Source organism: Ambystoma mexicanum, chromosome 10, assembly GCF_040938575.1.
Source record: "Ambystoma mexicanum isolate Mex_15411 chromosome 10, UKY_AmexF1_1, whole genome shotgun sequence".
Classification (NCBI taxonomy): domain Eukaryota; kingdom Metazoa; phylum Chordata; class Amphibia; order Caudata; family Ambystomatidae; genus Ambystoma; species Ambystoma mexicanum.
Genome location: NC_090932.1, coordinates 420,736,944 through 420,881,122, shown reverse-complemented (window position 1 = coordinate 420,881,122; position 144,179 = coordinate 420,736,944).

Sequence of the window (144,179 nt, the reverse complement as noted above, 5' to 3'; positions counted from 1 at the left end):
CATGCTGCTCTTTTTGATTGTACTAGGTTCACACAGTGGCATGAGAATCTTCATGCTGCTCTTTTTGATTGTGCTAGGTTCACACAGTGGCATGAGAATCTTCATGCTGCTCTTTTTGATCGTGCCAGTTTCACTCAGCGGCATGGAAAACTTTGCGTGGCTAATTTTGGTGCTGCTCTTTTCGATTTATGCTAGGTTTGCGCAGCGGCATGAGAAACTTTGTGCCACACTTTTCGATCTGTGCTAGGCTCGCACAGTGGCATGGGGCACTTTGCAAGGGTCAGATTGGTCCGCTAGACGACATGAGAAACTTTGAAATGCTTTTTGTATACCCATAGATGGCGGAACAGTTTCCCATCAAAATTGATTGAATTCTTCCTGAGTTTTTTTCTGCATCTGGCGGAATGGAATTTCACAATTTTGTCCTCTTCTATGTGATGGGCCTTTTGTATCCTTCCACGATAGTCTTTGGGGAAAAAATGCTCAATCGCTTTTATGAAATAAGGTTTCTTCCATGTCTGTTATTAAGGCATTCCCTGTAATATAAAGTTCAGGTCCCTAGGTTTAGAAGTAATGTTATGCACATATTCCATGTTGGTAAACCATAAGCTTATTTAATGCTCAAAGAATATGATAAAGCCCATGTAGTCAGTTCATGGTTCTGAAATTACATTTGGCTAGATAACTGAACAGACACAGGAAATGCACATTACTTTTTTAATCTTCACAAAAATGTAGTTTTCCGGGTTATTATTATTATTATTATTATTATTATTATTATTATTATTATTATTATTATTATTATTATTATCTCCTTGGCAAAGTGATAATGGTCATTCATTCTTCACTGGCCACAGCTCTGTCACCTTCCTGGGATAAATGCTTATGTGGTTTAAGGCTTACTGTTGCTGTTTATTTATTTGATCCAATGTGTTTCAAGGAAGAAAATGCAGCATGTTTTCTTGGAATGTACATACTTTTCCCTAATCACTACATAGCTGTTGAGAAATAAATCAGACCAGCACTTATAAGATGTCTTTTAAGCAATGAAACCTGAAACTCTAACTTCTTTATGCCCTCTGATATTTCCATATTGATCCTGTGTTTGGAGATGCTCTGAAGTATGGAAGAATATAGGTCTTCACTAACAAAGAGAATAGCATGAAAACTTGTTTCAAACAAATCTATTGAGAACTCCTTATTGAAATGTATTTAAGCCAACAACAACAACAAAAATAGAGCTATGCTCCCAAATTGATTTTGACAATGCTGACAATTTGAATGAAATCACTTATTAAGATTATGTCTTCCCTATCTTGACAGATGTATGGAAGGTTCAATTATACAGCAACGCTTACCTCAAAATATTCCAGTTGTTTTTTGTTTCTGAGAAATAAAGGCGGCCATCAAGGCATAGAAGAGCTCCTCTATTAAGAATTTGGTACATGAGATTAATGTAACATGATCATCAAACATCAACAGAGAACGTTCCTGGCCTCGAATCCTGGGAGTGCTCAGTTTCCTAGTGACAATAAACGTGTCTAGGTCATCCAGGAGTAAACTGAACACAGTGCCTGTCAGATCGCAACCCCATCCCAACATAGAGCTGATGTGAAACCTCCTCATTTTGGCGGTAGCTGACCTGAGCTTTGTTTTCTTCATGGAGGGAGGGTCGTCCACAATTTATACATAGCCTTCATTCAGACACTCACACCTCAATATCTCTGAGAGTTGCTTAATATCCACTGAGTTGAAACCTGTTTTTAGCCATTTCCACGAAATACAGCTAACGTGTACTTGTTGTTTTTTTACTTTGGAGTTAATGGCCATGATGCCTTCAAAGGTGGGCCATATCTGGATGGCAACTGTCTGCTACCTTCACTTCATTCATACCTATTCATTTAGGCTGTTGGCCATTACCGAACACTACAATCCACCACTGAGTGCACGGTACTGTAAATATGGCTGGGAGGATAGCCCAGAGGCAACGTGTGTGCCGGAGAAACAAGACAAAGCACAGCAGCATAGGTTTGAATCCCTGAGCTGTGCTTACAGACTGGTCTCCGGCAGTAAGTGTGTGAAGTGACCAAATACACGCAGGAAGACGTGATTGATTAATACGCTATTTATTTACATTAATAGCTAAGTGATAGTGATTCGGCCCCACCGACCGCGGAAAGCAACTGACATGAAGCGGGTTTGAAACTCGCATTCCAAACATACATCATTGTATTCTATTCACCCTTCCATCACGAGAGCTCGCGCAAGTTCTCGTGATGAAATGATGAAAGGATATTACACATCTCCCCTCCTTAGTCTCTTGCTGTTTATGGAACACAGTCTAGTATGCTTCTTCTGTATGTTCAGTAATATTAGACAAAATCCTTCATGTGGTTTGGTTTGCGGATTACTCTTCCTGTTCTTGACATATGCAGAGAATCTGGTTTATATGTTGGCAAGGAAATGTTTTATATTACATTTCTATTCAACCTAGATCTCACATGCTCAACATTCCTCTTCATGCTTTCATTACCATTTCTCTTCATGCTTTCATTACTACCTCTACTGAATTGCTCCTTGTGTTCCACTTCACCAGCTTTCACATCCTTACTTGACTCCATCACACATACTCTCTCCATATTCCAGACTCTACCATCTTGCACCCTCACCGCATGTCTAAAAACCTCAATCACACTCACTGGTTTGGACCATTTGCAGGGTCCATCTCTTAGTACAGGGGGTAGTTTAATTCTCACTAGACCCCCTACTCTGGGAACCTTGTTTCTTTTCCCTCCGCTCATTAGACTATCATGAGCTGCCTTATTCCTCAACTGGATTTTCCTGATACTCTCTACTGCCTCTCCAAAATCTTTTCTTACTATAGTCTCTCTCTCCAACCAAGATGGTGTCAATTTGGTGTTTGCTTTGCGCCCTCTACTTAACTGAAAAGGTGATAGACCAGTTGTACTATGGGGAGTAAAAAGGTGAGCAATTATTTTTCTTTTCACCGCTTCCTCCCAGTTGAGCTCATTTGACCAAGCCCACCGAATGGCATCCTTGAGTACTTTATTGAATCTCTCAACCCCTCCATTGGTTTGTGGGTGGTATATTGCGCTAGTTTTGTGTACAATGGAATTACTGGTACAGAACCTTTCCATCTCTTTTGACCTAAATTGGACACCATTATCAGTTAATATGCTTCTTGGGAAACCCTCTCTGGTGCATATCTCTGACAAAAAATCTATTACTATTTTAGCATTCATATGAGGTTTGATTAAGACTTCTACCCATCTGGTCAAAAGGTCAATGACCACCAGGCAAAATTGTTGCTTACCATCACAATGAATAGGCCCTAGTATGTCCATGCCTACTTCATCCCATACTTTTCCTGGAATATTCGTTATTACCATAGGGTATTTCACACTCACACACGCCCTGTCACTCTGATTACAAAGGATACATTCTCTGATGGTTCTCTCGATTTGTAAGTCACATCCTGGCCACCAGAAATCATCGCGTATTCTCTGTTTAGTCTTGACAATTCCTTGATGACCTTCGTGGCCCAGATCGATGATTCTTTGTCTCAGACTTGTAGGCGGAATTATTCGATCTCCTCTCATAATTCTGTCATTTGCTACATTGAGTTCATCTGCAACTCTCCAGTATTCGATGAGACCGGACCCTTCAAATATAACTTTCTTTAGACTTCCATTGCTTTGTATAATTTGCTTCAACTGTTTTATATTTTCATCTTGTCTCTCTGCTTCTTCCCACTCAGTTTTGGATATGGATAGCGCTTCAACGTTCAAAACAACCTCTGGATTGTTTTCACTTTCATTATCTACCTCAGAATAGTTGGTAAGTCACGACAGACAATCAGCAGCACGATTCTTCACTCCCGGCACATATCGTACTGTACAGTTGTACTCTTGCAGAAGTGCAACCCATCTTTTAATCCTGTTAGATACATTGTCCAAACCTTTATTCATAATGACATGTATCAATGGTTTGTGGTCAGTGTGAATCTCCACCTCCACTCCCCAGATGAAATTCCTGAACTTTTCTGTTGCCCACTTGATGGCCAGTATTTCCTTTTCTATTGCAGCATACGATCTTTCTGCACCCTTTAACAATCTCGATGCAAATGCGATAAGAACTTCTTTTCCTTCGACTTCTTGTGTGACAACAGCTCCTAACCCTAGGTTGCTTGCATCTGTTGTTATTATAGTCTTCCTCCCACTCTTGAAATTCTTCAACGATGGTGCTCTGTTTAATTCTGATTTGATATTTTCAAATTCTTCTTCGCACTCCCTGTCCCATTCAAATGACTTCCTCTTTAAAAGTTCACGTAGCGGAACAGTATGTATGGAAAAATCCTTTATAAACTTAGAATAGTACTCCGCCATTCCAATGAACGTACGCACGCCTTCCTTTGACTCTGGTCTTGGCATGTTCATTATGGCATCAGCAAGTTGCTTCTTAGGTTTTATGCCGCTAGCAGATATGGTATGTCCTAAATATTCGATTTCGCTACGATTTATATTACATTTATCTTTACTAAGGGTCATACCTGCTTCATATAACCTCTTGTAGACATGTTGTAATCTTTCATTATGCACCTTCTGGTTGACGGCGTGTACCAATATGTCATCTTGAAAACAAATAATCCCTTCGTCACCTTCAAATAGTTTGTGCATGATTCTCTGAAATACTGAAGCAGCTGACACCAACCCAAATGGCAATCTTCTGTATTGATACAGCCCATCTGGCGTGATAAAGGCTGTCATTTTCTTAGAATCTTTATGGAGTTTAACCTGGTGGTATGCTGATGTTAGATCCAGAGTGGAAAAATACTTTGAGGGTCCAATAGTGGATACAATCTCTTGAATATTGGGGAGTGGATGTCTGTCCGGGATCACGCTCTTATTTAGTTCTCTCATGTCTACACATATTCTCAATTTTCCGGACTTTTTTCTTAATACAACTAATGGTGAAACCCATTCACTGGCATATATTCTTTCGATGATCTTCTGATCTTCCAATAATTTAATCTCCTTTCTTACTTCTTCCCTCATTGAGAGCGGAATGTTGCGTAACTTCTGTGCAACAGGAACATGTCCTGGCTTCATTTTGATCTCATGAACAAACCCACGCAGACATCCAATTTCTTTCCTGAAAATTTCTTTCATCATATCAGCTTCTATGGTGATTTCTTTGTTTCCTTGAATTCCTCCAGCGTTGCTTTCAACAGAATATACAGACTCATCCGACGCAGCATCTAACTTCACTTTGAGTTTGCATTGGTGAGTCCAACTTAACAAAGGCGTTCTCCCCTTCTTTGTTATGTATATTTTCCCATTTGCTTTCCTCTCCTTGAATTTGAGTGCTCCTCAAAACCATCCAATGACATCTATTTTAACTTCGCCATATGCCCTGGGTTTTATGTCTGGTTCATGCAGGTATTCATGTTTCTTCCTGTCCCAGAAGATTTGTGGTATCAAGGTATATTTTGCACCTGAATCAATCATCATGTGCATGTTGGTTCCATCAACACAAATTACGGCCTTGGGGCTTTCTATTTCTTGTTCATTTTCATCGTCAGTCACGACAAACACGCATTCTTCTCCATCTTCATCACTATTTTCATCGCTTCCTATCCAGTTAGTGGAAGTGTTTTGCATTCTGCAACATCGGGCGTAATGCCCCTTGCCTTTGCATTTCCCACATATAATTTTCAAAGCAGGACATTCCGGGTTATCCGCCCATTGATCCATGCTATCACATCTAAAACATCTCCCTGTATTCTTCCTTTTAGGATCGTCTCCTCGCCTGTGCAGACTTTTCTTTCTCACATCATTGTTATTAACTCTGAAACTTGTTTTTTTTCTTCTATCATCATTCCAAGGTAATCTCCCGTTCCTTTCTGATTTGTATCTCCTATTGGGATTTCCTGAAATTTGAGCAATGGGTTCGTTCTCTTTACTTGTGGTAAGTGTCGCATTCTTCTCTTTGGAAATTTCATGTTTAATATCAGTAGTTTGTATCCTGCTTTCTAATTCTTTAACACATTTCTCAGTGTGCTCCACTTCCTTGGCCACACGTAAGACAGTGTCCAAGTTGGGGTCGTCCTCAGCCCATAATCTTTCTCTTACTTTGCTATTCCTACACTCCAGCATGAATTGATCTCTCAACCTCTCATCCAACTGAGCATTGAAATTGCATGTCTTGGCTAGCTTTCTCAAGCTAGTGATGTATTGTTCTATGCTTTCACCCTCTCCTTGAGTTCTTTTCCCGAATTTATAACGTTCCAAAATAGTGCTCAGTTTCTTTTCATAATGTTTTCCCATCTTCTTCACTGACCGCTCATATTCATTTAAGTCATTATCTTCATCAGAAGGCAGATCTGGTAGATCTTCACATTTTTCCTGCCCTCCCGGGCCTAAACAATGCATTAAAAGAGACTTCTTCCTCTCCACGCTGCAATTCTGACCACACACAACACCAGCGTAATGTTCAAATGATTTAATCCATCTTTTCCATGGAATAGCTGGATCACCAACATCCGAAAGGAAGAACATTGGCGGTGGTACACTATTGAAAGACAGGCTGACTAAAATGTGTCTGTGTCACAAAATTGGAAAGGATTGACCAAAATTGCGAATTCCGGTCCTTTTATTGTCTCTTTTAGATTCGAGGCTTGAAAATAGTTAATTATCAGCCAAACATATGACTTCCTGCAGTTTAAACGCTTGTCAGTTCAAATTTATGTATACTTTCACTTTCCATGTGATTGCGCCTTTATACTGGGAGTTACGGCAGATGAAAAAAACTTGTAACAGGCAAAAAGCACCTCTATTCTGTGAAATACGGTAAGATTAACAGCACAGGCCAAGAGGCGTGTCCGGACGACATACATTGAAAGTAAACACAAGCAGGATTAAAGGAAATCACTCACTTAATTGACCTTGACTGGCGTCGCTGGAAGTCGAGTTGATTGTAAGTGGAGCGGAGCGGCCACAGCTTTTATGACAGCTGCAGGGCCTGCTCACGCACATAAATCACGGCTGACAAAACGAGCGTCGAAGATGGTAGACAGATTCAGGTGAAATGAAAGCCTGGGGCACACAAAGGGGCGGTGGGGCCTGAAGATCCTCGTCGCCACTTGAAGTGACCAAATACACGCAGGAAGACGTGATTGATTAATACGCTATTTATTTACATTAATAGCTAAGTGATAGTGATTCGGCCCCACCGACCGCGGAAAGCAACTGACATGAAGCGGGTTTGAAACTCGCATTCCAAACATACATCATTGTATTCTATTCACCCTTCCATCACGAGAGCTCGTGCAAGTTCTCGTGATGAAATGATGAAAGGATATTACAGTGTGCAATAAAAGACAAATTAATTAATTAATTTGCACTCTACTTCAGCAGAATAGGCAATCCGTTTTCTTGTAATGTGGGCTGAAAATCTACAGTGTAAGCACCTGTTCTGAGCAAACCATTAGCTGATCTGGCTCTCATCTTGCTCCTGCCCACCACCTTCCACCTCACAACCTTTCCACTCTTCCCTCACCAAATTAAAATTAGAAAAAGCAGACACCTCCTCTATTCGTCAACCCATCCTCTCTGCTGCCTTCACTCATTGTCCACCATGGATCTCTGAAAAGGAGCTTATCTGAGAGATAACATTCTAATTTCCTTGGCAGCATTCTCGACTAAGGTTTTGTTTTGAAAAAAACTATGTGTGATTGGAAAAAAGCATGTGTTATCAATTCAAAGGTACAAATGATGTTATTCAACAAATGGATTATATCTTTTCCAGTGAGAAATCTAAAACCTTTAGATTAAAGTTGTGTGACAAATTGAGGGGTGTGAATTGATTCAGTAGCAACCCAAACAGTGAAAACGGAACGACCAAGGCAGTGAACAAAAAAGAAGGGGCTAGACATGTGATGTCATCAGTGATGTCATCAATGATATTTGTGATATCATCTTTGAGGCCCTGAGTGTTAGTCTTAGCAGTGCACGGTGGTGGTGCAAGTTATGGTTGCTTAGTTTACCATAACTGGCGAATTTCAGGGGTTTTTCGATTTTACTTGTAACCATAACGTCCTTTTAACAACTTTTTTTTTTAACTGAATTTCATAGGTATATATTAGTGCAACTTAACCATAACCTCCCTTTAACAAAGTTTTTTCATTGAATTTCATAGGTTTTTATTAGTGCAACTTAACCATAACGTCCCTTTAACACATTTTGTTTTACTGAATTTCATAGGTTTTTATTAGTGCAACGTAACCATAATGTCCTTTTCAATGGATGAAGACCACTAGCAACCTAGGTTCTCAAAGTGGGAACCCGGGGTGGTAAAAAAAAATATTTTTCTTCCCAAACCGGTACGCCTGCGGCGTCCCGGTGTAGGAAGGAAAATCTTTTACCAGGATGGCCACCATGGAAATGGAAGGCGGGGTGTATAAAGAGAACACAACAGGCCATCAGCAGGGTGTGGGGGGAACAAGAGGTCAACAAGAGGCATCATAGGAGGGGGGGACAAGAGGAAGACGCAGGGCATGAGCAAGGGGTGGGGGAACAGGAGAGAGACACGGGGCATGAGCGGGGCACGTGGGGAACAGGAGGGAGACACGGGGCATGAGCGGGGGGTGGGGGGAACAGGAGAGAGACATGGGGCATAAGAGGGGTGTGGGGAGACCAGGAGGAAGACACAGGGCATCAGCAGGGGTGGGGGGAACAAGAGGTCAACAAGGAGCATCATAGGAGAGGGCGACAAGAGGAAGACACGGGGCATGAGCGGGGGGTGGGGGGAACAGGTGGACGAGGGCATGAGCGGGGGGTGGGGGGAACAGGAGGAAGACACAGGGCATGAGTGGGGGGTGGGGGAAACAGGAGGAAGACACAGGGCATAAGCGGGGGTGGTGGGGAATAGGAGGAAGACACGGGGCATGAGTGGGGGGTCAGGGGGAACAGGAGGAAGACACAGGGCTTCAGCGGGGGGTCAGGGGAGAACAGGAGGAAGACACCAAGCATCAGCGGAGGGTGGGGGGAACACGAGGTCAACAAGGGGCATCATAGGGGGGGACAAGAGGAGGACCCGGGGCATGAGCGGGGGGTGGGCGAACAAGAGGTCAACAAGGAGCATCATAGGAGGGGGGACAAGAGGAAGACACGGGGCAAGAGCGGGTGGTGGGGGGAACAGGAGGACGACAGGGGGCATGAGCGGGAGTGGGGGGAACAGGAGGAAGACACAGGGCATGAGCAGGGGGTGTGGGGTACAGGAGGAATACACAGGGCATGAGTGGGGGATGGGGGAAACAGGAGGAAGACACGGGGCATCAGCGGGGGGTGGGGGGAACAAGAGGTCAACAAGGGGCATCATAGGAGGGGGGGACAAGAGGAAGACACGGGGCATGAGCGGGGGGAACAGGAGAGAGACACAGGCATGAGCGCGAGGTGGGGGGAACACGAGGGAGACACGGGGCATGAGCAGGGGGTGGGGGGAACAGGAGGGAGACACGGGGCATGAGCGGGAGGTGGGGGGAACAGGAGGAAGACACGGGGAATGAGTAGGGGGTGGGGTGATCAGGAGGAAGACACGGGGCATGAGTGGGGCGTGGGGGGAACAGGAGGGAGACATGGGGCATGAGCAGGGGGTGGGGGGAACAGGAGAGAGACACAGGGCATGAGCGGGGGGTGGGGGGAACAGGAGGGAGACACGGGGCATGAGCGGGGGGAACAGGAGAGAAACACGGGGCATGAGCGGGGGGTGGGGGGAACAGGAGGAAGACACCGGGCATGAGCGGGGGGTGGGGGAACAGGAGGAAAACACGGGGCATGAGCGTGGATGTGGGGAACAGGAGAGAGACATGGGGCATGAGCGGGGGGTGGGGGGGAACAGGAGGAAGACACGGGGCATGAGCACGGGGTGGGTGGAACAGGAGGAAGACACGGGGCATGAGCGGGGTGTGGGGGGGAACAGGAGGAAGACACGGGGAATGAGTAGGGGGTGGGGTGATCAGGAGGAAGACACGGGGCATGAGTGGGGGTGGGGGGAACAGGAGGGAGACATGGGGCATGAGCAGGGGGTGGGGGAACAGGAGAGAGACACGGGGCATGAGCGGGAGTGGGGGGAACAGGAGAGAGACACGGGGCATGAGCGGGGGGTGGGGGGAACAGGAGGGAGACACGGGGCATGAGTGGAGGGTGGGGGGAACAGGAGGGAGACATGGGGCATGAGCAGGGGGTGGGGGGAACAGGAGAGAGACACGGGGCATGAGCCGGAGTGGGGGGAACAGGAGAGAGACATGGGGCATGAGCAGGGGTTGGGGGGAACAGGAGGGAGACACGGGGCTTGAGCGGGGGGAACAGGAGAGAAACACGGGGCATGAGCGGGGAGTGGGGGGAACAGGAGGAAGACACCAGGCATGAGCGGGGGGTGGGTGGGAACAGGAGGAAGACACGGGGCATGAGCGGGGGGTGGGGGGAACAGGAGAGAGACACGGGGCATGAGCGGGGCTTGGGGGAACAGGAGGGAGACACAGAGCATGAGCGGGGGGTGAGGAGAACAGGAGAGAAACACAGGGTATGAGCGGGGGTGGGGGGAACAGGAGGAAAACACGGGGCATGAGCGGGGGTGTGGGGAACAGGAGAGAGACATGGGGCTTGAGCGGGGGGTGAGGGGGAACAGGAGGAAGACACGGGGCATGAGCGGGGGGTGGGGGAAACAGGAGAGAGACACGGGGCATGAGCAGGGGTGGGGGGAACAGGAGGAAGACAGGAGGAAAACTTGCAGAATTGCCTCTACATTGCACACAGTATCAGCACTCCACACCACCTCCATTCCTCTTACATCGAAATTACTTGCCACATGCCTACATTCTGAATAGAGCTGTAAACCATAGACAAAAAAATACCTGAGCACCAACACCCTGACTGTCTCCACCTCTGCCATCTTCACTACACACCATCTCTTTCTACACAAATCAACAATGTCAACATCTGATTGGCTGATGCCCACAGTCCCCTTTCCATGCTGGATTTGCTGTAAAACCCTCTATGTGGCACGCCCTACCCGCTGACAAGCGCTGTGTCCATGCGGCATGTAACTCTTAGCCAGCCCTTCTACCCTTTCCACATCAATCGCGAATCCATTCCCTCATTGGACACAGCTAAGCGGTTCCACAACCATCCACCATTCACATCCAAGACCTCTACATCTAACTCCGTCATCAGAGTTCCGCACTTCAAATGTACTGTTGATCACTCTGAATACAAGTCTCATATCATGTAATCAGAGTACATGTGCAACTTATGATTCCATTTAAACAAATTAATGCCACTAAATCTGCATAGCCAATACATACATAGCAACGCTTCCGCTTTAAGTGCGAGACTTCTGATTTTTCATTGAAAAATCACACTACTTCTTACCATCTCCCGCATAACCTATGCATACGTACCAACCCTCCCGATTTACGTGCAAAACTCCATTTTCTATTAAAAAATGTCACCCTTTTTTACTGTCTTCCCCTAAATTAATGCTACTTCCAATGCGATCGTATGAGAAAAATAAACGTTCCCGATTGCTGTGGTGACATCTCCCTCTCAGGTGCTCCCAATTTTTCACATTCCTACTTATAATATGAAAGTATTCAAATGTTTCCCATCTACTATAATGACCCATCACTTCCAAACCTCTCTGCTATGTACAACACAGCTGAAAAAAACAAGGGAATTTCATGAACTTAAAATTGTACTCATTTGCGAAGCAGGTTCAACTAACATACTGCAAATAACATATAAAGGCTGCACATAGTCAAATGAAATGCATGCATACACTGTGTTGAGATATCAAACGAGAATACTCCCACGAAAGCTGATAAATGAACGTGTACATTAACATCACTGCTTTAAACACACAAAATTACTAACTTCTTCCTTTTACAATTGCAGTGAAGACCACTCTCTTGAAAATCAACAGCATCTACACTACAAACAACATATCAAAAGAAACCTGGTCATGCCAGAAAAAAAGTAAGTACAGTACTACCTTTATATTCTTACTGTTCCTCAAAGAGACTTTGTGGGTTATTTATGTAATTTGCGCACCAAAAAAAACATTGATTTCTGAACCATTCTGCCCACAAATCCCCATTTATTAAACAAAGATTAACAGGCAGAATGGCACATACATTCCTTTTTTTGGAACACAAATAACATACACAAGCCTTAGAATGTTAGTACTACAAAACAAATAGCTATTTTAATTTTATACCATTACGTTTACTATTAATGCTTCTCCTCACCACTAGCTCACTTTCTACTCTCATATGAAGCACAGTGTAGTAACATACAAACAGAAAAATAGCCTTCCCAACTCATTGTAACTGCCCAATGCACATTCACACACCACCACAAACATCTTCCCCATCAAACTCATACAGGCATTCACACAGCACCCATACATTGTAAATCAGACCAACCCATACCTTCTTTTTTTTCAACAGACCCCAAAGAATGCCTACCAAAAAGCAAGTCTGCAGAAAGGAATGCAGAAATAGAGCAAATGAAAATAAAAGTGTTCAAAGTAAGCATCCATCTCTACCAGAGTTTCTACAAAACGTTCAAACAAAACAGCTAATGCAGTCATTTAGCGAAACAAAGGAAGCTTCAACTACAGAAACTTTGCCTCTATCAAAATGTGGCACAAAACAGAAAATGCTTTACAAGAATTCGGCTACCACTACTGCTAACAATGCTCCTATAAATCCTGATATACCAGCAAGAAACCATAGTAGAAAAAGTATTTTAGCAAAAATGTTCCGCCACAGAGTCCTTCATAATTTAATAAGAAGAGGACCGAAATCATCCTCAACCCTTAAAATCGACCGTAGAAAATTAATCCTAGAAGCTCTCATAGACAGTGCAATCCTTCTCAAAAGGAAGTTATTTATTTTAGTGTTAAACAGGATGAAACCACTAACAAAATTAAGAACTAATCCTGAGAGGTGTACCAGGCATACGGAAGCGCTTGAGCTTATATAATTAAACAATATAGATAAATTAGTTGCCCAAAAGGACTGCAGCACCCGTGGGAACAAGTGTACACCTCTTTTCCACTTATCAAAACACATGGACTAATAATTGTTCCACGGTCGGGTGCGCTGTCTTATGGCATTCTACTTAGTCATAGCCAACTGATGTGCTAATCATGTTTGACAAACATCATGAAATTAATTAAAATATTTCTTTAATTCGATTCAAAGTCCATGTACAAACATCTGCAGAGTCATGTGCCCGAAGTCATATGCCCAAAATCAGCAGAGTCATATGCCAACACGTGTTTCGACCTCACAGGTCTTTCTCAAGGCAAAGCTCCATTGGGAAGTCTTGTAGATAAGTATCCACTTTTGATCACTTCGGTGATGTATCATTGAATTGGAATAAATGTCCTGCACCGTTAATTTGTTGAAGCGGATCCAATGTATCCTTTCATACTATCAAATAGCCTGCCATATATTGACGTTGCGTGTTGTTCTCATGCTTCTTTATCCATCTGATACATGCTACATTTAAACGCGACCGATCTCGCATTCTGTATTAAGAAGCCCCAGCAAGTCTGCAGAAAGGAATGCAGAAATAGGTCAGATGAAAATAAAAGTGTTCAAAGTAAGCATCCATCTCTACCAGAGTTTCTACAAAACGTTCAAACAAAACAGCTAATGCAGTCATTTAGCGAAACAAAGGAAGCTTCAACTACAGAAACTTTGCCTCTATCAAAATGTGGCACAAAACAGAAAATGCTTTACAAGAATTCGGCTACCATTACTGCTAACAATGCTCCTATAAATCCTGATATACCAGCAAGAAACCATAGTAGAAAAAGTATTTTAGCAAAAATGTTCCGCCACAGAGTCCTTCAGAATCTAATAAGAAGAGAACCGAAATCATCCTCAACCCTTAAAATCGACTGTAGAAAATTAATCCTAGAAGCTCTCATAGACAGTGCAATCCTTCTCAAAAGGAAGTTATTTATTTTAGTGTTAAACAGGATGAAACCACTAACAAAATTAAATACTAAACTACAAAAGAAACTTCTCAATTAACGGAATGTCAACAAAAATAACTTCTTAAATATTTGTGGAGGTGAATGGAGTCACACAACGACCAAAGAACCATATTGTAATGAAGAAGCATACCAACAAAATCAAACAAACACAATTGCCATCCATAGCAGTGGACAAGAATATGAAAAAATCAATAATACCATCATGGAACAAGAAACATTGCTTACAAAAGTATCCCCAGAAAACTCAGAATTACCTCTCCATTCGACTGAACCAGACCTTCCAGTATAGAAATGGCCGTGCACGTCAATGTGTAACATTCCTAACAAATCTTTCAAATATTTACCCCAGTTCCTCAATCAGTATGTGAAAGGTACAGACAAAATGAAAATGAAAGTGCTGCAAAATATGGATATCTGTCCAGTGTGGAAATACACAGGACTACAAGGACATTCATTAGCCTGCATTTCAGGACCTATTTGCAAAAGCACCTTACATGATATCAAAATGATATCAACACATCATTCAAATGTAAGAAATCTAGTGTATAAACTGTACTATGCTAAAAGTCCAGCTTTAGAACTAGGCAATTTAAATAACACTCTTCTGCATGGTACACGCAAATACCTACAAGAAGAAATCAACCATATCCAGAGAAAATATTTTGGAAGTGAAAGCCACTTACAAAATGCAATAGTTTTAGAACACACATACAAAAAAGAAATACTAAAATTTAAAAATACATCTGCTGAAGTACCAAGCCATGTGTGTGTGTGTTGCTGCAGAGCTGATTACAAAAGTAACACAACAACTATAGACGTAACATACAAAATAGAAGACAATGAAGATTCCAAATGGTTTGAATTAGCTCTCTACCTTTTAGCAGAAAACAAATTCCAAATAAGTGAACCCCTAATATGTTGCAGTTAGATCAGACAGAAAATGTGCACAATCTAGGAGTGCAACGTCCAATAGAGCATTCTTTAATTGTCTTAGTAAATACCAACAAAAGACAAAATAATTAGGCAACAACTCGTGGACTTACATAAAGTTAGGCACAAGCCTTGCAATATCTGAAAGACAATAATGAATACTAAAAAGAAATAAATATTGAAGAAAGCTTAAGGGAAACAACTGAAATAATTCAAGAGTCATCAGAAACTGGTCAATTTGAACTTCTGGATACTGCTGCAGTATCCACTCTTTTGGACCATTATACAATTCATTCATTGCACTCTAATGAGAGCATAGATGATGCGCTAGAAACTTATCAAATGCGACAAACCAAAGGGTCACCAATGAGCATATGGGAAAAAAGTATAGAAGCACGTGCTTTTCCACTTCTATTTCCTACTGGCAAAGGAGGAAGATACGATGATAGACCCACTCAGATAACAGCATCAGAATACCGCTCATTACAAATGTATTCTGAATATCCCAGATTTAGACAAACTGTGGAATACATATTCCACCTACTCTTTGAAAGTGAACTAGCAACCCTATGTTACGGAGTTGCACAAATATTGAAATCTGGAACCCACTTTCAAAATATGTCAGCTACGCAATTAATACAAAAAGTGCAAGAAAAAGATGAGGTTTTACAATCAAGCATAACAAATCTGTTTGCAAACATGCGTGGTACGAAAGAATACTGGTCTGACAGCATGGAGATGCACGTTGTATGATCAGAAACCTTGGACCAACCACTTGGTTTGTTACTTTAAGTTGTGCAGAATATGCATGGGAAGATTTACATGATTTCCTACGCATATCAAACAACAACAAAACCAACATAGATATACTAACACCTTGAGAACTTTGCTCTCTAGATCCTGTTAATGTTTCAAGATATTTCCACCATGGTTTCATTGCTATGAGACACTTAATTTGTAATAAAACTGTTCCTCCCCTCGGAGAAGTGCAACACTTCTTTTGGAGAAAAGAATACCAAGCCAAAGGACCACCACATATCCACATGCTTTTATGAATTAAAGGTGCACCTAAATTTGGTCAGGACAGTGATGCCACTGTTTTACAGTTCATCCAAAAATATGTCACTTATGAAATCCCTTCACAAAGGACACATACAGGGTAATTCATAGAATTTCGCACAAAAGTGGTGCACGCGGCTGGCACACAGTGTGTGCGTGCGAATGTCTGCGCCAGCCGCGTGCGCTAAAATCAATTTCTGCGCACAGCGTATTCATGGATTTTAGCCTCCAAAACCAGCCGTGTGGCGCAGCGACCCTGCAGCAGCACCAGTTACGTCCCCAAGAACGCACTCGCGGAAGGAAAAGCCATCAAAATTCCCAATTCATCGCAAAGGGCTGTGCTAACCCTGGACCAGTTCACAGGGATGCCAAACAGCAAACGCCAAGCGGGGAACGTGTATTTCAGTGGTTCGCGGGAAGTTTCACACGCGATTGTCCTGGGTACGTGTACATCAGGGGTGCGCGTGAAGTAACACACGCGATTCCATCAGGGCACATGTATTCCAGGGGTGCGCGGGAAGTATCACATGCAAAATCAGCAGGGTACATGTATTTCAGGGGTGCGCGGGAAGTATCACACGCGTTTCCATCATGGTACGTGTATTTCAGGGGTGCGCGGGAAGTATCACACGCGATTCCATCAGGGCACGTGAATTTCAGGGGTGCGCGGGGAGCACTACACGTGAATTGGCCGTGTGGGTCCTCCCAGGTGTTCCTTCTACACCCTCCACGGCCCCTGCAGCTAGCCCACACCACAGGGGACTACCCTGCACCCCTGCTCATGTCCCACAGGCAGCCCATCCACCATGGCCATGCCACCCAGCCAAGCCACATGTCACCTTGCACTACTGATCAACAACGCATGTCTCTGAGCACTCTCACCCCCCAGCACTGTGGGGCACCTGCCAGCAGGCCCCCACACATGTCCAACTCATGTCCCCCTGCACCCCCACCCCCCAGCACTGTGGGGCACCCTCTACCAGGCCCACACTCATGTCTCCCAGCACCCCCATTCCCCAGCAACCAGGGGCACCCTCCACCAGGCCCCCACTCCTTTCTACCACCCCCCACCCCCAGCAGTGCGAATCGCCTGTGTACGTGTATATCAGGGTTGTACGTGTAGTCTGACACACAAATTCATCAGGGTACGTGTATCATGGGTCCGCGTGAACTTCCACACGCGATATCAGCAGGGTACATGTATTACGGTGTTCGTGGGAAGTTCCACACGCGATTGCCCTGGGTACGTGTATTTCGGGGTGCGCGGGGAGTCCCACAAGCGAATTCAGCAGGGTACGTGTATTCCAAGGTGCACGTGAGGTACCACACGAGATAGCCCTGGGCACGTGTATTTCGGGGTGCGTGGGAAGTTCCACACGTGATTGTCCGTGGTGCGTGTATTTCGGGTTGCGCATGAAGTTTCACACGCGATTTCTGCAGGGTACGTGTATTCCAAGGTGCAAGGGAAATTCCACACGCGAATCCAGCAGCCTACGTGTATTCCGGGGATGCAGGGCAGTCCTACACGTGAATTGGCCATGTGGATCCTCCCAGCTGTTCACTCGACACCCTCCATGGCCCCTGCAGGCGGCCCACACCACAGGGGTCTACCCTGCACATGTCCCGCAGGCAGCCCATCCACCATGCCCATGCCCCCCAGCCAACCCAGATGTCACCTTGCACTACTGCCCACCAACGCATGACCGCCTCTACCCACACCCCCCAGCATCCAGGGGCACCCTCCACCAAGCCCCCACTCATGTCCCCCTGCACCTCCACCCCCCAGCACTGTGGGCCACCCTCCACCAGGCCCCTACTCATGTCCTCCTGCACCCCCACCCCCCAGCACTGTGGGGCACCCTCCACCAGACCCCCACTCATGTCCAACTCATGCCCCCCTGCACCTCCACCCCCCAGCACTGTGGGGCACCCTCCACCAGGCCTCACTCATGTCCAACTCATGTCTACCAGCACCCCCACCTCCCAGCACTGTGGGCCACCCTCCACCAGGCCCCCACTCATGTCTCCCAGCACCCCCACCCCCCAGCACTGTGGGGCACCCTCCACCAGGCCCCCACTCATGTCTCCCAGCACCCCTACCCCCAGCACTGTGGGCCACCCTCCACCAGGCCCCCACTCATGTCCAACTCATTTGCCCCTGCACCCCCACCCCCAGCACTGTTGGGCACCCTCCACCAGGCCCCCACTCATGTCCAACTCATGTCCCCCTGCACTCCCACCCCCCAGCACTGTGGGCCACCCTCCACCAGGCCACCACTCATGTCCAACTCATGTCCCCCTGCACCCCCATCCCCCAGCACTGTGGACCACCCTCCACCAGGCCCCCACTAATGTCCCCCTGCACTCCCACCCCCCAGCACTGTGGGCCACCCTCCACCAGGCCCCCACTCATGTCCAACTCATGTCCCCCTGTGCCCCCACCCCCCAGCACTGTGGGCCACCCTCCACCAGGCCCCCACTCATGTCCAACTCATGTCCCCTGCACCCCCACCCCTCAGCACTGTGGGCCACCCTCCACCAGACCCCCACTCATGTCTCCCAGCACCCCCACCCCCCAGCACTGTGGGCCACCCTCCACCAGGCCCCCACTCATGTCTCCCAGCACCCCCACCCCCCAGCACTGTGGGCCACCCTCCAACAGGCCCCCACTCATGTCTCCCAGCACCCCCACCCCCCCACCACTGTCGGGCACTCTCCACCAGGCCCCCACTCATGTCCAACTCATGTCCCTCTGCACCCCCACCCCCCAGCACTGTGGGCCATCCACCGCCAGGCCCCCACTCATGTCTCCCAGCACCCCCACCCCCCAGCACTGTCGGCCACCCTCCACCAGGCCCCCACTCATGTCCAACTCATGTCCCCCTGCACCCCCACCCCCCAGCACTGTGGGGCACCCTCCACCAGGCCCCCACTCATGTCCAACTCATGTCCCCCTGCACCCCCACCCCTCACCAGTCAGGGGCACCTGCCAGCAGGCCCCCACACATGTCCCCCAGCCAACATGTCATCACAATCTAGATCCCTGGGCCTTATGGGCAGCCTCCAAATGCCAAACACCCACCCGAGTATTGCATCCACCCACTTAGAAATGTCAATTACATGATACAACCCCAATGGCAAGTTTGTGAATGAACACATGTCCCTCACATACACACAATGGGTGTCAGTGAATGTCAAAACCCATATCATGATATGCATGAAACCAATGAGATGATACTACACATTGAAGTTTGAAGAAAAAATATGTATTAAAAGCAACATAAATTGAATCAATAATAAACAAACAAAAATGGGAATTAAAAAAAAGAAAGCAGCATGTCCGTAAAATAATGTAAAACCACAAATCATAATCCAAAGGAAAGGTGTCCAAAGTCACAGTTCACAAAAGTAAATCCAATTAAAATTGAAAACCATTGCTCCATGGGTAAATCATTAAAAAAAATAGAAAATCCAAAAGTCAACTATATACAGATAAATAATCCAGGGTCCATGATCCCAACAGAAGAAATGAAACCTATCTAATAACACTACCTAATAAAAAAAACTATATACAAAAACGTGGCCCATTGTCCAAAAGGTCCAGAAAAAATGCAAAACCAAAGGAAACCTAACACTAACTACAGAACTATTTACAAGGGCAGCGGGCCAGTCCGACGGCTCACTTCGGGATGTTCCGGGCCAGTGCATCATCAAACTCCTGCTCAATGTCCCAGAGGCTGTCCTCCTCCATGGCCCTGAGGGTCAGCAGGGCAGTCGACATGTTCACCTCCAACTCCCTGCGGATTGCCTCGAGGCACTCGGCCCGCCTCAGGGCCCTCCGCATGGAGTTCTCCGCCCTGACCATCGTGAGCCGTGCCTCTTCCACCCGCTGCCGCTCCGCATCTATGGCGTGGCCTAACCGCTGCCACACAGAAGACACTTCCCGTCCTGGGTCCTCCTGCCCTCCGGCTGAAGCCTGCCCCTCCGATGTCGAAGGGCCCGAGCCATCATGGCTCCCACCTCATTGCTGCTGCTGCTGTGCCTGTGCCGTGCCCTGGCTCCTGCTGCCTGCACATCCTCCACCGGCTAAGGTGCAGTCGTTGATGTGGCCACCCCTGCTGGACGTCCGACTCCCGACTGTGGCAGGGATGCCTCCTACACCAGCCTGGCCGCACTGCCAGAGGCAGCTCCACAGGGCACCCAGGTGACTAATGGGTGGGAAGATGGCAAGGAGGACGAATAGCGCATAGGGGGTTCAGTTGAGGAGGGGGTCTGAGCAAGCCCCATCAAATGGAGGAATCCGGCCTGGGTGACCTGTCCCAGTAGGCCGACGCAGTCAACGAGCCATTCGAGATGACGTGCAGTCTCCTCATGAAAAGACTGCAGGTCACCTCACATGGCCCGTTGACGCAACGCCACACCAGTCAGGACAGGCTCAACCCGGACCCGGATAGCCACGTCCGCAGGCAGAGGAAGGCCAGTTGTTGTGAGCTCATCCCCTGCCTGAAAACGGGTCTGGACGTAGGCATCCCTGCTGGTGCAAGATGATGCAGTGACAGGATCAGGGACAGGATTGCACACAGGCACCTCCGCGGCGGCCTGTGCTGCCTCCTGTCCCTGGTCCTGCACTGCACCACTAGCAGCAGTGGAATCCCCACCTCCAGACCCCGTCTCTGTTGCTTGCATGGCCTCCTCCTCCACCAAACCCCCCACCAACCTGGGTGACTCCGTACCATCTTCCCCCGTTGGGCCCTGTGGGGTCCCAGCTGCCCCTTCTGCTGCCGAGGAGTCCAACTCCGACCTCCGCCTCTTGGACCTCTCCCCGGCAGCTGCGGCCTGGGACACGGCACCGGACTCCTCACTCCCCGACGAGATCACAACCTGGGAGGGGACCCGGGCCTTGCGTCTCCGGCTGGCGGTGCGATCCCCGCCGCTGTGCTCCACAGCACCTTCTCCGCCCTCTTCATCAGTTGACGCTGCAGACAGGGAGAAATAAAACCCAGGCATCAGGGCACTATACAATGGACACATACATACATGACAGTTGTACATGAGTGGCATTGGCAAACCTCAGACATGGCATCACAATCGCCAACACACATGTCATTTCAACTTGCACACATGAGCCATACCACAGCCATATCGCAACTGCCAGCACCATCCATACACATACAACAGCATGAGCAGGCAAAGGTGAGCCAGACATCACATGCAACACAGGGAGTGCACTATACATGTACACACACCACCACACTTGCATGCATGCGTACACCTCTGCCAACTGTCGCAGTGTTCAGATCGGCATCCATGTCACATCTGCCAATCAGGCTTCCACATCCCGCTGTCACATGCATCCAAGTTGCATCACTGTTGCACCCTTTTCAAATACACACACATGCACATGTACACAGTGCGGATACATGCAGCTGAAAAAAACATCCATGTGTGACATCACGAACATTCCTACTTACATACACATTCATCCAAACATGTGTGCCCACACAACTGCATTTGGCATGCAAGCCTACACACACAAGCACTATCCATGTCTCACACATGACAGCCCTCACGTGTTTTAGCCTCACGACCCTGTACTCCCCCTCCCATACTTGGCCCCATACAAACACATGTGCAACCTGCACACTACTGGCACATCACCACACGCACAGCTTACAATCATGATGCATGTACAATTACCGCTCGACTCCAGACGGGTCTGCCTCTCAAGGACCTGGACCTGGAGCACGGGTGATATGCGTTCCAGGACCCTCATCTGATCGTCTGACAGGTGGCCCGGGCGCCCCTTAGCATCCGCTGCCTTCAAGAGGCGCCGGGCCTTGTTGAGGGTCCTGGACCTAAAGTCCTCCTAGCGCTTCTTGACATGTTGGAAGTCACGGACTGCCACCCCCTGCGCGTTGATGACAGTCACGATGTCCGTCCAGATCCGAGTCCGTCCTTCCTTGTCGGCGCGCAAACTTCCGAAGAGGGCATCATACTGCCCCAGGACTTGCTCCACCAGGACACCAACTTCGGTGGCAGTGAAGCTGGTGCCCCTCTGCCTCTCTGACCGGGGGTTGTCAGTGGTGCCAGATGTTGCAGTGCCTGACATGACAACCCCAGAGGCAGGAGTGGGTGGGCAACTGGGTCCTGGGACTGGGCTGTGGAGCAATGGAATCCCAGTCGCCAGTCTTCGGTTCCAGCAGGGGTGGTCACAGCAACAGCACCCCTGGCTGATGTGTGTTAGGGAGAATTCTCTGTTTAGGCTGAATTTCCTAACCTAGTGAGTCCCCCAGCAGTTTTGCTGGATTTCTGGAGTTTGTTTTTTCCATCCTGCCAAGAGTGAGACTCTTTTCCTCCCACTCTTGGACATGAATGTGTGTAATTCCTTTGAATGTCAATGTGTTCTATGGGCTATGGGGTCTTTTACTCCATAGGGTCTCATATGTTTTTCTATTTGTGTTACACCGCACCCAACGTGCTGTAGCACTGGGGCGTCCTAGCGGACCTCCACCATAGACTCCATACCCGGGGACTGACTACTGTCTCCCCGGGCATGTAAAGTCACCATTGGCTTTACTAGACCTAAATTTACTAACAGAACTGGTACCAACCATCTAATTGTGGACGTACTAGTAGGGGTAATTCGATTACTCCTGGATCTGTTATTCAACGGGGCACTGTCCCGTCCCCCCTCGTCGAGTTTTGGCTGGTGGCAGTGGAAACTACTTGTTATGTTCGACCCCGAACATAACCCTATGGGATTCGTCCCATTGTTGGAGATTGATACTTTTTCTTCGTTAATCTCTAACGTACCACCGGTCTACTTATATTAAATAAGTTATCGAATGGTATTTTCTGCCAGAACTCGGTTTGTAAAATGGCGTCTGTGTTCATCTCTGTGACTCCTAAACCAAAGGTCGAGCCCTTTGTTCCACTTTTGGCGGGCTCTGTACAAGAGACCCTCCAAAGTGGTGCCATTCTGTCTGGGTTACCACAGGGGTGTGGGAGGGGGTTTAGGCACCCTGGACCGAGTTGCCTTGCCATCTCCGGTCGCACTCTGGAGTGATTGGCCCAAGTGGTGGGCCTTCCCGCTCACCACTTAGCATGTGTTGATTGACAGCTAGGCTGAATGAATGGGGGTTTTCTGCATAAAAGCAGGGCTTTTGGGACTGGATCTTCAGAAGTCGCCACAGGACCTAAGAATCCGACGAGGGTAACGCTGAACCGACCTGCACGACGACACCTCCGGTGGAGCCCTGCGGAACCGACTCACCACTTCCCGACGACAGAGGAGATCGCCCTGCCGGAGAGTCTCTTCCCCTGGCTGGTGGGAACAACCAGTCCCCTTTGCTTTTTATTCGCCTCAGGACGCAGTGGTCGAATTGCCCGTGCAGAGTACCTCGGCAACCGGATAGCCACTACCCCTGTACCGCGACCAAAAGGTGGTGTCTTGTGACAGAGCACTACGCGGCTGGTCTCTTCCCTGGTGGTGCACCGGACTTCACTTTTCTTCAACGACGAGAACATCTCTACTCTTGGCAAAGACCCGACGTGCATCCACCACCAGGAACAACTGCCCCCGCTGGAGCTGCCCTCCACAACAAGGTACCGTGTCCGCCTGGCTTCCCTTTCGATCGGTTCGAGCGAGGTGTCTTAATCCTCTCCGTTCCATTGGGTCGCCCTCAAGCTTTTCTCATTCATTGTTCTGAACTGGTTCAATCTGCCGATAACAATTTGCTACAAAGACTTGAATGCATCTCCACTAGAGACTTTTTGGGACATCGCGCCTTGCCTCTCTCCGAGTGGGCCTGGCCTCTGAACTTTATGATCTATTGTGATTCTTGCCTTCCTGCCTTGCATTTTATCCGTGAAGGATTGAACTGTGTTGATTTCATAACCTGCCTATCTTTTTCTCTCCCGTCCTAACTAATGTTCGAGTGTCATCTAGGTTGAGGTATACACCTCTGTCTGATAATAAGTGGTGCCGGTAGAACCTAGACTTGTCGACATATTGCTAGGGGGATTGATCGTTTCTTCTTCGTAGAGTAATTGTGTTTGATTTGTTTGCCATGATAGTGCCATAGTGTTCTTCATAGATGTTTTGTTATAAATAAATACCTTAATATCTTTACACTAAGCCTCGTTGCGTGTTTGCTTGTCTTGCTGTGAAGAATTTCCCTATTTTGTATACTCCACATACTGCTCAACTCTTCTTGAGGGAAGTCTGACTGCTCAGCCACAGCTACCAAGTGAATCTGTGTGGTACAGACTGCTACCAAGTGGGTTCACCGCCAAACGCCTGTAGTCCTAAATCTTTTGCAGTGGTCTCAGAGGGAACTGAACCGGTTTCCGCCTAACACTGGTGTACAGCGGTGGGTTTTGTATCGAGTATACAGTTTAGAGTGCTTTTCGACACTGTAGGATAACTAACCACAAAACCTTTGCACAAAAAGCAACTTTCAAAAAACAAGAGTCTGCGAGCTCTCTGTAGGCAAGAGAATCTTCCTGTAAGAGGCAAGAAGTTAGAACTAATAGAGAGATTGCTGGCGAACCAAAGTCTGGGTACTGGTTCAGAGGAACCAATCTTTCCAGCGACTGTAGATAACAGTGATGGTGTTGATCTGAATCGTAATTCTGATGATAGCGAAGAAGAGGCTGACGAGGACGGAGAGGCTAACGAAACTGTCTCCCCTGCTCCTCTACCTGCCTTACCAGCTGTGCCTACGGGGCACATACCGGTCCCACAAGTAACCCTGCTTATTTTGAACTTGAAAAAATGAAGCTCGAACTAGAATATAAACGGTTCTTGGCTCAATCTGAACGAAACCAAGAGCTCGAGTTCAGATGAATGAATGCCCAGGCTGAGCAAAAGCAAGATGAGTTAAGACTCAGGGAAATAGAACTTAATCACGAGTTAGAGACGAAAAAGTTGTCTATGGAAAATGCTTCTCTCTCCTCTGGTTCCTCTAGGAGCCCCAGTCCCAAAAGACCCCGGATGCCGAAGGAATTAGTGGGTATGTATGAACCGAGATTGGATGTGTTGGATTGGTTGGAACTGTTTGAATACAATCATGGGCTCCAGGACATCACTGGGAATGCATTGCTTCCCTGGTTGTTCTCTCGGCTCCCTTCTGCTGCGACTGATGTGGTAATGGAGTTGGGGGAGGCGGATAAGACGGATTACGAAAGTGTGAAACTAGCTTTAATAGCTAGATTTGGGAAGACCCCTTCCCAGTATTTTAAGAGGTTTAGAACCCTCAAAAAGCATGATGGTACCCCTTGGGCTACCTGGGTGAGTGAAGGGTTGAAAAACTTAGAGGGATGGATTAAGGGTTACAAAGTGAACACTTATGAGGGTATGAAGAATCTTTTAATGTTGGAGTCTATTTATGATGCCTGTTCTCCTGAGCTCAGACAGCACTTGGCTGATTTGAAGGAATTGGATTCCAGGAAGTTAGCTAAGGCTGCTGACTTGTGGGTTGCCAACAGGGCTACTCATAAGGATTCTGGGGCAATTTAGAAAAAGGATGAGGGAAAACAGCCTAAAAAAGACTCAAAAGAGAACTCGAATAACTCAAATTCCAAAGAGGGCCCCAAACAAAACCAGAAGGGTAAGCCACAAGGAAAACCGCAGCAGAATAGTGTGCCTTCTGGTGCCAAACCGGAAGGAGGTCAGAACAAGCCACCATTCCAGAAAGCATTTGGTAAATGCTTTGTTTGTGGCTCGACTGACCACGTGAAAGGAGATCCCAGATGTAAGGGTAAACCTTCAGGGGTCCAGCTTGTCTCCTTAGCCTTCGCTCCAGAGGAGGAAGTCCAAATGGCAAGTGGAAACTTTCTACTGCTAGCTGACGAACCCATTGGAGTCTCAGCCAGCGTTTCTTTAGTATCTCTGGGGTTGTGGGAATAACAGAATTTAGATGTATATAATTCTATCCCCGATAATACTAAAGAGTATTATAAGGACAGTGTCCAGGTGAATGGTCAGGAGACTCCTGCCATTAGGGACACTGGGGCCAGCATAACTGTGGTGGATAAATCGTTTTTTCAGGCTGAGGATGTTGCTAAGGCACCCAAACGCCTCACCAAGTTAGCTGGAGGGCCTGTGCAGATGCTTCCCCAATTACCAGTTCTCATCCAGTGTAACGACATGACTGTGAAGATACCTGTCAGCATACAGAGTGAGGTACCAGGACGCGTACTGTTGGGTAACGATTTGAAAACTCTCGGAGTTGTATCGCATACTCCCAGACCTCCTAGTAAACGGTTACAGGAGCTAACCAGACCTGCAAGAGAGAGGACCATGCGCGGTACTCTCCAGGAAATGGCTGAAGAAAGAAATCACTCCTGCTCCACTGGAATTGTCGGCCGCTGTCTCCAAGAGATCAGAAGCGAAAGGGAAACCTAAGACTTCTATCCCAAAACCAGCAGCCAGCATTCGAGTGCAGCCAACACGGACTTCCCGGCGGTTGTCCAAAGTTACACCCATAACTCCACCTCCAGCCGAGGCTGAGAGGGAGGTACAACCCTGTGTGGTAGAATTAGACTCTGAGGAAGAGCTAATGGAAGGCCAGGAACTCATTGGAGATCTGGATCCTGTTGACCTTCCTGAGCTGCAGTCTTTACTGGCAGAAGGTGGACCCAGCAGGGCAGACTTCAGTAAGGGACAGAGAGAATGTCCAACTCTGGAAGGTCTTCGCCACCAGGCAGAAGCTCAGGCTGAAGGGCAAGAGCCTGGGAAATACAGGTTGCACTGGGAAGAGGGTCTCTTCTACAGTGAACCAACCGAGTCTGCACCTGGAGACTACAAACGACTTGTAGTACCCCAAGAGAACAGACCACAGTTCTTGCAGTTAGCCCACGAGATTCCTTTGGCTGGTCACTTGAGTTTCAAGAAGACTAAGGAAAGGCTCTCTCTCTATTTCTATTGGCCAAAGATGGGGACCGAAGTAGAAAAACACTGCAGGAGCTGCCACACCTGCCAGACCTCTGGTAAGGTTGGCTCCAAGAATGTGGCACCGTTAGTGCCTCCCCCAGTTGTGGGAGTCCCATTTGAGAGAGTAGGGATTGAAAATCGTTAGTCCCCTTGATCCTCCAACCTCCTCAGGCAACAGGTTTATACTTGTTGTAGTAGACCATGTTACTAGGTATCCTGAGGCAATTCCTATGAGGACTGTTACAGCTCCGGCTGTGGCTAAGGCCCTCCTTGGTATTTTTACTAGGGTCGGGTTTCCTAAGGAAGTAATCTCTGACAGGGGGTCAAACTTTATGTCCCACTACATGAAAGCCATGTGGAAAACCTGTTGAGTTACTTACTTACAAGTTCTCAACAGCTTACCACCCACAAACCAATGGGTTGGTAGAACGGTTCAACCGAACCATGAAGAGCATGATAGGTGCTTTAGAGGAACCCCTTAAGCGTAAGTGGGACCTTCTACTGCCATGCCTTCTTTTTGCTTATAGACAAATTCCTCAGGAGGGCGTGGGTTACTCGCCCTTCGAACTAATCTATTTTCATCCCGTCAGAGGTCCATTGGCCCTGATTAAGGAGGGGTTGGAGAGTGCTCCTTCCCCCAAGCCAGTCAGAGTGACTGACTACGTGATAGGTCTCCGGAGGAGAATGTCACACATGATGACGGAAGCAAGCGATAACTTGAAAGCTGGACAAGCATTGGTCAAGCACTGGCACGATCAAAAGGCTAACATGGTTGAGTTTGCTCAAGACCAGCTCGTTCTCGTTATGATCCCAACAAGGAAGAGGGCCTTGCAAGACAAGTGGATGGGACCCTTCCGAGTTGTGGGTAAACTCGGAGAGGTTAACTATCTGGTGGACTCGGGCAATCCCAAGGAGGCTCTGCCAGTCTTTCACACCAACCGACTTAAAGCGTATGTCTCACGACCTGATGTAGGAGCGTTGCTTCTAGCATCATCCGAGGAAGAAGAAGAGAGTGAAGCTCTTCCGGATCTCCTCAGAGGCTTACCTTTAGACGAAAAAATTGAAGGAGTAAATCTCTCCTCCAATCTGACACCCGAGCAGCAAGACGAGTGCAAATCTATGTTGAATCAGTTTGCCTCTCTGTTCTCGCTTTCACCAGGCTTGACCGCTTGGGGCCAGCACGACATACTCACTGGTGACTGTCTGCCAGTCAAAAGCAGAGGATACCGCATGTCAGAAAACGTACAAACCCACATGAAAGGTGGGGTCAGCAAGATGCTCAATCTCGGGGTAATAGAGCCCTCTACTAGTCCATGGTCTAGCCCAGTTGTGTTAGTACCAAAGGCCGGATCTAAAGAACTTAGATTCTGCGTGGATTATAGAGCTCTTAATGCAGTCACCAAGACTGATGCCCACCCTTTGCCAAGAACAGATGAGTTGGTGGATTAACTTGGCGCCGCCAAGTTCCTCAGCACATATGACTTGACGTCAGGCTATGGGCAAATAGCCCTGACAGACCATGCCAAGGAGAAAACTGCATTTCTACCCCCGTTGGCTTATACCAGTTTAAGGTAATGCCTTTCGGATTGAAGAATGCACCTGCTACGTTTCAACGGATGGTAAACCAGGTTCTGAATGGGATGGAGGACTTCTGCATGGCATACTTGGATAACATCGCAGTGTTCAGCAATTCCTTGGAAGATAATGTAACCCACCTGAGAGATGTTTTGCAGGCTCTTGGACGAGCCAATCTGACCATAAAGGTGAGCAAATGCCAAATTGGACAGAGTAAGGTAGTCTATCTTGGGCATGAGGTAGGCGGTGGAGAAATAAGGCCTTTGCTCAGTAAAATTGAAGCTGTGCAAAATTGGACAACACCGACTACTCAAACCCAGGTGAGAGCCTTCCTAGGCCTCACCGGGTATTACAGGAATTTCATAGAGAACTATGGGACCATAGCTTCTCCACTGAATGTCATCTCCTCGCCCACATTTCCTAAAAAGGTTAAATGGAACGAGGAGTGCAATCAGGCTTTTGAAAACCTGAAAAAGGCTCTTTGCCAAGTCCCAGTACTCAGAGTTCCTGATTACCGCCAACACTTCATTGTGCAGACAGATGCTTCAAATGTAGGAATAGGTGCCGTACTCACTCAACTGGATGGGAAAGGTAGGGAGCACCCCGTTTGCTTCATCAGCCGCAAGCTGAAGGATCCTGAAACAAGGTGGGCAACAATCGAAAGAGAGTGCTTTGCTATTGTGTGGGCTCTGAAGAAGTTTAGGCCGTACTTGTATGGTTCTACTTTTGTCATTCAGACTGACCACCAACCCTTGAGATGGTTAATGCAAATGAAAGGGGAAAACCCAAAACTATTGAGATGGTCGATCTGCCTGCAAGGGTTTGATTTCACCATTGAGCAGAGGTCAGGATGTCACCACCAAAATGCTGATCGTCTCTCTAGGATGTATGTCATCGACTAGAGGTATGAGATTCATCCAGGAGTGGATTAAATCCTCCTGTCCGGGGGGGCGAGTGTTAGGGAGAATTCTCTGTTTAGGCTGAATTTCCTAACCTAGTGAGTCCCCCAGCAGCTTTGCTGGATTTCTGGAGTTTGTTTTTTCCATCCTGCCAAGAGTGAGACTCTTTTCCTCCCACTCTTGGACATGAATGTGTGTAATTCCTTTGAATGTCAATGTGTTCTATGGGCTATGGGGTCTTTTACTCCATAGGGTCTCAAATGTTTTTCTATGTGTGTTACACCGCACCCTACATGCCGTAGCACTGGGGCGTCCTAGCGGACCTCCACCATAGACTCCATACCCGGGGACTGACTACTGTCTCCCCGGGCATGTAAAGTCACCATTGGCTTTACTAGACCTACATTTACTAACAGAACTGGTACCAACCATCTTATTGTGGACGTACTAGTTGGGGTAATTCGATTACTCCTGGATCTGTTATTCGAGGGGGCACTGTCCTGTCCCCCATCGTCGAGTTTTGGCTGGTGGCAGTGGAAACTACTTGTTATGTTCGACCCCGAACATAACCCTATGGGATTCGTCCCATTGTTGGAGATTGATACTTTTTCTTTGTTAATCTCTAACGTACCACCGTTCTACTTATCTTAAATAAGTTATCGGATGGTATTTTCTGCTAGAACTCGGTTTGTAAAATGGCGTCTGTGTTCGTCTCTGTGACTCCTAAACCAAAGGTCGAGCCCTTTGTTCCACTTTTGGCGGGCTCTGTACAAGAGACCCTCCAAAGTGGTGCCATTCTGTCTGGGTTACCACAGGGGTGCGGGAGGGGGTTTAGGCACCCTGGACCGAGTTGCCTTGCCAACTCCGGTCGCACTCTGGAGTGATTGGCCCAAGTGGTGAACCTTCCCGCTCACCACTTAGCATGTGTTGATTGACAGCTAGGCTGAATGAATGGGGGTTTTCTGCATAAAAGCAGGGCTTTTGGGACTGGATCTTCAGAAGTCGCCACAGGACCTAAGAATCCGACGAGGGTAACGCTGAGCCGACCTGCACGACGACACCTCCGGTGGAGCCCTGCGGAACGGACTCACCACTTCCCGACGACAGAGGAGATCTCCCTGCCGGAGAGACTCTTCCCCTGGCTGGTGGGAACAACCAGTCCACTTTGCTTTTTATTTGCCTCAGGACGCAGTGGTCGAATTGCCCTTGCAGAGCACCTCGGCAACCGGATAGCCACTACCCCTGTACCGCAACCAAAAGGTGGTGCCTTGTGACGGAGCACTCCGCGGCTGGTCTCTTCCCTGGTGGTGCACCGGACTTCACTTTTCTTCGACGAAAAGAACATCTCTACTCTTGGCAAAGACCCGACGTGCATCCACCACCAGGAACAACTGCCCCCGCTGGATCTGCCCTCCACAACAAGGTACCGTGTCCGCCTGGCTTCCCTTTCGATCGGTTCGAGCGAGGTGTCTTAATCCTCTCCGTTCCGTTGGGTCGCCCTCAAGCTTTTCTCATTCATTGTTCTGAACTGGTTCAATCTGCCGATAACAATTTGCTACAAAGACTTGAATACATCTCCACTAGAGACTTTTTGGGACATCGCGCCTTGCCTCTCTCCGAGTGGGCCTGGCCTCTGAACTTTATGATCTATTGTGATTCTTGCCTTCCTGCCTTGCATTTTATCCACGAAGGATTGAACTGTGTTGATTTCTTGTCCTGCCTATCTTTTCTCTCCCGTCCTAACTAATGTTCGAGTGTCATCTAGGTTGAGGTATACACCTCTGTCTGAAAATAAGTGGTGCCGGTAGAACCTAGACTTGTCGACATATTGCTAGGGGGATTGATCGTTTCTTCTTCGTGGAGTAATTGTGTTTGATTTGTTTGCCGTGATAGTGCCATAGTGTTTTTCATAGATGTTTTGTTATAAATAAATACCTTAATATCTTTACACTAAGCCTCGTTGCGTGTTTGCTTGTCTTGCTGTGAAGAATTGCCCTATTTTGTATACTCCACATACTGCTCAACTCTTCTATAGGGAAGTCTGACTGCTCAGCCACAGCTACCAAGTGAATCTGTGTGGTACAGACTGCTACCAAGTGGGTTCACCGCCAAACGCCTGTAGTCCTAAATCTTTTGCATTGGTCCCAGAGGGAACTGCACAGGTTTCCGCCTAACACATATCAATACACCATGCAGTGTACAAGACAACCACAATATGCACTAGGAATGTATACACAGTACTGACTACAGACTGCCCACACATCATATGGAAGTCCAACGTCACCGTGTAAGTCAATGTCACTTGGGCACACCCTTTGCAAGCCCATGGAAACGGGAAGCAGGAGGGGTGTGTGTCACACAAACCCAAGCATCTGACCCAAATTCAGGACAAGCCTGCATGTGCCCAGCCACAATACAGCGTATGCCCACGGGAGCCACACAAGGCAACACACTGTCAAAAAAATCAAGATTCAAAAATCAAAAAATAAATAAATAATCAAAAATGGCCATAATGGGCCCGGGGGTGTGGGGGAGGCCACCCAGGAGGTCCGAGGACAAGGTGCACACCAAAACCCACCTGTGTGGATCTTGCAAAAAGAAAAACACCTCCATGGGATCATGGCCTGCACGGCTACCCTAGTGTGGGAGAATCGCTGCTGTCGCTCTCCTCACCCTCTGCAGCTGCATCAGGAGGTGGTGGCACTATGGGAGGCAGCCCATGCAAAGCCCTAGTCTGGTCCTCCATGGCAGCAAGCATGCGGGTGTGGAAGGTCTGGTTCTGGAGGATAATTGTGCGGAGGCCCCCATGCAACAACTCACGGGATGCCCGGACCTCCGCCCTAGTTGCCTGCATCTCAGCGGAGAGCGTATGTGTGAGCCGCTCCAACTGCTGTTCTGTCCTAGTGTTAGCTGAATCCTCAAGCTCAACCAGAGTTGCCCTGAGCTGACGGAGTTCCACCCTCAGGACTTCACTGTGGCCCTGGGACTCAATAGAAATGGCTTCCCGCAGAGTCTCCAGTTCCGCCCTCTTGTCCCTGTTGGATGCCAACATGTCCTCCCTGTGTGACTGGCTAATGGGGTCTGTTGCCTGCTGTAGTTGTTCAATTAGCCTTTCTTGGGGGACAATGGAAGTGGCCACCCACTTCAATTAGCCTTTCTTGGGGGACAATGGAAGTGGAACAGAGCTTCTGTGTAAAGTAACACATCTATGGAAAACACTCTGGCACTAATACGGCAAACAACTTCAATCACAATTACTATAAGTAAATAAATCCCCCTAACAATAGTTCGACAAGTCTAGGTTCAACGGCACCACTTATTTGCAGACAGAGGTGAATGCTTTAACCTAGATGGCACTCTAGTATTCGTTAGGACGGGAGAGAAAAGGCAGGGTATGAAATCAACTCAGTACCAACACTTTTACGAACAAATTCAAGGCAAGTAAGGCAGGGTCTACTGTAGATCGCAAAGTTCAGAGGCCAGGCCCACTCGGAGAGAGGCAAGGCGATATGTCCCAAAAAGTATCACAGTGGAAATGCACTTCAAGTCTTTGTTGCAAATTGTCACAGAATGATTGGACCAGTTCAGAACAGAAAGTTTAAGAAGGCTTGGAGGCGACCCAATGGAGAGGCGAGGATTAAGACACCTCACGCTAACCGTCACAAGGGAAGCCAGCGGACACGGTACCTTGTATGTGGAGAGACAGCTCCAGCGGGGGCAGTTGTTCCTGGTGGTGGATGCAAGTCGGGGCTTTGCCAAGAGAAGAGATGCTCTCATCGTCGAAGGAAAGTTGAGGATCGTTGCACCACCAGGGAAGAGACTAGCCGCGGAGGGCTCCGTCAGAAGGCACCACCTTTTGGTCACGGTACGGGTTAGTGGCTATCCGGTTGCCGGGGTGCTCAGCACGGGCAATTCGACCACTATGCCCTGGAAGCGAAGAAAAAGCAAAGGGGACTGGTTGTTTCCACCAGTCAGGGGAAGAAGACTCTCCAGCCGGGAGATCTCCTCTATCGTTGGGAAGTGGTGAGTCGGTTCAGCAGGGCTCCACCGGAGGTGTCGTCGTTGCAGGTCTGCTCAGCTTTACCCTCGTCACATTCTTAGGTCCTGTGGCGACTTCTGAAGATCCAGTCCAAAAGCCCTGCTTTTATGCAGAAAACCCCCATTCATTCAGCCTAGCTGTCAATCAAAACACGCTAAGTGGTGAGCGGGGTGGCTCACCACTTGGGCCAATCACACCAGAGTGCGACCTGAGTTGGCAAGGCAACTCAGTCCAGGGTGCCTAAACCCCCTCCCACACCCCCTGTGGTACCCAGACAGAATGGCACCACTTTGGAGGGCCCCTGTGCAGAAGCCCGCCAAAAGTGGAACAAAGGGCTCAACCTTTGGTTTAGGAGTCACAGAGACGAACACAGACGCCATTTTAAAAACCGAGTTCTGGCAGAAAATACCAACCGATAGATTTATTTAAGATAAATAAACCGGTGGTATGTTTGAGATTAACGAGAAAAAGTATTAACCTCCAACAATGGGAAGAATCCCATAGAGTTATATTCGGGTTTGAATATAACAAGTAGTTTCCACTGCCACCAGCCAAAACTCCATGAGGGGGGACGGGACAGTGCCCCCTCGAATAACAGACCCAGGGGTAATCGAATTACCCCTACTAGTACGTCCACAATAGGATGGTTTGTACTAGTTCTGTTAGTAAATGTAGGTCTAGTAAAGCCAATGGTGACTTTACATGCCCTGGGAGACAGTAGTCAGTCCCAGGGTATGGAGTCTATGGTGGGGATCCTCTAGGCTGCCCCAGTGTTATGGCACGGAGGGTGCGGTGTAACACACATAGAAAAACATATGAGACCCTATGGAGTAAAAGACCCCATAGCCCATAGAACACATTGAAATTCAAAGGAATTAACCACATTTATGTCCAAGAGTGGGAGAAAAAGAGTCTCACTCTTGGCAGGATGGAAAAAACAAACTCCAGAAATCCAGCAAAGCTGCTGGGGGACTCACTAGGTTAGGAAATTCAGCCTAAACAGAGAATTCTCCCTAACACTCGCCCCCCAGCCTAAGGGACAGGAGGATTTAATCCACTTCTGGATGAATCTCATACCTCTAGTCGATGACATACATCCTAGAGAGACCATCAGCATTTTGGTGGTGACACCCTGACCTGTGCTCAATGGTGAAATCAAACCCTTGCAGGCAGATCGACCATCTCAGTAGTTTTGGGTTTTCCCCTTTCATTTGCATTAACCATCTCAAGGGTTGGTGGTCAGTCTGAATGACGAAAGTAGAACCATACAAGTATGGCCTAAACTTCTTCAGAGCCCACACGATAGCAATGCATTCTCTTTCGATTGTTGCCCACCTTGTTTCAGGATCCTTCAGCTTGCGGCTGATGAAGCAAACGGGGTGCTCCCTGCCTTTCCCATCCAGTTGACTGAGTACGGCACCTATTCCTACATTTGAAGCATCTGTCTGCACAATGAAAGTTTGGTGGTAATAAGGATCTCTGAGTACTGGGGCTTGGCAAAGAGCCTTTTTCAGGTTTTCAAAAGCCTGATGGCACTCCTCGTTCCATCTAAACTTTTTAGGAAATTTGGGAGAGGAAATGACATTCAGAAAAGAAGCTATGGTCCCATAGTTCTCAATGAAATTCCTGTAATACCCAGTGAGGCCTAGGAAAGCTCTCACTTGGGTCTGAGTAGTAGGTGTTGTCCAATTTTGCACAGCTTCAATCTTACTGAGCAAAGGCCTTATTTCTCCACCTCCTACGTCATGTCCAAGATAGACTACCTTACTCTGTCCAATTTGGCATTTACTCGCCTTTATGGTCATATTGGGTCGTCCAAGAGCCTGCAAAACATCTCTCAGGTGGGTTACATGTTCTTCCCAGGAATTGCTGAACACTGCGATGTCATCCAAGTATGCCATGCAGAAGTCCTCCATCCCATTCAGAACCTGGTTTACCATCCGTTGAAATGTAGCAGGTGCATTTTTCAATCCGAAAGGCATTACCTTAAACTGGTATAAGCCAACGGGGGTAGAAAATGCTGTTTTCTCCTTGGCATGGTCTGTCAGGGCTATTTGCCAATAGCCTGACGTCAAGTCAAATGTGCTGAGGAACTTGGCTGTGCCAATTATATCCACCAACTCATCTGTTCTTGGCAAAGGGTGGGAATCAGTCTTGGTAACTGCATTAAGAGCTCTATAATCCACGCAGAATCTAAGTTCTTTAGATCCGGCCTTTGGTACTAACACTACTGGGCTAGACCATGGACTAGTAGAGGGCTCTATTACCCCGAGATCAAGCATCTTGCTGACCTCAACTTTGATGTGGGTTCGTACGTTTTCTGACATTCGGTATCCTCTGCTTTTGACTGGCAGACAGTCACCAGTGAGTATGTCATGTTGGCCCCAAGGGGTCAAGCCTGGTGAAAGCGAGAACAGAGAGGCAAACTGATTCAACATAGATTTGCACTCTTCTTGTTGCTCGGGTGTCAGATTTGAAGAGAGATTTACTCCTTCAATTTTTTCATCTAAAGGTAAGCCTCTGAGGAGATCCGGAAGAACTTCACTCTCTTCTTCTTCCTCTGATGATGCTAACAGCAACGCTCCTACATCAGGTCTTGAGACATACGCTTTGAGTGGGTTGGTGTGGAAGACTGTCGGAGCCTCCTTGGGATTGCCCAAGTCCACCAGATAGTTGACCTCTCTTGAGTTTACACACAACTCTGAAGGGTCCCATCCATTTGTCTTGCAAGGCACTCTGCCTTGTTGGGATCATAACGAGAACGAGCTGGTCTTGAGCGAACTCAACCATGTTAGCCTTTTGATCATGCCAGTGCTTGACCAATGCTTGTACAGCTTTCAAGTTATCGCTTGCTTCTGTCATCATGTGCGACATTCTCCTCTGGAGACCTATCACGTAGTCAGTCACTCTGACTGATTTGGGGGAAGGAGCACTCTCCAACACCTCCTTCATCAGGGCCAATGGACTTCTGACGGGATGACCATAGAGAAGCTCAAAGGGAGAATAAGCTACTCCCTTCTGAGGGACTTCTCTATAAGCTTGAGAAGGCATGGCAGTAGAAGGTCCCACTTACGCTTAAGGGGTTCTTCTAAAGCACCTATCATGCTCTTCATGGTTCGGTTGAACCGTTCTACCAACCCATTGGTTTGGGGGTGGTAGGCTGTTGAGAACTTGTAAGTAACTCCACAGGTTTTCCACATGGCTTTCATGTAGTGGGACATAAAGTTTGACCCCCTGTCAGAGATTACTTCCTTAGGAAACCCGACCTTGGTAAAAATACTAAGGAGGGCCTTAGCCACAGCCGGAGCTGTAACAGTCCTCATAGGAATTGCCTCAGGATACCTAGTAGCATGGTCTACTACAACAAGTATAAACCTGTTGCCTGAGGAGGTTGGAGGATCGAGGGGACCAACAATGTCAATCCCTAGTCTCTCAAATGGGACTCCCACAACTGGGAGAGGCACTAAAGGTGCCACATTCTTGGAGACAACCTTACCAGAGGTCTGGCAGGTGTGGCAGCTCCTGCAGTGTTTTTCTACTTCGGCCCCCATCTTCGGCCAATAAAAGTAGAGAGAGAGCCTTTCCTTAGTCTTCTTGAAACTCAAGTGACCAGCCAAATGAATCTCATGGGCTAACTGCAAGAACTGTTGTCTGTTCTCTTGGGGTACTACAAGTCGTCTGTAGTCTCCAGGTGCAGACTCGGTCGGTTCACTGTAGAAGAGGCCATCTTCCCAGTGCAACCTGTATTTCCCAGGCTCTTGCCCTTCAGCCTGAGCTTCTGCCTGGTGGCGAAGACCTTCCAGAGTTGGACATTCTCTCTGTCCCTTACTGAAGTCTGCCCTGCTGGGTCCACCTTCTGCCAGTAAAGACTGCAGCTCAGGATGATCAACAGGATCCAGATCTCCAATGAGTTCCTGGACTTCCATTAGATCTTCTTCAGAGTCTTATTCTACCACACAGGGTTGTACCTCCCTCTCAGCCTCAGCTGGAGGGGGAGTTACGGGTGTAACTTTGGACAACCGCGGGGAAGTCCTTGTTGGCTGCACTGAAATGCTGGCTGCTGGTTTCGGTATAGAAGTCTTAGGTTTCCCTTTCGCTTCTGATTTCTTGGAGACAGCAGCTGACAATTCCAGTGGAGCAGGAGTGATATCTTTCTTCATCATCTCCTGAAGAGTACCTCGCATGGTTCTCTCCCTTGCTGGTCTGGTTAGCTCCTGTAACCGTTTACTAAGAGGTCTGGGGGTATGCGACACAACTCCGAGAGTTTTCAAATCGTTACCTAGCAGAACGCGTCCTGGTACCTCACACTGTATGGTAACAGGTATCTTCACAGTCATGTCGTTACAATGGATGAGAACTGGTAATTGGGGAAGCATCTGCACAGGCCCTTCAGCTAACTTGGTGAGGTATTTGGGTGCCTTAGCAACATCCTCAGCCTGAAAAAAAGATTCATCCACCACAGTTATGCTGGCCCCAGTTTCCCTAATGGCAGGTGTCTCCTGACCATTCACCTGGACACTGTCCTTATAATACTCTTTAGTATTATCGGGGATGGAGTTATAGACATCTAAATTCTGTTGTTCCCACAAACCTAGAGACACTAAAGAAACACTGGCTGAGACTCCAATGGGTTCATCAGCCAGCAGTAGAAAGTTTCCACTTGCCATTTGGACTTCCTCCTCTGGAGCGAAGGCTAAGGAGACAAGCTGGACCCCTGAAGGTTTACCCTTACATCTGGGATCTCCTTTCACGTGGTCATTCGAGCCACAAACAAAGCATTTACCGAATGCTTTCTGGAATGGTGGCTTGTTCTGACCTCCTTCCGGTTTGGCACCAGAAGGCACACTATTCTGCTGCGGTTTTCCTTCTGGCTTACCCTTCTGGTTTTGTTTTGGGCCCTCTTTGGAATTTGAGTTATTCGAATTCTCTTTTGAGTCTTTTTTAGGCTGTTATCCCTCATCTTTTTTCTAAATTGCCCCAGAATCCTTATGAGTACCCCTGTTGGCAACCCACAAGTCAGCAGCCTTAGCTAACTTCCTGGAATCAAATTCCTTCGAATCAGCCAAGTGCTGTCTGAGCTCCGGAGAACAGGCATCATAAATAGACTCCAACATTAAAAGATTCTTCATACCCTCATAAGTGTTCACCTTGTAACCCTTAATCCATCCCTCTAAGTTTTTCAACCCTTCACTCACCCAGGTAGCCCAAGGGGTACCATCATGCTTTTTGAGGGTTCTAAACCTCTTAAAATACTGGGAAGGGGTCTTCCCGAATCTAGCTATCAAAGCTAGTTTCACACTTTCATAATCCTTCTTATCCACCTCCCCCAACTCCATTACCTCATCAGTCGCAACAGGAGGAAGCCTAGAGAACAACCAGGGAAGTAACTCATTCCCTGTGATGTCCTCGAGCCCATGATTATATTCAAACAGTTTTAACCAATCCAACAGATCCAATCTAGGTTCACACATACCCACTAATTCCTTAGGCATCCAGGGTCTTTTGGGACTGGAACTTCTAGAGGAACCAGCGGAGAGAGAAGCATTTTCCATAGATACATTTTTCATTTCTAACTCATGATTAAGTTCTATTTTTCTGAGCCTTAATTCAGCTTGCTTCTGCTCAGCCTGGGCATTCATCCGTCTGAACTCTAGCTCTTGGTTTCTTTCAGATTGAGCTAAAAACTGTTTGTATTCTAACTCAAGCTTCATTTTTTCATGTTCAAAATAAGCAGGGTTACATGTGGGACCTGGTATGGGCCCTGTAGGTACAGTAGGTAAGGCAGACAGAGGCTCAGAGTGGCTAACTTCATTAGGTTCACTTTCCTCTTCTGACTCATTATCAAGACTTTGATTCAGATCAATACCATTACTGTTTTCTACATTCGCTGGAGAAGTTGGTTCCTCTGAACCATTACCCAGACTTTGGTTTTCCAGCAATCTCGCTATCAGTTCTACTTTCTTGCCTCTTACAGAAAGATTCTCTTGTCTACAGAGAGCTCGTAAAACTCTCAGTATTTTCACCTGACAAGGTCTCTTGACTGTAAACTTCCATAGTAGACATGTTTTTGAAAAGTTGCTTTTTTTTTAGTGCTAAGCTTTGTGGTTAGTTATCCTAAAGTGTTGAAAAGCACTCTAAACTGTATACTCGATAGAAATCCCACCTCTGCCACCAGTATTAGGCGGAAACCTGTGCAGTTCCCTCTGGGACCACTGCAAAAGATTTAGGTCTACAGGTGTTTGGCAGTAAACCCACTTGGTAGCAGTCTGTACCACACAGATTCACTTGGTAGCTGTGGCTGAGCAGTCAGACTTCCCTCAAGAAGAATTAGGCCGTATGTGGAGTATACAAAATAGGGCAATTTACAGAGTAGAACAAGCAAACACGGAACAGAGCTTCGGTGTAAAGATATATAGTGATTTATTTATAACAACACATCTATGGAAAACACTCTGGCACTAATACGGCAAACAACTTCAATCACAATTACTATAAGTAAATCAATCCCCCTAACAATAGTTCGACAAGTCTAGGTTCAACGGCACCACTTATTTGCAGACAGAGGTGAATGCTTTAACCTAGATGGCACTCTAGTATTCGTTAGGACGGGAGAGAAAAGGCAGGGTATGAAATCAACTCAGTACCAACACTTTTAGGAACAAATGCAAGGTAAGTAAGGCAGGGTCTACTGTAGATCGCAAAGTTCAGAGGCCAGGCCCACTCGGAGAGAGGCAAGGCGATATGTCCCAAAAAGTATCACAGTGGAAATGCACTTCAAGTCTTTGTTGCAAATTGTCACAGAATGATTGGACCAGTTCAGAACAGAAAGTTTAAGAAGGCTTGGAGGCGACCCAATGGAGAGGCGAGGATTAAGACACCTCACGCTAACCGTCACAAGGGAAGCCAGCGGACACGGTACCTTGTATGTGGAGAGACAGCTCCAGCGGGGGCAGTTGTTCCTGGTGGTGGATGCAAGTCGGGGCTTTGCCAAGAGAAGAGATGCTCTCATCGTCGAAGGAAAGTTGAGGATCGTTGCACCACCAGGGAAGAGACTAGCCGCGGAGGGCTCCGTCACAAGGCACCACCTTTTGGTCGCGGTACGGGTTAGTGGCTATCCGGTTGCCGGGGTGCTCAGCACGGACAATTCGACCACTACGCCCTGGAAGCGAAGAAAAAGCAAAGGGGACTGGTTGTTCCCACCAGTCAGGGGAAGAAGACTCTCCAGCCGAGAGATCTCCTCTGTCGTTGGGAAGTGGTGAGTCAGTTCAGCAGGGCACCACCGGAGGTGTCGTCATTGCAGGTCAGCTCAGCCTTACCCTCATCAGATTCTTAGGTCCTGTGGCGACTTCTGAAGATCCAGTCCCACAAGCCCTGCATTTATGCAGAAAACCCCCATTCATTCAGCCAAGCTGTCAATCAAAACACTCTAAGTGGTGAGCGGGGTGGCTCACCACTTGGGCCAATCACACCAGAGTGCGACCTGAGTTGGCAAGGCAACTCAGTCCAGGGTGCCTAAACCCCCTCCCACACCCCCTGTGGTACCCAGACAGAATGGCACCACTTTGGAGGGCCCCTGTGCAGAAGCCTGCCAAAAGTGGAACAAAGGGCTCAACCTTTGGTTTAGGAGTCATAGAGACGAACACAGACGCCATTTTAAAAACTGAGTTCTGGCAGAAAATACCAACCGATAGATTTATTTAAGATAAATAAACCGGTGGTATGTTAGAGATTAACGAGAAAAAGTATTAACCTCCAACAATGGGAAGAATCCCATAGAGTTATATTCGGGGTCGAATATAACAAGTAGTTTCCACTGCCACCAGCCAAAACTCGATGAGGGTGGACGGGACAGTTCCCCCTCGAATAACAGACCCAGGGGTAATCGAATTACCCCTACTAGTACATCCACAATAGGATGGTTTGTACTAGTTCTGTTAGTAAATTTAGTAGTCAGTCCCAGGGTATGGAGTCTATGGTGGGGATCCTCTAGGACGCCCCAGTGTTATGGCACGGAGGGTGCAGTGGAACACACATAGAAAAACATATGAGACCCTATGGAGTAAAAGACCCCATAGCCCTTAGAACACATTGACATTCAAAGGAATTAACCACATTTATGTCCAAGAGTGGGAGAAAAAGAGTCTCACTCTTGGCAGGATGGAAAAAGCAAACTCCAGAAATCCAGCAAAGCTGCTGGGGGACTCACTAGGTTAGGAAATTCAGCCTAAACAGAGAATTCTCCCTAACAATATGTGCCTCTGCATCCATCTCATCCTCCTAATTTGCAGGTCCATTTCTCATGTCTTCACAAGGCGGTCTACTTTGGAACTGCAGTCCTTGTTGTAAGCAGTGCACCTACACTCTTGCGTGGCGCTAACACTGTATAGTTGGAAGTGTTCGAAGTGCTGGAATTATCAGGTAGTGAGCCTACCAATTTTTTAAGTCCGTACTGTCATGTTTATGGTAGGTTGGAGGTTGTGTAGTTGATTGGTATTATTGGTAAGTATTTGGTAATGTGTGTTGTTGGTCCTGCATTACTGTGAGCATTTCTTTTTTTCGGTCACCTGATTGGCCAAGAGACCCACACACCCAGACATACCCCCAGCCCTTGCTCGCCTTCATTACAGTAGCTCGACGCCTGTCGAACGCACGTCTTTTGGCAACAGGCTGCATTCTTCAAGCCCTGACCTGGCGTCCAGTCACATCCAGACACAGGTGAGCTTTCCCTCATGATAAACCTGCCAATTTAGGGGACACTTTTTAGATACCCTGCATACACATGCAATCCGCCAAATTCAACACAACTGGTTATGCCCAAACAATAGTCGTTTTCCTTGCTCTTCTCTGCCCACAGAATCAAAGAAAACGGAGGATCACACTCTCCTCGACCGTCTTCCAACTAAGGAAGACCATCTGCATACACAGGAGACCGGGACACCGCCTATGCATTTTTACATCCAGGTACTGGCTTCATTTACACTGTTTCTTCCCCACAAGGGACACACAGACCTCCACCTTAAGAGATCCCTGCTCCCATTTACTGCTTTTAATCCGCCCTCTCTTTTTTCCTTTCCCTTCATAACCATGTTTACAGAGCACTACCTCGAGGGTGCGACCTGCACAGAGCAACCCAGTGAGTCAATCAAAGGAATACATTTTTCCTCCCGCCTCCCCACGCACAACTACTACAAACATCCCTCCATCTGGCTATACCCAGTCCGGAGAGTCTGCCTTACCAAGAGAGTGTCTACAAGGTGTCTGTGGTGAGACTTTCATTTATTCTTTCCACCGCAGACCTACAAAGATAAGAGTCTACACTATGTTTACTCTATCTCCCATCATAGGTTCCCATTTCCCCATAAGTTTTAACTAATGCTATTTTGGGTATTCATTTCCCTATGAGTTCTGATTTAGTCAACTCTTTTACTAATTCACCCTTGTAAGTCCAGCAGGGAAACACCACTGTACCATGAGAGGAATTGAGCAAAGTTTTTTTTTCTCTCTTGATCTCTTTTTCACAGGGGTTATTTAACCGCCCTGAAGAAGGCAGCTTCCACGTCCTTCCAATTTTTGATACACGATGGACGTCAAGGCCGCCGAAACGTCATTTTGCAAGCAAGGGGGACTTTGTTAAGTGAGACAATACTGCACTCAGATTGTAACACCTCTATGAGCGGGAGTTCCGCTCACACTACCCCCTGCGACGTTGGCATATATCCAGTTGGAATTGGCTGGTATTCAACCAGTTGGGACAATTACGCCCAATATTAATTTTTCTTGTATAAGACATTCAATTATCATGAATTAGATTCAATTCACCCTGATGGATAAAGACCACTGGATCAACGTATGAATTTGGTCCAATGCGGATCAAGCATTTAATTGTTGATTAAGCACTAACAATTTTTTCTGTTCCTTGTTTTAACAATATAGAAAAACTTTTTCAGTTTATCACACTATGTTTAAGGTGCACATACTCTTTTTCTTTATTTTGAAAACAAACATTATGGTTAAGTTTGGTTTACTATCATTGTTCTATGTTCATAAAAAACTGTAAATATGTGTTTCGAATACAAGCTATTTAATCACACAAACCCCTAGTGAGTATATGGTGTTTTTCCTTCTGGACTTAACTTCTTTCTGGGTCAAATATCTCACTCATGATATATTCCATTAGTAAAAACCAGGAAGGCTCCTTGATTTTACAAATTAAGTCAAGCTTTATTCAATGACACAGAATCATGATGAAGCCTTCCAAGTAGCAGTACCATTTCCTGTGCATCAGTGTATTTTGTACCCTAGTCTGCTACTCCTCACCACGGGTACACCGAACACTTTCTGTATAACTTTTGTATTTTAGACAACCATTGGTTGTCCCTTCGGTTAGGTGAGTGGAGAGATTAGGGCTCTATTCTTCTATGTTTCGCTTAATTAGCCCATCCTCCAATACACTAGAGTAGTAGTAACCCTGTCTTGTGTCCAAACAAAGGAACCTTTATTAATCTTAGTATACAATTTGACACATTTTCTCTAGAGAAGGCAGACTCCCCCTCTCGGTCCGCGAGATTGAAACCTGGTTCTACATAAACTATGGCCGAAAATGCCACCCTAAGTTACACGGAAGAACAGACATCCGACTTACTTTCAGGACCCTCATTTTTTGACCCCCTTGGTCCCAATACTCCAGTTTCCTCTGCCAACACAGGAGAGGATATTCTAAAACTTAAGAAAAAAGTGTTTAGAACAGAATTACATGGTCACTTTTTGAAAGAATACCTAAGAGCAAGCACCATTCCCACCGGTCTAATAGTCAGAAATGAACCTTGCCTCTTTTTAGAGGACAAAGAATACACCACCAACTTCAGTTACATTGCCACCAAATGCAGTAGGGACCTTATGGTCCTTACAGTAACAACTGCACAAAGAATTAGTTCGGAACTTCAAAAATCCTTGGAAGATGAAGAAAGGAGATTTATAAACAATACACTTATCTCTGACGCCAAAAGTCAAATAGAGGCGATAAATAAACAATTTGCCACTTTCAAAACCAACACTTTGACTCGGAAAACTAACAAACTACAGAAAGACATTAAAGAGTTTAACACCGAATTAGTATACCCCTACACAACTGAGGAATATTCTAAAAATATCAAACAGACAGGAAATCCCCAGTCTGGACAGCAAAGACCAAGGAGGAGAGGGGTTTACTTTTCAGGGTCTAGCAGCAGTTCATCAAGTGACAACTCCAATTGGGGTTACAACCAATTTCAACCTAACCAATTTGGTTACCAACAACCACAGAATTTCACACCACCTCCTCCGTTTCCTTTTTTAGGCCGGGGAGGTACAGGTGGAGGTTGGGGCCCACCACCATGGAACCCCGCCTTCCAAGGCCAACGCAGACGATCGAGACGCAGGAGAAGACAAACTTAGAATCAGATCAAGAACTACCCATTTTTAACCTAGCAAAGGCTCCACTCACAGCTTCACAGATCTCGATACTCTCTAAAGGCCTATCATTTGTACCTACCAGCAACACTGATTGGTACAACAGTGAAATGGAAATTCGAAGGTTCCTCCGTACCGTGAGACTACGCGCTTTTTTTCATGAACATGAAGACACGGAAACAGTCTCTGATACAGGCTTATATCCTAAATCTTCATTTACACCCTCCGACAATCAGGTCCCAGATGATCTCCTTACGTTCGAAAGATGCGTCCTACGGGACCTTAGAGTACTAAGTAAGAGAAACAGCATCACCAAACAACAAAATATAACCAGACAAGAAAGAGAAGCCCTCTCCACACTATCCAAACAACCGGAACTTATTATTAAACCTGCAGATAAAGGAGGTGGGATCGTAATCATGAAATCAGATCAATATCATCACATGATTATGGAACTCTTGAATGATTCGGAGAGCTATAAAGTATTAAAGAAAGATCCCACTAAAGACTTAAAAACAGAAATTTCAGCTATGGTGGCATTTGCACTAGAAAGAGACTGGATATCGGAAAAAGAATCGGAATTCCTCCAAACATCCCAAGGCAGAACACCCTGTCTATATGCCCTTCCTAAAATACACAAAAATCCCAACAACCCCCCAGGGAGACCTATTGTGTCAGGCTGCGGGTCCATACTTGAGCCCCTATGCAAATTTGTTGACCACTTCCTAAAACCTATAAGCACCAAAACGGAAACATACATTAGAGACACCATGCACACTATCCAGTTATTTGAAAACTTAGACTTCAACCAACACAACCAGCTAGTCACTCTAGATATTAAAGCATTATACACCAACATACCCCAACAAGCTGCTATTGACTGTGTGTACGAATATTTGACTGCTACCAACATTGATACGAAAACTCCCCCAGAATTTATAATTGAGATCATGACATTGGCTCTTTGCAAAAACTTTTTTGAATTTAATCAACAATTCTATCTGCAAACAAAAGGTACTGCCATGGGGGCAGCATTTGCCCCAAGCTTGGCCATCTTGTTCATGGCAAACTTTGAGTCGAAATTTGTCCTCAGCCATAACAACAGATGGAGAGAGAATATCAAACAATGGCGTCGATATATAGACGACATTATATGCCTATGGGAAGGCACAGAAGAGGCCTTATTAGAATTTTGCTCCTGGCTCAACACATGCAGCCAAGACATCCAATTTACATTTGAATACAGTAAATCGTCTATTCATTTCCTCGATTTGACTATCCAACACGACCAAGGTAAACTAACATGTACCACTTTCCGCAAACCCACCGATCGGAATACTTTGTTACATTTCCGAAGCGACCACCCTCAACACATCAAAGAAAATCTTCCGTACGGACAATTCCTAAGACTCCGCAGGAACTGCACCTCATTAGATAATTTCTACCAGGATGCCAACCTTTTAAGTGATAGACTCAAACAACGCGGCTACCCTAAAAAAACTGGTGTCAAGATCTCTTAAAAGAGCCCGCTTCACATGTCGCGACTCACTTCTTACACCCAAAACCCGAGATGCAGAGAATGATAAAATCACATGTGCCATTACCCATGGACAACATGCATTTCAAATTAAAAAAATCATTCATAAGTACTGGCCCATAGTCAGACTCTGCCTTCCAGACCAAGACAAACCTAGATTTGCACTCAAAAGGGGACGCAATTTAAAAGAATATTTGGTACATTCCATGTACAACAAAAAACCCCCCCAAAACCACATCTGGAATCTCCGACCGCTAAAAGGGCACTACCCGTGTGGGAGTTGCTCGGTATGTCAATTCACCACCAAAATGCAACAATTTCAGATCGGGACTAAAACGTGGACCCTCAATGACGTTTCGAATTGCAAAACAAATCAGGTGGTACACTGCATAGTATGCCCATGCCATCTACGTTACATTGGACAGACCATGAGAAATGTCGGCACACGTATATCTGAACACCGCTCGAGAATCCGCTGCAAAAATATGACATCTCCATTAGTACAGCACTACATGGACAAGAAGCACAATACCCAGGATATAAAATGGTGGGTCATCGAACGGGTCCGCAATGGACCAAACATCCAGGGCCGCCTGTTAGATCTTGAATGTCGTTGGATACACAGAATGGATTCTGTTACACATGGCCTGAATGAACAACAACTCTTCCCACAAAGATAGCTCGCGACTCCAGGGAAAGTAGTTGTTTGCCCTTGACTATGGTGGCCTTCTTGCACCACAAGTTACACACAACGTTTTCCAGTGTTATCCACCACACTCAGCATCACGCTGAAAACATCCAATTTAGGTCAAGCTCTACATAGCTTGCACTTTGGCCAATTAGGACTGAAAAAAACTTTTCTGTGCCACTAGGAGATCTACAGGGCATTATACTCCCTCCATGTCTCCGTCCCATTAGACACAGTCACACCCACTTCCTTTTGCCAACTCCAATCAGACACACCCCAATATCCGGGAGTCGAGCCCCTAACTTTCTTCAGTTATTTCAGTTATCTCACTCTCAACACACACAATACGACCCGCATGTGCCGAGTCTACTTGCATAAGACTTCTATGCCTTTAACCTCCATGTCACCATCCCCCCAGAGAGAGTGACACCCACCCCTTCTCCTCACTTTAGGCAGGCACACCCGAACATCCAATAGCCGAGCCCCCGACTCATTTTATTATGCGTTTCCAGCTCGCGCGTAATATTTCTTTTAAAGTGACTCACCCCCAGCAGGCATATTTTGATTTGCAGACACCAAGCTCGCTACGCTCTGAAACTCCGTAGCTGACTCTGCAACACCACTACTAACCGAGACAAACACCCAAACGATAGACATCCCGGTTCTATCCAGTTCCGCATTGCTTCCACTCCGGCCAATCGGGACTGTGGATTTTTTTCGGTCACCTGATTGGCCAAGAGACCCACACACCCAGACACACCCCCAGCCCTTGCTCGCCTTCATTACAGTAGCTCGACGCCTGTCGAACGCACGTCTTTTGGCAACAGGCTGCATTCTTCAAGCCCTGACCTGGCGTCCAGTCACATCCAGACACAGGTGAGCTTTCCCTCATGATAAACCTGCCAATTTAGGGGACACTTTTTAGATACCCTGCATACACATGCAATCCGGCCAAATTCAACACAACTGGTTATGCCCAAACAATAGTCGTTTTCCTTGCTCTTCTCTGCCCACAGAATCAAAGAAAACGGAGGATCACACTCTCCTCGACCGTCTTCCAACTAAGGAAGACCATCTGCATACACAGGAGACTGGGACACCGCCTATGCATTTTTACATCCAGGTACTGGCTTCATTTACACTGTTTCTTCCCCACAAGGGACACACAGACCTCCACCTTAAGAGATCCCTGCTCCCATTTACTGCTTTTAATCCCCCCTCTCTTTTTTCCTTTCCCTTCATAACCATGTTTACAGAGCACTACCTCGAGGGTGCGACCTGCACAGAGCAACCCAGTGAGTCAATCAAAGAAATACATTTTTCCTCCCGCCTCCCCACGCACAACTACTTCAAACATCCCTCCATCTGGCTATACCCAGTCCGGAGAGTCTGCCTTACGAAGAGAGTGTCTACAAGGTGTCTGTGGTGAGACTTTCATTTATTCTTTCCACCGCAGACCTACAAAGATAAGAGTCTACACTATGTTTACTCTATCTCCCATCATAGGTTCCCATTTCCCCATAAGTTTTAACTAATGCTATTTTGGGTATTCATTTCCCTATGAGTTCTGATTTAGTCAACTCTTTTACTAATTCACCCTTGTAAGTCCAGCAGGGAAACACCACTGTACCATGAGAGGAATTGAGCAAAGTTTTTTTTCTCTCTTGATCTCTTTTTCACAGGGGTTATTTAACCGCCCTGAAGAAGGCAGCTTCCACGTCCTTCCAATTTTAGATACACGATGGACGTCAAGGCCGCCGAAACGTCATTTTGCAAGCAAGGGGGACTTTGTTAAGTGAGACAATACTGCACTCAGATTGTAACACCTCTATGAGCGGGAGTTCCGCTCACACTACCCCCTGCGACGTTGGCATATATCCAGTTGGAATTGGCTGGTATTCAACCAGTTGGGACAATTACGCCCAATATTAATTTTTCTTGTATAAGACATTCAATTATCATGAATTAGATTCAATTCACCCAGATGGATAAAGACCACTTTATCAACGTATGAATTTGGTCCAATGCGGATCAAGCATTTAATTGTTGATTAAGCACTAACAATTTTTTCTGTTCCTTGTTTTAACAATATAGAAAAACTTTTTCAGTTTATCACACTATGTTTAAGGTGCACATACTCTTTTTCTTTATTTTGAAAACATTATGGTTAAGTTTGGTTTACTATCATTGTTCTATGTTCATAAAAAACTGTAAATATGTGTTTCGAATACAAGCTATTTAATCACACAAACCCCTAGTGAGTATATGGTGTTTTTCCTTCTGGACTTAACTTCTTTCTGGGTCAAATATCTCACTCATGATATATTCCATTAGTAAAAAACAGGAAGGCTCCTTGATTTTACAAATTAAGTCAAGCTTTATTCAATGACACAGAATCATGATGAAGCCTTCCAAGTAGCAGTACCATTTCCTGTGCATCAGTGTATTTTGTACCCTAGTCTGCTACTCCTCACCACGGGTACACCGAACACTTTCTGTATAGCATTTCATGTGTGGCCAGTTTCCATTAGGGACACTGTAGTTGGTGACGGTTGGGGCATATTGTGGGGATTAATTTGTCTGCTCTCACATTGCATTACATGCCATGGTGTGTTGTGTGGCCGTGCCGGGGAGGGGTTGGGTGACATGGCACTGTTCTCATTTTGTATTTTGCAAGTGGGTATTCATTTTTGCTGCATGGAAGTGTGTCTTTTGATGACACTGCATTGGTGGTGTTTGTGTAGGTAGGGATGCACACATTGTGACACTTCCAGGTGAACAATCTCAGGCTGCTATGGTTCTGACAGTTGACTGTCCCTTAATTCATCAGAATTGTCAGATTGAGTCATCATTGATTGTCAGATGGCATGTGCCAGGGCTGTGTGCACTCCACAGGGGTGTGCTTTCTATGTGAAGTAATTAGCCACCAGCTGCGTACAGGCTGCCTCACCCCGTGCCCTTTCCCCTCCCATGCGCAGCGGGCGTGCATGTTGTTGGGGATGTGGGGGCACCACCATGTTCACAGCCAGGCCCCGGCGTGTTGCAACATTGTGCAGGACACATGCTGCCACTATGATCCTGCACACTACTGGGGGAGCGTATAACAGCTGCCCACCAGAACGGTCAAGGGAGCGAAAGCCTGACTTGAGCACTCCGAATGTGCGCTCCACTATGCCCCGTGTTGCAATATGGGCTGTGTTGTATCTTACCTCGGGAGGCGTGATGGGGTTCCGAGGTGGCGTCATCATGTGTGTGCTCAGAGGGTAGGCACTTTCCCCTGGGGAGGTGGTGATGGCGATCATTAGTGGGATATTGGCATTACCCTGTATCTGTCATGCATGCGTGTGCTGTGGCATTTCTACTCACTAAGCAGCCATGCATCGCCATGCCGCCCAGCTTCCATGTCCCGGTTTAGGGTTGACATCCTGTAAATGAAGCTGTCGTGGGTGGACCCTGGATAGTTGGCATATACTGAGGAGATGATTCCCTCGGCATCACATACTACCTGGACGTTTATGGAATGCCAGTGCTTGCGGTTTCGATAGATGTGCTCAGATGCCCTGGGGGGACGTAGAGCCACATGGATGCAATCAATGGCACCTAGCACTTTGGGGAATTGTGCCACCCTGTAGAAATCCTGGCTGACAGCCTGCCTTTCTGCAGGTGTTCTGGGCAGGTATATGTGCCTGCGGACTGATGGGCGTGCAGTGATGATGGCCAACACCTGGTGTAGGCACCGTGACTGCGTAGCCTGTGACACCCCCCCACTATGGCACTTGTCCGCTGAAATGATCCGGTAGCCAAGAAGTGCAGTCCATTGAGGACCTTCTCCAGGGGGCTGAGTGCTTGGGAGCACAGGGTGGGTGATGTGAGGTCATCCTCCCACTCACTGACCAGGTTGAGTATTATGTGTGGTGGAAACCTGTACCTCCCATGCACCTGGTCATCAGGCATACCAAATAGGCTGGTTCTGGGTGTGAAGATTCTGGCCCTGACTATCCTTCTCCTCCTCCTGTCGTATCCCACGGCCACTGCTGCTAGGAACGGTATATTCATCCTGGCGTCTGAGCTTGTTTGTTGTTTGCGCACTCTTTTATGCTGCGCGGGACGTGCGCCTTCTTCATGCTGGCGTATGTGTTTCAGGATTGGACCTTTTATTTTTTGGCGCATTGTAGGCGACCGTGTAAATCTTCCCGCCCACCCCAGGAATACACGTAACATGCTCTCCCAGGCCCAGTCACGAGTAAATATTCCCGCCCACCCCTGGAATACACGTACCCTACTCTCACAGGCCCAGTTGCGTGTGGAACTTCACGTGCACACCGAAATACACGTACCCTGCAAATTTGCGTGTGCAACTTCCCACGCACCCCAAAATACACGTACCCTGCTGGTATCGCGAGTGGAATTTCACGCGGACCCATAATACACGTACCCTGATGGAATCACGTGTGAGACTACCCGCGCACCCCTGGAATACACGTACCCAGGCAAATCGCACGGCTGGGGGGTGCGGGTGCAGTAAGACATGAGTGGGGGCCTGGTGGAGGGTGCCCTACGGTGCTGGGGGGTGTGGTTGCAGGGGGACATGAGTGGTGGCCTGGTGGAGGGTGCCCCTGGATGCAGGGGGGTGGGGGTGCCGGGGGACAGGAGTGGTGGCCTGGTGGAGGGTGCCCTACAGTGCTGGGTGTGGGGGTGCTGGGAGACAGGAGTGGTGGCCTGGTGGAGGGTGCCCTACAGTGCTAGGGGGTGGGGGTGCAGGGGGACAGGAGTGGGGGCCTGGTGGAGGGTGCCCCTGGATGCAGGGGGGTGGGGGTGCAGTGGGACAGGAGTGGTGGCCTGGTGCAGGGTGCCCCTGGATGCAGGGGGGTGGGGGTGCAGGGGGACAGGAGTGGGGGCCTGGTGGAGGGTGCCCCTGGATGCAGGGGGGTGGGGGTGCAGGGGGACAGGAGTGGGGGCCTGGTGGAGGGTGCCCTACAGTGCTGGGGGGTGGGGGTGCAGGGGGACATGAGTGGGGGCCTGGTGGAGGGTGCCCTACAGTGCTGGGGGGTGGGGGTGCAGGGGGACATGAGTGGGGGCCTGGTGGAGGGTGCCCCTGGATGCAGGGGGGTGGCGGTGCAGGGGGACAGGAGTGGTGGCCTGGTGGAGGGTGCCCTACAGTGCTGGGGGGTGGGGGTGCTGGGAGACATGCATTGGTGGGCAGTAGTGCCAGGTGACATGTGGGTTAGCTGGGGAGCATGGCCATGGTGGATGGGCTGTCTGCGGGACATGTGCAGGGGTGCAGGGTAGTCCCCTGTGGTGTGGCCCGCCTGCAGGGGCCGTGGAGGGTGTAGAGGGAACAGCTGGGAGGACCCACGCGGCCAATTCACGTTTTGGACTCCCTGGCACCCCCAAAATACACGTAGGCTACTGGATTCGCGTGTGGAATTTTGCACGCACCCGGAGTACACGTACCCTGCTGAAATTGCATGTGGAACTTCACGCGCACCACGAAATACACGTACCCTGCTGGTATCGCATGTGGAAGTTCACGCGGACCCATAATACACGTACTCTGATGGAATCGCGTGTGGTTCTACCCGCGCACCCCTGGAATACACGTACCCTTCTGGTATCGCGTGTGGAAGTTCACACGGACCCATAATACACGTACCCTGATGGAATCGCATGTGAGACTACCCGTGCACCCCTGGAATACACGTACCCAGGCAAATCACATGGCTGGTGGGTGGGGGTGCAGGGAGACATGAGTGGGGGCCTGGTGGAGGGTGCCTCTGGATGCATGGGGGTGGGGGTGCAGGGGGACAGGAGTGGGGGCCTGGTGGAGGGTGCCCTACAGTGCTGGGGGTGGGGGTGCAGGGGGACATGAGTGGGGGCCTGGTGGAGGGTGCCCCAGGATGCAGGGGGGTGGGGGTCCTGGGAGGCATGAGTGGGGGCCTGGTGGAGGGTGCCCCTGGATGCTGGGGGGTGGGGGTGCAGGGAGACATGCGTTGGTGGGCAGTAGTGCAAGGTGACATGTGGGTTGGCTGGGGGGGCATGGCCATGGTGAATGGGCTGCCTGCGGGACATGTGCAAGGGTGCAGGGTAGTCCCCTGTGGTGTGGGCCGCCTGCAGGGGCCGTGGAGGGTGTAGAGGGAACAGCTGGGAGGACCCACACGACCAATTCACATGTGGGATTCCCCGGCACCCCCGAAATACATGTAGGCTGCTGGATTCGCATGTGGAATTTGCCACGCACCCGGAGTACACGTACCCTGCTGAAATTGCGTGTGGAACTTCACGCGCACACCGAAATACACGTACCCTGCAAATTCACGTGTGAAACTTCCCGCGCACCCGGAATACATGTGCCCAGGCCAATCGTGTGTGGAACTTCCTGCGAACCCCGTAATACACGCACACACTATTTTTCACACAGCGGGTGTCCGTGTTTGTCGGTACCCCTTTGCACCTCATTTGTCCTAGATGGCCACTGTATGGATCAATCATCATAGATGTATATGGGTGCTTTTTGTTAGCGCACATTTTGGTGCACATTTATTTCAGGCGCAGGGATGCTACCGCCTGCTTTCTTGTGGCGTACTTGTTTGGCCCTGTGCGCGTCTTTGCCCGTACGCTGGTTTGCCCTATTCGATTCCATGAATACGAGTTGTAGGCAAGCGTGTGGGCGTTCCGCACACTTGCCTCCTGTACTTCCCCCGTGACGCCCATATTTTCACGCGTTGTTCCCCATTCTGAGTGTTACGCCCCGTGTTCCGCCTACTTTTGTGATGTGCGCCGCGCTATGTGCGATTTTGTAACGGCCGTGGCGCACGCCGTTGGATGACCTGCGCGCCGGCGTGCACCGCGCACTTTTTCAGCGCACATCCAATATTTTTCTCGCGCACGGACTTCCATGAATCGATGTGTGCTGGTTTCCCCGCGATTTTCACAGTTGCACTGCAATTTTCGCACTTTTATTGCGAATCACACGTTTTGGCACCTCTGCGCGGGAATTTTCGGTGCACATTAATTCCATGAATCGGCTTGATAGTGACCTTCATGGACAAATTGTACAATTTCAAACACAGAAATGTGGCAAATAATGTTGTCGCAAATACAAAAGCAAAGGGAAATACTACACCAAATGCTGCTTTGGTTTCCCTAGACCAGTTACAGAAACAGGTGAAGTGAACAACTTAATGTCTTCAGTTCGACATATATTGCATTCTTGGTGAGGGACTGTTTGTGATGACACCTGCTGCAGTACCTACGCGCCCCCTTAAATTAAAAGGGTTTGTCCATGAAAGTTGAGGTGATGTTAAAGATCTTGCGTCGCACCAGGTTTAGCTACTACGGAGACTTAGAGTCCCTCCACTCCGTTTGTGACAATATATAATGGTTGTGTTGAGCTATCCCTTGATAGTGCGCCGAAAAATAATGGAATGGCAAGTAGTGATGATTAATACATTCCTTTTATTTTTGTGATGTTAGAGCCTTTGTGGATGACACGTGTTTCGGCAGAGCTGCCTTTATCGAATCCAGGCTATATAGATAGCTCATAAGTCACTGCATAATGCATAAAGGTGCTGGACACATGTTTCGGCAGAGCTGCCTTTATCGAATCCAGGCTATATAGATAGCTCATAAGTCACTGCATAATGCATCAAGGTGCTGAAGTTCACAGGGATGAATCCCTCCTGGTACAAAGAAGTCCTCTAGGGATTCATCCCTGTGAACTTCAGCACCTTTATGCATTATGCAGTGACTTATGAGCTATCTATATAGCCTGGATTCGATAAAGGCAGCTCTGCCGAAACACGTGTCCAGCACCTTTATGCATTATGCAGTGATTTATGAGATATCTATATAGCCTGGATTCGATAAAGGCAGCTCTGCCGAAACACGTGTCATCCACAAAGGCTCTAACATCACAAAAATAAAAGGAATTTATTAATCATCACTACTTGCCATTCCATTATTTTTCGGCGCACTATCAAGGGATAGCTCAACACAACCATTATATTCAGTTCGACATAGGCCCTCATTACGATACTGGCGCTAAACCATGGCGTTATTAGCACCATGCTTGGTGCCGGTATCATAACGAGTCTGCCGATGTTCAATGGGGAATTACCACACCATTCCAAGGTTGGCGGGGCGGTAATTCCCCATTGAACATTGGCCCGTCCCCATTCCCATTTTTGCCCATTAGGGCTCAATGGGACTGGGGAAGGCGCTAAGTACGGTACCGCAAATTGCAGTACCGTACTTAGCACCAACGTCCCTTTGTGGTTCCCTACTTTAACGGCTGGTCTAGACCAGCAGGTCAGTTCGGGTCCCGCAAAGGGACCTCGTAGTAAGACGCTAATGGGTTAACGGCGCTTCAGCCTTTTATGGCACCGTTAACCCATTATCGCCAGGGTCGTAATGAGGCCGATAGTGTTAAAGGTAAATCACCTAAGAACACATATTGCATAAAAAGAACAGAAGAATCAAAATATATCAATGATTACAATGCAATCATTGCATTCTTATGGAATGCAAACATAGATGTGCAGTACATTGCAGACAATTCCACTGCAATTGCACAATATGTTACAGCCTACTTAACAAAAGCAGAAAAAACAGAGCTGCAAGACCTATGGAATGACCTATAATCAGACAAAACACTATCTCAGAAATTGTACAGCCTAGGCATAAAAATGCTCTCTCATAGAGAATGTGGCACCTATGAAGCTGCAGATCATTTAACCGGTACTGCTTTGTATGGAAAATCTGAAAATATAGTATGGCTAAGTCTTGGTCCTGCTAAATCTAGAAAAAGAGTTCTCAAATCATATGAGGACTTAGGAGCCAAAGATGATCCCAACAGCCAAGACATTTTAAAAAACAGTTTACTAAACACTGATTACCCGAACAGGAGTACCACTTTGGAAACCATGTGCCTATACCACGTAGCCCAAAACTTTGCTTTAAAAAATAATATAAAACCTGATGAAAGCAAAGATAGATATAGAGTGACAGATTGTGAAGGCAGCTTAGTGAAATTTACCAAACAAAGCTTAATTAATCATGTCAAATTGTCATTAAAAACTCTGCAACAGAAAGAACTATATTACATGTCCCTGCTACAACTTTTTAAACCATGGAGAAAAGAGGAAGAGATACTAGATAACTATGACTGCTATGAAGACGCTTTCAAAAGCAAATGAAAGCGCTATCAACGATGTGAACTTTATGCAGTACAAAACAATGTTGCACAATGAACAGCAACACGTAGAAGAACTTCAGGCCCAACTAGATAAGGACACTTCCGACAGTAGTCAACCTTCTGTAACAGGAAGTCAAGAACTACTGGGACAGCCACTAATGGCAAAAAGGTAGAATTAGCTATGACAGAAGTGGAAAACACCATGTGTCACTATGAAGAAGATACAGAAGACTTAACTGTACTACAATCAAAACTTAAAAAAGGCCAGCGCACCCTTTTTGAAGAAGTAACAAAAGAAATTGCACAACACGAAAATAAAGAATGTACCTGGCAAAATTACAACCCTATACTGCTTACATCAGTGGTGAAGCTGGTTCAGGCAAAACATTCTTAATCAAAATCATCAGCAAGTTCCTTCAACAATTGACAAACAACAAACTGTCAGCTGTTGTAACTGCCCCCACAGGTTCAGCTGCCTACAACATAGGCAGTGTCACTTTACACCGATTGCTACTTCTTCCAGTAGAACACAAAAACAAATTAGACTATTACAAACTTTCTATAGAAGCTGCAATGGAACTTTGCAGAGTATTAAAACAAATGAAAATGCTACTAATAGATGAAGTGAGCATGGTGTCCAACCTAATGTTGGCTTTCATTCACCTCAGATTGCAAGAGGTACTTAAAACAAACTACGAAGAATTCTTTGCAGGAAAACACATTGGGGGTAATTCATAGAATTTAGCGCACAAGTGGCGCACGCGGCTGGCGCACAGTGTGCGCGTGCGAATCTCTACGACAGCCGTGTGCGCTAAAATCCATTTCCGTGCACAGAGTATTCATGGATTTCAGCTACCAAAATGAGCCGTGGCGCACTGTGGCGCTGCGACCCTGCAGCAGCGCCAGTTACGCCCCCAAGAACGCCCCTCGCACAGGGAAAAGCCATCAAAATCCCCAATCCAGTGCAAAGGGCTGCGCTAACCCTGTACCAGCACGGCAAGTGGGGAACGTATATTACTGGGGATCGCGTGAAGTTTCACACGCGATTGGCCCTGTGCGAGCGGGGTATGTGTATTACTGGGGTGCGCGGGAAGTTTCACATGCGATTTCAGCAGGGTACGTGTATTTCAGCGGTGCGCGGGAAGTTTCACATGCGATTTCAGCAAGGTACGTGTATTACTGGGGATTGCGGGAAGTTTCACACGCGATTGGCCCTGTGCGAGCGGGGTACGTGTATTATTGGGGTGCGTGGGAAGTTTCACACGCAATTTCAGCAGGGTACGTGTATTATTGGGGATCGCGGGAAGTTTCACACGTGATTAGCCCTGTGCGAGCGGGGTACGTGTATTACTGGGGTGCATGGGAAGTTTCACACACAATTTCAGCAGGGTACGTGTATTACTGGGGTGCGCTTGAAGTTTCACACGTAATTTCAGCAAAGTACGTGTATTACTGGGGTGCGTGGGAAGTTTCACACGCGATTGGCCCTGTGCGAGCGGGGTACATGTATTACTGGGGTGCGTGGGAAGTTTCACACGCGATTTCAGCAGGGTACATGTATTACTGCGGATCACGGGAAGTTTCACACGCGATTGGCCCTGTGCGAGCCAGGTACGTGTATTACTAGGGTGCGCGGGAAGTTTCACATGCAATTTCAGCAGGGTACGTGTATTACTGGGGTGCGCGGGAAGTTTCACACGCGATTGGCCCTGTGCGAGCGGAGTACATGTATTACTGGGGTGCGTGGGAAGATTCACACGTGATTTCAGCAGGGTACATGTATTACTGGGGAAGGCGGGAAGTTTCACACGCGATTGGCCCTGTGCGAGTGGGGTATGTGTATTACTGGGGTGCGCAGGAAGTTTCACACACGATTTCAGCAGGGTACATGTATTACTGGGGTGCGCGGGAAGTATCACACGCGATTGGCCTGTGCGAGCGGGGTACGTGTATTACTGGGGTGCGTGGGAAGTTTCACACGCGATTTCAGCAGGGTACGTGTATTTCAGGGGTGCACGGGAAGTTTCACACGCGATTTCAGCAGGGTACGTGTATTTCGGGGGAGCCGGGGAGTCCTACACGTGATTTGGCAGTGTGGGTCTTCCCAGGTGTTCCCTGTACACCCTCCACGGCCCCTGCAGGCAGCCCACACCACAGGGGACTACCCTGCACCCCTGGTCATGTCCCGCAGGCCGCCCACCCAACATGGGCATGCCCCCCAGCAAAGGCACATGTCTCCTTGCACTACTGATCACCAACTCATGTCCCCTTGCACCCCCATCCCCAGCAGTGCGGGGCACCTGCCCGCAGGCCCCCACTCATGTCCCACTAATGTCCCCCTGCACCCCCACCCCCCAGCAGTGCGGGGCCCCTGCCCGCAGGCCCCCACTCATGTCCCCCTCATGTCCCCCTGCACCCCCACCCCCCAGCAGTGCGGGGCACCTGCCCGTAGGCCCCCACTCATGTCCCACTCATGTACCCCTGCACCCCCACCCCCCAGCAGTGCGTGGCACCTGCCAGCAGGCCCCAACTCATGTCCCACTCATGTACGCTTGCACCCCCAGCATTGCGGGGCACCTGCCCGCAGGCCCCCACTCATGTCTCCCTCATGTCCCCCTGCACCCTCACCCCCCAGCAGTGCGGGGCACCTGCCCGCAGGCCCCCACTCATGTCCCACTCATGTACCCCTGCACCCCCACCCCCCAGCATTGCGGGGCACCTGCCAGCAGGCCCCAACTCATGTCCCACTCATGTCCCCTTGCACCCCCACCCCCCAGCATTGCGGGGCACCTGCCAGCAGGCCCCCACTCATGTCCCACTCATGTCCCCCTGCACCCATACCCCCCAGCAGTGCGGGGCACCTGCCCGCAGGCTCCCACTCATGGCCCACTCATGTCCCCCTGCACCCCCACCCCCCATCAGTGCGGGGCACCTGCCAGCAGGCCCCCACTCATGTCCCACTCATGTCCCCCTGCACACCCACCCCCCAGCAGTGCAGGGCACCTGCCCGCAGGCCCCAACACATGTCCCCCAGCCAACATGTCATCACAATCTAGATCCCTGGCCCTTATGGGAAGCCTCCACATGCCAAACACCCACCCAAGTATTGCATCCACCCACTTAGAAATGCCAATTACATGATACAACCCCAATGGCAAGTATGTAAATGAACACATGTCCCTCACATACACACAATGGGTGTAAGTGAATGTCAAAACCCATATCATGACATGCATGAAACCAATGAGATGATACTACACATTGAAGTTTGATGAAAAAAATGTATTAAAAGCAACATAAATGGAATTAAAAATAAACAAACGACAATGGGAATTAAAAACGAAAAGCAGCATGTCCGTAAAATAATGAAAAACAACAAATCATAATCCAAAGGAAAGGTGTCCAAAGTCACAATTCAAAAAAGTAAATCCAAGGGAAAAACAAAACCGAAAACCATTGCTCCATGGGTAAATCCCAAAAAAAAACTATAATCCAACAGTCAACTATATACAGATAAACAATCCAGGGTCCTTGATCCCAACTGAAGAAATGAAACCTATCTAAAAATACTACCTAATAAAAAAAACTATATACAAAAATGTGGTCCATTGTCCAAAAGGTCCAAAATAAATAAAAAAGCAAAGGAAACCTAACACTAACTACATAACTATTTACAAGGGCAGCGGGCTAGTCCGACGGCTCACTGGTTGATGTCATTGGCCAGGGCATCATCCAACTCCTGTTCACTGGCTTGGAGGCGGGCATGTTCCCTGGCCCCGAGGTCTCGCAGGGATAATGCAGTGTCCAGCTCCAACTTCCTGCGAATACCCTCGAGGCACTCAGCCCGCCTCAGCGCCCTCCGCATGGAGTACTCCGCCCTGACCATTGTGAGCCGTTCCTCCTCTGCCCGCTGCCGCTCCACACCTATCTGCTGGCCCAACCGCTCCCACATGGAAGACACTCCTATTCCAGGGTTCTCCTGCCCTACAGCCGATGCCTGCCCCCCTGATGTTGATGGACCCGAGCCATGATGCCTCCCATGTCGAACCTGCCGCTGCCTCTGACGCAACTGCCTGTGCTAGCACGACGGCATCCAGGCTGATGGAATCCACCGACGCCGTCATGCACGTGCCCTGCCCAATGATGCCATCACATCCTCCATCTGCTGGGGTCCAGTTGCTGGTGTGTCCACCCCTGCTGGACCTCCGACTCCCGACTGTGGCAGGGATGGGATCCCCACCGAGTTGGCTGCGTTGGTCGGGGCAGGTCCACAGGGGGCCCTGGTGGCATCTGGGCCGGAAGACGGCATGGAGAACGACTGGCGCATAGCCTCCACAGAGGAGGAGAGGGTCGCCAGAGTGGCCGACACATGTACGAAACCCCTGACCACAGCCGCTCCCAACTGGGCCACGTTGGCACGGTGCTCTTCGTAATGATGTGCGTGCTCCCCCCGGGAAGCACGCACGTCATTACGAATGACACCCGTGCGCAACGCGACACCAATCAGGACCTTCTCCATATGGCCAGGGGTCCCCTCGTCCGCAGGTGGAGGGGAGTCAGATGACATGGACATCCCCCCTACCTGCTGACGCGCCTGGGATGGGGCATCCCTGCTGGTGCATGGTGGTGCAGTCACAGTGTCAGGGACAGTGACATGCACAGGCCCCTCCACGGCAACCTGTGCTGCCTCCTGCCCCTGTCCCTGGACTGCACCACTTGCACCAGCAGGGATGCCCCCACCAGGCCCCATGTGCGGTTCAGTAGCGGCCTCCTCCTCCTCTGTGGAAACCACCAATCTGGATGGCTCCACCCCGTCTTCCGCTGTTGCAAACCCCTGTGGGGGCTCACCCACCCCTTCCGCTGCAGCCGTGGGGGCATCCCCGCCGCTTTGCTCCACATGCCTTCTCCGCCCTCTTCTTCACTTGGCGCTGTGAAGAGGGAGACATAGAACATAAGCATCAGGGTACTGTACAATGGTCCCCTAGACAGGAAGCAACAGCAGATGAGTGGCACTGTCAAAGATCACTTCCATCATGTCCCTCCACAACACATGGGTCAGTGCAGGCAAAACACATGCAGTAACAGGCATGGCGCATGCTATGGACATTAGCATATATGTCCAATGAACTCTTGAAACATACAATGTTGTTTTGGAACTCACATGCATCCTGGGGCATGCCTATCACATGACACACTTCAGCGTAGTTTCATCCATCTGGACTCGTACACCCCAGACACAGTGGATGCAAGGATAACTAGGCTGCATCAGTGATTCTGAACATTGTCACAGACATGTGTCATGCATCCATGGCATTCACAAGTCACAGACACGCAGGTCAGACACACAGACATGGACACCATACATATACATGGCATCAGCACCCATCCCTCACCCCCACCCATGTCCAGGAACAGAGACTGGCATGCTCTCATGTGTCCATTCCGCATAGGGCTCTCCATGTTGCATTTAAACACATACACCAACTGTGTGCTTCACACATTACTGGTCTCACATGCATGACCATGATGTCCCTGCACACACACATGCGTACATGTCCTATGTCACACATACAGGCAAGTATCAGACAACCAGAACACTGCAACATGCCCTGTCTCACACAGCAATGCTTGGCCACTTACCGCTTAACTCCAGACGAGTCTGCCTCTCAAGGATCTGGGCATGGAGCGCAGGGCGTACGCGTTCCAGGACCCTCATCTGGATGGTACTCATGCTGCCCCGGCCCCTCTCCACGAGGCGCCGGGCCTTTATGAGGGTCCTGGACCTCAAGGCCTCCCAGCGCTTCTTGACTTGCTTGATGTTGCGGGTTGCCACCCCCTCCGCGTTGATGGCAACCACAAAGTCGTCCCAGATCTTGTCCCGTCCTTCCTTGTCGGCGCGTGATGATCCGAAGAGGGCATCATAATGCCCCAGGACAAGCTCCACCAGGACACCAACTTCCTTCTGACTGAAGCTGGTGGCCCTCTGCCCCTCTGGCTGGGGGTCGCTAGTGGTCTCAGATGGTGTTTGCCCCGACATGGCGACCCCCAAGGCAGGCGTTGGTGGGCAACTGGGTCCTGGGGCTGGGCTGTGGAGCGATGGTATCCCAGTTGGGAGTCTTCTGTTCCAGCAGGGGTCGGCACCGCAACTGGACCCCTGCAGATGGCTGATGTGCAGGCACCAAATGGCAGGGCACGAGGGCAGCAGGCAGTCAGGCAGCAGCAGATGGCAGGTGGGAGCGTGCTCAGGGATCTGGGGGGCAGTGATTCGGCCTTTTGGGCAGGAGCGTGGTCTTCCGTGTGTTTTCACGTGGCCAGCTTGATATGGAGGGAATTGGCACGTGAAAAAATTGCACGTCAGCGTGTAATTCTAGGAAAGGCCCTTAGTGCATATGCAATTTCATTGGACCAAAGGCCCTTCAATCGTAAGCGCCTCTGTGACGTGACGCGCACGGGCGTGCACGTGCGTTTCAGCGCACGTGAAAAACTGCACGTCCGCGTGGGAATGCGTGTAATCCGAGGAAAGGGCCCATGCGCGTAAGTGACGTGACGCACGTGGGCGTTTCCCTCAGCACGGGTTAAAGGTGAGCGGGGGCAGCAGTTTGCTGTACATGCCTTTTGTGGAGACCGACGTGTGTTGCTGCTTCCTGTTGTTTCGCACGCCATCACGACTTCACAGCTATCAAGGACGTATCTCTTCTTTTGGCGGGGGTATTGGCTACGCGTGTTTTTCTGCATCGCGCTAGTCAGACGGTGAGTCGCACACGCTATTTTTCCCACTGCGGGTGCCCCTGTGTATCGCACCCATTTTCAAGGTCATAGTAGCCTGTGTGTCCCACGCGTACGCATTATTCGTGTTACTGGGTGCCACCGCGTACTGCGGGAGGTTGATTCCACGCACGTAGGCTGCAGGGTTGCGTGCACGGTTTTACTGTAGTTTTGGGGTGCCTGAGCATTGCGTGACCCGTCACTACATCACCGGGGTCACATACATCCTTGCAGGTGCAGGGGGACTGTTAACATCTTGCTTCCCACCCCCTTCACCCCAATTGCCCAGGTCAATTGTGCTGTACACCTCCCATTGGCACTACTCCATCTGTGCCGGCACTACTACATCTGTGCCATGGTTGGGAGGCCACCCAAGGTGAGGGGCGCCTCAGCTGGGCATACTCCTCGTGGCGGGCATGGTCGAGGACGTGGCCATGGTGACCAGGGAGTAGGGGGACAGTGATTCGGCCTTTTGGGCAGGAGCGTGGTCTTCCATGTGTTTTTTCGCCATGGTGACCAGGGAGTAGGGGGACTCCAGGGTGTCCAGAGCAGCCACAGAGGGGGAAGAGGCAGGGGTGCGCCACTTGAGCACAATGTTGTGCCATGTGTTGGTGCAGTCATGCCACCACCCCCTGTGGTTCCGGGGGATGCAGCTTCTGCATCTGGCACTGGCGCCCGTGTGACCCGGCAGTCCGTTCCATCGACTGCCATGGGCCCAAGGGTAGTGGTAGCTGCAGGTGCAGCTGTGGACACCGCCACCCAGGCTCAGGGTCTGCCAGCGCAGGCTGCGTTGGCACTTGAGGAGCCCTTGGTAGATTTCCAACAGGCCAGGAGGGAAACCATAGGGGCACGCAGGGCTGCTCTGACCAAGACACGTGTCCCTGGGGCAGTTATGTCATCTGCTGCTTCGTACAGCCGGGTGTTGGCAAGTGCAGGGGCAGATGCACCCAACAACACCCCGGTTGTGAGTCTGCCAACCAGGACTGTTGCGGTCAATGACCCTGCCACAGCGGATGTTTTGCTGCACAGGGTCCATTAGAGGGCACCCAGATGCCACTGACACAAGTCAGGCCTTTGGTCCTCCCTCCACCTGCCACTCCCTTGGATCAATCCACCGAAGCCACTGGCCATACTGGTCAGGGCGGCATTAGCCAGCCAGGGTCTGCGCCACAGTCCAAGAAGAGGAAGGTTGCACCTGCAGCACAGGCTGGGACCCCACACACAGCCACGACCTCCTGCACGTCGAGGAAGAAGCCTTTGTGCAAGCAGGAACTGGACTTCCTCGTGGACTACGTGCGGGGCCACAGCCGTGACATGGTAGTGGGTGCCAATAGTCAGACTACGGCTGCCCACCGTGACACCCACTGGAAGCATGCTGCGGAACATGTCAGTTTATTTGGCCATGATGTGCGCACGGCGCAAGAGTGCAAAAAGTGTTGGAATGACCTCAAATGCAGCGCTAAGGCTAAGCGTGCCTCAAATTACAACTTGACTCTGGTGACTGGAGGTGGGCCTGCACCAGAGGAGGAAGAGCTCACTCCGCATGAGTCACTTGTTGCGGAGTTCATACAACCTGAATCGGTCGAAGGAGTGGGAGAGATGCTGGACTTTGATGCCCAGTCCAGTGAGTGTTGATGTGTGTTTGTTGAGGACGTGTGCGTTTTACTTGTGGGATGTGTTGTGCATGATTGCCACTACATGTGACGTGTACATGGTTCTGATGTGTAAGTAATGCAATGCTTCCGTGATGCATGTCTGCTCTGCTGGATGCTGGACATGTGGAGCAGACGGGGACTGTCCGCATCACTACTATTGCACCCTAGACACATGCTGGTTACCAGTATACCCCTCCGGTCCATGTTCCAGCTCACCGGCCCTTCGGCATGTGGCGTGGGGTGACCTTCCTCTCAGCCCAGGCATAATATCATTGCATGACTGGCGTGCATGTGTCCTCCGCCTTCATGCGGGTACTCCATGTAGGCATGCTCCCTTACCCCTCCTCCACCACTCCGCACCCCAGTTCCACCTTTGCACTGGTCTGCTTCAATCTTGCCATTGTGTACTTTCCTGTTCATGCGTCCTGTGTACATGCTAACTTCCAGCGTACAATCTGCCAGACATATGCTGTGTGGTACCGCCTTAGTACTTGATGCAGGGTATCTCACTTGTACTGTGCATAGGTCAGATGACCAGCAGGGACATGAGTGCCCATTCATCCTCCATGTGCATTGCACGCATGCCCCTATGTGTCCTTGACTGGATGATCACTGTAATACAAGTCCTGGGTGACATACATTGCATGGCATCTCATCAGCCTTCCCATGTCAACTGTGGCTCAGTACTGCGTTGCACACATGTTTAGGGTCTGACAATCTGTGTGGCTCACAGGCCTCAGCCTGTTTAATGGCCAATGACTCTGTCCAACTGTTGTAGTGTCTTCTTCACACGTGGGCGGCCTACAGAGTTTTCATTATGTATCCTGCTTACTGTCCCATCATCATTTGCAGTGTTGTCACTTGAATCACATTAAGCTGTTGATGCCAGTCAACACTGCCTGTCAATACACAGGTCTATGGTCAGCCTTTTGATACCATGCTAGGCATCCCTGCTTTTGTACTTGGGTGGAGGGGTGCTTTGCTTGTAGATATGCTACCCATTGAATGCACAGTGCACGTGATGCCTGAATTTGACCTTGCACTGCCTTCACATTTCCTGACACACACCATGGAGTCCTTGTACATGTAGGTAGTGAGTGACATACACATTTCCTGCACTGCATATACCCACTTCTATGCAAACTGCCACCTTTCAACAGGTCTGATCACAGAAGCAATTCAAAGTTGACCCAGCATGCATGCCAGGTTCTATTTTGTGTGTCACATGTCTGCCTGATGTGTTTGTTGTTGGTGTGTGTGTGTTGTGTGCTTCTGACATGTGTAGTGACCTTTTTTCTCTCTATTTTTCAGGTGATGACGCAATGGAGGCGGAGGATGGTGTTGTCATGCCAGACACAGGATTGTTACCACTACATCAACCCGGCACAAGTGGGGGTCGAGGGTGGTAGGCCACGAAAACCCCCAAGTGCTACAGTCCATCTTGTCTCTGGCTGCCTATGAGTCCAGCCCTGATGACGACTCTGACGTCCATGTCGACTTGGATGAGCATCAAGTCCATGTGTCAGGGGTAAGTGATTCTGATGTGGACACTCCTCTGTCCGCGACACCTGCACTGAGGGATCAGACAGTCTTGGTTCCTCCGTCCGTGGTGGATCGGGATGCAGGGTCACCCTCCACACCAGTCACTGATGTGCCTGGGACATCAGTGCGACGGGGGCATGTAGTCGTGCAGCCGTGGGCGGTGCCAACAAAGCGAGGACACCCAGTCCTTGGGTGCCGCAGGGGACAAGCCCAGCAACGCGGTCACCACGCGCAACCACAGTATACTGAATGGGAGCAAGACATGACTGCCAATTCAGAACGGCAGGGGGCAGCAATGGAGAACATCGCTGAGAGCATGGAGCGTGTGGCCCGATCTGTGCTCCCCCCTGCTAGGCAGGTGCTTCTCCAGCAGCAGGCGGCACGGTCCACGGCCCGCTCGCTCAGGCGGGGACATGGTGGCCTCAGACAGGACACGGCAGGCTGAAATGTCGTCTCTGCGTAAAGCAATTGCTGCTCACGCAGAGGCGCACATGGATGACCTGAGGGAGGAGTATGCTTCCCTCAAATCCACTCTGGGTGTCCTTCTGATGTCCCAGAGGCAGCGGGCAGAGGTGAGGTTTGCACAGCTTGAGAGTACCATCTCGGCTGAGCTACAGGCTTGCCGAGAGGTGCAGCGGTTGTCCAGCCAGGCCTTGCAGGAGGAACTCTGCGTTACACATGCTACCTTGCAAGAGGAAGCACGTGTATCACGTGAGGTTCTGCATGCAGACCTAAGTCACATCGCCACACAGAACCAGGCTCACCCGTCCGGCAGACTTGCTGCCGTCGAGGGGCAAGCTGCGGCTAGGCGTGGCCAGGCTACTGTGCCACGTCCTCCTTTCCAGGATGAGCCAGACTTGGACGACCATCTATCTCCCACATAGGTCGGGCTGTGCAGGCGTTGAGCCCATGGAGGTTTTTTTTTTGGCTCAGCATCATCGCATGTGGGTGTTGAGCAGCACCCTGTACCTCCCACCTCCTGGATGCCTCCCCTCCCCCCGGGTCATATGTGGCCATTTTTTATTTTTCTTTTAGTTTAGTTAGTTACGTTTCTGCTTGATAGTTAGTTTAATTAGGTAATGTAGGTTTTTCATAGTTAGTGTAATTAGTTAATATAGTTTAAAATTGCTTGTCTTTTGTGCTTTCATGTGACGGTGCGGTGCTTTGTGGCTTTTGAAAGCATCCACTGTCTGTTCCAGCTGGGCCCTTCAGGCTTGTCTTGTGTATGTGTTTGCTGCTTGGGGTCCTTGACTCACATATGCCACTCCTGCCTCCCTTATCCATGGGCTCACAAGGATGGTTCGGTGTAACAGCCTATTACACAAGGGCATTGGACTGTCATATCTGTGGCATGTCTGTGTTAACTTGTGTTAACACCCCTAGTGGGGATGATTGCGGTGTTATTGACGACTGTTCTGCTTTTGCTAGATGGGGTGTTTCATGATTAATGTGTACATTCATTGCTGTGCATTGTGTAGTATGTTTCTTATCTTTAATGTACACGTGCTTTTTGCAATTCATGCCGTAGATAGTGTGTTCCACACTTTGGATGTGAAAGACGGACTGATGGTGTGATTTCTGATGTACGTCTCTGACATGGTCCAGTAATGAGATGCCTGAAGAGACACACACAGATGACTTTAAAGCATTAATCATGTGTTTCAAGCCCTTTCTGCAGGGGGATGAGCCTCCAGACCACCTTTGCCAGCAGACATGGCCCATTGGACGTCTGGATTCTGGACATGTTTGTTGGTGCCCACATGCACATGTGTGCGCAAGCAGAGGCACAGGGACTGCAGACATACATCCTAGAACTGCTGACATGTTCCAAGGAACTCCAGGCAAGGTGAGCAGCACAGAGGGGCCACAACACAGCAAAGCTTCCACCAGGCCAGTTGCACATGCAGGCTTAGTAGCAGCACTGAGGGTGAGCTTGGGCGAATATTGGTGTTGAGGCACACAATACACCTCAGATGTATTGGTGGACTGATGGCTGTTGATTGTAAGTTTGTCTGGGGCACCTGCAGGGGCAGTGGCACATACCCTCCGGTACACCAAGGTCCATTGAGGCACTTGTATCACCCATGTAGCCTTCCGAGACATGGAAAGGAGCAGCTCACAGGGACATACAGCAAGGTACAGACTCGGGTGCAGTGCATTTCATTTCCATGTACATTTTGAAACATGCACTGCCTACTTTGTTTCGGTCATGGTGGAACACGACTTGTTCTGAAGTCATGCCTTGCTATATGGGTCTGTCTGCTTACCCAGGGAACATTGCATGTTGTGTGAATTGTGACACATTGGTGTTCCATTTGCCATGCACCCACCGACGGCTGACTTACTGCATTGACTGTGTATGACCCATCACAGGGGTAATGTTACATATGGGTAAGAAGCATCCACACCAGATTGTCTGTTTGTAGAGTAGTTTGCTGCTATGGGGCATATTTGGTGGTGTGTTTTTGTGTTATGGGCACGCACAGATTATTAACTGTGGCTCTCTTTGCAGCATTGAAGTGCTCCGGTAACCGGACCTGAGACTGCGCAGGCACGAGGTCAGCACTCAAAACCAGAGCTAAGTGTCTTGTTGTTTTTCTTTCAAACTGCTCTGCATAGGCTTGCTGGGGGGAGCACTAATGCATGAATGAATGTGTAATTCAATTTGGTATGTTTTTCTTTCCCTAATCACCCGGAGTCCTATCCAATTCTAAACCCTGTACCCTCTACCCGGTGTTCCTGCTTCCCGTACCCATCCAACCAACATTCCCTAACCCTCTTTCCCCGCTGGGGTTGCAGATGCCTATGTAAGCCCCAAGCTTGCAGGCGCCAAAACCCTAGAGGGGGTGGTTGGTTCGTGCCACTCCTAAGCCTGGACTCTGGAAGGCCCTGACAATGATGTACAAGTTTGTTAGGGTTGTGTATGTGTTCATGCAGGTAGTACATTTTCGTGCATTCCCTACTTTCACGTGTCATTCCTCCTCCCCTCTCCTGCCACTCATTCCAGTTATCCAGTGTGCCAACGCCTGTCCCGTCTGCATATCCCTGACCCTCCTTCCCCACCAGAGTCTCAGAGGCCTGTTTGAGTTTGACCTTGCAGGCACCCGGGACACGGTGGGGGTGGTTGCTTCGTGCCACTGCTGCGCCTGTACACGGGAGCTGTGAAGGTACACATCCGTTCGTGGTGCATCATTCTATGTTATGTAACACACATGGTTCACATCCTGTTGTGACATTGTTTTACTGTGCTACCTTGGTTGTTACATCATTGTGGAAGTACTTGGCCTTTGTGAGGTACTGGTACTTCAAGTCATCTACTGGAGGCTGTTCTGGTTCGTTTTTCTGCCTTGGATTTTGTGTTTTTGCAAATCAAGGTGGACTCTGAGGGTGCAGGCAACTTTTTACACACAAGGTGGGAGATGGTGACGAAGGGGAAGGGGGATCCTGTGGCCAGGTGAAATTGCGGGTTGAAGTCTCCATGACCCAGGTGCAGTAGTGGGTCATGGTGATTTGTGAGGGAGGGAGGGTGTTTTGTTGTTGATAGTTGCCTTGCCCTGCAGTGTGCAAGACACATGCTGCCACAATGATCCTGCACACTACTGGGGGTGCATAGAGTAGCTGCCCGCCAGAGCGGTCAAGGGAGCAGAAACGTGACTTGAGCACTCCGAATGTGCACTCCACTATGGCCCTGGTTGCAATATGGGCGGTGTTGTATCTTACCTGGGGTGGTGTGGTGGGGTTCCGGATTGGCGTCATCATGTGGTTGCTCAGAGGGTAGGCACTGTCCCCTGGGGAGGTGTAAATGGTTGTGATTATTGGGGTTTGTGTATTTGTGTGTGTGTGTGTGACATGCATGCATGTGCAAGGGCATTTGTACTCACCTAGGAGCCATGTGTCGCCATGCTGCCCAGCTTCCAGGGCCCGGCTCAGGGCGGACATTCTGTATGTGAAACTGTCATGGGTGGAGCCAGGGTAATTTGCATAGACAGAGGTGATGATTCCCTTTGCATCGCATACCACCTGTACATTGATGGAATGCCAGTGCTTGCGGTTTCGGTAGATGTGCTCAGTGTCCCTAGGTGGACGTAGGGTCACATGGGTGCAATCTATGGCACCGAGCACTTTGGGGAAGTGTGCCACCCTGTAAAAATCCAGGACAACGGCCTGCCTTTCTGCGGGTGTTCTGGGCATGTATATGTGCCTGCGGACTGAGGGGCGCGCTGTCATGATTGCCAAGACCTGGTGTAGGCAGCGTGACTGCGTGGCCTGTGAGACCCCCCCACTATGGCAGTAGTCTGCTGAAATGACCCAGTGGCCAAGAAATGCAGGACATTGTGCACCTTCTCCAAGGGACTCAATGCTTGGGAGCAAAGGGTGGGGTATGTAAGGTCATCTTCCCACTTCCTGGCCAGGTCTAGGATGATATGGGGTGGAAACCTATACCTGCCGTAGACCTGGTCGTCAGGCATCCCAAAAAGGCTTGTCCATGGTGCAAAAATGCGTGCCCTGGCTATTCTCCTACTCCTGCGGTGTCCCACGATCAGTGCTGCGACAAATGGGGCATTCATCGTAGCTGTATATACGTGTTTGTTGTTTGCGCTCACTTTTATACTGTGCGCGGGGACGCTTCCGCCTGCCTTCATGTGGTGGACATGTTGACGCCTGTGTGTGTCTTTTGCCGTGCGCGGGTTTCCCGTATTGGAATCCATGAATATGGGTTGTTTGCGTGCGTGTGGGTGTTCCATTTAGTTCTCTGCAGTACTTCTCCAGTTACGCCTTCTTTTTCACGCATTATTCCCCATTCCACGTGTTCCGCCCACTTTGGTTGTGTGCGCCGCCCTATGTGCACTTTTGCTGTGCGCGTAGCCCACGCCGTTTGGTGGAGTATGTGCCTGCATGGGCCATGCAAGGATTTGGCGCACGGACAGCGGGAAACATGCGCAGCATCTTCCTTGAATCGCACGCGTGCGCGTGCACTGGGTTTCTGACGCTTGCACCACCTTGCGCCTGCTTGCGCTGGGATTTTCGGCGCATGTTTGTTCCATGAATCGACCCCATTCTCGTTTTCGGAGATCTTCTACACTTGATACCAGTGAAAGGTGAACCTATTTTTAAAACCTTAGGACACAAACTCTCTGTAAAACTGTTGGCAGCGTAGGAAATGTCAACCTTTGGCATTTCCAATACAGAGAATTAACAGAAAACATGCGTCAATCTGCAGACCTCACTTATGCCAACATTTTGAAAAGTATTAGAATTGGTGTACTTTCTCAAGAAGCACAAGCAATATTGAAAACCCGGCACATCCATGCATTTTATGGCGATAACGCATGTGCTACTGATGTTATGGAACAATTAGCGCACAAAAATGTCAATTGTATGGCCTTAATGCCAACTCTTGCAAGCTGTTCCAAATTCAATGAAACAATGTAAAAAAAAGAAATGCAACCAATAATTGAAATTTGCTCCACAGACAAACTGGACGTACATGGTACGACACTACCCATGTGTCAGCAAGCCACAACAAGACTAAAAACCTTAGAAAATTCAATCTCCAACACAGCTGGGTTGGAAAAAATATTAAAATTATCCTTGAATTGTAGACTAATGCTTAAATGTAACCTTGACGTGGATCAAGGACTAGTTAATGGGGCTCTGGGTACAGTTGTTGGCTTTCAAACATACCCACGTGACAACAACATTCAGTTTGTCAATATTCTCTTTGACAAACTTTCAGAAGTAAAAAGGATAGGGCGCTCAACAGCTCAATTCCTTCTCTTCAAAGACATGTATGTACGTAGAGAACAATTTTCTCTAACTGTTGCATATGAAGTCACCATTCATAAATCCCAAGGTCTTACCCAAGACAAAGCATTGATAGATATTGGAAACACAGTCTTTCAAGAAGACATGTGGTACGTAGCACTATCACGCTTACGTACCCTTGACGGTCTAGTTCTAATCAACTTTGATGCAAGTAAAGTGAACGCTGATATTCCTTGCAGTTTAGAATACAATAGACTGCGTTCACTATACACCCCTCATCTGAAATCATATCCTGTTCCAGAAAAAGGAAAACATTGTAAAAGAAAACTAATTCAAACAGAAATGCAACAGGATCTGACTGCAAATCCTTCAAAGCAAGCAAAAGAAGCTAATACTTCATCAATTACCACAAGCAAAGAAGACCCTATTAGTGAAAGTAAATCAGGTACTTCTTCAAAGAAGAAACAGAAACTCCAAAAAAATCAATCGGACACAGAACTATCTGGTCCATTCAAATTTTCAAATGAAACTTGTGTAAGTTGCTTCGGAAATGTAGCAATGAATATTCTATTTCAATTGCCACCAATTGTTAACAACATTTACTTACACAGTACAGACAAATTGTGTTTGCAAATGTTAGTCCTTCATAGAAACGCAACAAAGAATCCTGACAACACGTATAGTGTTCACGGACTAAGACAAGAAATGGACTACTGTGCTGGAATGGTGAGATTCACTATAAACTCACAAGAAGATCCACAAGAATTTCTAATGTACTTACTACAAGTACTTGAAAACAAAAACATACCTATAAATGAAATCTTCCAGATTTCATACATGTAGAAACATACATGCACTCTCTGTAACAATGTGACACAGGAACAAATCCCTAATGAGCGATTTGTGTATCTATCCATACCTAATTGTGAATCCATTCCATTTCAGTAACTTCTATAAAATTCAAACCATTGCAGATTATGTACTATCTGCAATTCATATAATCGCTCCACCTTACTGATACACATAGTAACTACATAATACCAATGCTTCTACGTTAAAATGCAAATGGTACCAAAAACAACTGCAAGCTGACTGAATTCACACACGGTCAAGTGTCACTTGTTAAGAAAACCTTCACAACAATAGGTATAATCTACCACGCAGGAGCCACAACCAAAGTTGGTCACTACACTGCATATATTAAAAAGAAATGTGGTTGGTTTGAATGTAATAATATTAGTATTACTCTAATGCAGAGATTACCAGCAAATCTTACAAATGTGTATTTCATCTTCTTAAAGCCAAAGCTTAATAACTAATGTGTACATCAACATTACAAAACATTCAATTAAAAGACTATACACAGAATACGCCAACAGGTACTGGCCAAGATTGTATAACAACCACACAGATAAATGAATACCACTGATTTGTAACAAAAAAAATACACAGTTAGAATACGCCAACAGGTATCTGTTTAAAAAATCTGCAACAAGCCAACATACAGAACATTAATCAGAAACAACAAGTGAACACTCAAATGAAACCAAGAAATAGTTTGTAGCATAGCAAAGAAAGGGTTTTTTAATCCGACAAGGATTTTTACCCCAGACCCAATGATTTGAAAAACAAACACAGAAACTGAGCAAAATGCACAGTCCACTGGTTTGTAAACTAAATATCAGGGTAAAAAAAGCTAAAATGACTATTATACAATGTAATAACTCTTTATAAAATACAAACACTAACATGCTCTTTTCTTTTATCACAGAAATTGAAAAAGAATATTTCCTCCAAGTACTAAAGTCATGTAAGAAATATATCAAATCTCAACAAATTAAACAGTAAGTATAATTTCACACATTTCATACATTTTCGAATCTATACGTCTGATCTATGGCTGTAATATGGTGCAGTGGCTGTGGGCAGGGCCTAGAGTCTTGGAAGTATAACCTATGGTCTACACCCTGTGGTCATGCAACCAACATTGTAGGTCCTAGTCACAACCACCGCAGCATATCACACCCATTGTGGCTTATAACTGCAATACTTACAACTATGGCCATGCACCGAAGACTCTAGGTCCTGGACACAACCAGTGCAGTATATGAAATGCATGTTCACTGCTTATAACTGCACTGCTTATAACTTTGGTCTTTGTCCATGGCCTTTGGCTATGCATCGAGGACTGTAGGTCCTGGCCAAAACCACCGCAACATATCACACCCATTGTGGCTTATAACTTTACTACCTAGAATTTTGGTCTTGTGTGCATGGCCTTTGGCCATGCACCGAAGACTCTAGGTCCTGGACACAACCAGTGCAGTATATGAAATGCATGTTCACTGCTTATAACTGCACTGCTTATAACTTTGGTCTTGTGTCCATGGCCTTCGGCTATGCATCGAAGACTGTAGGTCCTGGCAAAAACCTCTGCAACATATCACACCCATTGTGGCTTATAACTTTACTACCTAGAATTGTGGTCTTGTGTGCATGGCCTTTGGCCATGCACCCAAGACTCTAGGCCCTGGCCACAACCACTGCAGCATATCAGAACCATGGTGGTTTATAAGTCATTAGCACACCCATAAAATTAAACTTTTTAACTGCAGCATATACTCAATTTGCACCCAGGACTCTAGGCCCTCCCCACACCTACCAGATAGATATTCGATTGTATGGGTGTGATGTATGAATGTGATATGCTGCTGTGGTTGTGGGCAGGGCCTAGAGTCTTGGGTGTATGGCCTACGGCCTACGGCCTGCAGCCATGCACCCAAAACTCTACGTCCTGCCCACAACCACCGCACTATATAAAACCAATGGTGCCTTATAACTGCAGTGCTTATAACTTTGTTCTTGGGTGCATGGCCTTCGTCCATGCACCCAAGTCTCTAAGTCCTGCCCACAACCACCACAGCATATCACACCCATTGTGGCTTATAACTTCACTACGTATAAATTTGGTCTTGGGCAAGACTCTAGGCCCTCCCCGCAACCACCTGATCAATGTTTGATACTACGGGTGTATCTATTGCTGTGATAAGCTGTGGTGGTTGTGGCCAGGGCCTAGAGTCTTGGATGTATGACCATAGATATTCGAATCTATGGGTGTGCAGTATATACAACCCATGGTGGCTTATAACTCCAGTGCTGATAACTTTGTTCTTGGGTGCATGGCCTTTGGCCATGCACCAAAGACTCTAGGTCCTCGCCACAACCACCACAGCATATCACACCCATTGTGGCTCATAACTTCACAACGTATAAATTTGGTCTTGGGTGCATGACCTTCAGCCATGCACCCAAGATTCTAGGCCCTCCCCACAACCACCTGATCAATGTTCGATACTACGGGTGTATCTATAGCTGTGATATGCTGCGGTGGTTGTGGCCAGGGCATAGAGTCTTGGGTGTATGACCATATATATTTGAATGTATGGGTGTGCAGAATATAAAACCCATAGTGGCTTATAACTCCAGTGCTTATAACTTTGTTCTTGGGTGCAAGACTCTAGGTCCTGGCCACAACCACCACAGCATATCACACCCATTGTGGCTTATAACTTCACTACGTATACATTTGGTCTTGGGTGCATGGCCTTTGGCCATGCACCCAAGACTCTAGGACCTCCCCACAACCACGTAATCGATATTCGATACTACGGATGTATCTATTGCTGTGATATGCTGCGGTGGTTGTGGCCAGGGCCTAGAGTCTTGGGAGTATGGCCTACGGCCTACGGCCATGCACCCAAGACTCTAGGTCCTGGCCACAACCACCACAGCATATCACACCCATTGTGGCTCATAACTTCACAACGTATAAATTTGGTCTTGGGTGCATGACCTTCAGCCATGCACCCAAGACTCTAGGACCTCCCCATAACCACGTAATCGATATTCGATACTACGGGTGTATCTATTGGTGTGATATGCTGCGGTGGTTGTGGCCAGGGCCTAGAGTCTTGGGAGTATGGCCTATGGCCTACGGCCGTGCACCCAAGACTCTAGGCCCTGGTCACAACCACCGCAGCATATCACACCCATGGCGGCTTATAAGCCAGTACCACACCCATAAAAAGAAAAATGTTAACTACGCATGTACTCTATTTTCATATTCGCTAACACCACGCGTGTCCTTGGAACAGTTTCAACTTGCCTGCGCACAGCACTGACGGAAGTACTATCCTTATGAGACCCCTCATTTTCAGTAATTACAAACATCCTGGACAGGGCGGGCATGGCGAATACATCATTAGTACCTGCCATCTAAACAAATACAGTATTTCACCCATCTCTTACTCTCTGAACCTCCCCAAGCACTCTGACACACCAAAACACTCCCCGAAACAGCATTTCGTCTCTGGTCGGCGCAGCGTTGTCAGCAGAGCCAAGATGTCGGGCGCATTCAAACAATCTGACGCCGATCACGCCTCACTCCAGCCAATCGGAGGACATGTTGCATGTCCACGGTCATGACACGAGACCCTAAGCCAATTGGTATCTTGTCCGCGGAGCGAACAGGGAAGTGTGTCCACGGAGCGGACATAGATATCACTAATTTTTCAGACGTACTTTTTGGTCATTTTAAAGAAAACTACTGGACGGATTGGCACAAAATTTACAAAAGCACGCTTTCGGGACTAAGCTCCTGCCGCACATTTGGTGAAAATCCGTCCAGCGGTTTGGGCTGTGGACGTGCGCAAAGTTTTTCCCCCATTCAGTCTATGAGAAAAAAAGACGTTTTGGAACCCCCCCTATAACTTTTCTCCCCCCTGGACCATACATCACCAAAATTTGAAATAAATTCACAGTGGCCCATATACTTTTTTTTGCAAAGTTTGGTGTGGATTCGTCCGGGGGAGCGGAGTTATAAGCCGCCCAAAAAGGGCTCTTCCTATGGAAACAGAAACTTAAACATAACTACACGGCCACTACTGTGGCCGTGTAATATATATATATATATATATTCAGTGAAAAAAACGTTGTTAAAGGGACGTTATGGTTAAGTTGTGCTACTAAAAACCTATGAAATTCAGTGAAAAAACTTTATGGTTCCAAGTAAAACCGAAAAACCCTTGAAATTCGCCAGTTATGGTAAGCTAAGCAACCATAACTCGCGCCACCACCGTGCACTGCTAAGACTAACACCCAGGACCTCAAAGATGACATCACAAATGTCATTGATGACATCACTGATGACATCACATGTCTGGCTCACTATTTTTTCTTTTGCTGACATATCTAGTAACAGTCAGGAAACTAAGAATTTTATTTTATTTGGAGACGTTTCCTTCTAGTAGGTTCTTACAGTAATTCCCTTAGAGTACAGTCACATCATATGAAACATATACATATGGGAAAACACAAGCTTGAAAGACAGCAATCCTTTTTGTGCATAAAGATAATCACTAGACTTATGAGCACTTTCTGATAGTTCTGTTGTTTTTTTTATGGCTGTACTTTCCCTGTATATGGTCATATTTGTATACATTGTACTCACACTACTTTCCTTAAGGTCCAATCACATCAAATGATACATATACATAGGGTAGATAGCAGCTTTGAAACAGAGCAATCATTTATTTGCATGAAACTAATCAGTTAAGTTATGAATTGTTTCTGCTACTACTTGTGCTTTTTTGCTAACTTCACTTTCCCTGTATATACCCATATTGGTATGTGTTCTTGTGTCTTTGTGTTTTGTCTATAGTAATGCAATTATGTAATACATGGGTTTTATTAGCTACTTATTACATATTTGACAGTACACAAAAATCTATTAAGAAAACAATTATCATTTCATTATTCAACATATTAACATTACGAATATCATACCTTCATCTTGTACGCTGCACACAATGTTATGTTTCTGTATGAGTAGCTTAGTATACTAGATAGAACCCCATAATAGGATGCTATTTATATCAATGCATTGTTCAATGCACTTATTAGGGTATATTTCTTGCAATGATTCTTGACACTTTTTTCGCAACATAATAAGAATCCCTTCTACACATACTTCATGAGAAGTACATACACATGTGATGTCATCAGTGATGTCATCAATGACATTTGTGATGTCATCTTTGATGTCCTGGGTGTTAGTCTTAGCAGTGCACGGTGGGGCGTGAGTTATGGTTGCTTAGCTTACCATAACTGGCGAATTTCAAGGGTTTTTCGGTTTTACTTGGAACCATAACGTCCCTTTAACAAAGTTTTTTCACTGAATTTCATAGGTTTTTAGTAGCGCAACTTAACCATGCGTCCCTTTAACAAAGTTTTTTTCACTGAATTTCATAGGTTTTTAGTAGCGCAACTTAACCATAACGTCCCTTTAACAAAGTTTTTTCACTGAATTTCATAGTTTTTTAGTAGCACAACTTAACAATAATGACTTTGACTTTATATACATGTCATATGGAACTGACTAGATCTCTTCTTATGAACTTGATGTCCGCGAACTTATTTAATGTTCGCGGACATGTTCGGAGAACAGTACCACCACCTAAAAACTCTGGGGAGGTATGATGTGTAATAGTTATATCATAACATAGGAACATTTAACAAATTCACAAAGCAGCACACATACAAAGTATATGTAGTAATACTTAAAAAATGTTACCCATATATGTAACACACTAACCATTCATGTAAATACAATATGTTTTAAAATGGAATATACCAAAAGAAGATAAAGTGGCTTCCACCATAATTACCTCACAGACGCTCCACAACCAACAGCAAGACCAGACGTATACACTACTGATTACATATCTCACCAGACATAGTAAGTGCACTTCTTTTTACTCATATATTTATAAACTTTCTATATTAGAAAAAAAAAACATATTACTTCTTTGTTTTCCCACAGAAATGTGTAGTACTCTGGACTGGCTAGAGGACCATTTCCCACGAGACAAAATGTTAGAAGATAGTCCACCTAATGGTACACACTTTACTGTATAAACCAATTGATAAATATTATTTTGTATACATTCAACATATACATTTTTTTACAGACCCTACAAAAATTGCAACTTCCAAAGAAAAAGAAGTGGTGGATAACACTCTTGAACACATTACCCACAAAATGGACCCACTTGTGGCACATTTTATGGATTTAAAGAACTTTGTGGAAGATCACCTAAAACCACCAACAACATACCATTGTAACACCTGTACGTGTCCCCCCTCACCATATCCCATTCATTTATCCCCAAACTCTCTCCAAGGACCACAACGTTTTGATGAGATTTCCATCCCTTCTTCACCTGATCCCACTAATATTGAAAACCCTAATTCTCCTGTTTTTGTTTCCTTTTCTGCCCCACCTTCTCAGTCATAAATTGTTTATATATGTTAAATGAAGTTACTTTTTTATATTGTGTTGTGATTACTTTCAGTTCCTTGTAATAAAACCAATTTAGGTGTCCACGGACACCGCGGTTGTTCGGAAATGTTCGTAAAGAAACGAAAATGTAACTGTCCTGAGGACACTACATCTGTCCGTAATGTTCTCATGCAAGTTCAAAATGTTCTAAGAATACTCGTAGTGTCCTGAAATGTTCGTAAAGAAACAAAAATTAAAGTGTTCTAAAGAACACTATATCTGTCCGCAATGTTCGCTATCAACTTAAAACTGTCCTAAGAACACAATTGGTGTCCTGTAATGTTCGTAAATAAACAAAATGATGTGTCCTGAACAACAGTACAACTGTTCGTAGTGTTCGCTACCCAATTGAAAGTGTTCTAAGAACACAATTGGTGTCCTGAAATGTTCGTATATAAACTAAATTACACGTGTCCGGAAGAACACTATATCTGTCCTTACTGTTCGCTACCAAGTTTAAACTGTTCTAAGAACACACGTGGTGTCCTGAAATATTCGTTTCACGTGTGACGCACTTTTAATTACTTCAGAACCCGAACAGTGTCCGTAGGACATCAATGCGCATGCGCTAACCAATCTCCGTGCACTCGGTGTCCTGCGGACAGGCGCTTCCTTCGCAGGCTAGTTCGCAAACAGATCATATGACTGCGCCCACGCTCATCGTGTGTCCTGAAATGCGGACACTGTTCGTGTCCCCGAACAATTTAAAAGTACATTTTCAGTTAATCCATAATATTTTTCAATAAAATCTCACCATGCCACAAGTCCCACATAGCAATCTTGACTTTCTATATACCTTTTGAAACTTTCCAATCCTTTTTTTGTGTTCGATCTGTCCGCGCACAGTGCGCATGTCCGCGGACCGCGCACAAGCACCCCTATAAAAGACCACGCCCAAAAGCTTATTCCCATTGTGTTTCTGTCTATTCTTCAGAACACAGTGATTTTTGCTGCCACCTGCAGACTACACCATCATCGACATGGCATCCTTGGCTGCTGAACTGCCACTTGGTGCTGCACCTGCTTCAGCACCACCACCACCCCCTCCACCACCACCACCTCCCCAAGGGCCTGAAGAGGGGAACAGGACTGAGGATGCGGAGGAGGAAGAAGAGGATGATGAGAATGAGGTAGAGGAAATCCCTACTACCCGCACTAGGCGTGAGTCTTGGGTGTGGCGGTTATTTACCATTCATGGGAATGGTCCTAAGGCTCGTGCGAACCATGTTACCTGCAATGAGTGCAAAATGATACTCAGTCGCGGGAAGCACGGTAACTACAGCTTTGGGACCACTACTATAATGCGACACCTGAGGTCATTTCACTCTGGGGCTATTCGCAGGGTTGTACCTTGCGAAGAACATAGCAGGTTGATTTCCTCTACTTCATCCTCTGTTTCTGATCCTGTCACCACAAGGACCACCTCTGTGGGACAGAGTCTTTCTCAAGCTGCCTCACAGGCCATACAGAATGCTGATGACCCTTACCTTTCGAGGGTCACAGTTGTATGTATGTACTGTGACACAGTAGTCTGCAGGGGGGAGCGACTTCGGAGAGCTTTTGAGACTATCGTCTCAGAGCACGAGAAGACCTGCTCACTACCCAAATAAAACCCACTCTACATTTTCCTCTCTCAGCTCGCCCTTTCTTATCCCTGTGGTTGGTGTCCCCCCCTTTACCCTCCTTTACCCTCCTCTCCTAGTGTGTCGTGTCTGAAAAACCAAAAAAAATACAAAATTACAAAAATCAAAAAAAAATAAGGCTCTTTTCAGAGCCGCCTTTCCCAGTTAAAAAATAGAAGTGAAAATAAATGAAGCAGGGCTCTTTGTATTTTTTAGAAGTCCGCGGACAGTTCACGAACATTAAAAAAATTGGGTTACTACTTCATCACAAACATTGTAATTTTCTCTGGAAAGAAGTGGTGGCTCTGAAAAGAGCCTTTGGGTGGTGTTTGTAAGTCAAAAATTGTAAATGCTTAACATCTACTTCAAAATCGTTGTTGTAATTCCAAAAAAGGTCGCAATGCATTTTGTACATTTCTCAGAAAAATCTGATTGCCAGCATAAGTAAGATGGACTCCATCTCTGGGAAAAATGTATGTACTACAAAACATAATATTTTCATTGTGAAAAGAAGACATGCCAAAATCTCTTAGAAAGCCACAAACAGCTTTATTAACATTGTGCCTTGCTTTTTCCATTTGTGGACCAAATGAAGAAGAACGAAGCCACATTTGTCTCTGCGCAATCCGTGAAAATATCACTTGAGAATTAGGAAACATGTCCATAACCTTCCTCAGTCCTTCTTTCATAGCAAATTGCAAAAAAATTCCAGTCACATGCCCTAAACTGTTCCCTCCACAATGAATTACAATTATGTCTGGATGTTGCTCTGTCTCCAAAGTAGCACAGAGAGGTAGCAAATCCAACCACTTCATTCCACGTACTCCATGCCAGTGTACTTCCACATGTGGGAATCCAAGATCTACAGCTACTCCACAGCTTTCTGCATGCACCTTCAACCAATGTATCCACGAATCTCCTAAAATCCAAACAATCTGTTTTCTGAAACACACAGCCATAGCTATCTTTTGTTCTCTCAGCAAAAAGAGTATCCCAGAAAATCTCTCCTGGCACAACACACCCACCAAACTTTCCTGACCAATCCCTTTCAGTGCTTATTCTCATTTGCATGACTTCTGAACCCAAAAATCCCCGGATGTAACTCCCGATGTCCGGGAACTACCGCCATGTCCGCGGACATATCGTAACATGAACAGCCCTTCTACCATTTCCACTACACTCTCTCTGCCATTCCCTCATTGGATGTACCTCAAAAATCACATGACCATGCACCAATCACATTCAAGACCTCTACATCTAACTGCATCATCATAGATCAGCACTGCAAATGTACTCTGAATCTCTCTGAGTACAAGTGTCATATCATTGGCAAGCAGCATCTACCACAAATACTGTACAAGTCTTCAAGATTTCTACTTGCAGCTCCATGCATATCCATATGCATGAACACAAACTTCAGGTATGCATATTTTCTGTATAGTAGATGACATAGCTCTCAACCATTTTTGTTTTACAGGCGGGTGAAATCACCCGATTTTGTTTTTGGCGGGTGAGACGCCCATTGGAATGAATGGGTGTGCAGGAGGCTTAGCGGGTGAGTCTGCCCTTTACAAGGCGTGTGACACCCGCCAAAAGCGTGTGAGTTGAGAGCTATGGTAGATGAACACATTTTCAAACAGACTTTTACCTTGTAAAATCTGTAAAATGAATTTACTGTACTTTTTTCAATTTCCTAAAATCAACTATCACTTATACACCTTTATACTTTTTACTTTCTTTATACACACACACTCAAATCATGTTAAACTAACATTTTTTAAATGAAATATATAGACTACTATATTCAAACAAAATTGCATGCAAACACAATCTATGTTTAAACCTTTATAAAAATACTTATACAATTTCATATTTTTTGTTTTTATTTATTTATTTACTTAATTACTTTAAAGTAGACATGACATTGAGGCGCTATTACCTAGAACAGTTTACTTACAGAAATAGTGGTGTTCACTAATATATTATACATTTCACAAGACATAGTAAAGATATTTTATTTTTGCTACAGTTAGTCATTCAATACAATTTGTTCATTAAGAACATATCATATGTACTGAACTGATGCAATGTATCTTATGTAAATAAATTAGTTTAATGGTTTTACAGAAGGCACTGAGGATTTCAATTAAAAAAATCAATATCTAAATTAAAAACAGTGCTATATACAAACAAAGTTACTAATTTGAAGCTTTTACAGTTGCAGTGAAGACCAGTTTCCTGAAAAGAAGCAGCCGAATTCGAAGAAGAAAGAAAAACTAAGAAGTTACCTGTTAATTTTTTTAAAAAAGTAAGTAAAATATCACCATAATATTTATATTATTAATCAAATATACTATAACATTAATACGAGCTATTTTGGTTTCTTAAAATAGAGATTTTGTACCATTTTTTCCAAAAATTTCCATGTCGTAAACAGCGATTTACAACCAGAATGGCCCACAAATTTCTATTTTTGGACACACAAATTAGCCAACTGAACCACTACAATTTTCATATTATAGAACAAACAACTGTTTTAATTGTATACATTAGATTTACTATTTGTACTTTTCCACAGCACTAGCTTACTTTTTTTGTCATCTGAACCCCAGTTTAGTGACACATAAATTCAAGAATACCTATCCCTACTAGTTTTAGTTCCCAATGCACAATCACACACCATTACATACATCTTTATCATCTTACTCAAACACTCATGCACACAGCACACATACATTCCAGAACACCCCAACCCATATCTTCTTTATTTTTTTAAACAGACCCTAAAGAATGCCTACCAAAAGACAACTCCGTAGAAAGCAACGCAAAATTAGAGCAAATGAAAATAAAGGTGTCCAACATAAGCATCCATCTCTAGCAGAATTTGTAAAAAAAAGTTGAAACAAAACAGCTAATACAATCATTTAGTGAAACACAAGAAGTTTCAAGTACAACAACTTCGCTTCCTCTATCAAAATGTAAAACAAACCAAAAAACAATTAACAGAAAATCAGCTATCAGTACAGATAAAACTACTTCTTCAAATTTTAGTATAGTGCAAAGAAAGCATACCAGGAAAAGTATTTTAGGCAAAATATACCGTCACAAAGTCCTTCAAAATCTTATAAAAACAGGGGAGAAATCAGGTTCAAAGCTTAAAACCTATCGTAGGAAATTAATCTTAGAAGCATTGATGGACAGTGCAATTCTTCTCAAAAGAAATGTATTTATTTTACTGTTAAACAAGATGAAACCACTAACAAAACTAATAACTAAATTACAAAAAAGACTTCTCAATAAGCGAAATGTCAACAGAAAGAACTTCTTAAGTATCTGCGGAGGTGAATGGAATCACACTACGAGCACAGAACCATATTTTAATGAAGAAGCGTACAAACAAAAGCAAACAAATACAATTGCCATAAATAGCAGTGGGCGAGGTTATGAAAAAGTGAATAATACCATAATGGAACAAGAAGTACTCCTTACAGAAATATGCCCTGAAAACGTAGAATTACCCCTCCATTCAACTGAATCAGAACGTCTAGTGTAAAAATGGCCATGCACGTCAATGTGTAACATTCCCAAACAATGTTTCAAATCTTTACACCAATTCCTCAATAAATATGTAAAAAGCAAAGACAAAATCAAAAATAAATTACTGCAAAATATAGATACCTGTCCAGTGCGCAAGTACACAGGACTACAAGGACATTCATTGGCCTGCATTACAGGACCTACTTGTAAAACCACTTTCCATGATATCAAAAGGATATCAACACATCATTCAACTATAAGAAATCTAGTCTATAAACTGTACTATGCTAAAAGTCCTGCTTTAGCACTAGCAAAGTTAAATAACACCCTTCTACATGGTACAGCAAAAGACCTACTTGAAGAAATTCACTATATCCAGAAAAAATATTTTGGAAGTGAAAGCCATTTACAGAATGAAATAGCTTTAAACCAATTAAGCAACAATTCTACACATGGCAAACTTTTGCTAAACACATACAAAAAAGAAATACTAAAATTTAAAAGTACATCAGCTGAAGTACCAAACCATGTATGTGTATGTTGCCGTAGAATTTTTTATAAAAGTAACACAAAAACTGTGGACCTATCATACAAAATAGAATACAATGAAGATTCTAAATGGTTTGAATTAGCTCTCTACCTTCTAGCAGAAAACAAATATGAATTAAACTGAGCCCTTAATACTTTGCAGTTATTGCACTACAAAACTTGACAACAACCAAACTCCTTCACGTTCTATCACAAATAATTTGGAATTATACCCAGTACCAAAACCTCTACAACAACTTAATTTATATGAGAACATCATAATTCAAACAGTACACCCATTTCAAGCAATAATACGCCTCCAACCGAAAACAGCAAAATTACCTCCCTCTGAATTGGTAAAAGGCATTTGTGGAAAAGTAATTTATTTACCATTAAATCTAAAAGAAAATGTGCATACTCTAGGAGTGCAACGTCCAATGCCGCAATCTTTAATTATATTAGTAAATGGAGTACCTACAAAAGACAAAAAAATATGGCAACAGCTGGTAGATTTATATAAAGTTAGACAAGCCTTCCAATATCTTAAAGAGAATAATGAATATTACAAAGAAATTAATATTGAAGAAAACTTGAAAGATACAACTGAAATAATTCAAGAAACTCAAGAAGCTGGTCAATTTGAGCTACTACATCCTGCTACAATATCAAATACTTTAGACATTATACAATTCATCCTTTGCACTGTAATGACACCGTACAAGATGTACTAGAAACTTACCAAATGCGTCAAACAAAAGGATCGCCAATCAGTATATGGAAAAAAAGTATAGAAGCACATGCTTTTCCTCTACTCTTTCCTACTGGCAAAGGAGAAAGGTATGATGATAGACCTATTCAAATATCAGCTTCAGAATACTGCTCATTACGGATGTATTCTGAAGATCCCAGATTTAGACAAAATGTGGAATACATATTCCACCTACTCTTTGAAAGTGAACTAGCAACTTTATGTTACGGAGTTGCACACATATTAAAATCAGGATCACACTTTCAAAATATGACAGCTACACAATTATTAGAGAAAGTGCAACAAAAGGATGAGGTTTTACAATCAAATATTACAAACCTATTAGCAAATATGCGTGGTACTAAAGAGTACTGGTTTCGACGTCATGGAGATGTACATTGTATGATCAGAAACCTTGGCCCACCCACTTGGTTTGTTACATTAAGTTGTGCAGAATATGCATGGGAAGATTTACATGATTTCCTACGCATATCAAATAAAAACAAAACAAACATAGATATTCTAACACCTGGAGAACTTTGTTCTTTCGATCCTGTTAATGTTTCAAGATATTTTCACCATTGCTTCATTGCTATGCTACATTTTATTTGTAATAAAACTGTTCTTCCCCTTGGAGAAGTGCAACACTTCTTTTGGAGAAAAGAATACCAAGCCAGAGGAGCACCACATATCCACATGCTTTTATGGATTAAAGATGCTCCTAAATTTGGTCAAGACAGTGATGCCACTGTTTTACAGTTTATTGAAAAATATGTCACTTGTGAAATTCCATCAGAAGCCACAAATAGTGATCTTCATGCACAAATTTTACAATTTCAAAGACACAAATGTGGAAAATATTGTCGTCGCAAATACAAAAACAAAGGCAAATACTACACCAAATGCCGATTTGGTTTCCCTAGACCAGTTACAAATACAGGTCAAGTAAACAACCTCATGTCTTCAGTTAGACATACTGTTAAAGGAAAGTCACCTAAAAATACATATTACATAAAAAGAAAAGAAGAAGAAAAATATTTCAATGATTATTATGCAATCATTGCCCACTTATGGAATGCAAACATAGATGTGCAGTACATTGCAGACAATTCTACTGCAGTTGCACGATATGTCACAGCATACTTAACTAAAGCAGAAAAGACAGAGCTCCAAGACCTCTGAAATGACCTGTCATCAGATAAAACAGTATCTCAGAAATTATACAGCTTGGGCATAAAAATGTTCACCCATAGAGAATGTGGATCTTATGAAGCAGCTGATCGTTTAGCTGGTACTTCATTGTATGGTAAATCTGAAAATATAGTATGGCTAAGTCTTGGTCCAGCTAAATCTAGAAAAAGAGTTCTAAAATCATATGAAGATATAGAAACAATAGCCAAACATGATCCCAACAGCCAAGACATTTTAAAAAACAATTTATTGGACACATACTACCCAAACAGAAGTAATACTTTGGAAATCATGTGTCTATACCAAATAGCCCAAAACTACACATACAAAAATAATATGAAACCCGATGAAAAAAAAGGTAAATATAGAGTGACAGACTAAACCAAATGTAATTAATCATATCAAATTGTCATTGAAGACTCCTCAACATAAAGAAGTTTATTACATGTCCCTGCTACAACTCTTCAAACCATGGAGAAAAGAAGAACAATTACTAGATAACTATGACTCATATGAGGATGCTTTCAAACCAAATGAAAGCACTATAACTGATGTAAACTTTGCACAGTACAAAACAATGTTGCACAATGAACAGCAACATGAAGAAGAACTCCAAGCCCAACTAGATAAGGATACTCCTGACAGTAGTCAACCTTCTGTAACAGGAAGCCAAGAACCACTGGGAGAACCACTAATGCAAAGGTGGCAGAATTAGCTATGATAGAAGTAGAAAACACCATGTGTCAGTATGAAGATAAGGAAGACTTAACTATGCTACAATCAAAACTAAACAATGAGCAAAGTAGCATTTTTCAAGAAGTAACAAAACAAATTGCACATGGTGTAAAACATGAAAATAAAGAATGTTCCTGCCATAATTATAAACCTATACTACTGTATGTCAGTGGTGAAGCTAGTTCTGGCAAAACATTCCTAATCAAAATCATTAGTAAGTTCCTTCAACAATTGACAAACAACAAACTGTCAGCTATTGTCACTGCCCCCACAGGTTTAGCTGCCTACAACATAGGTGGTGTTACATTACACCGATTACTACTATTACCAGTAGAACACCAGAACAAATTAGACTATTACAAACTTTCTGCAGAAGCTGCAATGGAATTATGCAGAGTATTGAAACAAATGAAAATGCTACTAATAGATGAAGTGAGCATGGTCTCCAACCTGATGTTAGCTTTGATTCACCTCAGATTACAAGAAGTACTCAAAACAGACTATGAAGAGCTCTTTGCAGGAAAACACATTATTGTTTTTGGAGATCTGCTTCAATTAACACCAGTAAAAGGTGAACCTATTTTTAAAACATTAGGGCACAAACTCTGCCGTAAAACTGTTGGCAGCATTGGAAATGTCAACCTTTGGCAGCATTTCCAATACAGAGAATTAACAGAAAACATGCGCCAATCTGCAGATCTAACTTATGTCAACATTTTAAAAGGTTTGAGAGTTGGTATACTTTCTAAAGAAGCAGAAGCAACATTGAAAACCCGGCACATTAATGCACTTTATGGCGATAATGCATGTGCTACAGATGTTATGGAACAATTAGCCCACAAAAAATGTCAATTGTATGGCCTTAATGCCAACTCTTGCAAGCTGTTTCAAATTCAATGAAATCATGCTAAGTAAAGAAATGCAACCAATAATGGAAATTAGCGCCACAGACAAACTAGATGTACATGGTATGACACTACCCATGTGTGACCAAGCCACAACAAGACTAACTAATTTAGAAAAATCAATCTCAAACACAGCAGGCTTAGAAAAGATGTTAAAATTATCCTTAAATTGCAGAGTAATGCTTAAACGTAACCTTGACGTGGACCAAGGACTAGTTAATGGAGCACTGGGTACAGTTGTTGGCTTTCAAACATACCCACGTGAAAACAAAATTGAGTTTGTCAATATACTCTTTGACAAACATTCAGAAGTAAAACGGATAGGACGCTCAACAGCTAGATTCCTTCTCTTCAAAGATATGTATGTACGCAGAGAACAATTTTCTCTAACTCTTGCATACGCAGTCACAATTCATAAATCAGAAGGTCTTACCCTAGACAAAGCAATGATAGATATTGGTAACACAGTCTTTAAAGAAGGCATGAGCTACGTAGCAGTATCACGCTTATGTACACTTGACGGTCTATTTCTAATCAACTTTGATGCAAGTAAAGTAAACGCTGATATTCCTTGCATTTTAGAATATAATGGACTTCGCTCACTATACACTACCCATCTAAACACTTGCAGGGTAATTCATAGAATTTCGCAGAAAAGTGTCGCAAGCGGCTGGCGCAGAGTGTCCGCGTGCGATTGTCTGCGCCAGGCACGTGCGCTAAAACAGATTTCCGCGCACAGCGTATTCATGGATTTTAGGCTCCCAAACCAGCCGTGGCGCAGAGAATCGCAGCGACCCTGCAGCAGCGTCAGTAACGCCCCCAAGAACGCCCTCGCGCAAGGAAAAGCCATCAAAATCGCTAAATCATCGCAAAGGGCTGCGCTAACCCTGGACCAGTTCACCGGGCTGGCAAACAGCAAACGCCAAGCAGGGAACGTGTATTTCAGGGGTGCGCGGGAAGTTCCACACGCGATTGGCCCCGTGCAAGCAGGGTACGTGTATTCCAGGGGTGCGCGGGAAGTTCCACACGCGATTTCAGGAGGGTATGTGTATTCCAGGGGTGCGCGGGAAGTTCCACACGTGATTTCATCAGGGTACGTGTATTTCAGGGGTGTGCGGGAAGTTCCACACGCGATTCCAGCAGGGTACGTGTATTTCAGGGGTGCGCGGGAAGTTCCACACGCGATTTCAGCAGGGTACGTGTATTCCAGGGGTGCGCGGGAAGTTCCACACGCGATTGGCCCCGTGCAAGCAGGGTACGTGTATCCCAGGGGTGTGCGGGAAGTTCCGCACGCGATTTCAGGAGGGTATGTGTATTCCAGGGGTGCGCGGGAAGTTCCACACGCGATTCCAGCAGGGTACGTGTATATCAGGGGTGCGCGGGAAGTTCCACACGCGATTTCAGCAGTGTATGTGTATTTCAGGGGTTCTGGGGAGTACTACACGTGAATTGGCCGTGTGGGTCCTCCCAGGTGTACGCTCCACAACCACGGGGGACTACCCTGCACCCCTGCTCATGTCCCGCAGGCAGCCCATCCACCATGGGCAGCCCCCACCAGGCCCCCACTCATGTCTCCCATCACCCCCACCACCCAGCCACCAGGGGCACCCTCCACCAGGCCCCCACACATGTCCCCCTGCACCCCCACCCCCCAGCAGTGCATGGGCACCCTCCACCAGGCCCCCACTCATGTCTCCCATCCACCCCCACCCCCCAGCCACCATGGGCAGCCCCCACCAGGTCCCCACTCATGTCCCCCTGCACCCCCACCCCCAGCAGTGCATGGGCACCCTCCACCAGGCCCCCACTCATGTCCAACTCATGTTCCCCACCACCCCCACCCCCCAGTACTGTGGGGCACCTGCCAGCAGGCCCCCACCCATGTCCAACTCATGTTCCCCACCACCCCTACCCCCCAGCACTGTGGGGCACCTGCCGGCAGGCCCCCAACCATGTCCCCCTGCCCCCAGGTCCTGACGATACACAATCATGGCAGTAATGGGCAGCATACCCAGCACAAACACCCAGCCAAGGATTGCATCCACCCACATAGCAAATGCAATTACATGATACAACCCCAATGGCAAGTATGTAAATGAACACATGTCCGTCACACACACATACACAATGGGTGCAAGTGAATGTCAAAACCCATATCATGACATGCATGAAACCAATGAGAAAATACCACAAAAGGAAGTTATAAAAACATGTATTAACGAAGAAAATGAAGTAAACTAATCAAACATACAACAATGGGGATAACAAAATAAATTGTCCTTGTCCGATAAGTAATGTAAAAATCAAAAAAACAAAGGAATCCAAAAACTAATGTTGTCCAAAGCAAAATCATGGTGAAAAAAAATAAGGAAAAACCATTGTCTCATGGTGAACACAAATGTAAATCAAAAAAATGTATTTTAAAAAATCCAACTATACGCAAGAATATTCCAGGGTCCATGAGCCCAACACTATAAATGAAACCTACTACTACCTAATAAAAAAACTACATACAGAAAAGTGGCCATTGTCCGAGCGGTCCAAAAAAATCTCATAAAATAAAGGAAACCTAACACTAACTAACTAAAGAACTATATACAATGGCAGCGGGCAAGTCCTGCGGCTCACTCTGTGATGTTGCTGGCCAGGGCATCATCGAACTCCATGTCGATGTCCTGGAGGCGGGACTCTGTCCTGTCCCCGAGGTCTCGCAGGGATAACCCCATGTTCACCTCAAACTCCCTGCGAGCTTCCTCGAGGCACTCAGCCCGCCTCAACGCCCGACGCATGGAGAACTCCGCCCTGACCATGGTGAGCCGCTCCTCTTCCGCCCGCTGCCGCTCCGCACCTATCCGCTGGACCAACTGCTCCCACACAGAAGACACTACCATCCCAGGGTTCTCCTGCCCTCCGGCCGATGCCTGCCCCTCTGATCTTGATGGCCCCGAGCCATGATGCCTCCCACGTCGAGCCTGCTGCTGCCTCCGACGCCACTGCCTCTGCCAGCACGACGGCATCCAGGATGATGGAAACCACCGACGCCGTCGTGCACGTGCCCTGCCCGATGATGCCGTCACATCCTCCATCTGCTGGGGTCCAGTTGCTGTGTTGTCCACCCCTGCTGGACCTCTGACTCCCGACTGTGGCAGGGATGGGATCCCCACCAAGCTGGCTGCATTGGTCAGGGCAGGTCCACAGGGGGCCCTGGTGGCATCTGGGCCGGAAGACGGCAAGGAGAACGACTGGCGTATAGTCTCCACAGAGGAGGAGAGGGCCGCCAGATTGGCCGACACATGCAGGAAACCCCCGAACATGGCCGATCCCAATTGGGCCACGTCGGCACGGTGCTCTTCGTGATGACGTGCGTGCTCCTCCTGGGAAGCACGCACGGCATCACGAATCACAGCCGTGCGCATCGCGACCCCAATCAGGACCTTCTCCACACGGCCAGGGGTCCCCTCGTCCGCAGGTGGAGGGGAGTCAGATGACATGGACATCCCCTCTACCTGCGGACGGGCCTGGGCATCCCTGCTGGTGCAAGGTGGTGCACCCACAGGTTCAGGGACAGCGACATGCACAGGCCCCTCCACGGTGACCTGTGCTGCATCCTGGCCCTGCCCCTGGACTACACCACTTGCACCAGCAGGGATGCCCCCACCAGGCCCCATGTGCGCCTCAGTGGCGGCCTCCTCCTCCTATGTGGAAACCACCAACCTGGATGGCTCCTCGCCATCTACCGCCATAGCAGGCCCCTGTGGGGGCTCACCCACCCCTTCCGCTGCAGCCGTGGGGGCATCCCCGCCGCCTTGCTCCACAGCGCCGTCTCCGCCCTCTCCTTCACTAGCCGCTGCGTAGAGGGAGACATAGAACACAAGCATCAGGGTACTGTACAATGGTCCCCTAGACAGGAAGCAATAGCAGATGAGTGCCACTGTCAAAGTACACTTCCATCATGTCACACCACAACACATGTGTCAGTCCAGGCAAAACACACACAGTGACAGTCATGGTGCGTGCCATGGACATTTCAATGCATGTCCAATGGACTCTCGAATCATACAATGTAATGGGACTCACATGCATCATGGGTCATGCCTATCACATGCACACACTTCACCTCAGTCACATCCATCTGGCCCCGTACACCCCCATCACAGTGCATACAAGGATGACTAGGCTGCATCAGTGAATCTGTACATTGTCACAGACATGTGTCATACATCCATGGCACTCACAAGTCACAGACACGCAGGTCAGGCACACAGACATGGATACCACATATGTATCTGGCATCAGCACCCATCCCTCGCCCCCACCCATGTCCAGGAACAGAGACTGCCATGCTCTCATGTGTGCAATCTGCACAGGGCTCCCCATGTCGCATTCAAACACATGCAACAACAGTGTGGTTCACACATTACAGGTCGCACATGCATTCCCATGATGTCCCTGCACACATACATGCGTACATGGCCTATGTCACACATGCAGGCAAGTATCAGACAACCAGCACACTGCAACATGCCCTGTCTCACACAGCAATGCTTGGCCACTTACCGCTCAACTCCAGACGGGTCTCCCTCTCAAGGACCTGGGCGTGGAGCGCTGGGTGTGCGCGTTCCAGGACCCTCAACTGGATGGAACTCATGCAGCCCCGGCCCCCCTCCACGAGGCGCCGGGCCTTCATAAGGGTCCTGGACCTCAAGTCTTCCCAGCGCTTCTTGACCTTCTGGATGGTGCGGGTTGCCACCCCCTCCGCGTTGATGGCAACCACACAGTCGGCCCAGATCCTGTCCCGTCCTTCCTTGTTGGCGCGGGACGATCCGAAGAGGGCATCATACTGCCCCAGGACTTGCTCCACCAGGACACCAACTTCGGTGGTAGTGAAGCTGGTGCCCCTCTGCCCCTCTGGCTGGGGGTTGCCACTGGTGCCAGATGTTGATGTGCCCGACATGGCAACCCCAGGGGCAGGAGTGGGTGGGCAACTGGGTCCTGGGGCTGGGCTGTGGAGCGATGTTATCCGAGTCGGGAGTCTTCTGTTCCAGCAGGGGTGGACACAGCAACTGGACACCTGCAGATGGCTGATGTGCAGGCACCAAATGGCAGGGCACGGTGGCAGCAGGCAGGCAGGCAGGCAGGCAGCAGCAGATGGCACGTGGGAGGCTGCTCGGGGCACTGGGGGGCAGTAATTCGGCCTTCTGGGCAGGAGCGTGGTCTTCCGTGTGTTTTCGCGTGGCCAGCTTGATACGGAGTGATTTGGCACGTGAAAATCCTGCACGTCAGCGTGAAAATCGAGGAAAGGCCCTTAGCGCGTAAGCGCGTCAGCACGCGTACGCGATTTCATTGGACCAAAGGCCCTTACAGCGTAAGCGCGTCTGTGACGTTTTGCGCACGGGCGTTGCCCTGGCAGGGCTTGGTGATCCCGCGTGCCTTTATGTTCGGTACGTGCTTTTCGTGCGGTGCGTGTGTTTTCCATCCGTTGGGGTTCACACGGTTTTACTTCACAGCGGGTGTTGGCTACGCGTTCTTCTACACGCAAGGCAGACGGTGAGTGGTACCCCGCTCCCCCAGGCCCGATCGCGTGAAAAACTTCACGCGAACCCCTGTAATACACGTAGCACGCTCCCCCAGGCCCGATCGCGTGCAAAACTTCACGCAAACCCCTGAAATACACGTAGCACGCTCCCCCAGGCCCGATCGCGTGAGAAACTTCACACGAACCCCTGAAATACACGTAGCACGCTCCCCAGGCCCGATCGCGTGAGAAACTTCACGCGAACCCCTGAAATACATGTAGCCCGCTCCCCCAAGCCCGATCGCGTGCAAAACTTCACGCGAACCCCTGAAATACACGTAGCATGCTCCCCCAGGCCCGATCGCGTGAGAAACTTCACGCAAACCCCTGAAATACACATACCCCGCTCCCCCAGGCCCGATTGCGTGCAAAACTTCACGCGAACCCCTGAAATACACGTAGCACGCTCCCCCAGGCCCGATCGCGTGAGAAACTTCACGCGAACCCCTGAAATACACGTAGCCCGCTCCCCCAGGCCCGATCGCGTGCAAAACGTCACGCGAACCCCTGAAATACACGTAGCACGCTCCCCCAGGCCCGATCGCGTGAAAAACTTCACGCGAACCCCTGTAATACACGTAGCACGCTCCCCCAGGCCCGATCGCGTGCAAAACTTCTCGCGAACCCCTGAAATACACGTAGCACGCTCCCCCAGGCCCGATCGCGTGAAAAACTTAACCCGAACCCCTGTAATACACGTAGCACGCTCCCCCAGGCCCGATCGCGTGAAAAACTTAACGCGAACCCCTGAAATACACGTAGCGTGCTCCCCCAGGCCCGATCGCGTGAGAAACTTCACGCGAACCCCTGAAATACACGTAGCCTGCTCCCCCAGGCCCGATCGCGTGAAAAACTTCACGCGAACCCCTGAAATACACGTAGCGCGCTCCCCCAGGCCCGATCGTGTGAGAAACTTCACGCGAACCCCTGAAATACACGTAGCCCGCTCCCCCAGGCCCGATCGCGTGCAAAACTTCACGCGAACCCCTGAAATACACGTACCCCGCTCCCCCAGGCCCGATCGCGTGCGAAACTTAACGCGAACCCCTGAAATACACGTAGCACGCTCCCCCAGGCCCGATCGCGTGAAAAACTTCAAGCGAACCCCTGTAATACACGTAGCACGCTCCCCCAGGCCCGATCGCGTGAAAAACTTCACGCGAACCCCTGTAATACACGTAGCCCGCTCCCCCAGGCCCGATCGCGTGAAAAACTTCACGCGAACCCCTGTAATACACGTACCCTGCTGAAATCGCGTGTGGAACTTCCCGCGCACCCCTGAAATACACGTACCCTGCTGAAATTGTGTGTGGAAATTCACGCGCACCCCTGAAATACACGTACCCTGAAGAAATCGCGTGTGGAACTTCCGGCGCACCACTGAAATACACATACCCTGCTGAAATCGCGTGTGAGACTTCCCGCGCACCCCGGTATACACGCACACGTATTTTTTGTCAGCGGGTGTCCGTGTTTGTGGTACCCCTTTGCACGTCATTTGTCCTGGAGGGCCACAGTATAGGACATTGATCATGGCAGTATATAGGTGCTATTTGTTGGCGCACCTTTTGGCGCACATTTCTTACAGCCGCAGAGACGCTACCGCCTGCTTTCTTGTGGCGGTCGTGTTTGTGCCTGTGCGCTGGTTTGAGCGTGCACTTTTTTCCCCTATTCTATTCCATGAATACGTGTTGTAGGCGAGCGTGTGGGCGTTCCGCGCACTTGTGCCCTGCACTTTCCCCCGTGACGCCCACGTTTTGGCAAGTGTTACGCCCGTGTTCCGCCTACTTTTGTTGCGTGCGCCGCGCTATGTGCGAATTTCGCTGTGGCCTGTTTGATTTTTGCTGTGACCTGGCGCACGCTGTTAGATGGCCTGTGCGCCAACGTGCGCCGCGCACTTTTTTATCGCACATCCGCTGGTTTTCTCGGGCACGGACTTCCATGAATCGATGTGCGCTGCTTTTCGTGCGATTTTCGCACTTGCACTTGATTTTCGCTATTCCACTGCGATTCGCACGTTTTTGCCCACTTGCGCCGCGCTAATTATTCCATGAATCGGCCTGATATTCTGTTCCACAAAAACTAAAACGTTGTAAAAGAAAACTAAATCAAACAGAAATGCAACAGGACATCACTGCAAATCCTCCAAAGAGAGTAATAGAAACTAATACTTCATCAAGTACAACAAACAAAAATGAATCAATTAGAGAAAGTAAACAAGGTACTTCTTTAAAGAAGGAAGACAAACTCCAAAAAAAGCAGTTAGATACAGAACTACCTGGACCATTTAAATTCTCAAATATAGTTGGTGTAAGTTGCTATGCAAATGTAGCAATGAATATTCTATTTCAATTACCACCAATTGTTGCCAACATTTACTCACACAGTACAGACCCATTGTGTTTGCAAATGTTAGTACTTCACAGAAATGCAGCAAACAATCCTGACAACACATACAGGGTAATTCATAGAATTTCGCAGAAAAGTGTCGCAAGCGGCTGGCGCAGAGTGTCCGCGTGCGATTGACTGCGCCAGGCACGTGCGCTAAAACCGATTTCCGCGCACAGCGTATTCATGGATTTCAGGCTCCCAAACCAGCCGTGGCGCAGAGTATCACAGCGACCCTGCAGCAGCGCCAGTAACGCCCCCAAGAACGCCCTCGCGCAAGGAAAAGCCATCAAAATGGCTAAATCATCGCAAAGGGCAGCGCTAACCCTGGACCAGTCCACAGGGCTGCCAAACAAGGAACGCAAAGCGGGTAACGTGCATATCAGGGGTACGCGTGAAGTTTTACACGCGATTAGCCAGGGCACGTGTATCACAGGGGTACGCAGGAATTATCACACGCGATTTGGCTGGGTACGTATATTACAGGGGTGCGCGGGAATTATCACACGCGATTTGGCTGGGTACGTGTATTCCAGGGGTGCGCGGGAATTATCACACGCGATTTGGCTGGGTACGTGTATTCCAGGGGTGAGCGGGAATTATCACACGCAATTTGGCTGGGTAGGTGTATTACAGGGGTACACGGGAAGTTCTACACGCGATTCGGCTGGGTACGTGTATTACAGGGGTGCGCGGGAATTCTCACATGCGATTTGGCCAGGTACGTGTATTACAGGGGTGCGTGGGAATTATCACACGCGATTTGGCTGGGTAGGTGTATTACAGGGGTACACGGGAAGTTCTACACGCGAATCGGCTGGGTACGTGTATTACAGGGGTGCGCGGGAATTCTCACATGCGATTTGGCCAGGTACGTGTATTACAGGGGTGCGTGGGAATTATCACACGCGATTTGGCTGGGTAGGTGTATTATAGGGGTACACGGGAAGTTCTACACGCGATTCGGCTGGGTACGTGTATTACAGGGGTGCGCGGGAATTCTCACATGCGATTTGGCCAGGTACGTGTATTACAGGGGTGCGTGGGAATTATCACACGCGATTTGGCTTGGTACGTGTATTACAGGGGTGCGTGGGAAGTTCTACACGCGATTGGCCAGGGTACGTGTATTACAGGGGTATGTGGGAATTATCACACGCGATTTGGCTGGGTATGTGTATTACAGGGGTACACGGGAAGTTCTACACGCGATTCGGCTGGGTACGTGTATTACAGGGGTGCGCGAGAATTCTCACATGCGATTTGGCCAGGTACGTGTATTACAGGGGTGTGCGGGAATTATCACACGCAATTAGGCTGGGTGGGTCCTCACAGGTGTTCCCTGTACACCCTCCACAGCCCCTGCAGGCAGCCCACAAAACAGGGGACTACCCTGCACACCTGCTCATGTCCCCCTGCACCCCACCCCCCAGCAGTGCAGGGGCAGCCTCCACCAGGCCCCCACTCATGTCACCCACCACCCCCACCCCCCAGCCACCAGGGTCACCCTCCACCAGGCCCCCACTCATGTCTCCCACCACCCCCACCCCCCAGCAGTGCAGGGGCAGCCTCCACCAGGCCCCCACTCATGTCCCCTATCACCCCCACCCCCCGCCACCAGGGGCACCCTCCACCAGGCCCCCACTCATGTCTCCCACCACCCCCACCCCCCAGCAGTGCAGGGGCAGCCTCCACCAGGCCCCCACTCATGTCACCCACCACCCCCACCCCCCAGCCACCAGGGGCACCCTCCACCAGGCCCCCACTCATGTCTCCCACCACCCCCACCCCCCAGCAGTGCAGCGGCACCCTCCACCAGGCCCCCACTCATGTCTCCCACCAACCCCAGCCACCAGGGTCACCCTCCACCAGGCCCCCACTCATGTCTCCCACCACCCCCACCCCCCAGCAGTGCAGGGGCAGCCTCCACCAGGCCCCCACTCATGTCTCCCACCACCCCCACCCCCCAGCAGTGCAGGGGCAGCCTCCACCAGGCCCCCACTCATGTCCCCTATCACCCCCACCCCCCCGCCACCAGGGGCACCCTCCACCAGGCCCCCACTCATGTCTCCCACCACCCCCACCCCCCAGCAGTGCAGGGGCAGCCTCCACCAGGCCCCCACTCATCTCTCCCACCACCCCCACCCCCCAGCAGTGCAGGGGCAGCCTCCACCAGGCCCCCACTCATGTCTCCCACCACCCCCACCCCCCAGCAGTGCAGGGGCAGCCTCCACCAGGCCCCCACTCATGTCCCCTATCACCCCCACCCCCCGCCACCAGGGGCACCCTCCACCAGGCCCCCACTCATGTCTCCCACCACCCCCACCCCCCAGCAGTGCAGGGGCAGCCTCCACCAGGCCCCCACTCATGTCTCCCACCACCCCCACCCCCCAGCAGTGCAGGGGCAGCCTCCACCAGGCCCCCACTAATGTCACCCACCACCCCCACCCCCCAGCCACCAGGGTCACCCTCCACCAGGCCCCCACTCATGTCTCCCACCACCCCCACCCCCCAGCAGTGCAGGGGCAGCCTCCACCAGGCCCCCACTCATGTCCCCTATCACCCCCACCCCCCGCCACCAGGGGCACCCTCCACCAGGCCCCCACTCATGTCTCCCACCACCCCCACCCCCCAGCAGTGCAGGGGCAGCCTCCACCAGGCCCCCACTCATGTTACCCACCACCCCCACCCCCCAGCCACCAGGGGCACCCTCCACCAGGCCCCCACTCATGTCTCCCACCACCCCCACCCCCCAGCAGTGCAGGGGCACCCTCCACCAGGCCCCCACTCATGTCTCCCACCACCCCCACCCCCCAGCCACCAGGGTCACCCTCCACCAGGCCCCCACTCATGTCTCCCACCACCCCCACCCCCCAGCAGTGCAGGGGCAGCCTCCACCAGGCCCCCACTCATGTCTCCCACCACCCCCACCCCCCAGCAGTGCAGGGGCAGCCTCCACCAGGCCCCCACTCATGTCCCCTATCACCCCCACCCCCCCGCCACCAGGGGCACCCTCCACCAGGCCCCCACTCATGTCTCCCACCACCCCCACCCCCCAGCAGTGCAGGGGCAGCCTCCACCAGGCCCCCACTCATGTCTCCCACCACCCCCACCCCCCAGCAGTGCAGGGGCAGCCTCCACCAGGCCCCCACTCATGTCTCCCACCACCCCCACCCCCCAGCAGTGCAGGGGCAGCCTCCACCAGGCCCCCACTCATGTCCCCTATCACCCCCACCCCCCCGCCACCAGGGGCACCCTCCACCAGGCCCCCACTCATGTCTCCCACCACCCCCACCCCCCAGCAGTGCAGGGGCAGCCTCCACCAGGCCCCCACTCATGTCTCCCACCACCCCCACCCCCCAGCAGTGCAGGGGCAGCCTCCACCAGGCCCCCACTCATGTCACCCACCACCCCCACCCCCCAGCCACCAGGGTCACCCTCCACCAGGCCCCCACTCATGTCACCCACCACCCCCACCCCCCAGCCACCAGGGTCACCCTCCACCAGGCCCCCACTCATGTCTCCCACCACGCCCACCCCCCAGCAGTGCAGGGGCAGCCTCCACCAGGCCCCCACTCATGTCTCCCACCACCCCCACCCCCCAGCAGTGCAGGGGAGCCTCCACCAGGCCCCCACTCATGTCCCCTATCACCCCCACCCCCCCGCCACCAGGGGCACCCTCCACCAGGCCCCCACTCATGTCTCCCACCACCCCCACCCCCCAGCAGTGCAGGGGCAGCCTCCACCAGGCCCCCACTCATGTCACCCACCACCCCCACTCCCCAGCCACCAGGGTCACCCTCCACCAGGCCCCCACTCATGTCACCCACCACCCCCACCCCCCAGCCACCAGGGTCACCCTCCACCAGGCCCCCACTCATGTCTCCCACCACCCCCACCCCCCAGCAGTGCAGGGGCAGCCTCCACCAGGCCCCCACTCATGTCTCCCACCACCCCCACCCCCCAGCAGTGCAGAGGCAGCCTCCACCAGGCCCCCACTCATGTCACCCACCACCCCCACCCCCCAGCCACCAGGGTCACCCTCCACCAGGCCCCCACTCATGTCTCCCACCACCCCCACCCCCCTGCCACCATGTGCAGCCCCCACCAGGTCCTCACAATGTGCGTAATGGTCAGCCTCCACAGCCAAAAAGCCCTACCAAGTAACCCATTCACCCACATGGAAATGGAAATCACATGTTACACCCCCAATGTTCATGAAGCAAATGAACCCATGTCCGTCACACACATATTTTCCAATTGAATGGGAAAACACACAACATGACATGCATGAAACCAATGAGATGAAACCACACAGTGAACAATGTAAAAAAAAATGTATTAGAAAAAAATACGAATGCTAAAGAAAGAAAACTAACTACAATGTAAATGTGAAAAAAGAAGCTGCATGTCCGCATAAAAACACAAAACTAGAAAATCTAATCCAAAAAATTTTGTCCAAAGTGAAATGTCAAAACTCTCCGTGCAACAAAGAACTATGTACAAAAATAACAAGGGTCCATCATCACAACAGAACTAAGGAAACCTCCTAAAAAACCTACCTAAATATCAACTATATACAAAAAGTGGAGCAGTGTCCGTCGACTCCAAATCATAAGAAAAAACAAAGGAAACCTAAAACTAAAGAACTATATACAAAGGCGGCGGGCAAGTCCAGCGGCTCACTCTGTGGTGTTCCGGGCCAGGGCATCATCGAACTCCTGTTCGATGTCCCGGAGGCGGTCCAGTTCCATGGCCCCGAGGGTCCGCAGGGACGACGCCGTGTCCTCCTCCAACCCCCTGCGGATTGCCTCGAGGCACTCGGCCCGCCTCAGGGCCCTCCGCATGGAGTTCTCCGCCCTGACCATTGTGAGCCGCGCCTCTTCCGCCCGCCGCCGCTCCGCACCTATGGCGTGGCCCAACCGCTGCCACACGGAAGACACTCTCTGTCCTGGGTCCTCCTGCCCTCCGGCCGATGCCTGCCCCTCCGATGTCGAAGGCCCCGAGCCTTCATGGCTCCCACCATCTTGCTGCTGCTGCTGCTCTGCCTCTGCCCGTGCACTGCCTCCTGCTGCCTGCACATCCTCCGCCGGCTGGGGTGCAGTTGTTGATGTGGCCACCCCTGCTGGACGTCCGACTCCCGACTGTGGCAGGGATGCCTCGCACTGTCAGAGGCAGCTCCACAGGGCACCCAGGTGACTGATGGGTGGGAAGATGGCACAGAGGACGACTGGCGCGTAGGGGGTCCAGTTGAGGAGGGGGTCGGAACAAGCCCCATCAGACGGAGGAATCCGGTCTGGGTGACCTGTCCCAGCAGGCTGACGTGGTCAACGAGCCATTCGAGATGACGTGCAGTCTCTCCATGAAAAGACTGCAGGTCACCTCGCATGGCCCGTTGACGCAACGCCACACCAGCCAGGACAGGCTCAACCCGGACCTGGATAGCCACGTCCGCAGGCAGAGGAAGGCCAGTTGACGTCAGCTCATCCCCTGCCTGAAAACGGGTCTGGACGTAGGCATCCCTGCTGGTGCAAGATGATGCAGGGACAGGATCGGGGACAGGATTGCACACAGGCACCTCCGCGGCCGCCTGTGCTGCCTCCTGTCCCTGGTCCTGGACTGCACCACTAGCACCAGTGGGATCCCCACCTCCAGACCCCGTCTCTGGTGCTTGCACGGCCTCCTCCTCCACCAGACCCCCCACCAACCTGGATGACTCTGTGCCATCTTCCCCTGTTGGGCCCTGTGGGGTCCCAGCTGCCCCTTCTGCTGCCGAGGAGTCCAACTGCAACCTCCGCCTCTTGGACCTCCCCCCGGCAGCTGCGGCCTGGGACGCGGCACCGGACTCCTCACTCCCCGACGAGATGACAACACGGGAGGGGAGCCGGGCCTTGCGTCTCCGGCTGGCGGTCGGATCCCCGCCGCTGTGCTCCACAGCACCTTCTCCGCCCTCTTCATCAGTTGACGCTGCAGACAGGGAGAAACAAAACACAGGCATCAGGGCACTGTACAATGGACACATACACGCATGACAGTTGCACATGAGTGGCATTGGCAAACCTCAGACATGTCATCACAATCCCCAACACACATGTCATTGCAACTGGCACACATGAGCCATACCACAGCCATATCGCAACTGCCACCACCATCCCTACACATACAACAGCATCAGCAGCCAAAGGGGAGCCATACATCACATGCAACACAGGAAGTGCACCACACATGTACACACACCACCACACTTGCATGCATGTCTACACCTCTGCCAAGTGTCGCACTGTTCAGACGGGCATCCATGTCACATCTGCCAATCAGGCTTCCACATACCGCAGTCACATGCATCCATGTAGCATCACTGTTGCACCTTTGACAAATACACACACATGCACATGTACACAGTGCTCATACATGCAGCCGAAAACAACATACATGCCTGACATCACGGACATGTCTACTTACATACACATTCATCCAAACATGTGTGCACGCACAACTGCATTTGCCATGCAAGCCCACACACACAAGCACCATCCATGTCTCACACATTACAGCCCTCGCATGTGTCAGCCCCACGGCCCTGTACACCCCCACCCATACTCCACCTCACACAAACAGATGTGCAACCGGCACAATGGGGAATGATCACCACACGCCCTGCTCACAACCAGGATGCATGTACACTCACCGCTCGACTCCAGACGGCTCTGCTTCTCTAGGACCTGGACGTGGAGCGCTGGGGATATGCGTTCCAGGACCCCCATCTGTTCTTCCGACAAGTGGCCCCGGCGCCCCTTGGCATCCGCTGCCTTCAAGAGGCGCCGGGCCTTGTTCAGGGTCCTGGACCTGAAGTCCTCCCAGCGCTTCCTGACATGTTGTAAGTCCCGGACTGCCACCCCCTCCGCGTTGATGGCAGTCACGATGTCAGTCCAGATCCGAGTCCGTCCTTCCTTGTCGGCGCGGGAACTTCCAAAGAGGGCATCATACTGCCCCAGGACTTGCTCCACCAGGACACCAACTTCGGTGGCACTGAAGCTGGTGCCCCTCTGCCTCTCTGGCCGGGGGTTGTCAGTGGTCACAGATGGTGTTAGCCCCGACATGACAACCCCAGAGGCAGGAGTGGGTGGGCAACTGGGTCCTGGGGCTGGGCTGTGGAGCGATGGAATTCCAGTCGGGAGTCTTCTGTTCCAGCAGGGGTGGTCACAGCAACAGCACCCCTGGCTGATGTGCAGGCAGCAAATGGCAGTGCACGTGGGCAGCAGGCAGTCAGGCAGCAGCAGATAGCAGGTGGGAGCGTGCTCGGGGCTCTGGGGGGCAGTAATTCGGCCTTCTGGGCAGGAGCGTGGTCTCCCGTGTGCTCACGCGTGGCCAGCTTGGTACGGAGTGAATTGGCACGTGAAAATCCTGCACGTCAGCGTGAAAACCGAGGAAAGGCCCTTAGCGCGTAAGCGCGTCAGCACGCATACGCGATTCCATTGGACCAAAGGCCCTCAGCGCGTAGGCGCGTCTGTGACGTGACCCGCACGGGTGTTTCCCACACAGCACGTGATGACAGAGCACACGTGGAAAGACTGCACGTCAGAGTCTCATCGCGTGTAATTGGACAAAAGTGTGTGTACACGCGATTGGCCTATGTACGTGTATATGAGGTGTGCGCGGACACTTACACACGCAAGTACGTCAGCGCACCTGTATCCCGGTGTACGGCCATTTCCACCAATCACACGCAATGAGACTCTGACGTGCAGTCTTTCCACGTGTGCTCTGTCATCACGTGCTGTGTGGGAAACACCCGTGCGGGTCACGTCACAGACGCGCCTACGCGCTGAGGGCCTTTGGTCCAATGGAATCGCGTATGCGTGCTGACGCGCTTACGCGCTAAGGGCCTTTCCTCGGTTTTCACGCTGACGTGCAGGATTTTCAAGTGCCAATTCACTCCGTACCAAGCTGGCCACGCGTGAGCACACGGGAGACCACGCTCCTGCCCAGAAGGCCGAATTACTGCCCCCCAGAGCCCCGAGCACGCTCCCACCTGCTATCTGCTGCTGCCTGACTGCCTGCTGCCCACGTGCACTGCCATTTGCTGCCTGCACATCAGCCAGGGGTGCTGTTGCTGTGACCACCCCTGCTGGAACAGAAGACTCCCGACTGGAATTCCATCGCTCCACAGCCCAGCCCCAGGACCCAGTTGCCCACCCACTCCTGCCTCTGGGGTTGTCAAGTCGGGGCTAACACCATCTGTGACCACTGACAACCCCCGGCCAGAGAGGCAGAGGGGCACCAGCTTCAGTGCCACCGAAGTTGGTGTCCTGGTGGAGCAAGTCCTGGGGCAGTATGATGCCCTCTTTGGAAGTTCCCGCGCCGACAAGGAAGGACGGACTCGGATCTGGACTGACATCGTGACTGCCATCAACGCGGAGGGGGTGGCAGTCCGGGACTTACAACATGTCAGGAAGCACTGGGAGGACTTCAGGTCCAGGACCCTGAACAAGGCCCGGCGCCTCTTGAAGGCAGCGGATGCCAAGGGGCGCCGGGGCCACTTGTCGGAAGAACAGATGGGGGTCCTGGAACGCATATCCCCAGCGCTCCACGTCCAGGTCCTAGAGAAGCAGAGCCGTCTGGAGTCGAGCGGTGAGTGTACATGCATCCTGGTTGTGAGCAGGGCGTGTGGTGATCATTCCCCATTGTGCCGGTTGCACATCTGTTTGTATGGGGTGGAGTATGGGTGGGGGTGTACAGGGCCGTGGGGCTGACACATGCGAGGGCTGTAATGTGTGAGACATGGATGGTGCTTGTGTGTGTGGGCTTGCATGGCAAATGCAGTTGTGCGTGCACACATGTTTGGATGAATGTGTATGTAAGTAGACATGTCCGTGATGTCAGGCATGTATGTTGTTTTCGGCTGCATGTATGAGCACTGTGTACATGTGCATGTGTGTGTATTTGTCAAAGGTGCAACAGTGATGCTACATGGATGCATGTGACTGCGGTATGTGGAAGCCTGATTGGCAGATGTGACATGGATGCCCGTCTGAACAGTGCGACACTTGGCAGAGGTGTAGACATGCATGCAAGTGTGGTGGTGTGTGTACATGTGTGGTGCACTTCCTGTGTTGCATGTGATGTATGGCTCCCCTTTGGCTGCTGATGCTGTTGTATGTGTAGGGATGGTGGTGGCAGTTGCGATATGGCTGTGGTATGGCTCATGTGTGCCAGTTGCAATGACATGTGTGTTGGGGATTGTGATGACATGTCTGAGGTTTGCCAATGCCACTCATGTGCAACTGTCATGCGTGTATGTGTCCATTGTACAGTGCCCTGATGCCTGTGTTTTGTTTCTCCCTGTCTGCAGCGTCAACTGATGAAGAGGGCGGAGAAGGTGCTGTGGAGCACAGCGGCGGGGATCCGACCACCAGCCGGAGACGCAAGGCCCGGCTCCCCTCCCGTGTTGTCATCTCGTCGGGGAGTGAGGAGTCCGGTGCCGCGTCCCAGGCCGCAGCTGCCGGGGGGAGGTCCAAAAGGCGGAGGTTGCAGTTGGACTCCTCGGCAGCAGAAGGGGCAGCTGGGACCCCACAGGGCCCAACAGGGGAAGATGGCACAGAGTCATCCAGGTTGGTGGGGGGTCTGGTGGAGGAGGAGGCCGTGCAAGCACCAGAGACGGGGTCTGGAGGTGGGGATCCCACTGGTGCTAGTGGTGCAGTCCAGGACCAGGGACAGGAGGCAGCACAGGCGGCCGCGGAGGTGCCTGTGTGCAATCCTGTCCACGATCCTGTCCCTGCATCATCTTGCACCAGCAGGGATGCCTACGTCCAGACCCGTTTTCAGGCAGGGGATGAGCTGACGTCAACTGGCCTTCCTCTGCCTGCGGACGTGGCCATCCAGGTCCGGGTTGAGCCTGTCCTGGCTGGTGTGGCGTTGCGTCAACGGGCCATGCGAGGTGACCTGCAGTCTTTTCATGGAGAGACTGCACGTCATCTCGAATGGCTCGTTGACCACGTCAGCCTGCTGGGACAGGTCACCCAGGCCGGATTCCGCTGTCTGATGGGGCTTGCTCCGACCCCCTCCTCAACTGGACCCCCTACGCGCCAGTCGTCCTCTGTGCCATCTTCCCACCCATCAGTCACCTGGGTGCCCTGTGGAGCTGCCTCTGACAGTGCGGCCAGGCTGGTGGAGGAGGCATCCCTGCCACAGTCGGGAGTCGGACGTCCAGCAGGGGTGGCCACATCAACAGGTGCACCCCAGCCGGCGGAGGATGTGCAGGCAGCAGGAGGCAGTGCACGGGCAGAGGCAGAGCAGCAGCAGCAGCAAGATGGTGGGAGCCATGAAGGCTCGGGGCCTTCGACATCGGAGGGGCAGGCATCGGCCGGAGGGCAGGAGGACCCAGGACAGAGAGTGTCTTCCGTGTGGCAGCGGTTGGGCCACGCCATAGGTGTGGAGCGGCGGCGGGCGGAAGAGGCGCGGCTCACAATGGTCAGGGCAGAGAACTCCATGCGGAGGGCCCTGAGGCGGGCCGAGTGCCTCGAGGCAATCCGCAGGGGGTTGGAGGAGGACACGGCGTCGTCCCTGCGGACCCTCGGGGCCATGGAACTGGACCGCCTCCGGGACATCGAACAGGAGTTCGATGATGCCCTGGCCCGGAACACCACAGAGTGAGCCGCTGGACTTGCCCGCCGCCTTTGTATATAGTTCTTTAGTTTTAGGTTTCCTTTCGTTCTTATTATTATTTGGAGTCGACGGACACTGCTCCACTTTTTGTATATAGTTGATATTTAGGTAGGTTTTTTAGGAGGTTTCCTTAGTTCAGTTGTGATGATGGACCCTTGTTATTTTTGTACATAGTTCTTTGTTGCATGGAGAGTTCTTACATTTCACTTTGGACATAATTTTTTTGATTTGATTTTCTAGTTTTGTGTTTTTTTGCGGACATGCAGCTTATTTTTTCACATTTACATTGTAGTTAGTTTTCTTTCTTTGGCATTTGTATTTTTTTCAATACATTTTTTTTCCATTGTTCTCTGTGTGGTTTCATCTCATTGGTTTCATGCATGTCATGTTGTGTGTTTTCCCATTCTATTTGAAAATATGTGTGTGACGGACATGGGTTCATTTGCTTCATGTACATTGGGGGTGTAACATGTGATTTCCATTTCCATGTGGGTGAATGGGTTACTTGGTAGGGCTTTTTGGCTGTGGAGGCTGACCATTACGCACATGATTGGGGATTGTGAGGACCTGGTGGGGGCTGCACATGGTGGCAGGGGGGTGGGGGTGGTGGGAGACATGAGTGGGGGCCTGGTGGAGGCTGCCCCTGCACTGCCGGGGGGTGGGGGTGCAGGGGGACATGAGTGGGGGCCTGGTGGAGGTTGAGCCTGCACTGCTGGGGGGTGGGGGTGGTGGGAGACATGAGTGGGGGCCTGGTGGAGGGTGACCCTGGTGGCTGGGGGGTGGGGGTAGTGGGAGACATGAGTGGGGGCCTGGTGGAGGCTGCCCCTGGTGGCTGGGGGGTGGGGGTGGTGGGTGACATGAGTGGGGGCCTGGTGGAGGGTGCCCCTGGTGGCTGGGGGTGGGGGTGGTGGGAGACATGAGTGGGGGCCTGGTGGAGGGTGACCCTGGTGGCTGGGGGGTGGGGGTGGTGGGAGACATGAGTTGGACATGGGTGGGGGCCTGCTGGCAGGTGCCCCACAGTGCTGGGGGGTGGGGGTGGTGGGGGACATGAGTTGGACATGGGTGGGGGCCTGCTGGCAGGTGCCCCACAGTGCTGGGGGGTGGGGGTGCAAGGGGACATGAGTTGGTGTTCATTAGTTCAAGGAGACATGTGCCTTTGCTGGGGGGCATGCCCATGGTGGGTGGGCTGTCTGCGGGACATGACCAGGGATGCATGGTAGTCCCCTGTGGTGTGGGCTGCCTGCAGGGGCCGTGGAGGGTGTACAGGGTACACCTGGGAGGACCCACACTGTCAAATCACATGTGGAACTTCCCGCGCACCCCTGAAATACACGCGCCCAGGCTATTCGCGTGTGGAACTTCCCGCGCACCCCTGAAATACACGCGCCCCCAGGCTATTCGCGTGTGGAACTTCCCGCGCACCCCTGAAATACACGCGCCCGGGCTATTCGCGTGTGGAACTTCCCACGCACCCCTGAGATACACGCGCCCAGGCTATTCGCGTGTGCAACTTCCCGCGCTCCCCTGAAATACACGCGCCCAGGCTATTCGCGTGTGGAACTTCCCGCGCACCCCTGATATACACGCGCCACCAGGCTATTCGCGTGTGGAACTTCCCGCGCACCCCTGAAATACACGCGCCCAGGCTATTCGCGTGTGGAACTTCCCGCGCACCCCTGAAATACACGCGCCCCCAGGCTATTCGCGTGTGGAACTTCCCGCGCACCCCTGAAATACACGCGCCCAGGCTATTCGCGTGTGGAACTTCCCGCGCACCCCTGAGATACACGCGCCCAGGCTATTCGCGTGTGGAACTTCCCGCGCACCCCTGAAATACACGCGCCCAGGCTATTCGCATGTGGAACTTACCGCGCTCCCCTGAAATACACGCGCCCAGGCTATTCGCGTGTGGAACTTCCCGCGCACCCCTGATATACACGCGCCACCAGGCTATTCGCGTGTGGAACTTCCCGCGCACCCCTGAAATACACGCGCCCAGGCTATTCGCGTGTGGAACTTCCCGCGCACCCCTGAGATACACGCGCCCAGGCTATTCGCGTGTGGAACTTCCCGCGCACCCCTGAGATACACGCGCCCAGGCTATTCGCGTGTGGAACTTCCCGCGCACCCCTGAGATACACGCGCCCAGGCTATTCGCGTGTGGAACTTCCCGCGCACCCCTGAAATACACGCGCCCAGGCTATTCGCGTGTGGAACTTCCCGCGCACCCCTGAGATACACGCGCCCAGGCTATTCGCGTGTGGAACTTCACGTGCACCCCTGAAATACACGTGCCCCCAGGCTATTCGCGTGTGGAACTTCCCGCGCACCCCTGATATACACGCGCCACCAGGCTATTCGCGTGTGGAACTTCCCGCGCACCCCTGAAATACACGCGCCCAGGCTATTCGCGTGTGGAACTTCCCGCGCACCCCTGAGATACACGCGCCCAGGCTATTCGCGTGTGGAACTTCCCGCGCACCCCTGAGATACACGCGCCCAGGCTATTCGCGTGTGGAACTTCCCGCGCACCCCTGAGATACACGCGCCCAGGCTATTCGCGTGTGGAACTTCCCGCGCACCCCTGAAATACACGCGCCCAGGCTATTCGCGTGTGGAACTTCCCGCGCACCCCTGAGATACACGCGCCCAGGCTATTCGCGTGTGGAACTTCACGTGCACCCCTGAAATACACGTGCCCCCAGGCTATTCGCGTGTGGAACTTCCCGCGCACCCCTGAAATACACGCGGCCAGGCTATTCGCGTGTGGAACTTCCCGCGCACCCCTGAGATACACGCGCCCAGGCTATTCGCGTGTGGAACTTCATGCGCACCCCTGGAATACACGTAGCCCGCTCCCCCAGGCCCGATCGCGTGAGGAACTTCACGCGAACCCCGGTAATACACGTAGCCCGCTACCCCAGGCCCGATCGCGTGAGGAACTTCACGCGAACCCCTGTAATACACGTAGCCCGCTCCCCCAGGCCCGATCGCGTGTGAAACTTCACGCGAACCCCTGAAATACACGTAGCACGCTCCCCCAGGCCCGATCGCGTGAGGAACTTCACGCGAACACCTGTAATACACGTAGCCCGCTCCCCCAGGCCCGATCGCGTGTGAAACTTCACGCTAACCCCTGAAATACACGTAGCACGCTCCCCCAGGCCCGATCGCGTGAGGAACTTCACGCGAACCCCTGTAATACACGTAGCCCGCTCCCCCAGACCCGATCGCGTGTGAAACTTCACGCGAACCCCTGAAATACACATAGCCCGCTCCCCCAGGCCCGATCGCGTGAATAACTTCACGCGAACCCCTGTGATGCACGTACCCTGCTGAAATCGCGTGTTAGACTTCCCGCGCACCACGATATACACGCACACGTATTTTTTGTCAGCGGGTGTCCGTGTTTGTGGGTACCCCTTTGCACGTCATTTGTCCTGGAGGGCCACAGTATGGGACATTCATCATGGCAGTATATAGGTGCTATTTGTTGGCGCACCTTTTGGCGCACATTTCTTACAGCCGCAGAGACGCTACCGCCTGCTTTCTTGTGGCGGTCGTGTTTGTGCCTGTGCGCTGGTTTGAGCGTGCGCTTTTTTGCCCTATTCTATTCCATGAATACGTGTTGTAGGCGAGCGTGTGGGCGTTCCGCGCACTTGTGCCCTGTACTTCCCCCGTGACGCCCACGTTTTGACAAGTTGTTCCCCATTCCGAGTGTTACGCCCGTGTTCCGCCTACTTTTGTTGCGTGCGCCGCGCTATGTGCGAATTTAGCTGTGCCCTGTGCGATTTTCGCTGTGACCTGGCGCACGCTGTTAGATGGCCTGTGCGCCAACGTGCGCCGCGCACTTTTTTATCGCACGTCCGCTGGTTTTCTCGCGCACGGCCTTCCATGAATCGACGTGCGCTGCTTTTCGTGCGATTTGGGCAATTGCACTGCGATTTTCGCTATTCCACTGCGATTCGCACGTTTTTGCCCACTTGCGCCGCGCTAATTATTCCATGAATCGGCCTCATAGTGTTTTTGGAATAAGACGACAATTGGACTATTGTGCTGGAATGGTGAAATTCACTATAAACTCACAGGAAGATCCACAAGAATTTCTAATGTACTTACTACAAGTACTGGAAAACAAAAACATACCTATTAATGAAACCTTTCAGATTTCATACATGTGGAAACATACAGGGCCATGCACCCAAGACTCTATGCCCTGGCAACAACCACCGCAGCATATCACATCCATAGAGTCAAACATTTCAACTATGATCTATGGGAAACTTTTAATGTCCGCGAACAATGTGAGTGTTCTTAGAACACTTTGAACTTGCCAGCGAACAATACGGACACCGTTTTTAGGACACCCCCTATGAACATTTCAGAACAACGCGATAGTTCTTACAACACTTTCAACTTAACAACGAACAATACGGACAGCATCCTAAGGACACCCCCTACGACATTCCAGGACACTGGGAGTGTTCTTAGAAGCGTCTTCAGAACACCACCATCTTGTTTATTTGCGAACATTTCAGGACACCGCGAGTGTTCTTAGGACACATTCAACTTGACAAAGAACAATACGGACAGCGTCCTCAGGACACCCCCTACGAACACTCCCCGGACACCGGGAGTGTTTGTAGAAGCGTCTTCAGAACACCACCATCTTGTTTATTTGCGAACATTTCAGGACACCGCGAGTGTTCTTAGGACACATTCAACTTGACAAAGAACAATACGGACAGCGTCCTCAGGACACCCCCTACGAACACTCCCTGGACACCGCGAGTGTTCTTAGAAGCGTCTTCAGAACACCCCCATTTTGTTTATTTGCGAACATTTCAGGACACTGCGAGTGTTCTTAGGACACATTCAACTTGACAGAGAACAATACGAACAGCGTCCTCAGGACACCCCCTACGAACACTCCCCGGACACCGCAAGTGTTCTTAGAAGTCTCTTCAGAACACCACCATCTTGTTTATTTGCGAACATTTCAGTACACCGCGAGTGTTCTTAGGACACATTCAACTTGACAGAGAACAATACGGACAGCGTCCTCAGAACAACCCCTACAAACATTTCAGGACACCGGGAGTGTTCTCAAAAACGTCTTCAGAACACCCCCATTTTGTTTATTTGCGAACATTTCAGGACACCGCGCGTGTTCTTAGAACACATTCAACTTGACAAAGAACAATACGGACAGCGTCCTCAGGACACCACCTACGAACACTCCCCGGACACCGCAAGTGTTCTTAGAACAGTTTCACTTTGCTTGCGAACAAAACGGACACATATTGACTCCTTAGAACACCCCCTAGTCAGTTTATTTAGAACATTTCAGAACACCCGTGATGGCCGCAAACAAATGGAACACAAAAAGAACGTCTAACACATAAAAAACACAACTTTCATCCTATCTCATACACTCCCACCCTCCCCAAACACTCCTACACACCAACACACTCTACAAAATACACATTTTGAACAAAGTTTCACAGCGCTGTCCGGGGACGTCCGCGAATCCAATATGGCGGGCGCTACCGAAAAATCTGACGCGCTTCACGCTCCACGCCGTCCAATCAGCGAACACTTTGCATGTCCGTGAACATCACGCAAGTAGATTGGCCAATCAGGACACTTTCCGCGGAGCGAACAGCGAAGTGTATCCGCAAACCGAACACAGATATCACTAATTTTTTTTGACCTACTTTCTGGTCATTTTAAAAAAAACTACTGGATGGATTTTCACCAAATTTGCAAAAGCACGCTTTCGGGACCAAGCCGCTGCTCCTGGTCCTAATTTGGTGGAAATCCGTCCAGCGGTTTGGGCTGTATGCGCGAGCAAAATTTTTTCCCATTCACTCTATGGAGAGTGAGTATAATGTATCCAAATATGAGCATATAGAGGGAAGGTAGAGTAATAAAAATAAAACTATGAGAAAGTGCTGATAACCATAATGATTATCTTCATGCACAGAAAGGATTGCTCTCTTTCAAGCCTGTATCTTCCGCTATGTACATGTTTCATATGATGTGACAGGACCCTAAGTCTACAAATATAGTACCTTTTCAATTTTTACTTCCTGACTGTTACTGAAGAAAACTATGTGGCTTTGATATGTCAGTAAAGGATAAAAAGGGAGAGCCAGCCATGTGATGTCATCAGTTATGTCATTAATGACATTTGTGATGTCATCTTTGATGTCCTGGGTGTTAGTGTTAGCAGTGCACGGTGGCGCGAGTAATGGTTGCTTATGTTACCATAACTGCCGAATTTCAGGAGTTTTTCAGTTTTACTTTGAGCCATAACGTCCCTTTAACAAAGTTTTTTCACTGAATTTCATAGGGTTTTAATAGCGCAACTTAACCATAACGTCCCTATAACAAAGTTTTTTTAATATCACGAAAACAATATACAAACATGGCGTGCAAAAACCAACTTCTACAGATGGCTTTACACAGAATGTTGCCAAGTAAGAATTTATGCTCGTTCACAGTGGAGGTCAGCTGCTTCCACAACTTCTACAGATGGCTTTACACAGAATGTTGCAAAGTAAGAATTTATGCTCGTTCACAGTAAAGGTCAGCTGCTTCCATTTTTTTCTCGGGCCCCGGAGAGGCTCACGAAGCGGACTATAAGGTTGTATTGTGTTTTGACCTTGACAGACAGAGATTGTGATGAAAGACTTCTCTTGAAGGAGTGTTGCTAAAACGTAAGAGAACATAAAGATGAAATTTCTGAAACAAAACCACTTTTACATATTATATCACTATACGAAAGATCGTTGGCACACGCTGAGTCGTATTTTGGGACTGCACCATTCATAGACAATGGAAATTGCAATTGTACTGTAAGTAACCCTTTAGATTACTTTATACCAAATATAATTCCGATAGCGTAGCATTAAAGACCGCTCAAGTTGAACTTGTTCGTTGAAAGTGGCATAATGTTTTCTACCGCGCACTATCACCGCCGAATTGATCCCCTGTCATTTAGAGCGCTCTGAAAAAGGCAGACGACACAGGGTGGGTTAATAAAAATAATTTAACCTGTCTATAGGCGGTCAAGCGCTCTACTCGCTGTGCCACTTCACTGTAGCCTGTCAAGTGGCACAGCGAGTACAGCGCTCGCTTTGACATCCGTGCACAGCTTGCTAACGCAAGTTTGAATCCCGGCAAGGCAAAACTCAGCCTTTCATCCTTCCATGGTCGATAAATGAGCACCACACACCGTGGTTAATAATAAGCACCGCTTACATACCTCACGGTTCTTAGCGCTATATGAATGGGAAAATATTATTATTTTATTATTAACATACTCTGTTGCACTATCTTCGATAGCAAATAGTTTCACGCCCTAATAAATAAAATGATAATTTTTAATGAAGATCGGCTGGTGAGACTAATTTATGTTTTTTAAACCAGGTACGTGGCCCCATTTTGTCTATGTCACGATTTACAGACTCCAGCGGATGGGGTCTTCAACTGCCAGGTGCAAGTCCAAATATGCAACTTCATGACCCTCACCATTTTATGGGACAATCGCCACGGACCAATATGCCCTTAGGCAGTACTAGCGGCTACAAACAACATACCAACCAATAGGGTGGTCTAATGGCTCGTTGTTGGAGCAACCTTCCGATTATCAGAGCGATCATTTACTGCTTTTATCATAAACCAACAGCCTATCTACCGCAAAGGAACAATGCGTGGCTCCAAATAAACTTTTGCTGATCGACAGCAGAGACAATAGCAAATCGCTGAATATTCACTAAACATTTCATGTGAAATAAATGTACTTTACCAAATGTACAATCCTGCTGTTTACTTTTAAACCACAGTTTCATATTCCGAATTGTGGCGCACTGAGTTGTAAGCTGATCTAACACTCTCTGTACCGCAAAGGAACATCGCGTGTCTCAACATGAACATTTGCGGATCGACAACAAAGACAAATGCAAATTGCTGAATATTCTCTAAACATTTGATGTCAAATAAATGTACTTTACAACATTTACAATCTTGCTCTTTGCTTTTAAATCACAGTTTCATATTCCGAATTGTGGTGCGCTGTGTTGTGACATAATGTGTGTTGTCTTCCGGGTTCTGTGTAAAGTCGCGTAGTACTGGAGACGACTGGGCGCATTTCATTACGCACCCTGTAACATCACGGAGAAAGGCGGGGAATATGAATGCTTTGATAATATCAGGCTTAGGGGCGGGAGATATGATTTAGTGTCGCAAAAGCAAGTCAGCCAGGTCAATAGCGCCAGTCATAGGATTAGCACTTAATGTCGGCGCACACCAGCCGGATTTATTGTTTCTTTAGTGGACAAAAAGTCGGTTGACGCCCCTAGGAAATTGTACTATTAGCGAACAAAAGGAGTGCTCTTAAAACACTTTCACCCTGACAACGAACAATACAAACAACGTTCTCAGAACACCCCCATTTTGTGTAATTGCAACCATTTCGGGACACTGCGAGTGTTCTTAGAACACATTCAACTAGACAGATTACAATACGGACAGCGTCCTGAGGACACCCCCAGTTTGTGTATTTACGAACAATTAAGTACACCGTGAGTGTTCATAGCTCATTTTTACCTTCCGTGCGAACAAAAATGACACATACTCCGTCCTCTAAACACCCCACCATTTAGTTTATTTACAAAATGTCAGAACAGCCGTGTCCTCCGCGGACAAATCGAACGCAACAAAAAGGTCTAGCACATAAAAAAACAAAACATTGAACCTATCTCATACTCCCCCACCCTCCCCAAACACTCTTACACACCAACACACGGCACTAAATACAATTTTTTATCCACGTTTCCCTGCGCTGTACGCGGTCGACTGCGAATACAAGATGGCGTTCGCCACAGAAAATCTGACCCGCTCCACGCCCCTCGCCGTCCAATCAGCAAACACGTTGCATGTCCGCTGACATGACGCAAGCCCATGGGCCAATCGGGGTGCTGTCCGCGGAGCGAACAGGGAAATCCATCCGCGAAGCGAACGCAGATATCACTAATTTTTTTGCCTTACATTTTGGTCATTTTTAAAACAACTACTGGACAGATCTACACCAAATTTACAAAAGCTCGCTTTTGGGACCAGGCCGCCGCTCCTGCCGCAAATTTGGTGTAAATCCGTCCAGCGGTTCGGGCTGTAGCCGTGCGCAAAGTTTTTTCCCATTCAGTCTATGGGAAAAAAAAAAGTTTTGGGACCCCCCCTATAACTTCCCCCCCTGGACGAATCCTCACCAAACTTTGCAAAAAGATTCAGAGTGACCCAACTACTTTTTTTGCAAAGTTTGGTGAGGATCCGTCCAGGGAGAGCGAAGTTATAAGCCGCCCAAAAGGTGCTCTTCCTATGGAAACAGCAACTTAACCATAACTACATGGCCACTACCGTGGCCATGTAATATATATATATATATATATATAAATATATATATATATATATATTCACTGTTAAAGTGATGTTATAGTTAAGTTGCACTTATAAAAAGCCATGAATTTCAGTGACATAATGTTAAAGTGACGTTATGGTTAAGTTGGTTAAGGGCCTGGAGAGAGGAACAGGCAGGGTGATACAGAGGAGGAAAAAGAAGAACAGGAGGATGAAGTGGTGGAAGTCACAGTCACCATAACTCGTAGTGAGCCCTGGGTGAGGCAATGTTTCCTGACTGTTGGGAATGTCCCAAAGCTGCGTGCAAGCAAGGTTCAATGCACTGAGTGCAAAGTTGGACTCAGTCACAGTAAACCTGGCTTGTATTCCTACAGGACTACTTCCATGAGGCGCCACACCAAATCGGCCCATTAGAGTGCTCTGAGGAAGGCAATACTTTTCTCAGGTAAGAGCGGGTTGACTTCCTCCACCCCATCATCTTCATCTGCTCCTGGCACCACAAAGGATACTCCTTTGGGGCAGAGGATCCCAGTGGTGGCTTCATAGGCCATACAGAATGCTGTTGACCCTTACCTTTCTAGGGTCACAGTGCTATACATGTACTGTGAAGCACCGATATGTAGGGGGGAGCAGTTTTTGAGTGCTTTTGATGCTGCAGTCAAGGAGCATGAGAAACACTGCCACCTACCTGATTAAGGGCCACCCAACATCTTCCTCTCCCCACCTGCATCTTCATCCCTGAGTTTGGTGCCCTCTCCCTCCCCTACCTTGCCTCTCCTGAGAAAACAATGCCATAATAATACAAAATTGAAAACACACAAAAAAAAAGATTCCTTTAGGAGCCACCTTTCAGATTCCTTTAGGAGCCACCTTTCAGTTAAAAAACAGTAGTGTGAAAAAAGGTCACAAGCCCCTGTGCAGCCTGCATAGTCTGCAGACAGCATGGTAGTCCATGGACCTCTAAACATTTCCAGGCGTGTGACAATTTAAATCATTTTAATTTGTTTACATTCCAAAAGGGTGTTTCTTAAAGAACCTTTTTTTGTGATTTTGGTTTTATGTTTTTTTTTTTTTGGTTTTACAATCTGAACTAAGAAAACATTTCACTGAATTTAATAATTTCCTCTCACTTTCACAAAAACTGCTTCAAAGCATTTTGAATGTTTTCCACAGAAATCTGATTACCCACATCAGTTAGATGGACTCCATCTCACTGAAAAAGGTTGCTCCTATAAAATGTAATGTTCTCATTGTGGAATGATATCATGACAGTTTTGCGAACAAAAACACATGCAGCTTTATTGATGTTGCACCTTGCCTTTTCCATCTGCTGACCAAATGAACTGGAACGCTTTTTGGAATTGGGGAACATTTCCTTCAACTTTCCCAATCTCTCCTGCATTGCAAACTGCAGAGAAATTCCAGTCACATTCCCCAAACTGTATCCACCACAAGAAATGATAATGTATGGATGCTTCAATTGAACCATTTTTGCATACAATGGGAAACAATCCACACACTTCATGTCACACACACCATACCAGAACACTTCCAATTCGGGGAATCCTAGATTTTTGGCTATTCCACAATGCTCAGCATACACAAAAATCCAGTGGACCCAAGAGCCCCTAACATCCAAACACTGCCATGAGCATTGTCAATCCTCTCACAACTCCTACTAACAGAACTCCTGCTACCCTTTATTCCTGTACATCACACCCAGGAAACCTGATATCCACGGACACCTCAACTGTCCGTGACCTCTGCAGTCCCCTTTCCATGCCATGCAACCTCAAAAGACCGAGATGTGGTACGTGCCGTCCATGACTACCATTGTGTCCATGGACAGATCGTCCAATTGAAGGGAGTGGGGAGGTTCACACTTAATTTAAACAATTTATTGTACACTGGTGGCTCTTAAAATAGCCTTTTTTGTTTTTTTTTCAGTTTGATTCTTTTCTGATTTTTATTTCCTAAAACTACTTTACAAATGGTTTCATATGCACTGTACATCTTTTTCACATAAACATTTACAGTGCATTTTGAATATTTAAAAGTAACATCTGATTCCCATAATCAGACAAATTCATTCCATCACTCAGAAAATTGTTTGCAGCACCCACTTGATGTTTTCATTTTCAATAGATGACATGCCCACACCATTCAAAAAAGCACATACACCTTTATTTACAAGGTGCATACCTTCTTCTAGTTGTGCACAAAACATTTGGGCATCTCCAAACCTCTACACTTCCCCTGGATGTATTTCTGAAAAAAATATCCTTTGCACTTGGAAATAGTTCAATTAAGCATTGGCACATATCTTTTAATGCAACCTGCAAATATAATGAAGTAACATACCCCAAAAGTTTTCCTCCACAATCAAGAACAATAATATGTGGGCATTGAAAGTGAGCCATACTCTTACAAAATTATAGTAGACTCGCCCAGTTTAGCCCAGACACTGTATATCAGCAAACCTCCACTCCCTCTAAGCGAATAGTACAATAGATGCCACACAACTACCTTTTCAAATTATTCACCCAACAATCTCCCACCATCCACACAGTGATCTTTTCTTGAGCACTATCCACATCCATCTTCCCTACACACAACAATCAAAACACCTACTACCCTCTCTTCCTGTAAAGAACAACTAAAACACCTAATTGGTTGATCCCTGCAGTCCCATTTCCATGTCATACCTTTCCAAAAACTCTCCAACATCGTAACTTGTATGAGAGCATTACAATACAAACAGTGCACCAATTTCACACTATAATACACCTTCAATGAAAATCAGCCAAATTACCCCCATCCAAGCTACTAAATGGCATCTGTGGCAAAGTCATATATTTATCATTGGATCTAAAAGATAATGATCAAATTCTAGGACTTCAACAGCCAATAGATCAATCCTTGATTGCACTAGTTAATGGTGTGCCAACAAAAGAAAAAAGGATTTGGCAAAAACTAGTCGAAGGTAAAGAATTTGAAACCACCAGGCCTTGCTTATTCAAATCAGCCATCGCTGCCCAAAGTGCTTCAACCCCAAATCAGGATTTCCAACCCAGTATCACCAAATCAGTTCTTGAGTGATACGGGAAGCAGACATATTCAGGGTCATACGTATAGAGCAGAAAGAGCGATGGAATATTTTTTGTGGTTGATAGCCGAGATGGAGCTCCTTTTCAGAGCCTGTCCAGAGTGTTTAGATCCTTTGGATTCAAACCAAAGTTTGTGCATAGTGGTAATGCAATGGCAGTTTGTAGTTGGAGCAGTGTTTGGCATTTAATATTAGTGGTTGGAAAAGTGCAGTATTTTGTATGTAAGGAGAAGTGTTGCATGTAGATACTTTGGCAGTGTACAAATATGCCTGAGCAGATAGATAATGGTGGCACTATAAGGGATGTGATAAGAAAGGTTGTAAAGTATGACATGCATACGTAAGGAAAAATGAGAAATACTGTTCATTTAAAAATGTTTTTTTAGGAGCATTTTTTTGAAGGTTAAAAATGCATATGTGTATGTACATCAGTACTGTTTATAACTTCTATATGTAAGGGAAATTCAGTTGCAACATCTTTGTAGAACACTGTTGGAGTGTAGAAGTTTGCAACATCTTTGTAGAACACTGTTGGAGTGTAGAAGTTTCATTTGTTGGCAGTACATGTAAGTAAATGGCACTTAATGTGACCAGGTGCAGACGGTTGCAATAAATGGCATTTGATAGCAGTGATTAAACAAGAGAATATGTTCATTGATATGCTTATTGCAGGGTTAGTGGCAGCAACCCTGTATATATATTTATAGAGGTGTTTAAAAAATATTTTAAAAAATACGTGCATACCTGTACTATGTTTTGTTAAATGTAGATATTGTTGAATCTACAAATAGAAATATTGCAGTGTTTCACAGTAGTTTTTGAGGCAGGAGGGTCTGACTAACAGGAGATATGTACTCTCTGAGTTGAAATGTACATCTGAATTGTTGAAGTGAGTTCACAGGGTTATATGTAGAGTTTTTGAATGTGAATGGTGGATGGATGTGTGAGTGTTTGAAAGTAGCCAATGAAGGAGTGTTACAAACATAAAAGTAAAATGGATAGAAGGGCTGCCCTGTGCTCCAGTGTCTGCAGACCTGCACGTGCCATCCCAGTCTTTTACGGATGCCTGGCATGGAAATAGGACTGCAGAAACCATGGACAGCCACGAACATCCACGGACGTCAGGGATTAGCCAATCAGGTTTCATGGTTGTGTGTGGTGTACAGGAAGATAGGGTAGTAAGTGTTGTCTTTGTTGTGTGCAGTGACGATGGCTATGGCTGTGGCAATGAAGAAGCAGAGTGTCTGGATGATGGGATATTCTTGGATCCATTGGTTAAAGGTGTACTCTGAGCAGTGCAGATTTTCTGTGAATCTTGGATTAGAAGAATTTGAAGTTTCTTGTTACGGAGTTCGAAGATTGAAGTCCACGGAATTGCTATGGTTTTGCGATATTATGGTTACTATCGTCCCTTTACAACTCTACGGTCTGGAAATCCCTGACACTCCTCTGCAAATGTCTGCACCCCCAGGAAAGAAGTGGATTTGTGGCAATTAACGAAGCAATCAAAAGACAATTGATTCCGGTCCTAACCAAGTGGCAATTAATTTGTTTAGAAATCCTGAATACCGTAGCACTAAAACCAGACAATCTCATGTTAAATCCGCTCATGGTAAACAGAAAACTCTTGGACTGGGACTGGATAGCCACCCTGGACAGGCTCAGTGCTTTGCCATCAATCACCCAAGGCATGGACGAGCACTATTGCAGAGGCACCGTCCACCCTTACTTGGATAAATTTCCCTCAAATACGGAAAGACAGCGGTTCTTAAAATTCAGACTAAACCTCTTCCACACAAGAGAAGTCTTAGGGAGAAGAACCAAAAAAGAGGAAAAACCCAGTCTGCTGTGTCGAGGCTGTGGGCAAGAGGCTGAAACCTTACAGCATCTAGTGATGAATTGTGTTACCTTAACTAAGTTCAGAGAGAAATGGTTGGGGACGCACCTTTCAAATTTAAGCACTTTAACCTTGCAGGACAGGTGGCTAATTCTGAGAAGGGGGGAAAAAGTATCTACGACCCTGGCTCTGTTGAACTTTATGAGAGAAACCTTTACAATTTTGGACATTTAGTTATTATTCTCGAGTTATACTGTTTCCTCCCCTATATATATATATAATTGATGAAACTGTGTTTTTTTTTTTCTTCTTCTTCCTTTTCTTCCTTTTTTTCAATTCTTTTATTTTCTTTTTATCTCCACAATGCATTTAAAGTTTCCTTTGGTAACTAATTGATGCAATAAAATAAAATAAAAAAAATAAAAAAAAAATATTATGGTTACTTTGAAGCACCCAGACATCATTATAGTTCACTGTGGAGGCAACAGTTTGGGATATGTGACTGGAGTCTTCCTTACAGTTTGCCATGAAGGATACATTTACAAAGTTAATGTAACTGTTTCCAGGTTTAAGATTATTTTTTCTCGAATATCTCAAAGGCACATGTGGAAACATTTTAACTCGTTTTGTCCCCAAGTCGAAAAAGACAGACACAATGTAAATAAAGCTGTATGTGGTTTTTTACAGGATGTTAGAATGAGATCTTTAAACAATGAAAATATCAAGTTTGATGGCGTGAATATTTTTCAAAGAGATGGAGTTCATTTGATGTTTGAAATCAGATTTTTCTTTTAAATGTTCAGAATGCATTGAAACTGTTTATGTGAACAAGTAACATATATATTGAAGTATTTCATAGTAGCTGTAGTAAATAAAAAGCAAAAATAGAAAAACTGAAAAAAGTTAGAAGCAGTTTTTGTGAAAGTTACAAAAAACAATTAAGTACAGTAGAACATGTGGTAGTTTAGTATATAAAAAACCCAAAACGTTTTTTTTAAAAAAAGTTCTTTTAAGAGCCACCATTCATTAACCAAAACAAGTTAATTGATTTTAACTCTCCCTCTACCCCCTGGAATTTTCCAGGTGTCTGCAGACTATTATACTGTTTGTGAATAATGGATGCTACAAAAGGTGCTTAGGAAGTTATGGTCATTATTGTATGCTAGAAAAAATTATTTGGGAAAGTAAATTGTTTCTGTCCTTTTTTCTTTATCTCTAGTATACAATTGTCATTTTTTTCCATTAAAATGGAACAACATGCTAATGGAAATGTTGGAGAATCTTATTGTGTCTAACTACTTTACTGAAAAATGTAAAGCAGAGGGAGTCTATGAGAATACTTTTTTCGTTCTATTTTTTAGCTGTGAAATGTTTCTCCAAATGGAATCCAGTTTTTTAATTTTTTATTTTGTATTTTTTTTAAATAGTATTTGCTTTTCTAGGAGAGGAAAAGCAGTAGGGGCACCAACCACTGATATGGAGGGGCATGAGGACAGCAGAGGATGTTGGGCCTACCTTAAATCTAAGATAGGGGGCAGTGTTTCTCATGCTCCTTGACTGTAGCCTCAAAAGCACTTTGAATCTGCTCCCCCTGCAGAGTGGTATGTTGCAGTACATAAAGAGTACTGTTGTCTTAGAAAGGTAAGGATCAAAAGCCTCTTTTATAGCCTGTGAGGCAGCCAGTGGAATCCTCTGCCCTGCATACGTGGACTGTGTGGTGGCAGGAGAGGTGGAGGAAGATCAGGTAGAGGAAGACAGCCTACTCCATGAGAAACTAACAGCCTTTCCCAGAGTACCCGGTTGGAATGTGCAGGTGTGGGGGTGCATGGAGGAGGTACCGAAGGAGTACTGTCTGTGTTGTCTTTGACTCAGTGTGACTCCACACTGCATTTAACACAAACAGCCCAAGCTTTTGGTACCCCTCACACAGTTCTAAAAAATGCCACACCCATGATTCTTTCTGGGTGCTGGCGGTAGGTAATTCCTATCTTCCTCATCCTCTGGATCCTCTTCTGTGACAGTGCACCTGTTCCCCTGTCCAGGCCCTCCAGCTGGTGGTGGTGGTGTCCCCTGGGGAGGAGGGATGGCCTTGACTGATGCCATTTGAAGGTGAATAATAGGGTTCCTACTAGTCTGCAAGAAGTTGTTTCTGCAGGTGCTCTCTCCTGGATTGCCAGATTGAGAATGATTAAAAGTAATGGGTGGGTTCCTTCAGAGGAACCGTACGCAGATTTTACTCCTGTCCACGTACTCATGAGTTTAAAATAAGGCCTTGAAAAGTTGTGATAAGTTCAGAGATCAACTGAGAATGGCTCTAGGAGCTCTGGAAGGGTACACCTTCAACTTCAAATGTCATAGATTGGCCGAAAATGCAGTTTCAAAATGTCTGCGGACCACAGACACTGATCACAGACACATCATCATGCTGAGAAGGTGCAACCACATGACGATATCTGGGGATATCCACGATGACGTTGGCGAAAAAACAACAACTTGAAAAGTTGTAGAAATTTAGAAAGTTGATAGAAGTGTTAAGAACGTTGCTATGAGGCGGGTAATGGCAAAGTTTTCACTTGGAATTTCCTAGATAGGCCATGAAATACAGTTTGAAAAAGTCTGCGTTGTCGGAACACCAATCGCGGACACGTCATTACCCGTATGGTGCAATTACATGATGACGCAGCAGCGACGTCCACAGACCATGGCGGTGGGAGCTGCCAGGCGCAAACAGAGTGACGTAGGCGATCGGGCACGCATGTCTGCGGACTAAAAGTGCATCATATGGGACCAGTCATGTCCAGACTAGGCACGATGCCCACTAAAGTTATTTATTGCATATGCGGACACAAACATTCATATAGTCCGTGCACTATCATTTGGAGATGTATTTATTTTTTTATTGATACAACTATTCATGAAATTGGTGGGGTATTAGATTGGGAAACAGATGTGAGTATTTGGAGTTTCTATAAAGTCATCATTAGGGGAGGCAGGGAGAGTAATTTCAAATTGTCTGTGACTTTGGTTTTCTGGATTTGATTGGGGTGATTGCTGGGGACAAAAGGGGCAGGAACAAGTAGGGTAGTGATAATCAACATTTCTAATGACATGATTTTTCTCATAAATTACAAGTTTTTTAAAGTTATTGCCGAGTTCATCTATTTTCAAATACAAGTTCCTGATTTAATTCTGTAGAATTGGGTATTGCAATTGTCTTTCTGGTTCTACAGGTTGTGCATAATTGCTGTCTTGTGTTGTTTGTACTATAAACAAATATATATTATTTCACTAAGGTCTGTATATGTTATATTATTTGTTTGCATTCAAAGATGTATTTACCATTAAAAATGTCATCAACACTAATTTCTTCTTTCTACTTAGCACCAAGGTCCCTTTGCGGGTCCCTACTTTAACGGCTGGTGTAGACCAGCCGTTAAGGTCGGGTCCCGCAAAGGGACCTCGTAGTAAGGCGCAAAGGGCCTCATTACGACCCAGGCGGTAAGTTACCGCCTGGGTCGTACCTTTACCACCATGGCGTAACTACGTTTACGCCATGGTGGTTGGCGGACTTACCGCCCCATTGCGAGGTGAGTGGGGCGGTAAGGCCCCATTAACCCATTTACCCTTCCCCATTCCCATTTTTGCCCCATAGGGCATAATGGGAGTGGGGAAGGCGTTAATTACGCCACCGTAAATTACTGTGGCGTAATTAACAACAAGGTCCCTTAGCGCCATGGAGGTTTTAACACCTACCTCGGAATCAGGCGGTAAGGGCCGGCGCTGTTTACGCCGCCGTAAACCCCTTACCGCCTGGGTCCTAATGAGGCCCAAAGTGTTTAACGGCGCCGCAGCCTTTTACGGTGCCGTTAAACACTTAGCACCAGGGTCGTAATGAGGCCCATAGTATTCTGCAAAGTATTATGCAGTGTATTGTAATCTAGGTTAGAATATGCGAAAGATGCACAGGTGTTTTTTTTATAATCATTGTATGGAATGGCTTACGTACTGCAGTTTTTGTATAAATGTATATTTTGTATTACAGTTTCCTACAAAATTCACGTCCGATTTCAAGTAGTTTCTAGTAGAAATCACAGCATTTGAATTGCATCTACAGTTCGCTGAAATATATGTGGCAGTATTTGGTGAGGTACTGTAGAATAATAATAATAAAAATAATACTGATAATAATAATAATAATAGAGACTATTAGAGAAACTGCACGTTTGTCATACACAATGGTGTAGTTGGTTTTCAAACAGCAATATTTACATCTATACTGTAGTATATACGACTAGAAACTGTTGTATGTGGGAAAGCGTCTGTAGTAAGCAGCCTGTGTTATAAACAGCGGTATATGGTACTGTACTGTAGAGAGACATTTAATTATACAGATTTTAGTGATACATGTCAATTCGTTTCTGAACTTGTGTACCTCCCACTGTTGATTGGTGCATTGGGATGCCAGTGTAAAGCTAGATAATAACCATAAGTGACAGCAGGGTTAAATGGTCTCCCTCATTTATTGACAATGGGCCTCATTACAAGTCTGATGGCAACCCTGCCGGTGCTACCAGCAGGTTGCCGGCAGACTTGCAATATTTACCAGTGCCTGGCTTGCCGGTAATACCGGGAATAACAACCCCAGTGTTCTGGGAAGCCAGGCACCGGTAAATTGTAAATCCCCATTCCCATTTGAGTCCCATAGGCCTCAATGTGAATGGAAACCACAGAAGCACCAGCACCGTTAATAATGGTGCTGGTGCTTCGGTGAAACTCTGCAGGCGGGAGCCGTTGTGCCCGCCAGGTCTGACCCTGGCAGGCGGGATGGCACCTGCCCGCAGAGTCGTACTGTGCCGGTCCGGTAACAACAGTGCTGGTAGGCTTACCGGCACCATTGTTACCGGACCGGCACAGTTGTATGAGTCCCACTGATTCTTTTTTCTGTTGATGTGTGTACGTGATGGCCAGTTGAACTACTTTCATCCCACGAGTGTGGCAGAGGTGTGTTCCATGCTTTAGGAACAATGAGAAAAATGGTAAAAACACAGGAGACAAAGGGTACCTTGGGGGTGCTGAAATTGAAAACCCCTCACACCCATATAGCAAAGCAGGATTTTCACCCCAGCTCACCCTGTCTATATATCAGAGTGGTGGCAGGAGGGACAGAGTATTCTCTAAAGTCTGTGCAGAGGAAGGGAGCAGAAAGAGTGAAGAGGGGAATCCTGCTGTAGGACACTCTGATTCTAGACAGAACTGGTATTCGAGCTCTACCTAGAAAGTAGGGACCTCATACAGTGTGTATATAGGTTTTCCTATCTGTCATGGTGCTGCTGTGCTGAGAAAGAAACATAAAGCCAAAGATGACCACTTGCTTTGCATGCAAATTAGTGGATTCAAAATTATGTGTGTTGCTGTATTTGAGTGTGTGTGTGTGTCTTTGGTAGTGTGGGTGTGTGTGTCTTTGGTAGTGTGGGTGTCTGAGCAAGTAAATGGATACAGGTGTCTGAGAGTTTGTGTGAATGTGTGGGGGTGCTTTAGCATGACACTCTTTTACAGGGAACCACTGCCATACATTATGGCTACAGGCAAACCCATGGCTGAACCAAAAAACGCAAAATGCTTGTATGGGCCAGTTTTTTAGGTTAAAGTGGGCCACTTTTGTGGCTAATGTAGGCCAGATCGATGAGTTACTTCACTGTGCGGCTAATAGTTTTGACCAGTGTTGATGCACAATTTGAAATGCATTGTATCAAAACACTCCCCCTTGGATACTATTCAAACAGTGTCACAAAAGGAATGAATTGCCATTTGCAACTGTGTGCCACTGTTTTGTTGGTGCACAAGACACTTTTATGCCCCAGTCTGACCCTGGCTACAGGTATCATGAACATGTTTTACCATGACAATGCTGATATCTACTGTTGGCTCATGCTTCAAGAAAGTGTTCACACTAATACACTGGTACATGTCAACACAGCAGCATGAACATGATTTTACAGTTGCATGACTGCCCTAAATTGATCATAGCCAGCATGAAAAGGTTTTTACAAAGGAATTGTCGAAAGAGAAAGTATATTGTGCCTCCTTTTGTAATAAATATATTAATATTGGCCTACGCCAAGCTGCTCGAAAGTCGCTTGCGAAAGAAATCCATGTTGCAAGGTCCTGACCTTAAATCCATGTAAGCCGCCATTTTAGGTCAAACTGCCATTTTAGGATTTGTTGTGTAAAAGTCAGCCTGTGAGTTAAAATGGTGGACGATGTCATTCCAGAATACAACATGGCCGTCTTGACCTCTTTACATAGCTAATGTGTAACCTGCCTGCAGGCCACTTGTTGAGGTCGTGAACTGAGACCTTGTCCTTTGGTCACCTATGTGTAGAAGGATTACTCGTGCAATGAAACTAATCCACGAGCATATGTTCAGACAATGTATTCAAATACTGAACGAAGAACATCTGTTTAACTACATTGTATTAATGTTTAAGAAGGCCTGCCTGGGAAATCTTAGAATACACAGTTATTGCATGGGCTTGTTGATAAATGTATTAAAGGCAAACCAGTTATATGCAGTTGTTTGAGACTTGGCACAAACCCTAGATTGGTGATGTATTAAAAGGAATATTAACCTGAAGTGGGGCTGGACATCGCGCCCACCAAGTGTATAAAAAGTGAATGCATTCTAATGTACGACGTCTCTCACTGAACTCACTGAACTTAGTTAGGTAAAATTCTTAGAAATCCGATTGGACCTCCTTAGGTTTGGTCAGGTGAGTCGTGACCCAATTCTTAATTTAACCCTGACAATTTGAATTTTGGCGCATTGTATCTGCAGATACAATTATTGACCAGGTAACACCAAGAATTTGAGATATGCCTGGGAAATTGTCTACCTGCTTTAGGGCATTATTCCGCAGTGATAGACAATCTTTGGAATTTAGCCGTCCCGCACCACAGGATGGGTCGCCTGCATGTACTATGTACTGTAAGCATGGCATTGGAAGTATAGTACTTAATGACATTTATTTTGATTCTGTTTTCACAGAATGTGGGCAGAACTTGGACACTTGTAGCATAAACATGTGTTCATTCAGTGGAAATAATGGCAAATATTGGGGATGGCTAGCATGGGAATGGGCATAGCCAACATGAACCGTGTACTTGCAGTCCCATGCAAGCATGTTTTGACCACAGCCTGCAGGGAATTGTCTATGCAGTGTTATGCTTGTATATATTGTGCACAGCCAACATGAATACATGTTCTTGTGTTGGCATACTAGTACGTATTGGGGACAGCCATTATGGAATGTGTATTTCCAGTTGCAAATGGCAAATACTCTACACAGATAGCATGACAATGTGCCCTTGATGTGGCAATGGAGACACATATGGGGCATGGCTGGTAGGACGATGTGTTTCACAGTGTCAATGTTTGCATATATTGAGCTTAGGCAGCATGAACATATGGCATGTTTGTTGAGGCAGGCTTCATGTATTTTCTTTGGATGTAGCCAGGAAGGCTAAGAAATGTGCATGCAACAATAACAAAGGAGCAATGCAGAAGGAGCAGAGTAGACTGGAACAACAGCAAAGACTAATATTACACCAGAAACATTGGCACATGGTGGTGATCAGAAGATTAATCAGTTGCTATTTTCATTCAAGAGGAGTGCCATTATATGAGCTATTACTATCCTCAGTGATGTGGTGAATAACACCTCTACAGTTGTTTGACCTACTATCACTGAAATGAGTATCGACATGCACAAAGATCAACAGAAATTGACAATGGCCTTATTTATACGTGGAACAACTTTATTTTTCAAATTGCAATTCAAGCATGGTCTTGGACTGTGTAATATGCCCAATCCACCTTCTCAATGTTGGAAAAATAACATGCAGGGACAGGACTTTGATCATTGAGCACTGTTGTTGAATTAGAAACAAGTTCATGATTGTACTGATGGTAGCTCATTGTATGGATGCTTCACAAACACTAGATGAGATGAAGTGGACAGTACTAGCACATGTGATAAACCTTGTTAGGTGTGAGGCATAGGGAATATTATCAATGAACAAACAGAGGCTGATCTTCATGACAACATGTTACATTAATGGCCTGAATGAAAAAGTGAAGTGTCATACAATCTAGTTATCTGTCTTTGTGGTGCTGCACTCATGAAGGGTTCTACTTTCTTTTTACCTTTATTAAGGAAATGAGATCCCCTGATTTTGCTTCAGTGGGAGTACATGTGTGCCACTGCATGGTCTGAAAGTCATTTTACATAATACCTCTTCCATTGACCATTAGCAACATTGTAGTTTTCCTTTTTTCATTTAAACTGGTGAGTGTGCTCTCAAAGGGTGCAACTACCTGTTAAAGTTCTTGGGTTCTTTCAAAGTTAAGGGTGAGGTGAATCTAAAGCCTTATTATATGATCACATCTGTGTGTTCCCAGAACCTCAACCCCACCACCTCCCAGGTTTTTCTACAAAAAACACAAGAGATGCGTAAATCTATCGAAAACAACATCCCAGCTGCTCTGATCCTATTGGACCTCTCTGAAGCATACCACAATGTGAACCAGTATCTTCAGTAACCAATGGTAATATATGGGTAGTCTCGTGTTTGATGTTATTGTTTAATTAAAGTCTGAGTAGTTGAACTATGTTCAAATCACATTACACTAATGTTGCCCATAGTTGTGGGGGTCACAGAGGTAATCACCATCTCTCTAATGTTTACATGAGGCCACTAGCCTCCATTATTGAATCCTGATCCATGCCATGCCAACGATATACCGTACATTTCTAAACATTCTGCATTACAAGGATAATCCAAAAGGAAGCAAGATGTTTTACTTGAACGTTCAAATTATGTCTGGGGCCCGAAGTGCTAAGTCAAACAAAAGCAAGTTTCTTTTCTTCCCAGTGATTCCCAGGACTTGGGTGGAGTTACAAGACATACTGCTTCCACATATTTGGACAGAGAAACATATGCCTTCTGAAAAAAATAAAAATGAGGGCATCTATAAATATATTACTGAAGGGAACCACAAGGGTTAAACATTCCCTGGGTTTGCCGGCTCAGCAACACCGTATTCCTCATTTGCTGTTTATTGGAGATCCTATTATGACGGATTGTGAACAAGTTTCCTGCCCTTCACCTGGACAGTCACATTCACTCACTGCCTCACCCTCCCAAGCTAATTACCACCTCCTGCATATGCATATTCAAAAGAATGCCATTCCTGGGCTTTCAATAAGTAGTGGAAGTCATCAGGGCCTTGGTATTCAGTTGCATGAATTATTGCAGTTTTGTGCACTCTGATTTACCAAAGAGCAATCTGAAACAACTTCATTTGGTGCAGAATCCGTTAGCCCACATGTGACAAGGACTAAAAAACGACCACATCACCCCCGCTCTCAAGTCACGCCATTAGCTCCCTCTTGATCAAAGAGTACCATGTAAAGATGTTTTCTCTGTCCAAGGAGCCGAGCTGGGATATTAATTCTAAATGCATTGTTTAATGATTAAAGAGCAGAGTTTGGGGCACACTGTTCACACATGATGTAAGATAAATATAGCACACACTCCCTGATAGCTTGAGAATTTTGGGTAATCATTTAAAGTTTGGTCCAGCACTCAATAACCTTTTGTTCCAGATTGCCCTCCATTAAAGTATTGGAAACTCCCAATCATTAACCCCACAGATCGTTAGTTCAGTGACATGTAATCACTCCATTTGCAAGCAACATTACTGTTCAGCGCCCATACTGATGACCTTGGTCCCACCTTCCCTCCTCATTGCTAAGCTTGTGTCCTTGGACGTACTGTGAGGAAAATACATTATATTGTGGATGGTAATGCCACCGTATTTACTTGAGTGAATTTCTCAAAATGTATACATTATATGGCATCAAGTATAATATTGTATTCTTTTTGCTGTGTAGCCTTAATTTTTAGTTTCCCTTTTCTCATAAATGATTCTCCCTCTATCATCTCTGCGCCGTTCTCCTCTCTTCTCCACCCGTACTGTGAAGTAGAACGTCTCTTCATGTGTTACCTTACAAAGCATTTCAAATAAACAAATACATACATTGATAGCTTGCACCTAGTGGTAATCAATTGTCTGGTATAGAGCACCGAAATCCATGAGCTAATGACCAAAGTTAAGAAAATAAGTTGCTTTCATCTTATCTGGCAATTATTTCTAAACCTTGTTTTAACTTCAAATAGAGACAATTCCTCACAAATCAACGGATTAACATTGTTTCAACTAGATAGACCTCAAATATCTCATGGTGAAGAGCTTGTCTGGAGACTAACAGCACATCCGTTTTCTGGACTATTAAAATAAAAACTCCAGACATGTGTATGTATTTTCTCGACAGTTTATAAATCGTCCATCATTGAAGAGAAAGGGCAGAGACTAAGGGTGAATGGCAGGGAATCATTTTTGCAGCCTTCCCATATATATGGTCCTATTTGCTCCATTTAGAGATTGGTTTTGGTTACCTTAGTGTTGTTGTTTTCTCGGTTTCATTTTATATTGTTTACAGAAATATGTCCTCTCACAAAGTGTTATTCACAAAGAAATGTTTGTCTTAATAGTTACCAAAAACATTCATGTAGTAGTAGTAAACCTTCATTTTCAGGTCCAAAGCCCATAAAACCATTTACTGATAAAACAATTGAAAAGCATTAGAAATATGATTTGAGATCAAGAATACATCACAATCTTAATGATCCAAAGATTAGATTATGAATGTAATACTCTGATAGGCTAGGAGCCTCATTATGAGTTTGGCAGTGCACTAAAAAAGTGGTGTTAATTTTGTTTCTGCCACATTTGTTTTGGCTGAAACAGAATTACTGATATATGCATATATATAACTCTGTTTGAAGAATTCAAGTATATTGCATATTTATTTTATGAATAAAGATTGTGTTTAAAACGTATTTTAATAAGGAGCATCAGGTTGCCTACTCATGGAGCAATAATAATACCAATGACCCTCCTAAAATACAGCAATAAATACTATATATAAATTATTCAAAATACATCAACAACAATGAATACACCAATAATTCATAATACATGAATTCACGTTTGATCCATATACAGCGATAGATCCATACAAATTCTTACAAAACTCATCATGCAACATCAATCAACATTGAAACATAACATATATACATTAATGCAAACATTATCCTTAACCTGCTCTGCTGTCAAACACCCTGATATCTGCCGCCTTCTTGAAGAACTTGACCTTGATGTCCTCGGCTTCACTGACACATGGTTCATGGCCAGCTCTATCACTAGCTTTGACACACTCCTACCTGATGGCTACAAGACCCTCTTGCACTCAGGTCCAACTGCTCTGGTGGGGGTGTAGCCCTGATCTACCCTGAGTGGATTCCTGCCTCTATCACTCCTACGCAGGCCTACCTCTCTTTTGAAGGCCTCGTCTGCAGGCTCTCTCTGTCCCCTAGCCATTCCCTTACTGTAGCTACTATCTATCAGCCACCTGGTCAGATCTCCTCCTTCCTCTCTGAGTGGGTGGACCTCTCCTCCTCACTCCTGGCCTCAACCACTCATCACCTCCTTCTTGGGGACGTCAACATCCACCTGGCTGCTGCCTGTCCTTCCTCTGTACTCTTCCGTGACATCTGCGACTCTCTCTCACTCACTATTTTCGCCTCTGGCCCAACTCACTCTGCAGGGCACACTCTGGATGTTCTGATCTCCTCAGCCCTTCCCCTCTCTGTTCCTCTCTCCACTCCTCTCTCCTGGACTGATCACTGTCTCCTCTCCTCCCACTTCACTCTCCCTAACCCTCAGGCCAAGCCACTTCCTTCACTGTCACCTACCTTCTCAGTCCTCCGACCCATGAAGCGCGTGTCAGCTGAGGCTTTTGCCACCACCTTCTCACCCCCTCCTCCCCCTTTGGCTGACTCTCACCCTTACACAGGCTTCTCCATGCTCCACTCTGCTATATCTGATACTCTTTATATCCTTGCCCCTGTCATGAAAATCCGCCTGAAGCCCAAAGCCAAGTGCAATTCCTGGTACGACTCATACCTCGTCACCCTAAAAAGCAAGTGCAGGGTGGCTGAGAGAAAATGGCATGCTTCATGTACATCCTCTGACAAAGTGGCCTGCCACCTGCTCCAAAGGCAATGCCCGGTCTCTGTACTAGCCAAGAAGAGAGCTCATATCCAAGCTTGCGTCCCTGCGGCATCTAACAACTCGGCTGAACTCTTTAAAATCTGCAAGGAACTGGCCAATCCTGCCACAGACTCTACCTCTCCTGTCCCTTCCCAGGCCCTCTACACGACACTGGATTCTCACTTCATCTCTAAAGCTCAGGACATCCTGTCCTCACACTCCTCCTTTGCCCTCCATCCCCCTACTCCCTGCTCTTCCTCTGGCCCTTCCGCAGCCACCTTTCCTCCCTCCTTCTCCACCTTTCCCCTGTTCTCCGCTGACAGGGTCCCTAGACAAGTCTGATCTATGAAAGTCTCATCAAAACAGGTTCACCCCTGTTCCTCCAAAACTATCAAGGACCACATCGACTTCCTGGCTCCTGCCCTGGCTGATTTCTGCAATCACTCCTTCGCCACTTGCGTCTTCCCATCCACCTGAAGCACTCCCTTGTGCATCCTCTTCTTATGAAACCCTCTGCCAACCCCTCCTGCCTGGCTAACTATCACCCAATCTCCATCACTCCCTTCCTGGGCAAGCTCCTGGATAAACTGGCCATCTCCCAGCTTAATCTCCACACTGAATCTGTTGGTTGTCTTCATGACCATCAGTCTGGCTTCAGAGCTGCCAGAAGCACGGAAACTGCTCTCCTGAACATCCGTGAAGAATTGCTCTCCAACCTTGACTCTAACACCCCTTGCATCCTCATCTTGCTTGATCTCTCTTCTGCCTTTGAAGATATCAACCATGCCATCCTGCTCAACCGTCTCCATGATAACCTGGGTATCACAGGTCAGTCTCTGTTGTGGCTGACTTCTTTCGACTCTGACCGACTCTCCCAGTTACAACTGGGGTCCTTCCTCTCTGCAATCTTTTTCTGTACCTGTGGTGTCCCCCGGGGGTCTAACCTCTCTCTCTGGCTGTTCAACCAATATCTGGCACTCCTTGCCCACTGCATCGCCGCTCTCTGCCCCAACTTTCAAGTCTGTACGGATGACACCCAGTTAAGTTTCAGGCTACCCTACGCCTCCTCCTCTCCTTATCTCATCTCTGACTGTCTGTCTGCTATCCAGGAGTGGTGTGCCGTCAATGACCTCTGCCTTAATGCCAGTAAGACTGATATTCTTCTCATCGGCAGACCCACTCCTGCCTTTCCTGTAGCTCTCTCGCCGGCCTCACTTGGCCCTCTTCCTGCTCCCACCTGCAAGGCTAAAAACCTCGGGGACATCTTTGACTCCACACTCTTCTTACCTCCTCACATCTCTGACCTCTCTAATAAGTCGCAATACCAGCTGCACAACCTCAGAGGTATTCTTCCTTTCCTCTCGTTCGCCCAGAAGCTCACTGTCTCCAGAGCTGTGGTTCTCTCTAAGCCAGACTACTGCAACCGACTCTAAATCTGCCTGCCTCTACTCTCCGCCCTCTGCAACTTATCCAGAACAGGACTGTGAGACTTGTCCTTGGCCTCAAGCCCAGGGATCACATCTCTCCAGGACTGAAATCTCTGCACTAGCTCCCAGTGGATGTGAGGATTAAGTTCAAAACCCTCTGCATTGTTCAAAAGCCTTTCTGGGGCCTGGGGCCTCAATACCTTCAACTCTCTCTTCCTAAATATCTTCCATCTCGAGCTCTCCCCTCATCCGCCTTCAACTCCCTCAGGGTCAGTCGCTTCTCCAAGCAACAAATTGGTGCTAGATCTCTTTCTTTGGCTGGTGCCTACCTCTGGAACAGCCTTCCTGCCTAACTTAAACTTTAGGAGAACCATCTCCGGTTCCGGGAAGCACCTCAAAACCTTTCTCTTTACTTCTGCTTGTTCTCCTCCTCTCCTCTGCTGACCTCCTGGCTGTAACCGGAACTGCACTGGCAACCTGGACACCCTCTGATCTCGGGCCCAGGTCCTTCCCCCCGCCAGTGTCACACACCTGCACTGCCCACCTGGCAATCCCCACACTTGGGGATTGTTTCTGTATCCCTACAGTCCCTCTACCAGCCCTTGACACCTGATGCCCACACTTACCCATGCAATTGCCACATGCTGGCCATTTACTTATTTATTGTTATCTTCGTTCCCATGTACTGCACTCTCCCAGCCCCCTTCCCACGCACTTGCGCGACCTGAATGACATCTGGCCTAGTAGGATCGTTGTCCGTCCTCCCTTTGTTCGCCTCCTTTGCCTCGTTCCACCTTGAAATGCTTGTGTATAGGCGTGTTATGAATTTCATATCATATCATATCATAACTAAGATCCTTAATTTAGCATTATTCCCATAGCTCTCAACCATTTGTGTTGCAAAGGCGGGTGAAATCACCCGATTTTGTTTTTGGCGGGTGAGACACCCATTGAAATGAATGGGAGTGCTGGAGGCTTGGCGGGTGGTTCAGCCTTTTACAAGGCGGGTGACACCCGCCAAAAGTGTGTGAGTTGAGAGCTCTGTATTCCAATCCATCGTATTTTGTGAGTTGAATCAGTTTTGGGGACACAATCACCATCACAACCATCACCAACCAGTTTTGACATATCTGGCTAATGTATGCCACATCTTCTCCAGGATAATTAAACAACAAAAGCTAATTTTCTAAATTTACAAATCACTGTAGCTGCTTATTATTTAAAAACTGCTTTTTTTTACCAAAAATGTTTTTACTCGCTTCAGTCAATGGTTACAATTTTGTTTAACCTATACATTTTACAAGAAAACAAAAAAACACTTATCCTTGCTCCACAGGTGTGACCACCACCACATGTAACACTTATCATCAGAGTACTCGGAGGAGAAGTGGGGAGCGAAGTGGATCCTGGTGGTTTGGTGGCTATAGTCTTTTTCATCCTATGTCCTGAGGAGAAGGAGCCCGGTGAACTGTGTCCTGCAAGACCTATAAAATCCCTGCTGCAGCACAGAGCGTGGCGCAGAGGAGAAGTGGGGAGCAAAGTGGTTCCTGGTGGTCTGCTGGCTTGAGTCTTTTTTCACCCTCTCTCCTGAGGAGGAGGAGCCCTGTGAACTGCTTCCTGCAAGACCAATAAAATCTCCACTGGTGCGCGGAGCACGGCACGGAGGAGAAGTGGGGAGCAAAGTGGTTCCTTGTGTTTCGCGATGGGGGCGGCAGTGGCAGAAAGTAAGTCTTAACCTTTTCTTGGATATAACAACATTTGTCATCATTCTTGTGCTCTCTTGCCTGCATGCCTGCCCACCTACCCTATCGTTAGTATTGGAATTCGGGCGCATGCACATTTCTACGTCGCTTCCTAGTTACTTATCATAAGGGAAAAAAAAACTTGAAATCAAGCAACTTCTTAAAGGCCGCCACAAGACATTAAGCAGAGCTGACTGGCCAACAGGAGCGTGCCTAGTACTCACTGTTTTCATTGCCCCAGAAACAGCTTTTGCAGCCCGGCTTTCATAGATTCCACAGCCCCCCACCCCGCTCAGCAACCCCAGTCAGCACTTAAAGTCTAAGCATTCAGCGTTCAGTGTTTGACTGAAAGGCATTCATAGGGGGCAGTGTTTGGATGGTGTTTGGGGGCTGGAGCCACACAAAGCCACACAGAGTCTCACAGCAATACTAGGACTCAGTCTGGGGTGGGGGGGGGATAGACGGACTAAGGCAGCTCCCTGAGCTGTCGGGTGTTACAGGCCTGATAAAAAACCTGCACATAGAACCACTGAGAGCACAGGAATACAGATAGGGGAATACTGTTGGCCTTTTTCTATGTCTCTTGGCGGCGAGCTTTGCAGCTTCCGTGGCTCTGCATCTGGACTTCGACCATATCGATTTGCTCTTTTCTTTTTCTTTTTCTTGTTCTCTTGTTTTTATTTAAACAGTAAAATGATAATACAAATGTACAGTTTTTAGCCTCTGAAAGTTTTCTCTGAGGGTTTTTATGTGCCATTGTGTTTAATATTGTACTATTTTGTAGCTTCCATGTATCCTTATGTAAGGGATCATTGCAGCTTATGTGTATTGACATGTGACCTTATGCATTTACTCATAATCTATTTTACCTAAATTCTTTTTCTTTTTCATATTTTTTCTGGACTCCTGATCAAACTCTAAAGTGTTGAAAACCTTTTTACAGATTTTTTATCGAATTATTGCAGGTTTTATTTAATTATTTTCATATATTCTTATATAAGTTTTTACTCAAGTTTTATACTCCATTTCCTTTTTAAACCTGGTATAGAGGTATACAGTGGGCTTGCAATCTTCCTTTATATTTTGGGGTCGTGTGCGCAAACAGAACATTGGTGTTATCAAAACCCACTGCATTGTCAGTCTGAGTCACTGTAGCAATTCATTTTCTGGACCACAGTCAATATGGTAAAAAGAAAATTCAGTGAATAAGGTGTTTTGGGCAAAATGGCTACCAGTGCAAAGAAATCAAAACAATCAAGAGCACCCAAACCCACAGTTATGATATTAAGGGCCAAACAACCAACCTACCAGCTCCCCCTGGATTCAAATCTTAAGACTATGGCAGGCCACCTGGAAAATAGGATCCAGGTTACATAAAAAGCCTTATGGGAAGCAGCCTCCTGTATCAGGGGGGGAGGGGGAGCTAAATGAGAGGGGCTTAGGTGGTGGTCTGCCTGTAGCCTGAAATGTTAGTAATATGAGTCAAAAGGACATCTGCTCGGAGGTCGAGGTCTGTGCAGAGTTCACACCCCATAATAGGAGGATATCCATATTGTGCCCCAATGTGGACCCAGTAGAATCAATTGTTGCTGGGGTGTGTGTGGGTGTGGGGGTAGAGACGGGAACGGGGGGCCTGGGGACAAATCCTTATTAATGAATGCTTTTTTAATAGCTACTGCTATGGAGGATGATGAGGCCTGGCTGGAGTCACTCCTGGATCGGAAACCTAAGCCATTATATCAACTTTTGGCCTCCAAGCAGGGTACTTCCAAAGAGAAGGAGAGGAACTTAAGCCATGAGGGGAAATGGGAGGAAAGAATAGGGGCTATTTATCCCCTACTCAAATCCGTTAGGAGCAGGGTTATGAATACCCTGGCTACCCTAGCTGATTCGGTCAGAGGGCTAAAGCAAAAAGTGGAGGAACTAAGTTGGGAAAGAGAAAGGGGACGGTGTAGGGAAGGACTGGGCTGCAACCCTGCTCAGGTCCCTATTAGGGAGGGGAAAGGGTGGAGGGAGGAACTGGACACTGGAGGTACTACTGGCAATGAAGGATGGGACTGCCTGTCATGATCATCAGTGTAGCCCATAAGGATACACACACCGGCACTCACAAGTCTCACATGCCTACAGCAATCAGGGCTAAAAGGACCAGTAAGAGTGTAGGTTGGATCTCACTGTGGTAGAGTTGGCGCTCCAAGATCCATTAGTTGTATCTATACATCGTAGAGGCCCTCCAAGATGGCCACCACTGGAGGCAGTGGTCGAAGTGTACGAAAAGAAGTAGTGGAACTATGTTCCCTGCTGGCCTCCACCCACTCCCCGCAGGCCCCATCACCACGTCCCCTCCACACACAATACACACCCCCAAACACTTGCACCTGTTGTTTAAGGGAACGTTCAATGCAGTGCACTGAAAGTGCAAGTTTCAACTTCTTCCTACACTTTTATTTTAATACGAAACCATTCCGGAAGGGTTTCTTTTTAAAATAAAAGTATAGGAGCTGTAAAAGCTAATTTAAAAAAGTATAGGAGCACCGCTCCCGACCACTCCCGCTCACTTCTACCACTGACTGGAGGACATTTCTTGGCTAACCAACAGGGCTGACAATTTTGCAATTTACATCAATTTTGAAAGGCTGTCTAGTTCGCATGGGTGGGCCTCCCAGGAAACTCTGACATCGAACCTACGAAGAAAGAAGGAAACAGGTCAGCTGTGACTCATGCTCATTTCCTCATCGCGCAGCTAAAAGCAAGCTTCACAGTATCGCTCTTAAAGGAACAATGTGCTAAAATTATTCCTAAAACAGGAATTTGCATGGCAGCAGTGCGCATATTAAACAAGAGTTAAAGTTACTCCTAAGGCATGAAAGTGCTCGGCAGCATCGCGCATACAAAACAAGGGGCTAAAGACATTATAGTAAGGTGATCAGCAGCATTGCGCATATGTAGCACCAAAGACATTTAAAGACACGGCACACAGCTGCAATAAGGACTTGTCAGTCAGATTGCTCTGAAGCAGAAGAACACTTGAACCAACAACAAAGGAGAGTGGACAAAAAATCAAAGACATTAGAAAGGAAGTAGCATAAGGAGTCGAAAGCATCAAGCCACAGCTGGACTGGGCATCTCTCCAGTGAAGTAACTAGAGCAAACACACAAATCACACCGAAACCTTGCGCCCCTGTGTCTGACAGCAGGACAGACAGCAACATAAAGCAAACCCAAAGGTGAGGGAAGTGTATCTGGGGGAAGGTGGGCTGGGAATACACGAGTAGTCACCTTACACTCCTGACACATATGCTCTTGTCCTAGGTGAAAGTCCAGAGACCCTAACCAACTGCAGCTGTTCGTAATCCAGAGGTATCAGTCGATCTTACACTGCACTACACGATCCAGCAGGGTTCTGTGAGTCCATGTGCTCTTGCAGAGTGCAAGGGAACCGTTACAGAATGCAAAGCCCACGTTACTACTCTGCCGAGTATTATGGACTCTTCTGTGGTGGACAGTTGTCACAACTCCTTGGTGATCTTAGGACAGAAGTGCACGCCACCCGATCTAAAACCAATGCTCTACGGCGGCAGTTGATAGTAAATAAGAACTGCAATGAGGAACTAGCCAGGCATTTGCTTCAGGCTCAAGCAGGGCAAGCCCCACTTCCAGGTTAAGTTCCCCCTACAACCCCTCCAGCTCCAGTTCATGTAGTGGTACCCGGGGCAGTTCCATTGGCTCCGCCTGAGCGCTTCACAGGGGATCCTTAAAAAGGATTGGGATCCCTTCTTGGCTCAAAGCTATGGCAGAGAATATTACTGCTGTGGATGGTTCCCAACTGCTGCTCTGTCAGAACGGGCATTGTGAGAATATTTCATTTGATCTGATAGGAGCCCTCAGTTTCAGCTCATTTTAGGAATGCCCTGGCTTGAGTCCCAGAATCCCGCATTGATTGGTGTGCTAGGACTTTGAGCGTTTCCAAGAGTTGCAGGTATGCGTGTTACAACACAGATTCCGCTTTTGAGAACTCTTTGGTTGTGCCAGCAGAAAGAAAACAGCACCCATGTTAGGCATAGTGTGAATGTTACCTGTAGAGTATTCTAAGTATCAAGATGTGTTCCACAAAGAGCAGGCAAATACTCTTCCGCCACATCGACCATATGATTGTCCAATAGACCTCATATCTGGATCTCAAGTACCATGCAGTCGAAAATATGCTTGCACCGATCAGAAGAACACCCATCTCAAGACCTACTTGGACCAATATTTGGCATTATTCGACCCTCTAAATCCCCTCTCCTCTTCTTCATTCTGAAGAAGGTGTGACACCGAAGAACTTGCATCGACTATCGTTCATTGAACCAAATCACAATCAAGAACCGGTACCCATTGCCACTCATTCTGGAACTTCTGGATCAGGTTAAAGAGACTTGCATTCATACGAAACTAGATCTCAGGGGGGAGTACCAATTGGTGCACGTCAAAAGTGGAGATGAGTGGAAGACAACATTGCACAACAAATTCGGCCTCTTTGAATATCAAGTGATGCCATTTGTGCTATGTAACAGTCCAGCAGCATTTCAGTACTTCATTAACAATGTTCTACGTAAGTTACTGGATGTATATGCTACCGTCTATATTGATGACATTACAATTACTCCATCACACTACAGGAACATGTGTCTCATGTACGAGCTGTGCTAGAAAAACGACGGCAGCAGAAATTGTTTGCATAATTGGAGAAGTGTGCTTTTCAGGTCACAGAAGTTGAATTCCTGGGATTGGTGTTGATTCTGCGAGGCATTCGGATAGATAACCGGAAGGTTGATGCGATTCTAAAATGACCATCACCTACAACTGTGAAGAGGGTCAAAGCTTCCTGGGGTTCGCAAACTTCTATCAGCACTTCATCCCAGGGTTTTATCGTCTGGTGCACCCCATCACCAACGTCCTCCATAAAAACGAAGTTTGGTTGGTCCTTTGAAGATGAGCAAGCATTCCAGACATTGAAACACAGTTTTACCATGACTCCTATCTTCCCCTCTGTGGTGGTTTCAGATCGATGGAGTCAGTTTGTGTCCCAATTTTGGGGGCAATGGTGTGATCTAGCTCAGATCGATGTACGATTGTCCACCAGTCATCATCCCCAAACAGATGGACAAACAGAAAGGACTATTCAAACCGTTGAGCACTACCTCCGGCGTATGCTTCACGAGGTGGATCAAAAGTGGGTAGATCTCTGCTGGGTAGCTGAGTACGCTTACAACAACTCAGTACATGCCTCCACCTGTTACAGCCCATTCTATGTAATGCACGGCCGGCACTCTCTTACTTCTGTTCACGATATGCCTGAAAGTCCTGAGACCCTAACCAACTGCAGCTGTACATAATCCAGAGGTATCAGTCGATCATACACTGCACTACACAATCCAGCAGTGTTCTGTGAGTCCAAGTGCTCCTACAGGGTACAGGTACGCGTTATCCCGCGAGAATGAAAAGGTGAGCAGTTCATGGACAGAGGTTGGAGGTAGGTCCAGGTCTACTTTGGGAGTGCATGTGGCTGTTAGGTTACCTATAGTTAATGAGGCTCAAGGAGAGCACTGTGTTAAACCTTCCCCCGGTGGCTGCTCTGCTGGTAGGGGTAGTAAATGGAGTAACAGGACTACCCAAGGGAGTGTTTGAATCCACAAGTTCCTTGATGAATAAGACAGCACACTGGATCAACACCAACCTGATGGGTCCAAGTATTGGTCCTTACCTTGTTTTAATGGCCAGAAGAGTGGGATGGGGGAGCACCACTAGAAAATCAGTGGAAGGAGATTGCATTGTTGTCTCATTCTCAAATCCACTTATTCTTTAGCATATGGTCACCTCTAACCTGACATGAGGGCTAAAGGCTAATGGATCCAGATTGGATAGTAGGATGGTCGGGTTGGACTTCTTCTATGCTCCCAAATGTTTGGATGTGGCCCCTATATTTGGCCATAGGGAAAAGTTCAGAATTAGGGGTAAGGCGACTGGTGCAGGTGGAGCTTCCGCTCCGCACACACCTCCCCGTGAGTACCCGTGGGTCCAAAATGATAACAGCGTTACATCAAGGCAAAGAAGGACTGAGGCTACTCTAGGTCAGTTGACCCACAAAAGCTTTGAACCCCTTTCGTCTATAGACAACAGGACTGACTGAAGGCTATTCCGTTGCAGAGATTAGAGGGGGAACTAGAGGGTGGTGCCCAGACTGGTCTGGAGATCGGGGAAGAGGGACAGGTGAGGAGGAGGTTTGTCAAGCGGTGAGGGAGGCTTCATGGAACATAGCAGGAACCAGGAGGAAATAGGAACGGGCTGATACACTGGACTTCCTGAGGTCTCATGAAACAATCCTTCTACAGGAAACATGGGCCATAGAGATTCCCTTATTGGATGGATATGTCTCTTATGGCATACCTGCCAAGAAAAATCAGATAGGCAGGATTTATGGGGAATGGTCATCATGGTCAAGGTGTCAATAAACTGTAGAGTTAAGGTGGTGGGGACGCAGATGGATTTCTTACAGCTTTTAATGTTGAGCCTGCCCGGAAGTGACAAAGTTGCCATCCTAAACTGCTATAATAGCCCCCATAAGGCAGAGGCGAACAGATTGGAGAGGGTTGAGGGGTTTGTGGATAAATGGCAGGTGACAGGTGGGTGTACTCACATTCAACTTCAGCATGGGATGTGGAATCTCGAAAGACCTCTATGACACGTTGGAGGATATACTCCTGAACATCAAGAAACCGCTATTAGAGGATACTAGGGTGTGTGTGAGGGTTCTACAGCTTAGTGCATGGCTGATCCAATGGGGAATGAGATTGGTTAATGGTTGCATTGAGCCTGATATCCCGGGGAAACAATTCTTTTATAACCACGTTGTTCCTCAACTATTTACTACTTCATTTATCCCTAGATTTGTGAAAAAATATAGTGAGTTTCAAGGCGGTGGCAGATGGCAACAGTGACCATAACCCTTTGGTCCTAAAAGTAAGAGAGTTGTTTGGGGGGGAAGCGCCAAGTGGAAACTTTCTCAAAAAGAAGAGT